The 134,949-nt window shown below is 50.4% G+C and overlaps 11 protein-coding genes and 2 long non-coding RNA genes across 29 annotated transcripts in view; 5 read left to right on the top strand and 8 right to left on the bottom strand.

Annotated features, from left to right (window-relative positions):
* The window catches only part of CAPNS1 (calpain small subunit 1), a 9,199-nt gene extending 1,316 nt beyond the window's left edge, over positions 1-7,883 (bottom strand). Inside the window, exons 1-9 of the mRNA XM_082708820.1 lie at positions 7,688-7,883; positions 6,574-6,800; positions 5,573-5,606; positions 5,221-5,310; positions 5,016-5,073; positions 4,854-4,918; positions 1,943-2,011; positions 1,771-1,849; positions 1,504-1,620 (exon numbers count right to left, since the gene is read on the bottom strand). Of these exons, the coding sequence (XP_082564946.1) occupies positions 1,504-1,620; positions 1,771-1,849; positions 1,943-2,011; positions 4,854-4,918; positions 5,016-5,073; positions 5,221-5,310; positions 5,573-5,606; positions 6,574-6,782 (721 nt within the window). The 5' untranslated portion in view covers positions 6,783-6,800; positions 7,688-7,883. The remainder of the gene's footprint in view (positions 1-1,503; positions 1,621-1,770; positions 1,850-1,942; positions 2,012-4,853; positions 4,919-5,015; positions 5,074-5,220; positions 5,311-5,572; positions 5,607-6,573; positions 6,801-7,687) is intronic.
* Positions 7,884-22,137: 14,254 nt separating this feature from the next.
* TBCB (tubulin folding cofactor B) lies at positions 22,138-32,667 on the bottom strand. Of its 2 annotated transcripts, none has more exons than XM_082708815.1 (6): positions 32,205-32,667; positions 31,549-31,692; positions 27,407-27,503; positions 26,576-26,767; positions 22,565-22,637; positions 22,138-22,406 (listed from the first exon to the last, which is right to left on the bottom strand). In XM_082708815.1, the coding sequence occupies exons 1-6, from the start codon at positions 32,316-32,318 to the stop codon at positions 22,292-22,294; spliced, it is 735 nt and encodes a 244-aa protein (XP_082564941.1). In that variant the 5' UTR covers positions 32,319-32,667; the 3' UTR covers positions 22,138-22,291. The 2 variants fall into 2 exon arrangements, with proteins under 2 accessions (XP_082564941.1, XP_082564942.1); XM_082708816.1 differs by lacking the exon at positions 32,205-32,667 and adding an exon at positions 31,969-32,160.
* A 36-nt stretch (positions 32,668-32,703) lies between these two features.
* On the top strand, positions 32,704-34,145 carry POLR2I (RNA polymerase II subunit I). The gene is made up of 6 exons (XM_082708818.1): positions 32,704-33,023; positions 33,102-33,156; positions 33,464-33,537; positions 33,625-33,699; positions 33,796-33,847; positions 34,044-34,145. Exons 1-6 carry the CDS (start codon positions 32,965-32,967, stop codon positions 34,104-34,106), a joined length of 378 nt encoding a protein of 125 aa, XP_082564944.1. The 5' UTR covers positions 32,704-32,964; the 3' UTR covers positions 34,107-34,145.
* OVOL3 (ovo like zinc finger 3) lies at positions 34,139-36,733 on the bottom strand. Its single transcript, XM_082708817.1, has 5 exons — positions 36,712-36,733; positions 35,950-36,093; positions 35,811-35,875; positions 34,635-34,836; positions 34,139-34,407 (listed from the first exon to the last, which is right to left on the bottom strand). The coding sequence occupies exons 2-5, from the start codon at positions 36,041-36,043 to the stop codon at positions 34,199-34,201; spliced, it is 570 nt and encodes a 189-aa protein (XP_082564943.1). The 5' UTR covers positions 36,044-36,093; positions 36,712-36,733; the 3' UTR covers positions 34,139-34,198.
* A 1,667-nt stretch (positions 36,734-38,400) lies between these two features.
* WDR62 (WD repeat domain 62) lies at positions 38,401-82,849 on the bottom strand. Its single transcript, XM_082708814.1, has 32 exons — positions 82,521-82,849; positions 78,425-78,516; positions 77,468-77,530; positions 74,636-74,693; positions 74,232-74,402; positions 73,370-73,507; positions 72,746-72,928; positions 71,235-71,395; positions 69,845-70,034; positions 60,385-60,522; positions 58,348-58,526; positions 56,814-56,905; positions 55,114-55,239; positions 52,420-52,487; positions 52,217-52,338; positions 51,307-51,382; positions 50,397-50,508; positions 50,238-50,301; positions 49,451-49,579; positions 48,289-48,422; positions 46,115-46,167; positions 44,100-44,318; positions 42,982-43,109; positions 42,622-42,725; positions 42,177-42,287; positions 41,746-41,880; positions 41,360-41,471; positions 41,104-41,245; positions 40,962-41,022; positions 40,139-40,792; positions 39,435-39,598; positions 38,401-39,339 (listed from the first exon to the last, which is right to left on the bottom strand). The coding sequence occupies exons 1-32, from the start codon at positions 82,695-82,697 to the stop codon at positions 39,079-39,081; spliced, it is 4,617 nt and encodes a 1,538-aa protein (XP_082564940.1). The 5' UTR covers positions 82,698-82,849; the 3' UTR covers positions 38,401-39,078.
* A 501-nt stretch (positions 82,850-83,350) lies between these two features.
* THAP8 (THAP domain containing 8) lies at positions 83,351-95,038 on the top strand. Of its 2 annotated transcripts, none has more exons than XM_082708812.1 (3): positions 83,351-83,523; positions 93,392-93,584; positions 93,811-95,038. In XM_082708812.1, the coding sequence occupies exons 1-3, from the start codon at positions 83,441-83,443 to the stop codon at positions 94,210-94,212; spliced, it is 678 nt and encodes a 225-aa protein (XP_082564938.1). In that variant the 5' UTR covers positions 83,351-83,440; the 3' UTR covers positions 94,213-95,038. The 2 variants fall into 2 exon arrangements, with proteins under 2 accessions (XP_082564938.1, XP_082564939.1); XM_082708813.1 differs by having other exon boundaries at positions 83,406-83,509.
* Positions 95,039-98,510: 3,472 nt separating this feature from the next.
* CLIP3 (CAP-Gly domain containing linker protein 3) lies at positions 98,511-109,907 on the top strand. The gene is made up of 14 exons (XM_082708811.1): positions 98,511-98,690; positions 99,006-99,227; positions 102,474-102,613; positions 102,699-102,792; positions 103,004-103,165; positions 103,571-103,689; positions 104,185-104,421; positions 106,889-107,024; positions 107,175-107,303; positions 107,949-108,092; positions 108,166-108,289; positions 108,494-108,558; positions 108,951-109,023; positions 109,425-109,907. Exons 2-14 carry the CDS (start codon positions 99,065-99,067, stop codon positions 109,477-109,479), a joined length of 1,641 nt encoding a protein of 546 aa, XP_082564937.1. The 5' UTR covers positions 98,511-98,690; positions 99,006-99,064; the 3' UTR covers positions 109,480-109,907.
* Positions 109,143-111,256, bottom strand: LOC309852388. The gene is made up of 2 exons (XR_014305193.1): positions 111,143-111,256; positions 109,143-109,491 (listed from the first exon to the last, which is right to left on the bottom strand). It is a non-coding gene; the product is annotated as an uncharacterized lncRNA (long non-coding RNA).
* Positions 110,241-110,966, bottom strand: LOC309852387. Its single transcript, XR_014305192.1, has 2 exons — positions 110,524-110,966; positions 110,241-110,361 (listed from the first exon to the last, which is right to left on the bottom strand). It is a non-coding gene; the product is annotated as an uncharacterized lncRNA (long non-coding RNA).
* A 106-nt stretch (positions 111,257-111,362) lies between the features above and the next one.
* On the top strand, positions 111,363-116,505 carry ALKBH6 (alkB homolog 6). 8 transcript variants are annotated; one of them, XM_082708806.1, is made up of 7 exons: positions 111,363-111,441; positions 112,232-112,310; positions 112,630-112,698; positions 114,187-114,247; positions 114,586-114,737; positions 114,937-115,053; positions 116,063-116,505. In XM_082708806.1, exons 2-7 carry the CDS (start codon positions 112,242-112,244, stop codon positions 116,324-116,326), a joined length of 732 nt encoding a protein of 243 aa, XP_082564932.1. In that variant the 5' UTR covers positions 111,363-111,441; positions 112,232-112,241; the 3' UTR covers positions 116,327-116,505. The 8 variants fall into 8 exon arrangements, with proteins under 8 accessions (XP_082564932.1, XP_082564931.1, XP_082564935.1 ...); XM_082708805.1 differs by having other exon boundaries at positions 111,396-111,466; positions 112,672-112,698; XM_082708809.1 differs by having other exon boundaries at positions 111,396-111,466; positions 114,975-115,053.
* Positions 116,505-120,798, top strand: SYNE4 (spectrin repeat containing nuclear envelope family member 4). 8 transcript variants are annotated; one of them, XM_082708799.1, is made up of 9 exons: positions 116,505-116,841; positions 116,938-117,071; positions 117,366-117,417; positions 117,865-118,008; positions 118,216-118,410; positions 118,483-118,731; positions 119,605-119,718; positions 120,432-120,487; positions 120,581-120,798. In XM_082708799.1, the coding sequence occupies exons 2-9, from the start codon at positions 116,947-116,949 to the stop codon at positions 120,753-120,755; spliced, it is 1,110 nt and encodes a 369-aa protein (XP_082564925.1). In that variant the 5' UTR covers positions 116,505-116,841; positions 116,938-116,946; the 3' UTR covers positions 120,756-120,798. The 8 variants fall into 8 exon arrangements, with proteins under 8 accessions (XP_082564925.1, XP_082564921.1, XP_082564923.1 ...); XM_082708795.1 differs by having other exon boundaries at positions 117,267-117,417; XM_082708796.1 differs by having other exon boundaries at positions 116,758-116,841; positions 117,267-117,417; positions 118,216-118,395.
* A 3,808-nt stretch (positions 120,799-124,606) lies between these two features.
* SDHAF1 (succinate dehydrogenase complex assembly factor 1) lies at positions 124,607-125,731 on the bottom strand. The gene has a single exon (XM_082708810.1). The coding sequence runs from the start codon at positions 125,615-125,617 to the stop codon at positions 125,261-125,263; it is 357 nt and encodes a 118-aa protein (XP_082564936.1). The 5' UTR covers positions 125,618-125,731; the 3' UTR covers positions 124,607-125,260.
* Positions 125,732-126,040: 309 nt separating this feature from the next.
* The window catches only part of LOC309852380 (IgGFc-binding protein-like), an 11,872-nt gene continuing 2,963 nt past the window's right edge, over positions 126,041-134,949 (bottom strand). The window contains exons 4-10 of the mRNA XM_082708792.1: positions 134,867-134,949; positions 133,775-134,376; positions 132,576-133,122; positions 132,113-132,312; positions 129,697-130,092; positions 126,325-126,614; positions 126,041-126,195 (exon numbers count right to left, since the gene is read on the bottom strand). The exon at positions 134,867-134,949 is cut by the window's right edge and continues 446 nt beyond it. Coding sequence (XP_082564918.1) covers positions 126,150-126,195; positions 126,325-126,614; positions 129,697-130,092; positions 132,113-132,312; positions 132,576-133,122; positions 133,775-134,376; positions 134,867-134,949 — 2,164 coding nt within the window. The 3' untranslated portion in view covers positions 126,041-126,149. The remainder of the gene's footprint in view (positions 126,196-126,324; positions 126,615-129,696; positions 130,093-132,112; positions 132,313-132,575; positions 133,123-133,774; positions 134,377-134,866) is intronic.

The raw sequence follows: 134,949 nt of genomic DNA, 5'->3' as shown, positions 1-134,949 counted from the left end.
ATAATAAAATAATGGCTAGCACTTTATTGAGTTCTTACTCTGTGCCAAGCACTGTATAAATTGCTTTTCCAGGAATTATTAACCCATGTAATCGAATTCTGTGAGGTAAGTGTCATTGTAAAACAAGGCACAGAGAAGTGAAGTGATGTGCCCCAGGAGTATCAGGATTGAACCCTTGAGCCCCACCCCCCCAGTAATGGCCTCCTTATACTCCCCTGTGCCACACCTCTGCCCAAGCCCCAACCTCCCACAGACCTCTCAGGGCCAAGTCCTCTAGCTCCAGCCCAAACAGGCTACTGGAAGGAAGCTCTGCAGGCTGCACTTTCTGCTCCCAGTCTGGTGTAGTCCCCACTCCTGTCCTGAACCCTGCCTCCGGGTTCCCCACCCAAAGCGAAACCTAGGCAAACCGAGGTCTACACTGTCTTTGCTCCTTCACTAACAACTTGGTTACCACCCTCAGGTGTCTACACACATGGTGTCCTGGACACTGCACTCTGTGCAGTTCCTGTTGGCCCCCTTGCTGGTGAATCCAGTGGCCATTTCTTGGGCCTTCTCATAGTGACTCTGGGAATCATCTGCCCTTATTGTCCATTCCCCTTTCCCCTCATGTCCCTGACATACCTGCCCCTTTTTCTCTACCCATGGTTTAAATGCTTTGTCCTCTGAGACATCTTCCTAAAGCCAAACCTGACCCCGTCCCTCCTCTGCCTAGAACCTGCTATGGTTCTCCATTGCCCCCAGGAATGGTCTGAGCACCCCTGAACATGACACTCACAGCCTCGCATGGCCTGACTGTGCCCATTGCTCCTGCTTCCTTTTCTTCAGTTCTCTCAGATCCAAGTTCAAATTCTGACTTTGCAACTTCCTAGCTGAGTGGCTGGGAGCAAACAGTTTTGCTTCCTTGAAACCTAAGTTCCTCCTCCAGAAAATGGGGACAATAATTCCCACTTCTCAGTGGTCTTAGGATTCAGTGCATTCATGTCCAGCCCCTACCAACCCCTCCCAGCCTCTACATCCCCCACCCGTCTCCAGCATTCAGAATGGAGTTCAACAAAAAAACACCAGAAGCACCACCTTCTCTTTCCCTTCACTGGGGCTGTTCCCACATCAATACTTGTCCTGGCTCTCTCCTTGGGTCACGCCTCCTCATCCCTCGATTCATACCTGTCCTTCTCCCGGAAGCCCTTCTGGACCCTTTAGTCTGCATCAGGTGCCTCCTAGGTTCAGACAGCTCACTGGGCTTTCCCATTCATAAATCGAAACCCACTCAGAGCTGAGCTTCTCCTCCCAGGCCTGATCATAGCCCTGAGCTTCCCGTATCCATTCTGAGCGGTCACTGGTGATTTGCTTCTCCTCCAATGGACTGTGAGTGATGTGAGGGCAGGCAAGAACCGGGGCTGTTGATGTCCCTGAAGTTGCTTGCCTCAGGGTGAGGCTCAGAGGAGACCCTGGCCAGAGGTGGAACAAATCCCCGCCCAGGAAGGGACCTGAGGTGTCACTCACGGAACATCGCATCCAGCCTGACCAGGCAGCTGATGAAGTTGTCAAAATCCATGTTCCCTCCTTCATCCGAGTAGCGTCGGATGATCATGTTGTAGAGATGTTCATTAAGGTGGAACCCTGGGAATGGTTTCCTTTTCTCAGGTGTTGGCGCCACAAGGCCAGACCCACTCCCACCCCTAGGATTCAGGCTCAGACCAGCTCACGGTGGGGAGATGGGGCTGCCTTACCAATCCCACCCCCGTCAGACCATTTTGCTGCCAGCCATACCTGCTGCCTCAAAGGCCCCTGGGAGTTCACTGCTGCAGATGGTACCTGAACGGTCAACGTCAAACTGTTTGTAGATGGCCTGTGGGGACAGGGAGGGAAGGATTCAACTGAACATCGCGGGGCGTGGCGTCTTCTTGGCTTGAGGGGCTTTGAGTTTGAGGTCGCCACACACCTGCCACTTTTTAATGTTGTTCCATAAGTACTTGAATTCTTGGAAGCCCAATTTGCCGGTGGTGTCACTCTGGTGGAAGGGTGTTAAGAATAGCGTGATGACTGTACCCAGGCGCACACACTCTACGCACCGTGATCATGACCGAGCAGGGGAACCTGGGCTAAAACCCCAGCTCCTATCCCACCTGTCAGGTCACGCTGGATAGAGTTTGACTTTTATTTTTTTTTAAAGATTTTATTTATTTATCAGAGAGAGAGAGGGGAGAGAGTGAGCACAGGCAGACTGAATGGCAGGCAGAGGCAGAGGGAGAAGCAGGCTCCCTGCTGAGCAAGGAGCCCGATGTGGGACTTGATCCCAGGACGCTGGGATCATGACCTGAGCCGAAGGCAGCTGCTTCACCAACTGAGCCACCCAGGCGTCCCTTGACTTTTCTTTTTATCCATAGAGAGTTTAGTTCCTATTTCATTTTGGGGGCTCCTGGCTGGCCCAGTTGGAATTGCATGTAACTCTTGATCTCAGGGTCATGAGCTTGAGCCCCATATTGGGTATAGAGATTACTATATAAATATTTTATTTTTCAGTAAAATAAAATTAAAAATAAGTTAATAAGCATAACCATAATCATGGGGAATTACATTGAGCTTCTCTATAAATTCCTCACTTGAAAATAGTAACTAGCTCATTTACCAAATTCTTTTTAAAGTTCCAGCATTTTTGTGTTTTTATGCATTATGTTATTTTTTTTTAAGATTTTATTTATTTGACAGACAGAGGTCACAAGTAGGCAGAGAGTCAGGCAGAGAAAGAGGAAGGAAAGCAGGCTCCCTGCTGAGCAGAGCCCCCAATGCGGGGCTCCATCCCAGGACCCTGAAATCATGACCTGAGCTGAAGGCAGAGGCTTTAACCCACTGAGTCACCCAGGCACCCCTATCCATGATTTTAAAAGATTTAATTTGAGGGGGCACCTGGGTGGCTCAGTGGATGGAGACTGCCTTCAGCTCAGGTCATGATCTTAGGGTCCTGGGATCGAGCCCCGCCCGCGTCAGGCTCTCGGCTCAGCGGGGAGCCTGCTTCCCTCTCTCTGCCTGCTGCTGTCTACTTGTGAACTAACTTTCTCTCTGTCAAATAAATAAATAAACAAATCTTTAAAAAAATTTTTACTTGAGAGAGGGAGAGAGAGAGAGAGGGAGCAGGGGGAGGAGCAGAGGAAGAGGGAGCAGCAGACTCCCTGCTGAGCAGGGAACCCAATGCCACTACTGTGGGGCTCTATCCTGGAACTCCAGGATCATGACCTGAGCCAAAGACAGAAGCTTTAACTAACTAAGCCACCCAGGTGCCCCATCATTTAAAAAATTCTTTTTTTCCCTTAATTTTTACTTCTTTATTTGAGAGGGAGAGAACAGGACAGACATACAGACATACATGAGCCGAGGGGAAGAGGGAGCAGCAGACTCCCCGCTGAGCAAGGAACCCAATGTGAGACTTGATTCCAGGATCCTAAGATCATGAACTGGGCCAAAAGCAGTTGATTCACCGACTGAGCCATCTAGGCACCCCTATAAAATTCTTAATAGCAATTCAATTTCATGAATGTCAGGACATGTGAGAAACAAGGATATCTAGAAAATCAGGCGAGGACAGTACATACCTGCTGGGTTTGTGATACAAGCAGAATGACACAAAGCCTTTAGCTCAGGGGTTAATGTTTCATAAACTCTCAATAATAATGATGGCCAAGACTTATCAAGTTACCTAGTACATGTCAGGTAGTGCTAAGCTTCTTAGGAACGTTACTTTTCTCACTGAATCCTTAAAACACCAGCCTCACCAGTATTATTTCCCAGTGACAGAGAAGAAACCGATTCAGAGATGAAAATCTACCTAGGATCATAGCAGCAGCTAGTGCATACAGACCACTTACTGTGCTATGCACTGCGCTAAACCCTTCGCATATGGCTCCAATTCAGTTTAACCCTTATCACTCATTTCATTTTATAGACTAGGAAATTGAGGCAAGAGGCTCAAAGACCTTGCTAAGCAGCATAGCCAAGCTCGTAGAACTCAGTGCGACACGTGTGATCACATGACAATACACGTGTGTCTACATTTTCCCTATGTGTGAAGCATGCATGTATTCAAGATAAGCTGATGATTAGCCCATGTGCAAATATGCATGTGTGTTCCTGTGAACATACCTTCACGTATCTTCACCTATATAGTGTGCCCTTGTATATATGTGCATTATATGGCCACACCTACAGCAGTTATAAGGTTGGGTTCTTGGGACGCCTGGCTGGCTCAGTCAGTAGAGCATGCGACTCTTTATCTCTGGGTCATCAGTTCAAGCCCCATGTTGGGTAGCACTTACTTAAAAAAAAAGAAAGAAAATAAGCTTAGGCTCTCAAGTCTAAAAGACCTGAATCCAAATTCTTATCCTGCCACTTCCTCTTTTTGTATACCTTTAGACAAATGATTGCCTCTCTCTGAGTCTCAGTTTTATCACCTACAAAATGGACTATAACAATTCTGCTGGTTTGGGACGCCTGGGTGGCTCAGAGGGTTAAGCATCTGCCTTTGGTGCAGGTCATGATCCTAGGGTCCTGGGATCGAGTCCCACATCAGGCTCCTTGCTTGCCAAGGAGACTACTTCTCCCTATCCCTGACCCCTACTTGTGCTCTCTCTCTGACGAATAAATAAAATCTTCAAAAAAAAAAATCTGCCTGTTTAACATGATGTCTGTGAAGTGCCAGCTGTGACAGCTGATGTTTATTGCCACAAGCCTGGGTGTGTGTTCTGATATATGCATGTCCACTTTTGTGGGTACGCAAGCTATATCCTGGCTGTCCCAAGCGTGCTCTCACAAAACTCCTTCTTCACTCAGGGCTCCAGTCAGATTGCCCCAAAGGATACATCCATCACGGCCACCATGCTGCGACACGTGTCAATGCCAAAGCCATCAGTTTTCAGATCAGGGTCTGTGGGAGACAGGTTGAAAGTCAGAGGTCAGAGGTCACAGCAACCCCAGCGCCCATGACTCTAAGCCCACCCTATGTGTTGAGCCCAATGACTCACGTCGGGTTACGACCTTGTTGAGAATGTTCATGAGTTCTGTGGCGCTGACCTCCATGTCCTGTGGAGAAAAGTCAGGGATGGGAAGAGTGTCACAAGGGAGAGTGGGGATTCTTTGGGGGTTGCCACTGCTGAGTGTATGTGCAAGGGCAGCCCACAGGAAGGCAAGGAAGAGTTAGGACAAGGATGGGGGCCCAGGATTACTTACATCTCCAGCCAGCTGGGCAAAGAGCCTCCGGAACTGACGGACTTCCTCACTCTCATTGGCTTCAATGTTGGAGTAATGGGTGCGTGGAGGCTGCAGAGGGAGAAGATCTCAGGGTAAGTGGAGGAGGGGTGTCCTGGCCAGGACAGCACTAGGTGGGAAAATCAGAGAGGACTAGGTGGCTGGGTGATCAAAGGAATGAGAGATGGTCCAGGGAACATGACTAAGTTTGGGGACATGGCAAGGGAGAGACTTAATGAGAGGAATTTCTTAAGAGGGACAAAGGGACAATGATGGGTGCTAGAAAAGGCCTTGGAGTGAGAAACAGGGTCTCTGATTATTGAGAATAGCTTACCGGAGGCTCAGGGTTGTACTGTGCAGCTGCCTCACTGAGGGGAGAAAAGTAAGGGAGTAGTTAGCACCAGTGGGCTGGCCTCCAAAGACAGCAACAGCCCTTGAAACCCAACGGTGCAAACCCCAGCCCACCACCTCCCTACCTCTCCCTCTGCTTGACTTATCTGTCCTTGTCCTCACCTGTCCCTATCTTTGCTGCCCTGGTTACACCTGGCAGGAAACTCAGAGCCCTGCCCCCACAGTAGGCCCCACTCCGGCCAGGGCACACTTGCCCAATGGCAGATTCCTCAACAGATTCAGCCCCTTTGACAGCTCGCTTCAAAGAAGCTCTGACCCAGCTTCCTGGGGCTCCACTCTCCTCAGATTCTCTCTGTCCAGGAACGTACTCCATCCTATGGGTTTCTAAAAGTCTGTGTCTTCCCAACATCCCACCCCAGTTCCATGAGTTCCCACCCCTTTGAAGGGGGGCCATGGTAAATTGGGCCCCTAACGACATCTACAAGGTCCACATCTACCAGGTCGTATTTCCATTTTAACCCAGACAGTTCCCAGCCAGACCTAGCCCCTTCAAGATCATTTCCCCTATGCCATTAGACCTCGGCCTCTTCTGGGTCCACCCGCTCAATGACCAACTTCGACCGCCACGCGGCCGTGCCCATAAGCCAAGTCTTGCCCCCATGAAGAGACCCCAAGCCTCATTAGCTCCGCCCCCTAACGTTCGTCTCCCGGGTAGCAGGAAGCAGGCCTCGCCCAGCCCCATTAAGTTCCACCTCTCCCAGCCGCGCCCCATCAGATCTTTCCCTCAAGTCAGACTCCGCCCATGTCAAGCCCCGCCTCCTGAGCGGCCATTAGCCTCCTTAAGATCCGCCCCCTCGAAGCAGATCCCGCAGCCCAGGCCCAGCCCAGCCTAATTAAGACTGCAGGTGTCGCCAGGTTACCTCAATCTAAATTGGTGGGACATGCTCCTCCGCCAGGCCCCTCCCCTCTTCGGCCCCGCCTTACCTGATGGCACTAATGACCCCGCCCAGAATGCGCATGGCAGTTCCGCCACCGCCTCCTCCGACGCCGCCGCCGCCGCCGCCGCCGCCACCGCCTCCTCCACCACCTCCGGCTCCGCTGATCAGACCTCCGATCACGTTCCCCAGGCCCCCGCCCAGGCCCCCGCCTCCTCCGCCACCGCCTCCCTTCAAGAACGAGTTAACCAGGAACATGGCTGCAAATTAAGATTCCTAAGGGGGGTAAAAAAAGGGGTCACAAGGCCGCATCGCCACTGAACTCGCTCCCTCCACGCAAAATACGCATTTCTGGCAGCTGGACTTGGGGGAGTAATGTGAGGCCTCCGGGCGGGGACCTATTCTCCGGCTGGAGCTTGAAAGTCCATTTGGAATGGGGTCGGGGCTTCTGGAGGAGGATACTTCTAGGATGGGTGGGAAAGGGACGGAGGCTCGGGTTTGAAATCCTCTCTGTGTCCAAAGGATCTCATGGTCTAGCTTAAGTGACCCTGGACTGAGTCTATGCATGGGCATCATAAAGAGTAAGGGTCCCGGTCTGGTGGGGTTCTTAAGATGGGGGGCCCCAAGTTGGTGTAAGGCATCTTTGACGCGTCTGAGCACTCGAATCTGAGACCGAGCTCCAGAACTGAATTTAGGGGTCGTGGGCGGGTCAGGATAAGAGATTCTCCACCTGGAGGCCTGTGGGGCAGGGTTTAAGAAATCCCAGCTTGAGGGTTTCGTTACTTCCAGCAGCGGGATTACAATGTCACCGTTGATTCTGTAGGTTCGGATCTTAGATAGTGGGTGCCAATCCCAGGGCCCAGGATAACGGGGTTCCCATTATAATTGGGAGAACGGATCTAAGGATCGTGGTTCTGGGGACTCGAACCTGGCAGAAATTTATGGGGTACCTTTCAAATCCATGGGCTCGAATTTTAGATCCCGAGACATAGGGTGGAAGAGTCCCCGGCGCGGGATAACTGGGTGCCAGACAGACTGGGGCTTCAAATCTGAGGTCATGAGTCTGGGGGACCCCTAGACCAGGACTTAAGGGTTTCGTGGGACACGGGGCCCGCAAGGACCGGGATTACGGACTACAGGGGTAATCCAGATCGGGCGCTCACCGATCCTCCGGTCGGTCGGTCCGTCCGTCCTGCTCCCGAGCCTCTGCCGGCGTCCGGCTCCGTAGGGCGGGGCCCGTGACTCAGGCGGCCTAGACTCAGTTAGGCACTGCGGAGCGGCCCACCAAGCGTCCGCGGGGTCCTAGAGCCGGCATGAAGTTGCGCCTGCGTGCGCCGGGCCCGCCTCTAGTAACGGGATGCGGCCGCCGCGGCTCCGCCCTACTCATTTCCTGAACTGTGGGTTTCCGCCCCGCCCAACCTCCAGCGGCTTGAGGTCTTCCCCGGTTCTTTTCAGCTCAGGTGAATGAATCCTGGGAGAGAGGTTCAGTCGCCGCGCCCGAGATCACCCCCTAGTGTTGCAGTGTGGATTCTTCTCCATGCGGCCACGGGTGTGGTTTTCTGTCCGCTGGGAAAGGGACTCCTGGTACGCGGCCCTGTATCCTATTCTTGTTGCGACAAAGCATCTGGAGACCCCGAATTTTGTCTGGCCCACAGCCCGAGGACACGCACCCGTATTGGGGGCAGGGGCTAAGGCTAGACTAGATTTCTCGGGACCCTGCAGTAGCCCGGAAGGCGGCCAAACGGCGGGAAGAACTTTGCCGCTTGCAAAAGTTGCCTGTGCCTCCTCCACCCTCACCTTTTTACCCCGCGTCAGGGTCAAGTGCCGCCTCCTTCTTCCCATCTCTAAAGAGGGGCCTGGGCACAGGAAGGAAGAGTCCCTCTGGCCACTGCCTTGTTTCTGAGACTAGACGTTCCCGAGATCGGGTGGAGGAGTGGGGGGCGGGGAGAATGCAGAAGCTGGCAGGAAAAATGGCGCCTGAAATCTTTGGAGACCTTACGCTCTCGGGCTCCAACCTCCAAACTTCAGGGCTCCTCAGAGGGAGTTAAATCTGGTTCCCAGGCATTCTGGATGTCTGGCCCATAGAATCTCCCCTGGAGGCTGGCTTAGCTTGAGTCTGAATCCTGGCTCTGCCTTTTAATAACTGGGATCCCTTGGGCGCTGAGGAAGGCTGTTTTTGGTTTTGTTTTGTTAACGAGGATTTTTTTTTTTTAAGATTTTATTTATTTATTTGACAGAGAGAAATCACAAGTAGATGGAGAGGCAGGCAGAGAGAGAGAGAGGGAAGCAGGCTCTCTGCTGAGCAGAGAGCCCGATGCGGGACTCGATCCCAGGACTCTGAGATCATGACCTGAGCCGAAGGCAGCGGCTTAACCCACTGAGCCACCCAGGCGCCCCTGTTAACAAGGATTTATTAAACCGTAAAATGAGAACAAGGGTTCCCCTTCCCCTTCAGAATTAAGTGGTAAATGCTTAGTAAAGAGGAATCATTTCCATGTGCCTGTACCCATGCTGTTTCCTCCCCCTGCAGCCCACCAGGATTCCTCAGGTGGTTGACTGACTCCCCCTTAGATAATACTGATAAAAGTAACTGCCAAGCACGCTCCTGAGCACTTTACATATAACCTCATATGCCCTTATAACAGTCCTATGGAATGGATGTATGCACTATTTCCATTTTAGAAATAAACTGACTCTGAGGGTGAACTCCCTAGCCTATAACCTTAACCACTAATGCATTGACCCTTCAATAATACAATTAATTTTGGGGGCACCTGACTAGCTGAGTTGGAAGATATGAGACTCTTGATCTTGGGGTCATGAGTTTGAGCCCCACCTTGGGTGTAGAGATTACTAAAAACAGTGAACTTTAAAAAATACTATAATTAATATGATAATAGCTTAGACAACAAGATCACAAGAGACAAAACTACAGTAGCAGCCAGGCCAAGAATCACTACACAAGCCTTGGCTATGAGGCAGGAACTTACAGGAGAGAAAATGGAGGCTGGGTCACTTGCCTGAGGTCACAGAGGATGGCGGAACCAGGTGTGAACCTGGGCATGGCTGATGCCAAAACTTTTGGTGATGACTAATCCACATTCCCTTCTCACCACACCCTTCCCTGCCACACTGGAAAGCTTCCGCTGTCTGCCCTTTCTAGGGCTCACTTGCTGCCAGGCCTTTGTGAGGGCTGTGCCCTCAACTTGGAACACTCCTGACTTTTTTACCTGGTGATGTAGGTACTCAGGCTTTCGTGTCAGTTCAGGAGTCACCTCTTCTAGGAAGCTCTCCCTGTCTCCACCCCAACCCGAGACTGGGTGAGGCTTGCAGCTTCTTGCTTATAACTTATACTCTCTCAGAATACACACTGCCATCTTGTGCCACTCACTGTCCCCTGTCACTGAGATCAGTCTCCCCAACCTAACACTGGCCAGTATCAAGCCTCAGGCCTTACGGTATCCATAGAGGATGCCATAGAAGATCTGCCCCACATAAAGTGGTTTAAAGTCCATTTCTAGGCTGTTAATATCCAGATTTCCATCTTCTACCGGGACATTTCCAGGCAGTTCTACAAACTGCATTCTACTCACCTTCTTCATGGGGGTCTTAGAAGTGTCTCAAACTTCATACATCCTAAACTGAGCTTCTGACTTCCTTCCAAACCTGCTCCCTCCCCGCATTCCCCATCTAGGTTGATGGCACCTCTGTCCTTCCAGAGACCAAGACCAGAGAGCCCAGAATCATCCCTGACCATTCTTCCACACCTATTCCAACCTGACAGGAAACCTTGTTGACTCCACCAGCACTGGCCCAGCCTCCATCCGTCCTCCTGGTCCTGGACACCACAGCAGCTCCTCCCTGGGCTTCCTGCTCCCCTGCCTGCCCTCAAGGTCTGCTCCCCACCCGCAGTCAGAGGGAGCCTGCGATACCCCCAGTCAAGTCAGGACCCTCCCCTGGCTGTACCTCTGTCCTTGTAAGAGTCAAAAGTCCTTCCCATGGGGCTCCTGGGTGGCTCAGTGGGTTAAAGCCTCAGCCTTCAGCTGAGGTCATGTTCCCATGTCCTGGGATCAAGCTCTGAATCGGGCTCTTTCCTCGGCGGGAAGCCTGCTTCCTCTTCTCTCTCTCTGCCTGCTTCTCTGCCTACGTGTGATCTCTGTCTGTCCAATAAAAATTTTTTTTTAAATCTTAAAAAGAAAGTCCTTACCATGGTCACCAAGCTCATAATCTGTCCTGTCACCTGTCTGAAAGTGACAGGTGACACTTCCCCTTAAGAAAGTGAGAAGAGGGGCGCCTGGGTGGCTCAGTGGGCTAAAGCCTCTGCCTTCGGCTCAGGTCATGATCCCAGGGTCCTGGGATCGAGTCCCGCATCGGGCTCTCTGCTCAGCAGGGAGCCTGCTTCCTCCTCTCTCTCTCTCTGCCTGCCTCTCTGCCTACTTGTGATTTCTCTCTGTCAAATAAATAAAATCTTTAAAAAAAAAAAAAAAAGAAAGTGAGAAGAGGGGCGCCTGGGTGGCTCAGTGGGCTAAAGCCTCTGCCTTCGGCTCAGGTCATGATCCCAGGGTCCTGGGATCGAGCCCCACATCGGGCTGTCTGCTCCGTGGGGAGCCCACTTCTTCTCTCTCTCTCTGCCTGCCTCTCTGCCTGCTTGTGATCTCCGTCTGTCAAATAAATAAATAAAATCTTTAAAAAAAAAAAAAAGAAAGTGAGAAGAAACCCTACTGGATGTTCCCAGCTGAACACAGACAAGGAGGCTCTGGGGATGCAGCAATATCCAAACAGCCCATCTCCAGGTGCCCCTGAAAGCTGCTGCCCCGATACCCAGGCCTTCCGTAGCCACACCTTAGTGCCTCACCTCTTAGTGCCTCAAGTCTGCACATCTAGTGGTCTCCGGAAGATCATTTCAGATCTCTGATTTCACCCCCACACTCCCCACCCCACCCCCACACTGCCTTTATCATTTATCACCTGTACCATAGTGTATACTTATTTATCCAGTTCCTTGTTTTCCTCCCCCACTAGAATATGAGCTCCTCAAGGGATTGCTGTCTGTCTTGTGCACTGCTATGTAGCTACTTCCTAGAACAGTGCCTGGCATATCTTAGGTACTCTGTGAATATTAGTTGAACGAAGGAAAGGTTTTGTGTGAATTTTCTCATTGAATTTCAGCACCATTGATGAGAGAGTACAGCAAGCATTACCAAAGTCCCCCACCATCTTCTGGATTCCTTTAAACTCCTGCGTGGTTATGTGACTGTTTGGGCCAATAAAATGTGAACAGAAATGTTGGGAGTGTCCCTTTTACTTATTTTTTATTTTGTCTTATTATTCACTTTTTAAAAAAAAGATTTTATTTATTTATTTGACAGAGAGAGATCACAAGTAGACAGGGAGGCAGACAGAGAGGGAGAGGGAAGCAGGCTCCCTGCTGAGCAGAGAGCCTGATGCGGGACTTGATCCCAGGACCCTGAGATCATGACCTGAGCCAAAGGCAGCGGCTTAACCCACTGAGCCACCCAGGCGCCCCTATTATTTACTTTTTAAAAGACTTTATTTTTAAGTAATCTCTGCACCCATTGTGGGGCTCGAACTTCAACCCCAAGATCAAGAGTTGCATGCCACACCAACTGAGCCAGCTGGGTGCCCCTTATTTTATTTTTTTTAAAGTAATCTTTATGCCCAATGTGGAGCTTTATACTCATGAACCAGAGATCAAGCGTTGTATGCTTGACAGAGTAAGCCAGCCAGTTGCTGGTAAGAGTGTGACTTCTTTTTTTTTTTTTTTTTTAAGATTTTATTATTTATTTAAGAGAGAACAAGCTGGGGTTGGGGGAGAGGGAGAAGCAGACTCCCCGCTGAGAAGGACCTGGAGATCATGACCTGAACCCAAGAAAGAGGCTTATCTGACTGAGCCAACCAGGTACTCCCACAGCATCACTTTTAAATGTAGCATTTATTTCTTTATTTTTAAGATTTTATTTATATTTGAGAGAGAGAGAGAGAGAGTGCGAGAGAGCATGAGAAGGGAGTTCAGATGGAGAAGCAGATTCTCCTTGGGGCTGGGAGCCCGATGTGGGACTCAGTCCCAGGACTCCGGGGTCATGACCTGAGCTGAAGGCAGTTGCTTAACCAACTGGGCCGCCCAGGTGCCCCTAAATGTTGCATTTAATAGTGAGTACAAGATGTTCTCTGCTCTCATCCCCTACCTAAGCAGCACTGGGAGCCATGCAAGCACAAAGGTGCCACATGCTGGAAGCTAGCTGGACTGCTGAGCTGTGGCATGGAGGATATCTGCCTGTTAGTATAAGCAAGAAATAAAATTTGAGGAGTTAGTCTACTAAGGTCTAGGGCTCATTTGTTACTGCAGCATAACCTAACCTACTCTGACTGATGCAGGTAGAAGTTGTTACTATCATGCCAATGAGGAGAGACATGAGATTACTTGTCCAAGATCACGCAGCTGGTAAGTACCTGAGTCAAGATTTGAACTCAGTGAGGGGCTGTCTGAGGAGCTGTCTGGCTCAGTTGGTAGAGAATTTGACTCTTGATTTCAGGGTTGTGAGTTTGAACCCCATGTTGGGCATAAAGCCTGTTTAAATTTTTTAAAAAGATTTTATTTATTTATTTGAGAGAGAGAGCAGGAGCAGAGGGGAGAGGGAGAAGCAGGCTCCCCGCCAAGCAGGGAGCCTAAGCAGGGCCCAGTCTCAGGACTCTGGGATCATGACCTGTGTCGAATGCAGACACTTAACCAACTGAGCCACCCAACACCCCTAATTTTTTTTTTTAAGACTTTTAAAAAGATTTTATTTCCTTATTTGAGAAAAGGAGAGAATGAGCACATGAGCGGGGAGGAGGAAGTTCAGAAGGAGTGGAAGAAGCAGATTCCCAGCTGAGTAGGGAGCCCGGACAACACCAGGTTCCATCCCAGGACTCTGGAATCATGACCTGAGCTGAAGGCAGATACTTAACGTACTGAGCCACCCAGGCACCTCCATAAAGCTTATTAAAAAAGAAAAGGGGCGCTTGGGTGGCTCAGTGGGTTAAGCCTCTGCCTTCGGCTCAGGTCATGATCTCGGGGTCCTGGGATAGAGCCCTGCTTCAGGCTCTCCACTCAGCAGGGAGCCTGCTTCCTCCTCTCTCTCTCCCTGCCTCTCTGCCTACTTGTGATCTCTCTCTGCGAAATAAATAAATAAAATCTTAAAGAAAAAAAAAAAGGAAAAAAAAAAGATTTGCATTCAGAAATGCTGGCTCTATAGCTCATGCTTTCAATCCTCTCAATTTGCTGCCTTAAGGATGTTCATGCTACAATGCCACCAACTGAAAACTGTTACTAGTCATAACTAACTGATCTTGATGCCTCCTGAGGTTTTGCTGACCAAGCTGGGACATATTGCAAAGCTACTCACAACTCTTTGCCAAAGGAACCAACATGAGGGAGCGGAGGTTCCAAGAGGGGGTGTCACTTACCTGAGGGGACGGCAGAATCAGGTCTAAAATCAAGCACGGTTGATCCCGAATAGTTATGTGATGACTAATCCAGATGAATGTCCCTCCACTTCACTTTCTTTCTTTTCTTTTCTTTTTTTTTTTAAAATATTTTATATGTATTTGACAGGGAGAGAAAGCACAAGCAGGGAGAGCAGCAGGCAGGGGGAAAAGTAGGCTCCCCACTGAGCAGGGAGCCAGATGCAGGGCTGGATCCCAGTATCCTGGGATTGTGACCTGAGCTGAAGGCAGACACTCAACCAACTGAGCCATCGAGGTGTCCCTCCTCTGCCCTTTCTTTAGCAGTGTATTAGGGTTCTCCAGAGAAACAGAACCAATAGAATATATAGAGTGAGAGAAAGAAAGAGATTTATTATAAGAAATGGGCACACAATGACAGAAGCTGAGAAGTCCCACATCCTGCTGTCTACAACCTGGAGGCCCACAAAAGCCAGTGGTTTGAGTCCTGGTCCAAGTCTGGAGATCCAAGAACCAGGGCAACTGATGGTATAAGTCGCAGTCTGAGTGCAGAAGACCAATGTTCCAGCACCAAGTCGGGCGGAACTCAAATCATTCCTTCCTCAGCCACTTGGCTCCTCTCAGACCCTCAAAGATTTGCATGATACCTTCTGTACTGGGGAGGACAGTCAGCTTTTTAACCAGTCTACAGATTCACATGATAATCTTTCTTGGAAACACCCTCACAGACACACCCAGAAACAATGTATCCCAGTCAGCTTGACAAAAAAATAACCATCTCAGACTCTCTGCTCAGCAGGGAGCCTGCTTCCCTCTCTCTCTGCCTGCCTCTTTGCCTACTTGTGATCTCTCTCTGTCAAATAAATAAGTAAAATTAAATTAAAAAAAAAAAGTAACCATTACCCTTTCCCCACTCCTCTTTCCCAGGCTCCCTTGCTGCCAGGGTCTTGCATAGGCTGTATCTCTGCAGGAACATTTCTCCTACCCTTTTTGCTTTGGAGGTGATTTACTGATTGCTCCTCATCAGGAAGTCTGTCTTTTTTTTTAAGATTTTATTTATTTATTTGACAGAGATCACAAGTAGGCAGAGAGGCAGGCAGAGAGAGAGAGAAGGAAGCAAGCTCCCCGCAGAGCAGAGAGCCCGATGTGGGGCTCGATCCCAGGACCCCGGGACCATGATCTGAGCCGAAAGCAGAGGCTTTAACCCACTGAGCCACCCAGCCGCCCCTAGGAAGTCTGTCTTGACCTCCCATCACAGCCTAGAGCAGGTTGCCCGGTCATAGGCTCCTAGGATTCCGGAAACTTCTTCCCCAAGACATCATAACAAATTAAAATCAGTAATGATCAATAATGTCTGTCACCTGGACTGGAATGGGGGGGCCTTACACTGGTGGGCAGGGCTATCTCAGGAACCACTATGTCCCCAGCATCATGCCGCCCAAGGCTAGACCTGGGACGCAAGGTCAGTAATTCTTAGTTAGCTATTATCTTCTTCGTCATCATCATCCTTTGGGGATTATTTATATAATTCAGACTTCCTCATCAGAATGAAAACCTGTCAATAGAGTATGTGCTTTCATGACTGCACAACAGACCTTTGTCATCCTTCCAAACCATGGTTTAGATGGCTCCCCTCCATCAAGTAATTCCCTCCTGCCTTCTGCTCCAGGTTTCTTTTTTTTTTAAGCCCCCCCCCCCCCCCCCGATTCTGCTGCCTCCTACCGTCTGAGAAACACAGGTCTGAACTAGGTTCTCTGCTCCAGGTTAATCAGGGAACTTGTCTGGCATCCCACAGCCTTCTGGGCTCCTGTATCCCAACCTCATCACTCTGATGCCTGGGTGTTCACTTTATAATGATTCTTATTTTGTCTTCCTTTAGGTGCGCTATATTTCATAATTTAAAATGATTAAAATCTGCTAATGTGGAGCGCCTGGGTGGCTCAGTCATGAGCGTCTGCTCTTTGGCTCAGGTCATGATCTCAGGGTCCCAGGATTGAGGCCCTCATTGGGCTCCCTGCTCAGCGGGAAGCCTGCTTGGCCCTCTCCCACTCCCCCTGCTTGTTTCCTCTCTCCCATTGTCTCTCTCTGTCAAATAAATAAAATCTTAAAAAAAAAAAACCTGCTAATGCCTGATGATTGTAGAAAATGTATAAAATATAGCAAGAGAAAAATTAAAAGGAAAAATTCACCCAATTTTCAAAGACAACCTCTATTTAGTTATATTACCTGCTTGATTTGTTTCCTGGGAATAATTTCATGCATTTCTAATTATATAACATTTGCATATGCAATTTGCATCCTGCCCATCAACTTGTAAACAACTTGTATTAACCTGGAATGAGCAGCTCTGTTCCCTTCAACTGCTCACCTGTGACCTGACTTCTCTATTAGACATCAGCTCTTTCTTCAGAAAATAATGCATTGGAGATTCCTTCCTGTATAGTAATCATGGAAGCTAGCATATTAATGAAAATTCCTATGATAGCACAGCTCATCTGATTCTATTTAAGCCAGCAAAATCCACATTTCTTTTATCAAGAAACCCTTTAATCGGGTGCCTGGGAAGCTCAGTGGGTTGGGCTGCTGCCTTCTGCTTGGGTCATGGTCTCAGGGTCCTGGGATGGAGTCCTGCGTTGGGCTCTCTGCTCAGTGGGGAGTCAGCTTCCTCCTCTCTCTCTCTGCCTGCCTCTCTGCCTACTTGTGATCTCTCTCTGTCAAATAAATAAAATCTTAAAAAAAAAAACCTTTAATCTGAAATGTTGTTTCTGCATTTGTCCCTTCCTTCCTTTTTTAATAATTAAAAAAATGGTCCCAATGAAAATCCTTTCAGATTTACCCACTTCCCTGATTATTTCCAGGGGCTAAATTCCTAGAAATGTCAGTGATGGATCAATAGATGGGCATATTTTCAGGCTTTGGAGTCAGGCTACACAGTCATTCTCCAGAAAGTCATTGCTATTTACATCCCAGTGGTGGTGGATGGAGTCTCTCATTGCCCTGAACTGTCCTCAGACTTAGGGAACCATAGTTTAAGATCTTTGCTGATTTCACAGACAAAAGGAGGTGTCCCAGTATTTTAAGTAACATTGTTGGGTGAATGTGCTTTCGTGGGATTTTTTGGCCTTTGATATTTCTTCTACACATTTTTTTTTTTAAACATTCTATGCCCATTTTTATTTGTTGGCTTTTCATATTAATTTCACATTATGTTGTTAATATCTTCATTCATTGAGGGTGTTAACCAATCAGCTATCGTTTTTGTTGCAAATATACTTCTCTAAAGCATACTTGCTTCAATTTTGCTTACGTCCTTTTTGGACATAAAATATTCAGCTCCGAGGTGCCTGGGTGGCTCAGTCGGTTAAGCATCTGCTTTTGGCTCTGCTTATGATCCCAGGGTCCTGGGATTGAGCCCCACATTGGGCTTCCTGCTCAGCAAGGAGTCCTCTTCTCCCTCTCCCTCTGTTCCTCCCCCCACTCATGCTCTCTCTCATAAATAAAATCTTCAAAAAAGAGAAGATTCAGCTCTTTGTGCAGCCTAATTCATCAGTCTTTACCTTGATGGTTTGTTCCCCCCACTATCTTGAAGTTCAGAATGTCTTTTCCCATACAGAAGTTATGCAATATTTGTTGGTAAAAAGCTCCACTAGATTTTCACTGTGCGATCCCCTCCCCACATATTATTCAAATCCAACTGGAATTTATTTTGTTATATCATGTAAGATGGGATTCCAAACTGAAAATTTTTCTCCAAATAAATGAGAGATCAATCCAACTGATGGATTGCTTCTATCTTATAAATTCTTACATTCTCTAGTCTGGCCAACCATTCTGTTACATTATCCAGTAGATTGTTCTTACACTAACAACCATGCTTTAGGGATTGCTCAGTTGGTTAATTGGTTAACCCACTGCCTTCCGCTCAGGTCATGATCCCAGAGTCCTGGGATCCAGTCCCATATCGGGCTCCTTGCTCACCAGGGAGGTTGCTTCTCTCCCTGCCTTTGCCTGCCATTCTGCCTGCTTGTGCTCTCTCTCACTCTCTGACAGATAAATGAAAATCTTTTAAAAAGGGGTGCCTGGGTCGCTCAGTTGGGTAAGCATCTGACTTCTGCTCAGGCCCTGATCCCAACTTGGGATCCCCACATTCAGCTCCCTGATTGGAGGGAAGCCTGCTGCTCCCTCTCCCACTCCCCTTGCTTGTGTTCCCTCTCTTGCTGTCTCTGTCAAATAAATAAAAATCTTTAATAAATAAATAAATAAATAAAATCTTAACAGCCGGGGACTTCTGAATACTGCTCTATATTAGATATTAAAGAATTATTAAAAAATAAAAGAATTATTGGGGCGCCTGTGATGAGGGAGCAGGAGGCTGGCTGAGAACGGAGCAGGGGCTGGCACCTTGCACCCCCTCTCCACCCACTCCCCTTGGTAATATGTGTGACATTTCACAGGCACCCCTGACTGCCCTAAAAGAAGAGCAAATGGTTATCTTGCAGAGATCACAGTCCTGCAAGGCAGGAGTCTCTCTTGGTTTACAAATGTCCTTGAGATTTACAACAAAGAAGTTACCTTATCAATAGCCCAATTTCCAAAGATACATAACTCAGTTCCTCAAGCCCTAACGTCACCCTCCCCTCCATAAAAAAACCGAAGGAGATGGAGGTAGAAGGAAAAGTAAATAAAGTTAAATTTCTTTTAAGACCTAAATCTCACTAACAAGGACGTTTGATAGCAGGAATGTAACATTCCACCAGGAGACTCCCAATTGTCTTTATGTTAGTGCCTCATTAGAGGGAAAGTGGCCTTGGCTTGATAGTAACCAGGACTTCCATATCCTGACAGTCTTCTTTATCCCAATAGCCCTTCTGAACAACCCCTTGTCCTCACCTATCCAACTCCTGTGTATATAACCAGCCACTCCTCACAACCCGGGGCAGCAGCATCTCCGTCTGCCCACGGGTCCTGTCCCCGTGCTTTAATAAACCACCATTTTGCACCAAAGATGTCTTAAGAATTCTTTCTTTAGTCGTCAGCTCCGAACCTCACCCTACCAAACATGACTTAGGTTCTGGGACTTCATCACCTGGGTGGCTCAGTGGGTTAAAGCCTCTGCCTTCAGCTCAGGTCATGATCCCAGGGTCCTGGGATCGAGCCCCACATCGGGCTCTCTGCTCTGCGGGAGCCTGCTTCCTCCTCTATCTCTGCCTACCTCTCTGCCTACTTGTGATCTCGGTCTGTCAAGTAAATAAATAAAAATCTTAAAAAAAAAAAAAAAAAGAATTATTGCATTTTTTTTTTTTTTTAGATGTGATTGAGACTCCTGTCTTTAGAGATAGGAAACGTTGACAGAAACATTTCCAAATGAGATGATATATTGCCTGAGATTTGCTTTAAAATAATGGGAGAAGAGAAGAAAGAAATAAAACACGACTGACCATATGTTAGACAACCAGAGAAGCTGGGTGATGGGTACTTGGGAAAGCCTTAGCTATTCTAATTTAAAATTCTCTTAATATGTTAGAAAAAAAAAAGATTTAACTGTTTAGAAGAGAGAAAAGAGGAAAAAGGGGATTTTTTCATTTAAGATGTAAGCGCCTTCACCCGGCTTGATTGCCGACAACAAGCCTAGAGCGTCAATGACCAGTCGAGATGCAAGAAAACGCAAAGGACGGAAGACTGCCCAGCCAGCTCCAGGCCACAGAGTCACCTCGTCTGGGTTCTTCAAGAGACCAGAAAGTCAGCTCGGCCCTCCAGCCCCGCCAGGACGTCGGTTACCACCCTCTGATTAAACTCTGACTGCCTGGCAGCGGCCCACGCTTACGCAACACCGCCCTCCAGGGAGGAGCCCAAATCCCTTCATCCCACAATTCCGCGCGACCTCCCGTTGAGGATGAATAGGCGGATGTTGTCTCATGGTTTTCTGGGAAATGCAGTTCGCGTGCCGGGCTAGAGCCACCGCCCAACGCCGGCGAGACTCCGCGCTTCACGACGCCCTGCGCGGGTTCGCGGAGCAGTGCGCTGTTGCCCCCACGTGGCAGCTGGTGGTTATTGCACGCGTCTGGGACGCCTGAGGTTGCTGGGACTTGGAAAACTAACGTTGACCTGGAAAACTTTGGGAGTCTCCTCCGGGTGGGGGGCTGTCCCCAGATGTGCAAAGGTGGGGTGAGTTAAGAAATTAAGGTGAAAAAATTAGGGGCAGGTCCCGCTGTGAGAATTAAATAAAGCCAGCATCACTAATGTTGGCTGTATGTAGTTGTTCTTAAACCTATCGCTAGTCTTCACTGAGTAAGGCATTTACCTATGTGCGTGGAGCTGATATAAAGCTATGTATTAGCTCATTTAATGCTCACAACAGTCGTTCGGGGGAAGTGCTGTCATCGCCCCCGGTTTATAGGAATGAAGCTGAAACCCAGAGAGAAGGAATACTTGTTCAGTCCCCCAGGGGCTGCATGACAGAGTTGGGATTTGAACCCAGGCTGCCTGGTTTCAGAGTCTGTGCTTTTCCTCCGTACGGTTATACCGCCTCTCTTAACCTACTGGATAGTCTCAAGTTTGTAATTGGTACAGGAATCAACTCCAGCAAGCCATTAAGCACGTTCAGTTACTGATTTAGCTCAGCAGCAAGACAAAGGTCGCATTCAGCCTAAGTTTGTGTTCAGCACAGGGATCAAGTTTCTGATGGGCATGAATCACCAAAGGGATTATTCTGGGCCTACAAAGCCCTGTCCCTTTTTGTTCAGGTGATTCCTTTTCACATCTCTATCCCCATTTCTTCTATCATATCAGCAGCACTGGCAGATTTAGTGATTTGTTCTCCTTCCCCCACTGCCGGCCACCTTATTCATTATTATCACAGTAAAGAAAAAAAGAGGGAGAGAGAGAGAGAGACAATGTTTGTCTGCCTTTAAATCTCAAGCAAGGACTGTGTCCACTTCATGAACATATCCCCAGTATGAGGCCTGACATACATTGAAAGGCTCAAAAACTGTGGAGTGTTGGATATTTACTGTCTTCCATCTGCAATGACATGAAGACTTATGAAATCAGGGTTCATAGACTCTGGGTGAACTTAAAATTGGTAGGTGCTGGTTGAGAAGTTGGGGGACATCCCCTCTAAGGCTCCTCGCTCTGACAACTCCCTGACACGGTAGGAGCCTAAGCCTTGGGATCTTTTTCTAAAGTGACCAGGGTTTTGTTTTTGTACCTTGACAATTTCAATAATGAGTGTGTATGTACAGGTGTCTATCTATCCCTGGTGGGTGTCTGATGTGAATCTCAGTGTTCCATGTGTGAGAGAGAATCTGTGTCACCCCAGAAAAAAACTTCAAGGAGCTAAAGAGGGGCTTCAGCACATGCAGACTCATGCACAGTGTGACCGAAGTTCCCCAGAATGCAGGGACCCCATGGGAAGAAGTCACATACCGGAAGGCACAATTTACTTTGCCCAGCTCAATGCTATAAGGGGCTTCAAGCTCCTTCTAGTCTTTTGATTTCTTTCTTTTTAAAAGTATTATTAAGCGAGCCAGGTAAGGTCTCCCACTCACAGGAACTGTCATGGAACTGCTCATTGACCCCCACTCTCCTTTCTCCGACCAGCTTCTATGGTATAGGAACTTCTGATATTTGGCTAGGAACATGGCTGCCCAGAATAAAAACTACATTTCCCAGTCTACTTTGCAACTACAAGTGGCCATAAGACAAAATTCTGGCCAGTGAAATAGAAACAAGTTTTGAGTTGCACATACTCCTTAAAGGCAAGAGGTATCCTTGCCCTTCCCCTCTCCTTGGTCCTGGAGCTGATGATGTGGAAATCATGAGAAGGAAAAGGGAGAGCAGCAAGACACATGTGTGGAGACTGACCTCTGACACAGAGGGATCACCATACCAGTTCTCGGTGATTACATGAAACTTTACATAAGAAATAAACCACCCTGTTTAAGCCACTATTTTTTTGGTCCCTTTTGTTATAACAGCAAAACATTACAGTAACTAACAAAAGACAAAGAGCAGTTTCATGGGCCCCAGCTATCAGCTAAGCAATTAAGCCTCACCCTGCCCAACCTCTTCTTTACCCAGCCTCCTATTTCATCCTCACCTACCCAGCCACCCCCCGACCCTTCCTATAATCATCATGTCCTCCAACACCTAAGTATCCCGCAAATTTAATGCATGAGTCTCAAAAGTCAATGGCAAGGTGAATAAAATAAAAATGGGCTCAGGGAGAAGGGCCATGGGCACACACAGGAAGAGGCAATGAGTAGGGGAGTTAGTTGGAGCAGGCAGATGCCTTTCCTTGGGTGTCACATCTCATCCAACCCATAGTCTTCTTCGGGAAAGTCCCCCACTATCACAACCGATGGCTTGACGAAGGCGCCGTACTTGGCTTGGCATTCGAAGTAGCGTTTCCCATTCACACTGTAGGGCATGATGGGGGAGGCAGTGGTCAGAAAGGGCCCCAACATGGCTCCCACCCCAGATGCTCACTCACATGCCCTTATATGAATAAGCACACATATGCACACACAGACACGGGCACAGACACACACAGGTGCCCTAATGGGATCACTTTTTACCTGCCATCGTTTTTCCCTAGTGGCTCATCATAGCGGACACCAATCCAATAGCCAGGCTTGAAATCTGTGAGTCCTGCCCAAAGAGGAAAGCCCAATGAAACCCCTGGATACAGCTCACCCCAAATTCATTCCCACCCACTGAGTTTAAAGCCTATCCTGGCAAAAACCTCTCCTTGCTACCACCCAGGGCCACCTCCATCTCCTGCCTGGATGAATATGGTAGCCCCCTTTACTGGTCTCACTGTTCCTAACCTAGATCCCCTATTTACTCAACACCCCAGTCAGAGGAGTCTTTGTAAAAATTTAAAGTAAGTAGCACCGATATCTTGTCCCAAATTCCTCAAAGGCCACCCATCCCATTCGGCATAAAATCCACACTGCTTATGACCAAATGATTTCTTGACAAGGGTGCTGAGACTATTCAATGAGTTAAGAATAGTCTTTTCAGGGTACCTGGGTGGGTCAGTGGGTTAAGCATCTGCCTTTGGCTCAGGTCATGATTTCAGGGTCCTGGGATCGAGCCCCACATTGGGATCTCTGCTCAGCAGGGAGCCTGCTTCCCACTCCCCCATCTGCCTGCTTCTTTGCCTAGTTGTGATCTCTCTCTCTGTCAAATAAATAAAGAAAAAAAATCTAAAAAATAAAAAAAAGAATAGTCTTTTCAACAGATAGTTCTGCGACAACTAGATATCCACACTCAAGAGAAGAAAGTTGGACTCCTAACTCATGTCACACACACAAGCTAACTCAAAAATACATCCAAGGGGCATCTGGGTGGCTCAATGGGTTAGGGCCTCTGCCTTCGGCTCGGGTCATGATCCCAGGGTCCTGATATCGAGCCCCGCATTGGGCTCTCTGCTCTGCAGGGAGCCTGCTTCCTTCTCTCTCTTTCTGCCTGCCTCTCTGACTACTTGTGATCTCTGTCTGTCAAATAAATAAAATCTTAAAAAAAAAAAAAAACACATCTAAGACTCATATACAAAACATAATGCTATAAAACTCCTAGAAAAAATACAGGAGTGAACCCTTATATTAGGCACTGGTTTTTTAGATATAATTCCCAAAGCATAGACAACAAAGAAAATAATAAATTGGATTTCATAAAAATTTTTTTTAACTTTTTTTTTTTTTAAAGATTTTATTTATTTATTTGACAGACAGAGATCACAAGTAGGCAGAGAGGCAGGCAGAGAGAGAGAGAGGAGGAAGCAGGCTCCCCGCTGAGCAGAGAGCCCTATGTGGGGCTCCATCCCAGGACCCTGAGATCATGACCTGAGCCGAAGGCAGCGGCTTAACCCACTGAGCCACCCAGGCGCCCCGGATTTCATAAAAATTTTAAAATGTTCTGCTTCAAAGAACACTATCAAGAAAGTAAAGACAACCACCCAAGTGTGTAAACCTGGCGATTCACAGACCTGTACCCCGGGGATAATAATACATTGTATGTTAATGAAAAATAAAAAATTAAAAAAAAAAGATAACCACCCTACAGAATGAGAGGAAAAAAAATTGGGAGAAAATATCTGTAGATCATGTACTAGATAAAGGAGTTGTATCTAGAATATATAAAGAATTTTACAACTGATGGGCTGCACTGCATCTGGTAAAATTCACATGGTGATCTCCTTACCCTCAGTAACTCGGAATGTGACTGTATTTGGAGACAGGGTCTTCAAAAAGGTGATTAGGTTAAAATGAAGCCATTGGTGGATATAATCGGATCTGATTGGTGTCTTTATAAGAGGAGGAAATTTGGACACACAAAGAGACCCCGGGGATGTGCCTGCACACAGAGGGAAGACCACGTGAGGCAACACCTCCCCCAATCCCCGCAAGAAGGCAGCATCTCAAGCCAAGGAGAGAGGTCTCAGAAGAAACCAAACCTACCAAGGCCTTGGTCTTGGGACTGCCAGCCTCCAGAACTGAGAAACACATTTTTGTCGCTTAAGCCATCCAGTGTGTGGTTCCTTGGTTATGGCGGCCCCCGAAACTAATATACAACTCAACGAAAACTAAATGACCCAGTTAAAAAAAATGGGGGAAGGATCTGAATAGAAAGTTCTCTAAGTAAGACATACGCATAGCTCCTGCATAGCTTCTACAAGGATGGTTGATCTTATTAGCCATCAATGGAATGCAAATCAAACCCACCTGCTGTCGCAGGTCGTACTCACTAAAATGGCTATTATTTTATCATTATTATTTTTTAAGATTTTTCTTTGTTTATTTGACAGACACAAACTGCGAAAGAGGGAACACAAGCAGGGGAGTGGGAGAGGGAGAAGCAGGGTCCCGCCGAGCAGGAAGTCAGATGCGGGGCTCAATCTCAGGACCCTGGGATCATGACCTGAGCTGAAGGCAGTTGCTTAACCAACTGAGCCACCCAGGCGCCCCTAAAATGGCTATTATTAAAAAGACAGACAGGGGCGCCTGGGTGGCTCAGTGGGTTAAGCCGCTGCCTTCGGCTCAGGTCATGATCTCAGGGTCCTGGGATCGAGTCCCGCATCGGGCTCTCTGCTTAGCGGGGAACCTGCTTCCTCCTCTCTCTCTCTCTCTCTCTGCCTACTTGTGATCTCTGTCTGTCAAATAAAATAAATAAAATCTTAAAAAAAAAAAAAAAAAAAAGACAGACAATAAACATGTTGGCGAGGGTGTGCGGAAGCCAGGGCCCTCATACGTGGCTGGTGTGACGATGACCAGGTGCAGTTCCGCAGAGGGTTACACAGAGTGACGCTGTGACCCAGCAGTGCCTATGAAAATCTGTGTCCACACAAAAGCTTATACAAGAATGTCCACAGCAGTATTATTCGTCATAGACAAGACGCTGGAAGGACCCACACATCCATCAACTGAGGAAGGGATACGTAAAATGTGGTATATTCAGTCAACCTGGCATGGGTTGGCTATAAAGAGAAACAAAGCACTGACACATAAAAACCTTGAGAACCCAGTGAAAGAAACCAGTCATGAAAGACCATGTCTTACAGGACTCCATTTATATAAAATGTCCAGAACAGGCAGATCTACAGGGACTATATTGACTAGTGGCGGCCCAGGCCTGGGGCAGTCGAGGTTGTAGAAATGGGGAGTGGCTGCTAATGCTTATGGAGTTTCTTTTTGGGGAGATGAAAATGTTCTAAAATTGACTGTGGTGATGGCCGCACAATTCTGTGAATGTGCCTAAAACCAGGGAACTGTATGCTTTAAGTTTTATGGTATATGAATTATATCTCAACAAAGCTGTTATTAAAAAAAAAACCAAAAAACAAATCCGGGGTGCGTGGGTGGCTCAGTTGGTTAAGGAGCTGCCTTCAGCTCAGGTCCTGATCCCAGGGTCCTGGGATCAAGCCCCAGGTCTGATTCCCTGCTCAGCAGGAAGCCTGCTTCTCCCTCTGCCCCTCTCTGCTGCTTATACTTGCTCGTGCTCTCTAGTAAATAAAATCTTTACCAAAAAAATTAAAACAAAAAAACAAAAAACCCTCAACTACTCTCCACTGTCTTCTAGGTCCTGCATGGTCTGGCCTCACTCCTGCCCTGACCTCACCTCATACCTCTCCCCTCATTTCCTCCCCGAGAGCTGACTTTCTTTCCTGCCTCAGACAGGACCAGCCTGTTCTTGCTCCCTGGTCCTTTGCACCCCCCATGTCTTCTGGCTGGAGCACCCTTCCCTTCACGCTTTCCTCCCCCTAGGAAGCCTCTAGGATCACTCTCCAGGGCGGGTGTGGTGCTGCCTCTCCGCTCACACAGCCCCACCAAGCTTCTCTCCTCCCCCCACCCCCCATCACCTCAGGCCCCTGCCTTCCCCATCTCAGCTCTGACAGTGTACCCTGTGCCTTCACCTCAGAACGGACCCCTCTGGCCTCCTCCATCACAACGCACGATGTCCTGCCTCTGCATCCCACTGCCCTGCCATGAATACTCTGCGCTGTCACTGTCATTGCTGGGTCTGTCCCCCCTGCCGGAGCACAGCCCACCTCAGGGCTGAGCAGAAGGCCTCCGTGGAGCACGTACCTACATACATGACGGTCCCCCGGCGAGGGGGCTGCCCAGGTGCCCGCACCTCACAGCGGCTGCCCACGGGGATGGCGCTGGCCTGGGTCTTCTCCTCATTCAGGCGCTGAGTGGCCTCGGCCTCTTGCTGTGCCCGCTCCTCTTCGTTGTACCGGCCTAGCTTGCTGCGCTTCAGGAAGGAGCGGACTGAGTCTGAGGGTGGGGTGGGGGACAAGGCTTAGACATGGTTTTCCTGGTGTGGCCTCTGGCCTAATGGGATCACCTTCCAGTCACACAGGGCCGACATTCAGAGAGAAAATCTTTTAGGTGTCAGAGGGGTGCCGCCCAAGCCCTGAGTCTCCCACTATAGCCCCGGCTTCTCCCCCAGACCCCTGGGGCTGCCCCACAATCCAGAAACTAAAGGAAGGTGCCTGCCTCCAGTCTTCCCATTACGCCATCTTCCCGTGTTCCTTCAGCATCATAGTCCCTCCATGCGGCCTCTCCTCGTCTTACCCACTACACATTCTGATCCGTTTTGCTCATGCCCCCATGGGACACTATGCTCCCCATGTGAGACCCTTCTACCCCAAACTTCCCTCTCATGCCCCCATCTGCTGGCCCACACTCCCTCACACCTCCCAGCACCCATTCACACCCACCCCCTGTACCCCTCCGAGTCCTATCTGTCCACACACCAACTGCATCCCACGACCTCTACTTGCCATGTTTGTCTGTCCCCACTGCCCCACCACCGACCTCCCCACAGTGTCCCTGTCTTCCCCCGACCTCTGTCCACCCACACAGACCCCTTGTGGCCCCCAGAAGCCCCCATCCATCCCTCTGTGGCTGTACCTTGCCTCTGGTCATAGGCTTCTTGTGAGATCTGGTATTTCTCTACCTTGGACACATCCTCGTACTCCCCAAGGCGGGCACCACTGTGGTCAATGACCTGTAGTGAGGGGAGGGAGGTCAGTGGGGAGCAGGACCTGGCCTGGGAGACTTGGGACGCTGGGGGCAGGGGACTGCACGTTGTAGCATTCCCTGGATTTAAGTCTCTCCATCGGGGAAAGACCACAGTCCTCTAGCCTCACCTTTACCCAGGCCTTCTCTCCTCTCCAGAGCCTAGCAGAAGGGATGAGAAAAGGTGGCCACACTGGCCATCTCCCCTTCTTCCACCCCATCTAAGCCCTCAGAGGCTGGATCTTTCCCAGACAATCCCCCCATGCTGCCACCATCCCCACTGATGGTTCCCAAGGCACTGGAACTAAAGAGCCAAGCTCAGGTCTTGCTCACGAGACTTCTGGGCAGCCCATCTGCCCTCTCTGGGCCTCTGGGACCCGCTAAGCTGGCCCCAAGCTCCACACCGGAAGCATCTCTTCCTGTCCCACCTCCAGTATTCATTCACTCATTGTTGCTATGCTCTTGGCCCCCAGTTGGGCTCTGTGCTGGGTGCTGGGGACACAAGGAGTGCTCCTTCTGCTGGGAGCCCGACCCTCAACAAACACAGGTATCTATTCAACACTGATGATGACAAGATTCTAAGTAGATAAACAACGAGGTTTAGGAGCATGAGAGGGTGGTCAGAGAAGGTTTCTGAAAGGACAGGGTGTCTAAGCCAAGGCCTAAAGGCTGAGAAGGAACAAAAGGCATCCAGTCTTGGGTAGAGAAATCTCCTTAGCCCTTTTTCAGGAACAGCAGGAATGTCATTGTGGCTGGAGTGGAGAGCCAGGGGAGGTGGGAGACACAACAGATCACTGCAGACTTTGGCTTTTACCAGACTGAGATGCAGCCAGGGAGGCTGAGCTGGGAGCGCCCTGACCCTGACTCAGGGCCTCACTGGTGCCTTGTGGCTGCAGGTGGGGAGTAGACTACAGGCACCGCCCCCCCCTTCCCCACCAAGGGCTGCTGTGGGGTCCAGGAGTGAGAGGATGGAGGCTGGGCCAGGGCAGGCGCAGTGGGGGAGGAGAGTGTAGACTGCAGATAGATTCTGGAGGTGGAGTCCATAGCTGACAGACTCGATACAGGTGTGAGGGAAAGAGAGGGGTGAGCAGAGACTGTAAGGTATTAGGCCTGAGTCACTGGGCTAACACAGAGAATAGAAATGGCCCTTTTGGCGAGTATCCAAAATCTATAAAGAGCTTAGCAAACTCAACACCCAAAGAACAAATAATCCAATCAAGAAATGGGCAGAGGACATGAACAGACATTTCTGCAAAGAAGACATCCAGATGGCCAACAGACACATGAAAAAGTGCTCCACGTCACTTGGCATCCGGGAAATACAAATCAAACCCACAATGAGATACCACCTCACACCAGTCAGAATGGCTAAAATTAACAAATCAGGAAATGACAGATGCTGGTGAGGATGCAGAGAAAGGGGAACCCTCCTACACTGTTGGTGGGAATGCAAGCTGGTGCAACCACTCTGGAAAACAGCATGGAAGTTCCTCAAAAAGTTGAAAATAGAGCTACTTTATGACCCAGCAATTTCTCTACTGGGTATTTACCCTAAAGATACAAACGTAGTGATCTGAAGGGGCATGTGCACCCGAATGTTTATAGCAGCAATGTCCACAATAGCCAAACTATGGAAAGAAACTAGATGTCCATCAACAGATGAATGGATAAAGAAGATGTGTTATACATATACAATGGAATATTATGCAGCCATCAAAAGAAATTAAATCTTGCCATTTGCGATGACATGGGTGGAACTAGAGGATATTATGCTTAGCGAAGTAAGTCAGTCAGAGAAAGACAACTACCATATGATCTCCCTGATACGAGAAAGTGGAGATGCAACGTGTGGGGTTTGGCGGGTAGGAAAGAGGGAGACAAACCATGAGAGACTCTTAATCTCACAAAACAAACTGAGGGTTGCCAGGGGAGGGGGCTAGGGAGAGGATGGTGGGGTTATGGACATTGGGGAGGGTACGTGTACCCCTGGGGCTAATAATACATTATATATTTATTAAAAAATAAAAAATAAATAAAAAAAAGAAATGGCCCTTTTCTCTGGTCAGGATCACTAAGAATTTCTATTTTCTGTATTAAGGATCTTATAAATTTGAGGTGGCTATTATTTTAAGCAACGAATACAGGTAATATATTATATATATATATATATATATATATATATACTTAAAAAAACCTGTTTTTAAATAATCTCTGTGTCTAACATGGGGCTTGAACTCATGACTCTGAAATCAAGAGTCACATGTTCTACCGACTGAGCCAGTGAGGCACTTCAAACACAGGTAATATTTATAAACAGAAAAATAATTTAAAACAAATATAAATTCCCCAGAGGCTCCACCTCTAGGAAACCTTCTTCAAATGACCTCAGAAGTTAGCCTGTCTACACCTGAATCCATGTGTGAAAACCTCCTATTTGAGGATACCATGACTCGTGCCTGACCCATCAACCCTCAGCCTGAGGCTGAGGCTGCCCAGGTAGACTTTGGGTAAGTCCAAAGTCTCAGTCCTGTGGGCCCAGCACTACCCTGACCTGCTCCCACTATGATCCAGTCCCCATCACATGACCTGGACTATGGAAGCAGCCCCCTCCCCAGTCTCCCTGCTCCTCCTGTCTACTGCAGTCTGCTCCCCACACACAGTCAAAGGGAGCCTGTGAACACCTGAGTCAGACCTGGACTCCCCTGGTTCAGAGCCCTCCCCTGACTCTCACTTCCCTCTGCCAGAGGATAGGCCACTCTTCAGTCCCTGTACTTACCTGTGCTCCCTTTCACCTCAGTGTTTGCATATGATGTGCCCTTTTCCTGGAGTACTGTTTTCCCTTCCTCAGTTAACTCTTCCTATTCTCCAGGTCTCTGCTCAAGTATCGCCTCTTCCAGGAAGTCCTCCAGGACCTCATTGATAGGTCACGTTCCCCCAGTATCGGCTCTCCCAGCTCTGTGATCTCTTCCTATGTGGCCCTCGTGTCTCTGTTTCATATTTGTTCCTATAAGTATTTAGCTAACCTCTATCTCACACACGGGACAGAACTAAAACAGAGACTGCTTCAGACATGGCTCATAGCTATACCCCTGGCATAACATGGATGCTCAATGAACACTTAAGAGGTAAAAAAAGAACCAGTTCTCTGAGCACAATGACCTCCAGAGTCATGCAAACTGAGGTGAAAATTCTAACTGTAGTTCATCCTTAGGAAAGTAAATTCCATCCTTAAGCTAAGTTTTGTCTTTTGCAAAATGGGGTTAATCACACCATCTTCCAAGTCTTATGGATTCAACTCAGTATCCAACAGTGATTCACTGAGCAACTTCTCTGGACTAGGCATTATTCCAGGTGCTGGAGGAAATGCACAGTATGTCCCAGGGTACTAGGAGCTAAGGACAAAAACGAAGTAAAGTGGAAAAGAGAGGAGATTTAAATTTTATATTGAGATCAGAGATGGCTTCACACCCTCCAGGTGTGAGGAAGGGAGGAATAAGCCTCCCTATAAAAAGGAACCACGCAGGCTCAGTGTATATAGAACTTGCAAAGGCCCTGAGGTGGAGGTCACCTCGGATGCTGGGCTGTCTGAGGAATAAGGGGAGCACAGAGAGGATGTGAGTTGATGCATGCAGAGGTCCTCTGTGTTCCAACTTCTCCCACTGCATCCAGTCTCATCACTCACCCTGACCCACCTCACAATATGCCTCTGTACTCTGTTGCCTCCACCTGGCAGGGCCCTTCCACCCCTTATCCTAAGTTGCCCTTTCCTCATCCCCAGGTCTCAGCTCAGGCATCCCGCCCCTCAGGAAGCCCTTTCTGATACTGCCAGGAGGAGTCAGGTACCTCTCTGGGGGCCCCAGTTCCCTGGCCTTTTCCCAGTCCGGTTTGGACTACTCTGGCTGTCACTGTCCAGTGATGGCTCTGTCTCTCTCCATGCGGGGCTCCATGAGAGGCGGGCCTATTTTGGTTATCACACAGAGCAACCTACAGCAAGTATTTGTTCAATACATAAATGAATGAAGGGGAGGTCTCACGTGGATGCGGCAGCCGTCGTCTACTGGGTAGGAGCCCAGCAGTGCGTCCTCCTGATCCAGCTTGCTGTAGAACTTGTCGTCAGGTCCATACAGCTCCAGTTCCATGCAAGAAGCAGGACTGCCCACCACCAGCTCTAGTTTACACTGCGAGGGGAGCAGTCGGTGGAAGGCTGTCAGCGGCCCCATCCTCTGCCCTGAGGCTCCACTCCTTGCGTTTTTATTTTTTTAAGGTACGTACTTGCAAATTTATGTTTTTTAAAAAAGTAAACCGTACGCCCAACACAGGGCTCGAACTCACGAGCCCAGATGGAGAATCTCCAGCTCTACCAGCAGAGCCAACCAGGTGCCCCTAAGCTCCGCCCCTGTAACAACCATCATCCCATCCCTGTTTCTCCAAGAAACCTACCATTTAGGACCCACCTGGTTATCCCTGGCCACGCCCTATGCAACCTCTGATTTTCCCTTGCTTCGCCCCCAATTTCTGGAATCTCAGGTTCCCTCTGGCCCCACCCCGCCGGGGCCCAGTCACCGCAGTCAGTTCAACCTCGGTAGATCTCTGGCCCCTCCCGGCGTTCGCGAAGCCCCTCCATTTCTTCTTTGCCCCGCCCCCTCAAACCCTACGCCCCGCCCCCCGGACCCCGCCCCCACGGCCACACCTTGAACTCAGCGATGGTGAGGCTGCGACTGTACCGCTTTTCAGAGCGGAAGCTGTTTAGAGAGCTGCTAATGAAAACGGTCACTGTGGGCGCCGACAAGCCCGTCACCTCCATCTCGCCGCGCCGTGCCGGGGTCCGCAGCCCGGTCAATCGCCTCACACCGGCTCCGCAGCCGTCGCCGCCGCCGCTTCTGGGATATCAGCCCCTCCCCCTGCTCCCGATTTAGCCAATCCATGCTCTCCCGCTAGCAGGGTCCGCCAATCGCCACCGTCTCTTTCCCACGCCAGGAAGAGGGCTCTCCCGTAGCCTTGGGTAGGCCCAGCCAATCCTGAGAGGTCTTCCATCGTGCACAGTTCTTCCAATGGCCGCCCGGGAAACGGCCCGGGTGGGCGAGGCCGAAGCCCAGGGGAAGGACTGGCGAGAGCACCCTCGTTTGCGCATGTGCAATGGCCTTCAGCCTGCCCTGCGCCTTGCATATTTCGTAAAGCATCATATTCCTGGCTCTTGAACCCTGCTATTCGACGAACGGGGAAAGCGAGGCTCAGGAGTTGTAAACAATTACCGCAGGATATAAAAAAATTGAAGCAAGTTAATTAGTCGAACCTCAGTGCAGAGAGCCGAGTACAAAGCCCCGTACCAACAGACAGTAGAAGTGCGTAGCTCCGCCCCGTTTTGGCGAAGCCACTAGACTTGACCCTTCCCGCGACCGGTGCCCGGCGGAGCAAGTGCGGAAGGCGTGCTTGGCGGGCAGTGCGTCGCTATGGAACCAGACGGGACCTACGAGCCGGGTTTCGTGGGTATTCGATTCTGCCAGGAATGGTGAGGCTGGGCCTGCGAGTGTGTAGGGGGAGCAAATAATGGCCCCAGTACTGACCTCTGACTTCCCCCTCCCCACAGTAACAACATGCTTTATCCCAAGGAGGACAAGGAGAACCGCATTCTGCTCTACGCGGTGAGCACGAGCTTGCGGAGCCTCCGGTGCTTCCCAGAACGGCCATCTGTTCCTAGTGTGACCCCAACCTACTCCACGTGACCGTTACTCCTTTCACGCCTCCTACGCCTTTTGATCTCGCCTCTTATCCCCCGAGTGAACCCAGTCTCTTGTCTTGCCCATCCCTGAAGTGATTCTCAATATACCCCATTATCCCAACGAGACTCCATGCTCTAGTCATTCCCTCCAGGGAAGACCCAGCCTTCCCCTCCTGTCCCTTCCCTGATCTCTCCATGACCCCCTTCCCGCCACACTCGCCCTCTCCTAGTGCCGGAATTGTGATTACCAGCAGGAAGCCGACAACAGCTGCATCTACGTCAACAAGATCACGCACGAAGTGGAGTGAGTGGCGGCACTAAAGCCTGGGGATGGGGTTTTGGGGTTGGGAGGCTTGGACTGGGCGTAATTATTCACCTTCTGTTCCTTCAGCGAACTGACCCAGATCATCGCTGACGTATCCCAGGACCCCACGTTGCCGCGGACCGAGGACCACCCGTGCCAAAAGTGAGCACGCTGTTGGTACTGGGGATGGAGTGGCTCGTCCTCACTGGGTGAAGGAGGGACGGGTATGGTTGGCTGAATGGCTGACTGTCCTCCCAGGTGTGGCCACAAGGAGGCGGTGTTCTTCCAGTCACACAGTGCCCGGGCCGAGGTGAGTGGCTGGAGGAAGGCTTTCTGTGGGTCCCAGGGTTGGTCCTCCCTGGGGGCAGGGATACCAATATTGGGGGCACCCTTACCAGTGGGGAGGGCCCCTTTGCCTATTATCTTGGGGTGCGGGTCTGCTGGATGGAGGTTCCGGTGTTGCACCATTCCATAGTACCTTCCTAACCGCGCACCCTTTCTGCCAGGACGCCATGCGCTTGTACTATGTGTGCACGGCCCCACACTGTGGTCACCGCTGGACCGAGTGAACTGTCCTCTCCCGAGTGTAATAAATACTGCGTTCTGTGCGTGCGTTTCCTGTGTTTATTTGCCCCTCGTGGGTTGTGTGAGATGCACATTGTCAAGCAGCACGATGTAGGGCCCGGTGCTGCAGGTACGCGTCTGGCCTAGAGCAGGTGAAGCCACAATCCTCACATACATGCAGCTTCTCCCGGCGCTCCCGGTAAGCGTAGCTGGCCGGCTGCCCGTGCACCTTGGCAAGATGAGCTTCTAGGGAGCAGCGCTGTGTAAATGCTTTCCCACAAGCTCCACAGCGGAATGGCCGGATCCCTGCAGAAGGGCAGAGGGAGAGGACAGACAGGGCAATGGCCTCCAAACCAAAGTCTCTCACTTTGCCCTCCAGGAGCATTCCCACATTCCTGCTCTAAGTTGTTCAGACTCTGCCTGTGTCCGTCCCATAAACACAAACACTGGAAACTCCACAGCCCGGGCATCTCTTTCCCATTTAATTCCAGACCCTGCTGGGGCCCAGCAGCCCTGCCCCTGCCCCTCCTTACCGGTGTGCGTTCTCATGTGGCGCTTGAGGTCGAAGGCATCATGAAAGCCCTTGCCACAACAGCGGCACACGTGGCGGCGTGCAGGGCTGTGGCACTTGAGGTGCCGAGTCAGCATGCGCTGCAGGGGGAAGGCCTTGGGGCAGAGTGGGCAGCCCAGGGTCCCCGGGCCCCTGGGAGTGGAGGCCAGACTGTCCTGCATGGGCTGTGGGAGGGACATGGGAGTTAGACTCCCCAGTTGGAGCAAATACAATCCCTGGAACTGGGAACCCAGGAGGTCCGAGAAGGCCAGAGACTGCTATTTATGTGTGCAAAGGCTTTCCCTGACCTTTCCCTATTGCCTTGACCTTGATTTCTATTTCTCCATGTTACATCTTCCAACGGATTTTTCTAATTTTATTGTCTATCCCTGTAGCCCCCACCAGATTAAAAGCTCCAGGAAGGGGACGCCTGGGTGGCTCAGCTGGTTAAGCAGCTGCCTTCGGCTCAGGTCATGATCCCAGCGTCCTGGGATCGAGTCCCACATGGGCTCCTTGCTCAGCGGGGAGCCTGCTTCTCCCTCTGCCTCTGCCTGCCATTCTGTCTGCCTGTGCTCGCTCTCTCCCCTTCTCTCTCTCTGATAAATAAATAAAATCTTTAAAAAAAAAAAAAAATAAAAAAATAAAAAAAATAAAAGCTCCAGGAAGGATGGAATTTTTGTCCTGGTAAATATCCATTGCCTAGAACACTTACTGCCTTTCAACACATACTGAAATAGTCCCAATTGCATTTATATTCGGGCTGATACTTCCCTTCTTCCAGGACATGCACAGCCGAAAATCCCTTCTGAGAAGCCCCTGTCTTCCCCCATGGTGCTCCTGTCACCTTTTCTGACTTGCCATAAAGCAGTTCACCATCCACTTGACTTGAATTTTGTTCTGCCCCACTAGACAGAGGGATCTTGGGGTAGGAACTGTGACTGCCCACCCTAAGGAAATGGGGCCTGGGATGAAGCCTACGGGGTGCTCTATTAAGAAAGGAAAGGCATTCCCAGCAGAGAGAATAATACGTGGAAAGGTCCTGAGGTTGGAGGGGCATATGCAATGGGTTCAGGAAGTAGGGGGCAGTGAGGTTCTGTTGAGGCTGAGAGCGGGCAGGGGTGAAACTGAGCAGGGTCTTGTGGTCCAGCTGCAGACTTACCGCTACCCAAGAGTCCCCGAGGCCAGAAGACTGGTCTGCTGGTGGGCCCCGCTGGTTGCTGCAGTCTGAGGAGAGAAGCCAGCCGGTGATGCTTTGTGTCTCACCTACCCCTCACCTCAAGTCCCAGTGAGGGGCCCACCTGGGACATAGGCATCTCCCCGGAGCTGATCAGGCAGGTGGCCCCAGTTGGGTGGCTGTGGACGCCGACTCCTGACCAGGAAGGCACGGGGCATCACCTCCAGGAATGGTGATATGGCCCCACGCAGATGACTGCCTCTTCCACCTGCAGTCACGCCTCAGCCTCAGCCCCGGATGACTAGAGGGAGGAGGGAGCCCTGCGGAGCCTTATTCTCTCCATGCAAATTTTGTGACCAGCCCAGGGAGCTGACATAGCTGGCTCTAGTTACTCTGCCATGGGACCACCATTCCTCCCCCTTCTCCTAAACCAGGTTCCTGAGGACACTCGCCGGACACCAGGGGTGGCTAAGCACTAGGACCCACAAGAACCTTAAGCAAGGGCAAGACTGGAACCTAGACAGCTCCTGGAAGTGCAGGGAGGCTGTCTTCTCAGTAGCAGCAGGGCCAAGGACCTGAGGGTCTGTTTGCCAGGCAAATCAGTTACCAGCCGGACATCCAGCAGCCTGCTTGGTTATTCAAATCACAGCAGCTGTCTGAGGAAGCGAGGGTGAGGAGTGGCTGTGATTGCTTGCTCCAGAGGATGGAGGGACAGCAGGGTGCAGGAATGAAGGACAACGGGGCTGAATGTAGACTATGCATCTTCCAACAGGAAGCTCTACCTCTCTGATTTTCAGATGCCCAGAGCTGACGTTCAGCCACACTGTACACACCTTGGTGTAGCAGGTATTAAAATGCTGGTGACGTTCAGCCACACTGTACACACCTGGGTGTAGCAGGTATTAAAATGCTGGTGTGTTCATAGTCCAGCTCCTAGTGATTGCCTGGGACACCACTTCCCCACTCTTCCACAGTCCAGGAGCCAAAAAGGGTCACCTGAAACCACCAGAGGCTCCCAGAACCCCACCATTCAAGTGAGTCTGTGTTCTAGATTGGTCATTGTCTGACCTCTGAACCGGTAGTTACGGATTTTGAACATTCTCTGTGCGTTACTTCCTCTTGCTTATCCAGTCAGCCACTTCTTGAGCTCCAGCAATGGGCCAGGCCTAGCTCAGCACTAAGAATGAACATGTAACTTAGCCCACAGGGGAGAGATACCAGTGACGCACAGAACAACCAAGGCAGACACACTGGGTCCTCTCTACCAGCCCACCCTCCTCTTGTACCCAGAACCCAATTTTGTTGGAACAGCGATATGGCCAGGAGAGATGGTTGGTCCAAGCGAATCAAAGCAATCTCCATTCTTCTTGCCTGCAAATGCTCTGAAAGGGGAAGCATCTGCCAAGGTTTATTAGCACCTTTTTTACTGACCTGGTGGCTGTCCTTCTTTGAGCCTTTGCTCCCAGTTGGGTGAGGGTGTGCTGCCGAGTGCTGGAATGGCAGCTGAGGGAATGAGCTGGAGGGTGGAACTCAGCCTCAGAGGGTAGCAGAGCAGGAACATAATCAAGACTAACACACGTCCCTGCAGCGTGGCCCCCATGAGCCAGCCGTTTGCTATTTGAGCTTTGAAGGCTTAATTATGATATGGGGTGGGAGGAGGGGTACAGTCCACAAGGGAAAGGCTCAAGAGGGTTCTCTGGGTGTTCAGGAGCCTGGATGCCAAGCCTTGGCACAGAGATCTTTGGTGACTGTGGCCAGGCAATTCAGGGACAAAGAGAGCAGTTCCCCAGGGATAGGTCACCTGTAGGGCGGGGCAGGGGGAGGGACTCTGAGAAATAAACAATACTGGGCATCACCTCAAATACCAAAGTCAATGGAAATTGTGTTGTGAATAGTTCTTGGATTTAAATGTCATGAAGCAAAAGGGCCCTGCCCCTTGAACCCCATTCTTCCTCCCATTTCCTCTCTTACCCTTTCTCCTCACTCCATTCCTTCCATATGTTTGATCCCCCCAGTGGGGTGTTTGCACAGGCTGTTCTTTCTGCTCGGATACCTTCCCAGTAAGTCCACGTGACCTGTGCCTTCTGTTGGGCCTCAGCTCAAATGTCACCCCACAAAGACCTTCCCCTGGCTTATCCAACCAGCACAGTGAACTCCCACAGCTTACCTACAGATACTGTTTTGCCATTTTGCTTTCTAGAAAGCTAATAACATGCGGGCAGATGCTTTGCTTGTTTTGTTCCTCTCCCTACCCCTGGCAACAGACAGGTACCCGGCAGGATTTTTCAAATGGCACGATTTGTTGTGATGTGTGTCAATGTTTCCAGAGACAGCAGAGGGCCCTCCCCTGCCAGCTTCCTTTTTATAGAGAATTGGGACAGTGGGGGCTTTTGTGGTCACAAGAGTGGTCACAGTTCTTGGCAGACATACCACATGGCTAGATGCCTGCTGCCTGGGGAAGCTGGTACCACAGCTGGGAGCTCATGGGGTGAATCTGGATAGAATCCCGCTGGGGAGAGAATTCCTTGTCCCAGCTGCTGGAGGGTCTGGGCACACTGCCTGATTATCCAGTCAGTGAGCTTGCTGGGTTCTCCTTTATTTCCACTGCTGCAGGTGGGGACAAAAGTCTGGACCTCATAGGATCCAACCTGGGCTTGGCCTGGGGGCCACGAACCAGTGGGCAGTGTGTGCCCTGGGAGCCAGGGTCTGGCACATAGTGATGGCAGTGGATCTTGTGGGTTCTTGGGCACCAGTAAGGGGGCAGGGAGGAAGGGCTGGCCCCTCCTTGGGAAAATAGCTGGGCCCCCCTGGGCAAGGACCCCAGCTGACTCCAGAGCAGCTCTGTGGGGATGGACGACATGGGATCCAGGTGTTGGGATCGTCATTATTGCAGTTCCCAAATTTCTTGGGAATGTTGGTTCCACTGATGGAGTCCTGAACAAGACAGGCGCTGGGGCTGATGTCCCCCAGGTGAGACAGGAAGAGGAAGAGCAGGTGAGGGTACAACATTAGGTGGCCAACACCTGCTGCATACAGATGTCATCCCTTCCAAAGTTCATCGACCCACGTTCCCCAAGCTGGCCCAACACAACACTGCTGTCCACCCTCCTTCCCCAGCATCCATGTGAGGGGGCCCTGTGCAGGCACCCCAAGAGGCACCAGGAACCATTCCTCTAAGCTGTCGGTTTATTTGCTTAAGACACCTAGTTCTTCCGAAGCAGCAGGGATGTTGTGGAGAGGGGGCTGCCGGCCCTCAGTCTCCCCGTGCCTTCCTCCGCACGGCCTGCACCAGCAGCTCTGAGTAGTGTTCCAGCAGGGCGTGCAAATCTGGGCTGGCCAGGGGGCACAGCGTCGTTGGAGAGGGGGCACCCGGGCTGCGCTGGGCCTGGGCCACGTCAGTCCCAACCAGCCAATCACTGGCCTCTAACTGGTTACGGATCCAAAGAAAGGTAGAGGCCAGCTCGGCCTGTGCCTGCCGCTGCTGGTCAGTGCTCACAGGGTCACTGGAGACCATCTGCAAGGGGGTACCAAACTTGTCAGGGGCCACCCAGCCCCAGCAGCCCAGGGGAGCCGCCCAGCCCTCTCCTCTGGCCCCAGGGCTGCACTCACCAGGTGGTAAAGGTCCAGGGCTTCTTGGAAGGCAGTCTGCAGTCTGTGCACGACGGTGCTCACGCTGCTCAGTTCAAGGGGAGCTGGAGGCAAGACCCTGGCCGGCACCCCAGGCTCCTCCCAGTGTCCAGGGCTGCCCTGGACCAGACTGAGGGTATCTGGGGCTAGAGGGGAGGGAATGAGAAAGACACCTCCACTTTTTAGCTGATCTAAGAGAGGCTAGAGTGGCCGGGCTGATCCCAACGGCTGTCCCTCTGCCTGGAAGGCTTCCCTCAGTCCCCTAAGGCTCACTTCCTTCCCACTCTGTTAAAATGCCCCCTACTCCTTGAAGCCTTTTCTCATTATCCTGCTTAAAACTGTAACCACTGCCCCCCTCCCCCACTCCCTAAACCCTTTCTCTTATTTCTGTCCTTAGCACATACACCTTTGGGATACTCTTAACACTTTGCTTTCCATTTAGTCTGGCCATCTCCCCACTGAAAGTGTCCACTCTTTGTAGTCTTGTTGACGACCATGCCCCATGTGCCCAGGGTCTAGAACAAAGCCCAACACATAAGTGCTCACTAAATATCTAAATGAACCAACAAACAAATAAATGAATGGAGCAACCCCTGTGACCAGATCAAGGGGCCACCTTTGGAGCTAAGCCAGCTGTACATGGGAAGGCCTGGGGGACAGTCCCTTGCCGCAAGAGTGGTACTTACAAGAGGTGGGCTCCAGGAAGGAGTTGACACTGCCAGGGACTCCAGGCCTGGCCTCTGGAAGTGGGGTGCTATTGGGGTGGGCAGGGGTGTTGAGGGGCCCAGGGACCAGGAGCCTTGGGAGGAAGGTGGAATTGTGGATCTTCAGGGAGCTTGCGTCCACGGGGCTGGGGACTGGGAAGGTGGCTGTTGTGACGGTGACACTGGGCTGGGTGGCTGCAGATTCCAGTGGGGGAGAGGGCAGCAAGAGCTTGTCACAGATGCTTGACAGGGTCAGCCTCAGGCTGGCCCGGGCCTCGTGGTTGCCCCAGGACGACAAGGCAGGTTCTCGGCTCTCGCTGTTAGAACTGGGTGCTGCCATGGTGGGGATGGCCTGGAGCTCCTGACCCAAGGACACCAGGTCCCCCATGGAGGAGGGCCGGTGGAGGGGCCTGGCCAGCTCAGCCAGGACAGGGCCCTCACTGTCCTCGAGGGAGATGCTGCGTGACATCTTGGCACGGGAGCTGGCTGTGGTCTCCATGTAGGGGTGGGTGGAGGGGCTGTGGACACCTTGAGCCAGGCCTGGAGTGGGAAGCGCTGTGGGCGTCGAAGGCTTCCCGTCAGTGGGCAGTGCTGAGGAGGACGGGGCACAGGGTGCCCGGCCTGGGAGGCAGGGGGCTGTAAAGGAAGTGGTCAGTTCACTCTCACAGCCCAGGCACAGAGCCGATAGATGGGGGCCCTCCCCAGGTTGCTTCGGGGTCTGAGGGGACACTGCCCATCCTTGCTGCCCCATGGTTCTGATGGGCATCCAGGGCCATTTGTCTGCCTGCGGGGGGCGGGCACTCACTCAGTGGACACCAGGCCTCCAAGGTCTCAAGGGGCTCCTCAGCCTTTTTCCCAGCAAGGACCTGCATGCACAGCCATGAGGTGAGGACAAAGCCTCCAGGCTCCCAGCCCCAAGTCCTGAGGGAGGTGGTCCCAGTACTCACGTTGGTCCTTCCTGGGGAGGTGTAGCCAGTGCCTGCTCTCAGAGGCTCTGCTCTGGACTGGCTGCCCCCCAGCTCCGTGAACTTGACCTCTGGAGACTTTACCAGGTGCAGGGGCAGCTGGGGAGGGAAGCTGTGGGTGAACCTGTGGGAAGGAAACCAGGCAGTCATTGCTGTCCTGAGGGTCCCTGAGGGGATGCAGCCCCACCCTGGGGGATAGAGAGAGATGGGGGTGGAGTGAGGGTTCACCCGCTCTCACCTGGATGTCTTCTGGAGGCGTGAAAGGAACTGGGCAGAGATGCTCAGCCGGGGATTGAAGAAGTCCTCGGTCTCTGAGGCCTCCAAGTCTCTCAGGGATCCATGAAAGAGTTCTAGAAGATGACCAGGGAGCCCTCAGAATCCCTCCAGCCACCCAGCTCTGGGCCCAGGAAGGCAGCCACCAGCAGGTGGATCCCCAGAAACACCGTCAACAAACCACACATGCGCCCGGGGAGCAAACACAGCAGGGAGAGGAGCCTGCACGGCTCAGTCCTTACAAGAAAATGTAAAGCCTTCCTACCACCTTTGCCAGCCCTGCAAGAAAGCCCTACCCGAGACACCCACGCCGTGCCCAGCACTGGCTGGCCTGCCCTGGCAGGGCCCTACCCTCGGGGTGAGCGTCGGTGAGCGTCTCGAAGTGGTGGCGCAGGAACTTCTCCTGCTCAGGGGTCTGGGGCAGGGAGCCGTTGGGTATGCCTGGCACCTCGGGCTGGGATAACTCTTCTGTGGTACCTGGGCATCCTGGGGAGAGGTGAAGGGAGGAGAAGGGGGTGAGGAGAGAATTGTCAACACCGTGAGTCACAGCAAACGCCCAGACAAAGACGCCAGACACTTAACAATGGAGAAAACTGGACTCGCCCATCACACACCCTGTTACCACTAGACCGAGGAAAAGCTAATGGCTCCACCTTCTGGGCAAGGAAACGGAGGCTTAGTGGGCACTAAGTGCGGGGCTGATGTGGGGAAAGTGGTTATCTAGCACGACCATCCCCTAGTGAGTCCCATGCACCATCTTCTCACATCTGGGCCCTGCTCACCTGGCGTGGGGGGCATCATCATGTCAAAACGAGGATCCGGGGCTGGCCGTGGAGGGGGGGACTGGATGGTGGTGAAGCTGCACTCCAAGTCGGCCTCAGATTCTCCCGAGTCTGGAGGGGCAGAGCGCACTCTCACTGGGGGAGTCAGGTAGGTGGCTCAGGGTCCCGGGGCTTCAGTTTTCCCAATCTGGAGAATGGGAGTAATGATACCCACTCTCCATTTTTATGGACCAGCAAGTTTACACTTCGAGGAAGTGGCAGAGCTGGGCTCCTGCCGGTAGAGCAGCTGGGCTCGAGAACCCTCAGGTCACAGCAGGGACCATGTCTGCCTCCGAGATAGACTCTGAGTTTTAGGGAGACTGAGTCAGGATCACTATTAATACCCAGAAAGGGGCTTTGGCTGGACAAACAGACTACTGCGGGGTCTCTGCCTGCTGCCACTCACCCTCAGGTGGGCCCTGATCCTTCGGGCCGATGGAGGAGACTCTGAGGTAGGAGTCACCTTGCTGGTCTCTGGGCTCCCCCTCGATGTCCTTTGTGCTGTACTCACTGCAGTGCCAGGGAGGGTGGGGCGAGGGAATGAGAACATGCTAGGTAGTAAGCAGCTGGCATGCACCTCGCCGAGGCCTTAGACATGTGTGCCCTGGTCCTGTTGAGCACTGCCTCGCCTCGCCTCCCTCCTGCAAGAGCTCCCTGCAGGGCCAGGCTCCTGTGTCACCCGGCTTTACTGCTCCACCCCACTTCTGCAGGCCCACGGCAGTTCTTCCAACGCCTTAAGGCTTCCCCTGGTGCATAGGACACCCACCTGTCTGCCCCTGTGACCGTCACCTCCGCCTCCAGGGAGTAAATGATGAGCTCGCTGTCCTCGGAGGACTCCCTCTGTAGGGGCAGGAAGGAGGGATGCCCACAGCCAACCTCCTGGGGACTCTCCGACTGTGGGGTGAAGGGGGCACAGCCATTGGAGGCGGCCTGGCAGCCAGGGCCCCCTGCAAGCTGCCAGTTGTGCTGCCGACACCCACGGTAACAGGAAAGACAGGCTGGGCCCTCACGGTGAGCCAGGGCCTCGGCCAAGTGACATGCTCATCCCGAGCTCATTCTGCACTCCTCCGTCATGACCATCGGCCAGCTCCTTACGGGTGAGGCTCCGACCCTCCAAGAGTCGATCCGTATGACGTTCAAGAATAGACAAATGAATCCTTGGCAAGAGGCCAGAAGGCTGGTTACCTCAGGTGGGAGTACTGATTAGGAGGGGCACAAGGGGGTCTTCCAGGAGATAGAAAATACTTGATGTTTTGGCTTGGGTGGGGGATACTTAGATGTATACAGAGGGAATCGTCAAGCTGTATACCTATGATTGGTACACACAAGTGTATGTGTGTATTTCACAATAAAAAGGATAGTTTATACAGTAGAATAAAAAATAATTTTGTTTGGACAATAACAGAACAAGAGCTGAAGTTGCCTCGGCACTTCTGAGGGCCCAGGCCCTATTCTTGGCGCTGGATTCCTGTCAAAGCCCTCTGAGGGCTTTCTTTTTATGCCCATTTTTTAGAAATTCACCCCCCTCCAGGTTTTTTTTTTTTTTTTTTAAATGACCATTTCTTTTCTGAAAGCAGAAGCCTAGGGAAGCAAGTCTTCTGGCAAGTCTCACACAGCAGAGAAGGGTTAGGACCCGGGCTCTACTTGCTCAAATGTCCCTCCCTGTCCCCTCAGCCAGCCACCTGGAACCCAGCTCCCAGGGAAGTCTCACTTGCACCAGAGGCAGGGGCCTCACTCTCCTTCCCTCCACCATGTCATGTAATTATCTCGCACCTCTAGAGTGAGACACTCAGCTCGATTTCCAAAATGAGACTGCCAAAGCCCCAAGTCCTGGGTGGGCAGTTACAGTGCGGGGACTGTGGGCTGGGCTGGGGCGGCCCGTACCTCACTCAGTATGGCTGCCAGGCTCTGGGGCTCCACTGTATCCAGAATCGAGTTCTCCAGGCTCTCGGGCTTCATGGGGGTGAAGTAGCAATCCAGGTCCCGGGCATCCAGGATGGTCTTGAGGGGCTCCTGGTCAGCCCGCTCTGCCCAGCGGCCGTGTGGCTGGTAGCTGCGCTTGGCATGGAAGGCTGAGCCATCTGCCACGTCATCGTCCCCTAGCTGAGGGTGACAGGGGATGGTCAGGCAGCTAGCCAAGAGCTCACCAACTCTGAAGGGAGCCAGGGACTCTGCATGGACTCCATCCAGTCTCTTGGCTTTAAACACCACTCAGCAACAGCCTCCAGAGAAATGTCTCCAGCCCGAATCTGTTAAATTCCAGACACGCATGTGCAACTACTCTATACTATACAGATCCTTAGTGATATTTGAAAGCGAACATGTTGAAAGTAACTCCTGATCCCCACAGATCGGCTCCTCCTAAAGCCTTATTCTCACCTGTTGCTCAGGCCCCAACACCTTGAGGTTGTCCTTCATTCTTATACTGTCCCTCAGACTCCACACTGCATTTCTTCAGCAAATTCCCTCACCTCTGCCATCCAAACACATCCAAGATATGGCCACTTCTCCAACCCTGGTCCTGCCCAGTGTTGCCTCCACGTAAGACTATGGCTTGAGAGACAGTGGAGGGTGTGTGCTTAAGATCTCAGCTCTGGAGCTATCCATGTCTTTGAATTCCTAGCTGTGTGACTCTGGACAAGTTACTTAACTTCTCTGGGCCTCAGCTTCTCCATGTGTGAAATAGGGATATGAGAAGCTCCTGGGGATTAAGTGAGATAATACATATAAAATACTTAGAAGAGAGCCTACAGAGTAAGGTGCTGTGCATATTTGTTGAAGGGAATCCCATCTGTAGCAATCACAGATAAGGGGAAGTTTAGGGTCTTGAGAGACCTGGTCTTCAGGGGAGGGGATGGCAGGGAGGATTTCCCTGAGGAGCTGACAGGGTCTGATCTGAGGACTGACGCTGTTACTGAAATAAATCGTCCAACCTCGGGGGTAGAATTCTGAGCCAGCTTCGAACCCACTGGTTCCTAGCCTGCCCCTCTGCTAAGTAACAATCAATCATTCGATTCTAACATCATCTTCTTTCTCTCACATGCAATCATTTGGTTCCACCTTCAAAATCTATGCAGTCTCCTACCTCTCTTGCCTGCATGATCCCAACAGTCTCCTCCCAGGACCCCCGCTTGCCCCTCATGTTCACACTTGATGCTACACCATGACCTTCCTCAGCTCAGAGCCCTCGCTTGCCTCCATCTCACTCGGTGCCAGGGGCAAAAATAAGTGGGGTGGACAATGAGGAGTGTTTAGGGAACACACCATAGCCCACACGGTACCACACCATCTGTCCCCCGTCCCCTCTCTCCCCAACCCTGCCCCTCATTCACCCTCAACCCAGGCAGCTGGGCCTCCTTGTACCTTTTTGAACATGCTAATAGGCACAGCCCTGCCTCACGGTCTCTGTCTTGCATACTGCTCTTTTCCAGGAACATTCTTTCCCAGGAACTGCACTTCTCCCTTGCTTCAACTCTGCTCAAGTATCACCTACCCAGTGAGGCTTTTTCTGTTTATCCTAAAATTGTTGTCCCCTTTCCCTAATGCTTATTATATTCCTTCTCAATTTTTTCCCTCCAAAGCACTTATCAGCTCCCAAAATACTATACAACTCACTGATGTGGATACTGTCCATGTCCCACACTAGAAAATGAGCCTGTGAAAGTCTGCCTCGCTCCCTGCCATAAGGAATGCTCAGAACAAGGCTTGCCCGGGGGGAGGTGTTCGCTCTGTGTTAAACGAATGAAGGACGGTCTAAGCGGAGACTGGAAGGATGATGGGGTTCTCCAGGGGAAGGAGAGATGCAGGGAGGGAAACAGGCTTCCAGAACAAAGAAGAGCATGAAGGAGAGCACCCCTACTTTGCCAGCCGTAGGTGCCCCGGTCTCCGGGCAGACTCACCAGCCGCTTTGCCCAGAGAGGCAGTTTGCCGTTGGTCAGCAGACACCGAGGATCTGGAGAGACACAAGGAATCCATGAAGAGAGAATAAACAACCCAACAGAAAAATGGGCAATGTACATAAATCGGCAGCAATTCTCCAAAGAGACAATACAAGGAACAGACAGAAAGACCAAAAGATGCTCAACCTTACTAATTGTCAGGAAAACGCAAATTTACACAACAGATCAAAATTAAAATGCTTTATATTATCAAGTGTTGGCAAAAGTGTGGGAGAGTGGAGGGCTTAAGCTGACTGCTAGGTGGGGCAGTAACATGATGTGGGGACCCTGGGGGTCTCTTCTGAAATAAAAAGTGTACTACATGCTAGCCCTCACCTCCATCCTGGAGAAACTCTCACATGTGCCTGGAGAGGCCTAGGAATGGTCAGCATGGCCTTATCACAAAGGTGCACAGTTAGAAAACCCTAAATATCCTTCCAGAGGCAAATACCTTAAAATATTCCACTATGCTGCTGGTTAAAAGAGGGAGGCCTGTGGGGCACCTAGGTGGCTCAGTTGGTTGAGCATCTGACTCGATTTTGGCTCAGGCTCCAGTCATGATCTCAGGGTGCTGAGATCCAGTCCTGCACCGGATTCCCCGCTCAGCGTGGTGTCTGCTTGAGACTCTCTGCCCCCGCCACCACTCACACTCATCCTCTCTCTAAATAAATAAAATCCTTAAAAAAAAAAAAGGGGAGTCCTCTCTTTTGTATCCATCAATAGGTGAATATTTCTTCCTGTTTTCTTTTTTAAAGAGTTTATTCATTTGAGAGAGGTTGATGTTTCTTCTCTTTTCAAAAAATATTTACTTATTTATTTGAGAGAGAGAGAGAGAGAGAGAGAGCGTGTAAGCACGAGGAGCAGAAGGGGAGGGGAAGGAAGAGGGAAAGAATCACAGGCAGACTCCACACTGAGCATAGAGCCTGACGCAGGGCTTGATCTCACAACCCTGAGATCACGACCTGAGCTGAAACCAAGAGTCAGACTGACTGAGTGACCTAGGCACCCTGAAAAGATACTTCTGAGAGGAAAAAGCTACTGAATGATGTCTATAGTAGAATACAATTTATGTACATAAGTATGACATGTTCTAATGGCTGTGCACATATGCATATTAATGTTCGGGAAAAGGCCTATAAGGGCTCATAAGAAACTGACAGAAGTGGCCACCCTGCAGAGAACATGGGATTCAGTGTGAGGGTGGCAACAAAGAAAATTTGCTTACTCTGACTTTTTTCCAAGGCTGAATTTTTACATTACTGTTGCCTACTGTTTAGTCACTCCTGTTGGCAGAGGACCTTGCCCCACACTGAAAGCCCCCAGCCTCTCTCAGCTGGAGCAACCATGGCTGATGGAACCTGAGAGAAGCCTTCAGGGAGCTTCTGGGCAAGTATCCTCTCCAAAGGAGGTTGGAAGAGGGACTGTCCTATGCAACCAGCAGCCATCTTGCAGCCATGAGGGCCTAAGCCAAGGCAACATGCAGAAGGGCAGAAATTTAGAAATTTTATTTGCTATAAAGTCATCGAGCTACTGTTCTCCCTTCTGCCTGAACAAACAGAATGTGTTGTCTTCTGGTTAACAGCAACTTGTTTTTCCCCGGGAACATCCCCTGCACCCCTACCCACCCTCTTTGGTCACATGTCTCCAGTGCCCTTCAGGGATGACCACATGACTCAGGCCTGGCCAATCACAGCTACAGGCTCAGAAATGGCCACCATGACTCACACTAGAAATGTGGGTCACGACCCCAGGCTTTTGCTTGAGCTACAGGGAAAGAGATGCTCTCTTCTCTAGAGTTTTATCACCTAGAGCTGTTGGGGGTTCTCTGCCACCAGGAAAGGGCGAGTCTGCCTGAGAGCAAGGCCAAGGTGGAGAAAAGCAGTGCCAAAAGGTGGAGAAAAATAAATTCCTTTAACATCACCTGACGACAGGGGTCCAGCTATTGCCTGAAACCAATAAGGCGATTTTCAGGTATATGTTCCAGCTGAAGCCAGTGAGTCTGGCTGCTATTACACTGAGGGAGTCCTGACTGATACGGTTATTGAGCTTCATTTCCAAGTGGTGGGTGAAACCCAGCAACGATCCCTATACCAAGAGTTCAAATAGGGCCCCTTTGGATGGACCCCTTCCCCAACCTGGGTCCAAGCTCTCTTTGGATGGTGTCTTCAGCAACTCTTCTGGTTCACACTCTTCCTCCAGCTCATCCTCTGTCTGCTCTCCAGGGCTTAAGGAGCAAATCTCACTGGGTGCAGATGTATAGGTCTCCTGCCTGAGGCCAAGAATGAGAACGGCAAGGAGAGAAATACATAAATGTTGTGGTGGTTTGGAGGGACAGTGAGATGTCTAGGGTTGGGCCCTATGCTAGCTTCCATATGCATATATTACTGACTTCTGGTCAGGATGGTGCTGGGATCCCAGCACCTGCTCTGCTGGAAATATCACCATAATAAATTAGATATTACAAAGACTGTGCTTAAAAAGTAAGACAAAATCTCTAAGGGCAACAGCCAGAGGACAGAAAGCAAAGTAGACAGTGGAGGCTTTAGTACTAAGCTGTGTACTTCATTCTGGGAAGTGTGTATGGGGTGGGTAGCAATAAGGTTTTATCTCTTTTGGAGTACAGGACCCTAAAACACGCCTGACACAGGTGGGCACTGGGGGGCACCTGGGGCAATGTGGAAGCCTCAAAACCAGGAGCCAAGAGGAGCTCCCCATGCCCTTGGTACCTAGATTGGCAAGACCTCCAGTACTATGAGGACGGGAGGCTCATGTTCAGGTCTGGTCCCTGAGGGGAGGCAATGGCAAAGCCTCAAGGCAGAGAAAGGCAAGGACAGCTCCAGAGGCAAGAGAGAGGATAAGCCCCGAAATCTCCCACTCGAGTGAGACCTCCAAACTAAAATCCCTAATCAAAAATTAGAATACGATTCCACGCCAAATAAAACTGGTCTTGCAGCATAAAAATGTTGAAGAGTACGGACCCTCTGCCAGAGCCTTCCCTTCTCACTGCACACTGCGTCGGGGGCCTCCCCAGCTCTGAGTTCCCTGGAGCTCCTTCTCCCATCACAGTGCTCATAGGCTCTCCATTTTGTTTTTCCACTTCAAAACCCTTTTCCCATATACTTTCAAAAACCTATACTCAAAATCTGTTTCCTCATCGAGGCTACGGCTGCACACAAGCAGGACCTAGGGCCATCCTGGCCATGGCTGCCTTTGGTGTCACTCCTCAGGGGGCCCAGGGCAGGAAGACACTTCTCTGGCAGACAGACAAATGGCAGAGGGCTAGGTCACTGCCAGGACCTGGGCTGGCCGCTCCACTTCCCATCCTTCATGTGCTGTTGCTGCTGCTGCTCCCGGTGGTCGATCTCCAGCAAGTGCTGCTTCATGCAGTTTGTGATCTCTGGGCCCAGGTGCCAGATGAACACGCAGCTGCAGAGGCCAGAGAGAGATGCGGAAGGGAGAGCAACAGGAGACACGGAAGCTGTCAGACCCTGGAGCCCCCTGGGTTACTACAGCCGAGACCCCATTCCCTGGCCCCTCCCAGAAAACACCTGCCTTCCGCTTGGGGTGGGGACAGGGGTTCCAGGCCACGTGGGGTCTACACCCTGGGCGGGGTTCAAAGCCTCCCAGCAAACCAGGACCTGTTCTGAAGTCCTCAAAGCTCAAGGAAAGGGGCTGGGGAAGGACTGTAATAAACCAAAGGGGGCGACAAGAGAGACTTCTTTGGGCACCAACCACATGCTAAGGACTTTATATGCCACCTCATTTGATTCTCACTGCATAATTGTCCAGGACGCTGGGATCATCTTTTACAGATGAGCAAACTGAGGCTTAGAGATGGGAAATAACCTGCTCAAGATGCCACATAAGTGGCAGATGTGTGATCTCCGGGCTGGGTGTGACACCAAGGTTCACACAGTCATAGGAGAGAGCTGTAAGGTGGAGCCCTCAGCAGAGTTCCCTGCATGGGCAGGGCAGTCCAGGAGCATGGTCTTCCTGCTGTCTGAGCCCCTGCACACCCCACAGTAACAGTTTTGCCCACTCCCAGGGGGAGGCCAGCCAGGGGCGGCCTCCAGAGCTTCCCCACCTGTCTCCGGATACTGTGATCAAATGACGACAGTCGTAGGTGAACTTCATGCCGGTAACGATTTCTGAAAGCAGAGCAGAGAAGCCGTGCTGCCCTTCTGAGTCAGAAGGCTGTGTGGGGGCGCACGAGGAGGTGTCCCACGTAGGGAGGCACACCCACCTGAGTGACCAAACATCTTGGCAACGCACTCGCCCGAGTAAAAGTCAATCACTGAGATGCTTTTGTCGGAGCAGCTGGTGGCCAGGAAGGTACCTGAGGGGTCCACATGGACCTGAGAAGAAGAGGACCCCTGTGCTTCTTCCCTATGGCAAGGCCAGGTCAAACCTCACAGCCTCCCTGGTGAGGATGGAACTCCTGCTTCCATTTTACAGGTAAAAAAACGACCAACCAGGCCCTGGGTCAAGCACTGTACATGTGCAGACTGATTTCTCCCAGAGAAGAATCCTGTGATGGAGGTTCTTTCTATCTCCATTTTACAGGCTTCAGAGGACGATACTTGCCCAAGGTCATAGCCTGAGACAGAGCTGCGAGAGTCTGACCTTGAAGCCTGAACTCATAACTCTCCTCCTTCAGAGGCTCTGAGAAGTTCCCCCAGGCCTCTTGGGTTGTTCTCACCACACCGTGGCCACTCAAAACAGAAACCACTTAAATGTCCCGGTTTGGGGGGCGCCTGGGTGGCTCAGTGGGTTAAGCCTCTGCCTTCGGCTCAGGTCATGATCTCAGGGTCCTGGGATCGAGTCCCGCATCGGGATCTCTGCTCAGCAGGGAGCCTGCTTCCCTCTCTCTCTCTGCCTGCCTCTTCATCTGCTTGTGATATCTCTCTGTCAAATAAATAAATAAAATCTTAAAAAAAAAAAAAAAAAGTCCCGGTTTGGGAAAGGGCTCAGTAAATAAAGGTAAACTAGTCGGGGATACCCCTCCCCAAGCTCCCAAGCAACCTTGGTCAGCCAGGTCGGAGTGGGTGCTGGCCAGCTTGTGACCCTTTGGTCAGGTGCCCAGGAGGCCACAGTCAGGGCAGCAGGCGGATGGGGGATGTGCATGCTTTCCACCCGGGGCCCCTGCTACTCACCTTGAGCAGGGACCCTTCATCACCCTGTGAGCCCTTGTAGCACTTCTTCTGCTTCCCATTCACGGTATTGTAGACTCTGGGGAGGTCGGAGCACAATGTGGCCAATGTGGCCCTGCCCACCTGCCCCCTCTTGCGTTCTGGTTCCAGCCTTACCAACCATATTCCTTGCCCCTGGAAGCCCCTTGCCCCCTCACAGCCCCCATCTGATCCCTGGAGAATGAGATGCCATCTGAGGCTGAGGTCATGGAGGTTATGTACTGGGGTACCCACAGAGTCAGTGTCCGTTGAGCTAACATCTGTCTTCCCCGCTACAGAGCAAGCAGGGTACCTGGACCTCAATTTGAATGAGCAGATGCAAGAGATGGAGAACCTCTTGGCACAAGCTCTCCACTCCCCGGCTCATTCCTCCACATCCTTCCCAGTCTCAATTCAGATGCTTCTTCCATCAAGCCCTGCTTGATCCCCAGATAGGATCAGGTGTCTGGATCCCCCAAGTCCCCTGGACTCTCTCAGCCCTGACTGCTCCCTGCTGTCCCTGTCTAGCGAGGTGTCCATCTTGCCTCACTTGGACTGGGAGTTCCGTGAAGGTAGGGCCCACGGCTGCCCTGCTCGCTGCCGCGTCTCCTGCACCGTCCGTCCCAGCTTGGGTGCTCAGGGAATGTAGGGGAGTGAATGAACTGGTGAGCCACATCAGTACCTCTGAGTCAGCCCACACAGAACTCTGGAGACCCAAAAGGAACCCCTTTGCTGACCTGGAGGCTAGGCCTGGGTCCTAGCTGGGTCCCTCCACTGAGCCTAGTTCCTGAGGGACCAGACGAGCAGGGGGAGGAAAACAGACCCAACTAGGTCTCCTACAGGCTCTACTCAGAAACCAGTCCAGTCCGACTCAGAGCCCAGGGCAGCTCCTTACCTCACATTGCGGTCCTGGCAGGCCACAGCCACATACTTTTGGGTGATGTCAATGTCCATGTCATACAAGGTGGTCTTCTCTGCCACGTGGTGGGTGCGGACAAAGTGTAGTCCGTCTGAGGTCTGGCAGGGCAGGTGGGGCCTTCAGAGGATGCCCCCGACAAGCTGCCCATCCCAGCTCCCAAGGAGGCCAACCCACTCTACCTGCTGGGCACTGCGAAAGTAGATGCTCTTGTCAGCCCCACAGCTGATCATCTGGATGTCTCTATTGCCTGGAGGAGGAGGAGGGGGTGCATTAGGCAAGACTGGGCCACTGCCGAGCCTGACTTGGAGCAGGGATCCTAGCTAAGGAGCTCACTGCTAGGGAACTCTGCTGTGGGTCAGGGAGGGATTCCTGGAGGTGGTGAGTGGGCACTGGGTGCAGGTGGTATTCTAAGATGTGAGCTGTATGAGGTGGGGCAGATAGAGCAGTGCCTCGGCGGAGCAAGGGCAGATAGGGAAACAGGCCAGGGACACAGACGAGGTACCATGTCCGATCTGGGATTTGGAAAGGTGATTTGGGCAACCGAGGGGAGGTGGGATCAAAGCAGGGGGCAAGTGGAGACAGGCAGACCACTGGGAGGTGCAGACCATCCTGAGCACCTCAGGTCAGGGCCCATGCCACACAGGTCTCCCCTCCTGACTGCTCACCAGCCATTCCTCTGTACAGGTGTGAACCTGGGGCTGAGAGTCACACAGTCCTGCCCCAGGGCACACAGAGTCAGGACAGGGCCAAGATTAGACTCAGGCATTTTCTGGCTAAACACTGTGCTCTGAGCCCTGGCTTTCCTTCCATGCCTTAGTTTTCTGTCTGTACAATGGGCCTATGACAGCTCCCACCCCATGGGGTTTTGTGAAGCCTGTGGAAGCGTGGCTGCCTCCTGGTAAGCACTCTACATATTCTTGCCTTTCTTCTTTCTTTATAGATTAGAATACTAACAGCACAAATACCTCAGAGTCATGGTGAGGATGTGAGGACAGAACAGATGTAAAACACTGAGATAAATTATAACACCCTGGCACCGCAGACCTGCTGTTTCACGGCAGGATATCTGAGTGGGTGCAGGCTTGACACGCAAGCTGTCCCTCTGGTAGGAGTCACGGGCCCTCAGAAGGGAGTGAGTCCTGTGTGGGTGAGCAAGTGTGACCTGGGAGGGCCCCAGAAAGGCCTACAAGTTACCGGTAATGTTCTGTTTCTGTGGGGTGGGGTGCCCTAGCACTTAGCAGTGTTAGAACACAGCGATCAGAACAGTCACTGGTTATAAACAATACGTGTGTCTGTTCTAGTGCATACTCACTGATTATGAACCTTGACGGGAAGTTCATTGTATTATTCTGTAAATACACATATTGTATTCATTTGTTTGGATACGTTTCAGATAAAACTGTTAAAGACTGAATCCTTCTTTAGCAAGGCAGCTGCTATTAGGTTTCAACTGGCTGGAGACCAGTTTATACGAAAATTGTCCATGTTTTGAGAAAAGCCCAGCTGGAACAGGGCATTCAGGAGCTGGGTCTAGGACTTATGTCTTGTCAGACTAGCTGGGGGCTCTGATGAAAACCCACACCCTGCAGAAGGTGGCCTTAAGGACCAATTCCTGGGCCACCCCTTGGACTGTCATCACTGCTCTTAGATCCATTCATGAAAGCTGAGGTCACTGGTGGACAAACAGTTAGGCTTACCGATTTTTTTTTTTTAAAGATTTTATCCATTTATTTGACAGAGAGATCACAAATAGGCAGAGACGCAGGCAAAGAGAGAGGGAAGCAGGCTCCCCACTGAGCAGAGAGCCTGATGTGGGGCTCGATCCCAGGACGCTGAGATCATGACCTGAGCCGAAGGCAGAGGCTTAACCCACTGAGCCACCCAGGCGCCCCTAGGCTTACTAATACTAATTTATTTTAACTAACTCTATCCCACGGAATGAATAGGCTTTTAAAGATGTCTGAGAAGTTTTGGCTATCTTCAACAAGACACATCAAACACTGTTAACTTTTGTCCATTGTTAACTTGTTTTAGCTACAGAGAAGTAGGGCAGGAAGTGGGGAAGACCAAGGGTCATTAATACCTTCTCAGCCATAAGATTACATGTAAAAAAAATTCTTCAGAGTCAAGAACTTAGAGTAAGTACATGGATATATTCTCTCCATGGGCAGATTCTTCTGGAATATAGTTTTGAATATGCTCTTGGGTTCTGATCAGTTAAACCCTACAGGACGGGCCTTCTCTCCCCTTGGAATCCATTAGAGCTAAGGACCTCTATGCTGAACCTTTCGAGTCTAGAAGAAATCCCTTTGATCTCCTAATTGAGTGTGGGCTTCGCAGGACAGCCTTACCAAGATCTAAGCCTGCACCTCTTGGCTGAGTGACTCCAGCTGTGAGCGGGGTAAGGAAGGGGCTAACTGCAGTGCAAGGATCCTTGCCAGCACAGAATTAGCTTCCAGTAATTTTCATGGTCACCTATTTTCCTGCCAAGGTCACCAGTGTCCATGTTGCCCTCTCGCAGGATTGGCATCCTGATTTCCTTTGGGGCAACAACATTCACCTAATTCCAGTCCTCCTAGATCAGAGGCAGAGGCAGGTGTAGGCTGGGGGGCACATGAGTCACACCTGCCCCAAGAAAACACCCCAAAGCCCTGGCACTGGAAACTGTTCTGAAAAGTACAGGTGCCTCAAGCCAGCACAAGGGAAGTCAGCACCCAATTTTTGCCAAAACTGACAGAGGGAAAGTCTCCTTCCAGTGGCACAGTGATAACCCAGATGCCCCCAACTGCAGAAAGGCACAGCTGACAGAGTCTTGATAAGAGCCAAAGGAGTGCACCAAACAAGGCGGAGGAAGCAGGGAGGAAGGGGCTTACCAGCAAACTTGATGGCTGTGATGGAGGAGGAGTGGTCGTCCAGGGTCTGCTCCAGGTTGTAGTTCTTCTCCACGTTCAGCACGTGGATCAGTCGGTCCCGACTGGCCGAGGCCAGCAAGGTCAGCCCTGTGAGTGGACAGGGTATCCCTGGGTTCCCAGGCAGCCCCTTGATGCTCTGGCCTCCCAGACAGCAGCGTGACTGGCTTTCCTGGCCCTGAAGAAGGGGGCTCTGGTTCTATACCTGCAGCCAACTTGCCCCAAACCCAGAAAGGGGCCATGCCCTCAACTATCTATAGTGTTTCCTCAGAACCCCCCAAACCCTGGCATATCACACCCCCTGCCACCAGTTCAGGTAGGGGTACCCACGGATGCTCTGTCACCCGTGCCCACAGCAGACGTCATCGCAGAGCCCAGCACTACTTCCTGCCAAGTCCAACTCTTGGGCATGCCATGTGAAGCCCTGCCAACTTCCCAGTCTCCCCAGAATTCTGTTCCCTCCCTCTCTGCACTCTGGCTACAGGGGTCTTGACCGGGTCCTACTGACAGCCCGCTGCCATACTTCCTTCTGCCAGAGTGCCCCCTCAGACAGCGCTTACCCTGGTCGACTGGCGCATCTGAGGGTGAACACATGACCTGAGGCAGAGGGGAGCTCAGGAAGGACATACTGAGTGAAGAGAGACCTCAAGAGAAACTGGTGGGACAGAGGGTGCAGAGAAACGAAGAAGGAAGAGCGAGCGTGGGAAAGATTCCTAACTGATCAGGACATGACTCCACCTAAGTTCTGTTCCTGTCAAAAATGTATCAGCAGAATGAAAAATCACGAGGAAAACAAACTCAAAAGGAAGGAAATTCTACAAAACGACTGGTCTATGTCCGCAGAAAGTCATAAAGACAAATTAAGGCTGTGGAAATGTTCCCAAAAAAAGGTGATAAAAGAGCTATGAAAACTCAAGTGTGAACCCAGATGGGAGATACAAAGGTGCTATCCAGGATAATAGCGGGACAGCTGGCAAAATGGGAATAAGGACCACAAAAGAGCGGACAATAGAGGATAGAGTGAAATGCCCACATGTGATAGGTGCATGTGGTCATGTAAATGGATGTCTTCACAGACCCACTAAAGAGGGAAAGGTCAAGCCTTCAACTTACTAACAAGTCAGCAAAAGGAATGTATATGCTAGTATTTCACTAATGTGAGAGTATGCACACACACGTGCACAAACATGGAGAAAGAAATGGAGATGGGGAAGCAGATTAAGGCATGCATACAATCATACGAGTCAGACAGAATTTAGAAGAAAAATAACCTGAGGAATCTGGGTGAAGAGAACATGGGTATTTATTCTAATTCTCTTGCAATTTTCCTGTAGGCATCCAACTTTTTCAAAATAATATGTTTGATATTATTTGATATATAATGTGATCTATAACTGCTGATCTAGCCATACAGTCTCTCATTCAACGTTCACCTCTTTAACCTGAGTGCTGTTCAGGATACTGGGAACCAGGGCAAGCAGCTCCAGCCCAGTTCTGTCTGCCAGAGTCTCGCATCCTGGAGTCCCAGCCACCCTGGTCGCAGGCCCAGCGGCAGGGGTGCTTACTCTCACCCCCAGCCCCACCAGACATCAACTAACCATCTCTGTGACCCTGCCGGGGGGGCTGCTCCCCCACTGTCCCCCTGCCACCCCGCAGAGGTTTACCGGTCTCGGGCTTGGAGTACTCCAGGCACAGCACCTCGGCATCATGGGCCTCCACCTTGACCAGTTCATCCATGAAGTGCAGCTCGTGGATCCTGGGAGACACACAATGTTCACTGTACCCTGCCTGGAGTCCCCACCCCTCGGCTCCAGGTGCTCTGCCACTGCTCAGAAAGGTCAGAGCTCCAGCCCCGCAACATGGGGAACTCCCTGCCCTGGCCAACTAATCTAGAGACGCCCAACCATTCCTCTCATCTAGAAACCTGCTACCTTAAAGGCGGCAGTGCCAAGCCTGGGGCACCTAAGTGGGCACCCCGCCCTTATGGGTCCATGCGCCAGGTCTAGGACAATCCTCTGGGTGGGGATGGGGCCAGGGGTCAGAGGTCACTCTCAAGGATAGGACCTATGGGTAAGGAATACTTGATTCCAATCTTCCTTTCTTAAAGACTCTCTCTTTCCTGAAACGCTCTCTCCAAATGAAATCAACCAACCAACAGGCCATCTAGGATGATACCTATATCTACGATGATCATCTATATCATCTAGGATGATATAAGACACAGTCATCCCAGGTCCTCCACTCCTCCTGTGTAATCTTAGCTTAACCACTGGCCTTTCCTGCATGGTGGCTGCCCCTTTAAGATGGAGCACACGACCCTCCCCTCCTTCTTCATTGGCTTCAGCACCCAGGTGGTCACAGCTGCCATTCCTCAACTTAAGCCTGGTCCCCATGAGAGTACTCACATTCTGTCAGCACCTACTGGTCTGGGAACATCTTTTAAAAAAGTCCGTGGTGAGGGGCGCCTGGGCGGCTCAGTGGGTTAAAGCCTCTGCCTTCAGCTCAGGTCATGATCTCAGGGTCCTGGGATCGAGCCCCACATCAGGCTCTCTGCTCAGTGGGGAGCCTGCTTCCTCCCGGGGTGCCTGGGTGGCTCAGTGGGTTAAGCCGCTGCCTTTGGCTCGGGTCGTGATCTCAGGGTCCTGGGATCGAGTCCCGCATCGGGCTCTCTGCTCAGCAGGGAGCCTGCTTCCCTCTCTCTCTCTCTCTATCTGCCTCTCTGTCTACTTGTGATTCCTCTCTGTCAAATAAATAAATAAAACCTTAAAAAAAAAAAAAAAAACGTCCGTGGTGTGGGTAAACAGCCTGAGCCCTCAAATGTCCCATCCTCCCGGCCCCCTCCTGGTGCCACCAGGGGCCCCCATGCTCCAGCTGGCATCCTCTCTGACTGTTCAGCATTGGTGTCACATGGCTGGTAAAAGTGTCACCCTAGCCTAGAACGCAAGCTTGCCTGTCTACCACACAGGCACCATTCGCAAGCCCAGCTGCTGAGGTGCTGGGAGCTACCCTATTTCAGCCTTCTGGAAGATACCTCTCAGCTTCGGGTCTCAGGGATGGCTGGTTTTCAGACTGCCATTCACAGTCTCTCATTCCCAATGGGAAAGCAGAGGTGCTGAGGCCACGGCTCCTTCCCTTCACCCTCAGGACCAAAGGCTGAGCTGGGAAGCGTATACCAGTCACCCCCCGGGGCTCACTTGCCTCAGATTTCCACTTCGGTCGCCTGAAGCCAAGTGCTGGCCATCAGGACTGACCTGCATGACTCGCACGCCAGCCTTCACGTCCACAGGTGTCCCGATCTCACTCCCCCGGTCGGGGAAGTGGGACATGTCCTGCAGGTGCTGGATGTCATTCTCTACATAAACTACCTTCAGCAGGGTCTGTGGGAAGGAGAGGGCTGAGGTCAGTACTCTCGGAAGGTCTGAAGCACCTCTGTGATTCAGAGGTGGCCAGTGGCCAACCTCCCATTCTTCATCAGTAACAGAACTCCACATTTAACCTTCCCGACTCAGAGTAACTGTTTCCCAACTGCCCCTGCAGCTAGACGAGGCTCTGTAAATAAATTCTGGTCAATGAAATGTAAAACAAGCAAGAACCCTTCAGCTCCCTTTTCGTTTGTCCTGTTACCTGGAGCTCCAGCAGCCATATCGGAGGGTAAGGACAAAGGCTACTCCAAAGGGGCAGAGTGGAGAGCTGAAGGCTCTTGGGTCTCTAAGGGCCTCCTGCAGCTGCCAAGACAGCTTGGACTGGTTATTGCCAGACTATTTTTATGGGTCAAAAAACCAAACTTTCACCTCTTATTTTGGGTTTTCTGTTGTATGCAGCCAAATATAACAAGTATATCACAGGTGTGGAAGAGAAGATGGCAGTACTGGGTTGGGGAGGTATGGGGGGTAAAGGGGCACCTGCTATACACACCCTGCATTAAGGGCCTTTTTTGTTCCAACCACACTGACTGCTCAGGTTTTCCAACTCACCGAACTCCTTCCTACCTAGGGCCTTTGCACAGGTTATTCCCTTGGCATAGGACACTCTCCCCTTACTCATCCCAGCCTTCCGTACCTCAGCTGTTTCCTCTTCCTCTAGGAAGCTGTCCCTGACACCACAGATAAAATCAGATGACACTGTTATATATCCTACCAGCACTTCGCAATTTTCTTTCATGGTGCTTATCATGCTTATGACTCTATCATAGAGGTGCCAGCGTGGCTCAGTTGGTTAAGAGTCCAATTCTTGATTTCAGCTCAGGTCATGATCTTAGGGTTTTGAGTCTGTCCCTGCACTGGGCTCCACACTCATCCCCTCTCCCCACGCGCTCTCTCTCTCTCAAATAAATACATAAATCTTAAAAAAAAAAAAAAAAAAAGATTATTTATGGGGCACCTGGGTGGTTCAGTCAGTTAAGCGTCTGCCTTCAGCTCAGGTCATGATCCCGGGGACCCAGGGTCCCAGGATGGAGCCCTGTGTCGGGCTCTCTGCTCAGCAGAGAGTCAGTTTCTCCCTCTGCCCCACCCCTGCCTGTTCTTTCTCTCTCTCTCTCTCTCCACTAAATAAATAAATAAAATCTTTAAAATGATTTTATCTTAATTTATACGGTTATTGGTTCACTGTCTGCCGCTCCCTGCTGGAGTGTGGGAGCCGCAAGAGCAGGAGGAGGGTCTCTCTTGGGCATTGGTATGTCTCCAGCAGTCAGCACAGCACCTAGCAGGGATCTTACTAAGCATCTGCAGATGAAATGAATGCATGATTCACGTCTTAACTCTTTGGAGAAGCTCCCTCACTGGCTTAGCAATAGCATCCATTTCTTTGGCAAAGTGTTTTTTCCCTACCCTCCCATCATGGCTCCCTTTGGGGCCCGCCCGCACCCTCACCCAAGACCTCACAGTGCGCCAGACCAGGGAAGCCTCTCCCTGGTTTGGTCCATCAAGTGCTCTTCCAGGGAGCTCTGATTCAAGACTCAAGACCTGGGGAACAATTTCTTTTGAATATGTCAGTTTGCCTGGAATAGCTCTGCTGACACACCCAGAGATCAGGAGCTGACTGGTAGAGAGAAGCAGGGAGGACAGACCATGCTACCTCAGAGAGAAACAAGAAAGAGGAAGACACAGAGTGCTTCGTGGCTCCTGCCCCCACTGAAGCTTAATACCAAGGTCCACAAGACTCTCTCGTGCCCCTATATCCTATATTAAAGTAGGTCTCTGTTCCTTCTAAAATATGGTTCACAATTAAGCCACTCACGTTACTGAAGATGTTTTTCTGCCAGTGAGAGTCAGGGCTGCTATCCATGTTCCAAAAGCGGATGGTGTTGTCTGAGGAACAAGTAAGAAAAGATCCTGATGGCAGACAAGCTCTCTGGTCTTCAAACTCGGGATACACCTACAGTTCCCAGAGAATAAGGCAAAGGGCAATTCATTACAACCATTTCAATGACAGCACTGTGATACTCTATTGCATTTTGGTGAAAAAAATTATGTTGCTGATAAATAGGCATAATGCAATGGCTTCTAAAAATAAACAGGAAAAAAGGGACACTAAAAGCTACTATATATTGTCCATGCACCATCTTTTTTTTTTTTTTTTTTTTTTTTTTTAAAGATTTTATTTATTTATTTGTCAGAGAGAGAGAGAGTGAGAGCGAGCACAGGCAGACAGAGTGGAAGGCAGAGGCAGAGGGAGAAGCAGGCTTCCTGCGGAGCAAGGAGCCCGATGTGGGACTCGATCCCAGGACGCTGGGATCATGACCTGAGCCGAAGGCAGCTGCTTAACCAACTGAGCCACCCAGGCGTCCCGTCCATGCACCATCTTCAGCCCAGGTTGTGAAACATCCCCAAACATAAATTTCTAAGGCAAATGTTTCAGCTCAGTCAAAAATCACTAAGCACCAAAGGAAACAAGGTACCTTGAGCAAAAAAGTAACAGAAACAACAGTTCAGCTTCAGACGTTGGAATTATCAGACAGAATATAATACAACTCTGTTTAATATGTTTAAAGCAATAGAAGAACTTTGACAAAAGTAAAAGTAGGCAACCATAAGCTATAAAGAATAACCAAGCAAAGCTCAAAAAGAATAGATTTAACTATTTCTAGAAACAAAATGCATCTCAGAGAGTCAAAGAGATAATCTATAAGGGGATTTCAAAATATAGAATACTGGGTTCTGAGAAGATGATAATAGCAGCAGCATAGATTTTTAATCTAAAATCCCCACATAGGGGTGCCTGAGTGGCTGAATTGGTTAAGCATCCAACGACTCTTGGTTTTGGCTTAGATCGTAATCTCAGGATCGTGGGGTCAAGACCTGCCTCAGGCTCTGCGCTCAGTGCTGAGTCTGCTTGAAGACTCTCTCTCTGCTCCTCTCTCCGCTAGTACACACCTGTGTGCTCTCTCTCTCTCTAAATTTATTTGACAGAAAGAGATCACAAGCAGGCAGAGAGGCAGGCAGAGAGAGAGAGAGAGGGAAGCAGACTCCCCACCGAGCAGAAAGCCTGACGCGGGGCTCGATCCCAGGACCCTGGGATCACGACCTGAGGTGAAGGCAGAGGCTTTAACCCACTGAGCCACCCAGGCAGCCCCAAACGAATGAAATCTTAAACAAACAAACAAACAAACAAACAAGCCCATACAAAAATGAACAACCAGATAACAAAACCAAAATCCCATGAGCACCACTTACAGCAAAACAAGGGGATGAGATATTCTCTTAACTCCCAAATACAAGCAGGTAGATACAAACTACCTCCAGTCATAAGATCTAGATATCATTAACATGTATATGAGAGAAAGTAGAGGGAGGAAATGAGGCACCTCAGAGACCCAACAAAGGATAACCCGGAAGTAGCCAACAGGTAGTCATGGGAAGGTACAATGGGCCAAACTGAACAGCAGTTCAAATTGGGAGGGTTTCATCCCCACCAACAGTGGTTGAGGGCAAGGTTGGGCAGCTGGGTCTGAGGAACCTAGAGCACTGAAGGCCCAGTGAACTCTCACAACCGGCCAGCCAGGGCTCTCTTCCAGGGCAAAGCCCTACCCTGAGGGGAAACTACTGCGGAGTAGAAACAAAACTGATCAGGATAGAGACAGGAGAGTTCGAGTAAAGGGGAAGCTTAGAAAAAAGGAGGAGCACAATGCACAAATAGGAACATAACAAGGAAATATCAGAAAGCAAGCACCAAACATTTTTTTTAACAGTATAAAAATCATAAAAAAGATGGAATTCTTTCTTGGGAAGTTAGAAAACCTGTTCTGAACTACAGCAACGTCTGTTTTTTTTTCTTTTCTTTTCTTTTTTTTTTAGATTTTTATTTATTTATTTGACAGACAGAGATCACAAGTGGGAAGAGAGGCAGGCAGAGAGAGAGGAAGGGAAGCAGGCTCCCCGCTGAGCAGAGAGCCTGATGCAGGGCTCCATCCCATGACTCAGGGATCATGACCTGAGCCGAAGGCAGAGGCTTTAACCAACCAACCAAGGGGAGCCACCCAGGCGCCCCTTATTTTTCTTTTTTAAGGACTCTATATCCAAGATAGGCCTCAAACTCACAAGCCCCAGATCAAGATTCTTGTTCCAGGTGCCCCTGTGAACTGCCCTGTGAATTTCTAAAAATTCAGAAAAGCTAATATTACATAAAAATGAAAACAAAAAAAAAGGACAATACTCAAGTTCCAAACAAAGTTACCCTTTAAAATAAGAGGAAAAGAAAGCACACAAGAAACCTATTTCTACAAAACAAATCAAAACTGTAACTTTCTCTTTTTTCAAGATTTTTATTTATTTATTTGACAGACGGAGATCACAAGTGGGCAGAGAGGCAGGCAGAGAGAGAGAGAGAGAGAGGAGAAAGCAGGCTCCCTGCTGAGCAGAGAGCCCGATGTGGGGCTCAATCCCAGGACCCTGGGATCATGACCTGAGCTGAAGACAAAGGATTTAACCCACTGAGCCACCCAGGCACCCCACAAAAACTGTAACTATTTCAAAATAAGCTAAAAGACATTAAGAAAGTGATGAGATATGAAAAGCAACCTAAATCACAATTAGAAAACTCAGAAATAAAATGACAGAATTCTAAGAGTTATAAATAAATGAGAAATCATATTATAATTAAAAGCCAAATGAGAAGGAATCCAAAAGTGAATAAACACAAAATGTAAGGCATGAAGAAATACATAAAAGGGGGGAAATTATTAAAAATCAAAGAGAAATTGGGGCACCTGGGTGGCTCAATGGATTAGGCTTCTGCCTTCGGCTCAGGTCATGATTTCAGGGTCCTGGGATCGAGCCCTTCATCAGGCTCTCTGCTCAGCAGGGAGCCTGCTTCCCCCAGTCTCTCTGCCTGCCTCTCTGCCTACCTGTGATCTCTGTCAAATAAATAAATAAATCTTTGGGAAAAAAATCAAAGAGAAATGAAAGAAACTAAAAGGATTTGAGAAAAAGTGACAATATTGGAGCTAGGCAAATAAGATCCAACATACAGATAATAGAAATTTCTGAAGAAAACCAAATCAAGGGAACAGAAAAAAATACTAAAATGTATACTGTAGCTATATGTCTACCTAAAAAAAACCAATACCAAGACACACTCTAGAGTAAGATTACTAGATTTAAAAGTAAAAGAAATCTTTTGGGCTTCTAGGGAAACACAGCAAGTGACTTAAAAGAAAAACCATCAGACATTTCAATAACTATAAGAAAATAAAACAACATATCTAACATAGACAGGAAGAAAATATGAGCCAAGCATTTTCTATCCAGCAGGGGTGACTTTCAAGTATGAAGGGCAAATATAAGCTCACCCAATGCAAAAACTCAGAAAACACTGTCCCATGAACTGTTCCTGTTAAATCTTCTAAAGAATGAGCTCTGAACAACAAAAAAAACTAGAGATGTCAATATAAAAGGATGCAGTTACTTGGAGAACAAGGAGTAAATGTGTGTCAAGTGACATTGCTGAAAATGGCAAGCAGAGAGCTCCAAAAATCTATCTTTCCACCAAAGCAATCTTTAGCTGGAAAAAACTTTCAGAATCAACCTTTTCTAAAAAAATTAATTAATCACCTTTAAAAAATTTATTTATTTATTTATTTGACAGAAATCACAAGTAGGCAGAGAGGCAGGCAGAGAGAGGAAGGAAAGCAGGCTCCCTGCTGAGCAGGGGGCCTGATGCGGGGCTCGATCCCAGGACCCTGGGATCACTACCTGAGCCGAAGGCAGAGGCTTTAACCCACTGAGTCACCCAGGCACCCCCAAGTCAATATATTTTAAAAGACTGTTATCATACAATCTTCTCCAAACACAATTAGAATGAAATTACAGGGACACCTGGGTGGCTCAGTTGGTTGGACGACTGCCTTTGGCTCAGGTCATGATCCCGGAGTCCCGGGATCGAGTCTCGCTTCGGGCTCCCAGCTCCATGGGGAGTCTGCTTCTCTCTCTGACCTTCTCCTCGTTCATGCTCTCTCTCACTGTCTTTCTCAAATAAATAAATAAAATCTTTTTTTTTTTTTAAAGATTTTATTTATTTATTTGACAGAGAGAGAGATCACAAATAGGCAGAGAGACAGACAGAGAGAGAGATGAGGAGAAGCAGGCTCCCTGCTGAGCAGAGAGCCCTATGCAGGACTCGATCCCAGGCCCCTGGGATCATGACCTGAGCCGAAGGCAGAGGCTTAACCCACTGAGCCACCCAGGCGCCCCTAAATAAATAAAATCTTAAAAAAAAAAAAAAAGAATGAAATTACAAATAACAAGGAAATTTGGAGAATTAACAAATACATGAATATTAAACCATACACTCTTAAACAATCAATAGGTCAAGGAAGAAATTAAGAAGAAATTAGAAAATACTCTGAGACAAATGAAAATGAAAACACAATATACCAAAATTATGGCATGATGCAAAAGCAATGCTCAGAGGGAAATTTATGGCTGTAAATGCCTACATTAAAAAAGACGGTTGAGGCGCTTGGGTGGCTCAGTTTGTCAAGTGTCTAGCTTTGGCTCAGGTCATGATCCCAGGGTACTGGGATCATGCTCCCTGGTCAGCAAGGGGTCTGCTTCTCTCTCTGCCCCTTCCCCTGCTTGTGCTCTCTCTCTCTCTCTCCCCACAAAATAAATTAAAAAAAAAAAAAAAAAAAAAGATCTTAGGAGTGCTTGTGTGGCTCAGTTGGTTAAGGGTCCAACTCTAGGATTTGGCTCAGGTTGTGATCTTGGGGTCATGGATAGGGCCCCACGGTGAGCTCTGCAATCAGCTCTGCAATCAGTCTACTTAGGATTCTCTCTCCCTCTGCCCACCACCTCCCCCACCACACAAACCTCTCTCAAAATAAAAATAACAAACCTAAAAAAAAAAATCTCAAATCAATAAAGTCTCACCGAAGGAACTAGAAAAACAAAAGCAATTAAACCAAAAGCTGGCAGGAAGAAGAAAATAAAGATTAAAATGGAGAAAAAGTCTTTTTTTCCCTCCCCAGAAATGGAAAAGATGATTCTAAAATTCATATGGAATTATAAGGGACCCCAAACAGTCAAACGAATATTGATAAAGAAGAACAAAGTTGTTGGAAACATACTTCCTCATTTCAAAACTTACTACAAAGCTACAATAATTTAAAAAAATGTACTCCTGGCATATAGATAGACCTACATCAGTGGAATATAATTGAGAATACAAAATAAACCCATATAACTATGGTCAATTGCTTTTCAACCAGTGTGCCAGGATTATCCAATGGGGAAAGAATAGTCTGTTCAATAAATGGTGCTTGAACTATATATCCATATGCAAAATAATGATGTTGGACCTCTGCTTCAAGGATACACAAAAATTATCTCAAAAGAGATCAAAGACTTAATTGAAAGAGCTAAAACATTAAAACTTTTTAAATAGGTTCCACACCCAGTGTGGAGCCCAACACAGGGTCTGAACTCATGATCCTGAGATCAAGACTTGTGCTAAGATCAAGAGTTGGACACACTTAAATGACTGAGCCACCCAGGTACCCTTAAAATAATAAAACTTTTAAAAGTCTTAAAAGAAAAACAAATCTTCATAATCATGGATTTGGCAATTGTTTGTTAGTTATAACAGATAACTCAGACTCCATCAAAATTAAAATCCTTTGTACACCAAAGGATACCATCAAAAAAGTGAAAAGATGGGGCACCTGGGTGGCTCAGTGGGTTGAGCCTCTGCCTTCGGCTCAGGTCATGGTCTCAGGGTCCTGGGATCGAGACTTGCATCTGGCTCTCTGCTCAGTGGGAAGCCTGCTTCCCCCTCTCTCTCTGTCTGCCTCTCTGCCTACTTGTGATCTCTCTCTCTGTGTCAAACAAATAAATAAAATCTTTTAAAAAAAACAGTGAAAAGATAACAGAGAATGAGAGAAAATATCTGCAAAGCACATATCTAATGAGGGTCTGGTATCCAGAATATATAAAGAATCTTATAATTCAACAGCAAAAATACAAACAACCTAAGTAAAAAACAGGCAAAAAATTTGAAAATCTATTTCTCCAAGGCTATACAAATTAGCAACTGGTACATGAAAAGATGCTCAACAACACCATTAACAATTAGAGAAATGCAAGTCAAAACCACAACATAGTATCTCTTCACAAACACTAAGATCGCTATAATTTAAAAGCAAAAAACAAAAAACTAATGTTGGTAAGGATGCAGAGAAACTGGAATCTTCATACATCATTGCTGGGAATGTAAAATGGTGAGGAGCCCCAGGCTAGCTCAGTTGGAAGTTTGCAACTCTTGATCACAAGGTTGTGAGTTCAAGGCACACGTGAAATTGCTTTTTTTAAAAAAAAAAAGGAGGAGGAATCTAAAAATGGTGCAGCCATGGCAAAGTTTAGTGGTTCCTCAAAAGGCTACACGGAATTACCATTATGACCCAGCAGTTCTGCTCATGGGTATAGACCTAAAAGCACTGAAAGCAGATAATCAAACAAAGCTTGTACATGAATGTCCAGAGCAGCACTATTCATAATAGCCAAAAGGTGGAAACAACACAAATGTCCATCAAGTGATGAACAGATGAACAAAATGTGGTATATCCACACAACGGAATATTATTCAACCTTAAAAATGAATGAAGCACTGAAACATGTTATAACATGGATAAACCTTGAAAACATACTAAACGAAAGAAGCCAGACACAAAGTCCACATATTCTATTATTCCATCTGTACGAAATATTCAGAACAAGCAAATCCATAACGATAGAAAGCAGATTAGGGCTGGGAGAGTGGGAAGAGGGAGTGATTGCTTAACAGGTACAGTGTTTCCTTTTGGGGTGATGAAAATGTTCCAGAACTAGATAGTAGGGATGGTTGTACAACATCATGAATGTACTAAATGCCACTGAACTGTACATTTTAACATGATTTAGAGGCACCTGGGTGGCTCAGTCAGTTAAGTGTCTGACTCTTGATTTGGGCTCAGGTCATGATCTCAGGGTGGTGAGATCAAGCCCTGAGTTGGGCTCTGCACTGAGCTTGGAGTCTGCTTAAGATTCTCTCTTTCCCTCTCCCTCTGCCCCTTTTCCTCAACCTGTGAATGCATGGATGCGTGCACATGCTTTCTCTCTCTCAAAAAAAATTAAAGGGTTTAAATGGCAAATTTTATGCTATGTGTACTTCACCATAATACATATGTACACTTACACCCCCCTAAAAAATGGGGTCATAAGGGAGACAATATGGTATATAATAGCTACATGATCAGATCACATAGATATATTTTTTAAAAATGGGGGAGAATGGAGAGAACATATGCAAAAAAATTGTTTTAACTCTTTTCAAAATTGAGTAATTGCCATTCTTAGACTGTTGTAGCTATAGTGTGGGAATAAGTAAATGATTAACGGGGATATTCTAATTCCATCATCCCCCATGTCTTTAGCATTCCGGAAGCATCAATTCAATACCTATGAGCACCCCTGGCATTCAAGACTGTGAATTTGAAATACCAAGTCAAACTGAAAACAAAACACAGGGCTTCTTTAAGAAATGGTTGATTCTAGGTCTGGGATAAGAAATGTACAAGATGAGGCTGGAACATCTTGTCATCTCAAATAGCAAGGTAGCTCCCAAAGAAAGACTGTTGGGGTCATGTCCAAAGGACTCAGGAGCCAACTAGAAGAGGCTACCACTGGTCAAAGATGGGACAATTTGAGCTTCAATAATGTTAATAATTGTAATGGATTAAAATATATTCCAATATATTTACATATATGAGTATATAATGATATTAAATAAAAACAACTAGTTACCTTTAGAGAACAGGGAACCAATTCATTATCTTGAAAACTGGTAAGTAAAGGGAAAGAATCAAGCATTTATCCTGCCTTTCCTATATGAAGTGTACCACTGGGTGACCAAATGGTAGATGAGGGGAAGTGTTTCTTCATATAAGTAGTCCAACTAATAAAAAGAAATGATAGAATTAGAATATCACCATATTGCAACCCCCAAGGAGTAAATGGATCTAGGCATTGATCAATCAACAGCTGCTAACAATAATCAATAAATTGTACATTCCTTTGTGTGGATTTCTAGATCTCGGTTATTTTAAACAAATATGAAGGATAGAGAGGTAGGACATTAGGAGTTGCAGAAGAAGAGGAAGAATGGGGTAGAGGCAATTTTTAAATCTGTCCTGGCTATTCTTTCCAGAACTGATGAAAAGATGCACCCACAGATATTTCTGTTGAGGAAACAGATATATACAAATAACAGGCAGATGCAAGGAAATGAATTGAAAGAACATAATAAATAACAAAGGTGAGGGTTTGTGGGGTGGGGAGGTGATCAAGATAGACTTTAGCTTTGTAATATTTCACCTTTTTTCCAAGGAGAATATTTTATATATAAAATTTTAAAGTTCTTTAAAAAACATTCTTGTTAGTGAGAAAAGTGCTGTCGGCAGAAACGTCAGATCCGTGAAGGCAGACGGGAGTCAAGCAGTCGCAGGCAAAGGGCTGAATGATGCTTATTCAAAAGGATCAAGTTATTGCTCCCCCTTCTGACTTGGGCCACTGAAAATAACTTCTCCAAGACAAACGCTCCAACAACAGTAAGAAATTTTCAGGCGCAGGGGGAGGTAGAATACAATTATTTCCCTACCAGTTGTCTTATTTGCAGGGAAAACTTAGAACAGCTTTAGAGAATGAAAATACCCCAAAGACTCACTCCCAGAAAACTTCAGCACTTGAAAAAGCACTAAGCTACACAAATGGCCCTCCACAGCGCGCTCCCCGAGGTCCACAGGCTCCTGCCGCCCTTCTCCCGCATGGCTGCCTGCCTCTGCCCCTCGCCTTCTGCAGGTCTCTGCTTGAATGTCTTGTCCTCAGACAGGCCTTCCCCGATCAGTCTCCTCTCTAGAATAGCACCCTTGGTCCCTTTTCCTTAAACGGTTTTCTTTGTCTTTGGAGAGGTAGTGCCGCTTTGCTATTTACCGATGAGATGTGTGAGTTTACTTTCCTGCCCAAATGTGAGCTCCAGCAGGGCAGGGCCGTTGTCAGTTTCCTTCCCAGCTGTGTCCCCAGCACCTCGAACAGCATCTGGTAGCAATCTGGGGGCCATGGCTATCTTGTGAAGGAAGGGCTGAATGGGTTCCCCAAACTGCAGAAGCTTTCCCCAGCTAAGCTCCGGATGGGAGCTGAGCAGGGGCAGAGGTCCGAAAAGAGGGGCTCACCTCCACGTTCCAGACGTAGGAGCTGTGGAAGAGCTCTGACCACATCTTGCCTACTTTGTTGATATCTTTGACATCCCAGACGTAGATGCTGTGGTCCTTATACACGCAAGACAGCCACTGATGGATGGGGTCGAAGGTCAGTGCCACTGTATCTGGGTAGACTGCTTCTGCCTTCCTGCGGAAGAGGAAGCTAACAAGACCACATGGGTTATCAGTCACCATCAATGTCAGCGTGAGTAGTGACACTCCGAGCTGCCTCTTCCCTGGCAATGTCATCTCTTATGTTAATTCCGTTCCAACTCTACGTCTCTCTCCTCCCTCCCTGCTTCCTTTGCTTTTGCTTCTAGTACAGAGGTTGTAAACTGGAAGCTTCTGCCTGGCCCCTGAGAACATCTGAATTTTCACCTCCGCTCATTTTGTCCACCCTCTCTCACTCACCTCTCTCTGAGCAGGGGAGATAATGGGCACGTACCTTAGTTCTCTTTCATTAGCCCTACCAACACATGACCAAATATCTCTATGCTGGGGGGCTGGGGAGCTGTCCCCTGGCTGGGGCCTCCCTGCAAAGGCTACAGTTTACTGAGCTCTTACTATGGGTCGATCTGACAGCTTTAGCTACACCGAGTTCCCAGTCTCCAGGAAAGGGCAGTACTAAAGTTCACAGATGAGGAAATAAAAGCACACACAGCAAAGGTGGCAGAGCTGGGCAACCTGGCCACTGTGACACAACACTGTGGGTCACTTGGAAAAGAGGCAGCCCCAGCAGCCCCTGGTTAGGTAGCCGCTCCCCCGCAACAGCCTTACAACAAAGATACACCACAGCTCAGCCCTTCCACCCGCTCTCAACATGGCAGCCAGAGGGATCTAATGCTTATGGCTGACCATACAACTAACTCCAACGCCTGAAATCTCTGGGGGCCGCCTATTGACCTCAGAAGAGACTATAAGTTCCCCCCGCCAGCCTCTATCAATGTTCAGACTTGTCTCCTAACATCCTCCCTTGGCACCCTAGGCTCCGGCCATACAGCCCCTGGCTGTTCCTGCCACATGCCAAACCCAGGGCCTTTTGCCCTTCGGTCTTTACACTTGCTCTCAGGACCCACCTCCCCACATAGCTGGCTCCTCCTCACCAGAGACTTCCTCTGGCTTCCAGTCCACACAGCCCCACCCCAGGCACTTTCCTTCCTGGTTTATGTCACTGAAGCACTTAGGACTCTCTGAAATGACATTGTTTGTATAATTGTTTAGCATCAAGCTCCCTCACCAGACCACAGACTTCATGATGGCAGAGATTTTGCTGCCTTGTTCTGGCTCTATCCTTCCAGCCCAGGGCTGGCCAGGCGGGTACATGAATCTGGAAGCCCCACCCCCACCCTCTGCCGGGCAGTACCTGGGCTCTAGGCCCTGAGCCACGTCCACTCCCAGGTAATGTGGTTTGGGCAGGTTCGTGACATATTGCAGGTTGTGGGCCTGGAAGATGCGGACGATCCCATCTGTGCAGCCGCAGAAGATGAGCTCCTGGCTGACACAGAGGCAGGAGGATAAGGAAACCTGTGGAGGCAAAGGGGACCCAAGTGGACGTGGTGCTCCACGTGGCCTAGTGCAGAGACATAGGGACTAAGAGAGCAGGCATCAGCCTCCAGAGAAGCCTTAGAGTTCCCTGGGCCTAAGAAGTCCATTTCAGCAAATTTTAAACTTTTGGAATCAGGATATGGCTGTCACTACTGAAGGAAATGTGCCAGCAGGCAGAGGCACAAATGGTGACAGAACTGTCATCGGTGTCTACAGAGGAACTCAGCTGTGCATGGGGGATCATCTGTGCAGCAGGCTGGGACTTCAGAGAGGGAGCCTGCAGCTCCAGGGTGGGATCGGACGCTTACAGTTTATTCTCTATTGTTTAAAAACAATTTCATGGAGCTTAGACTTCAGAGCAACACAGAAAAATGAGACTGTTTACAGGAAAGACTCTTGGGCGATCTATCCTACCAGGATACACACATGGAAGGGGCAGCAAGGGCCAGACCTGTGGATGCAGACTGGAAGAGCTTTTCCAGATCGAGAGGGACTTAATTTATAAGTCATTAAGCATGACAACTGCTGTTGAGCAGTTGAGCATAAGACAACTGCTCAGGGGCTAACCATCCATCTGTCAAAAGCTTTGGACTTGCTTAAACAGCTGAAGTTCTAGAAAGAGGATTCAAATGAGGAAAAAATGTTTAACCAACTAGGAAAAACAGATGAAACTCTGAATTCTTCTAGAATTCTAGAAGCCTGACACTGTGCTTTTAGCCCTAAAGGTGAGCTCTGGAGGGGAGCCACAAGAGCAGGGGGAGGAAAAGGAGGGAAAATCATGATGTTCCTGCCATCCAGTCTCAGAACAAGAAAACGGTTTGGATTCAAACCCTCGGATCCTGAAGAAAAGTGGTTCTGCAATTTATAGCTAGATCATCCTTTAATGTAAAAGGTTATGTATTTTTAATACAGCTCTTTTTTGACTAAAAAATGAAATCAGTAATACCTTAGGTTAGAAAAAAAAAAGATGTAGTCCTCCCACCAGCCAAGAGTGCTCATCAAACAGTGATGGGAGAGCAACTGTAACGTTGAGCCCATCACAGGGTACCGGGCACCATGCTGCGTGCCTTCTATATTTTACTTCATGGGACTCCCTGATCAAGTCTGTGGGGTGGACAGCAGGATTTCCATTTTACAGATGAGGAAACTGAGGCTCGGAGAGGGAGAGTTACTCACCCAGAGTCTCACGAGCAGAACCTCTGAGGAGTCAAACCCAGACCTAGTGGGATCAACTACGAGGCAGGGATATTACTGAGTGTCCCTGGAGACACGTGTCCTGGGAAGAATGTTTTCCCCACTGACGGCAGGGAGGGAGGGAGGGCGGGGTACCTTCAGGTTGATCCACTTCTCCAGCACCCTCTTCTCGTTGAACTGGCAAAGGAGGCCTGAGTAGGACACACAGAAGGTACTGCCTGCCATCCGGCCCCGACCACAAGCCACGCCACAGAAGATGTTGTTGTGCAGCTCACCCAGGATCCCTGAGCGCCCCACGAGGGGCACAGTGCCTGTCACCTGGAGGCACAGCAGGGCACAGGAAGACACTGTCCACATGGCCTAGATCCCAGCAAGGTCGCAATGGGACTCTCCTGACCAGCGACTATGACACATACCTAAACAAAAGACTCTAAGACATTCCTCCAAATGGAGAAGGGAAAAGAAAAACAGAACACACACTTCCAGGCAGAGACTTTGGGAGGCAGCAGTCCAGGAAATAGGTCTGGCCCCAGGGTCAGTGCTGGGGGTTGGGGGTAGTGGGGTGAGAGGGTGGGCGGGGGTGGATTTCCCAGCAGGGCCTGACAGCACCTAAAGAGCAGGCCTGGAAGCAGAAGCTGAACCAGAGGCCAGACAACCTTTGAGGTTATCGCCTTCAAATCTCAAATAGAAACAGGAGTCCACACCGCCCCTAATGGTTACTTCCCAGGCCTGGCTAAGGGAGCAGGGGCAGAAACATACCTTTGCTTCTGTGGAGACTTCCAAGAACCAGAACCTCACGTGCCGGTTCCCTACAGTGACAAAATAGCTGCTGTCCTCCGAGAAGGAGAGGGCAATGACCCTGCACGATACCTTGTTGGAAGCCACCACAATGTCCTTCTGGAAAAATCAATGCACACAAGTTCATGCCAGCACCCGTCCATTGGACCATTTGTGCCTTTGCCCTCAGCCCTGCATCTCCTTAACCTTTCCTGCTCCAAGTCAGTTTTCTTTGGGCCCTCCAGTGACAGAGGAGACTTGAGGCTTGGAAAGGTTTCCATGTATAAGCTCCAGAGCTCTCCCCAAGAGTCCAAGCTCTACAGCTCACACGTGGCTAAGCCTTAACAGCATGAAATCATCTTGAAAATCCTATGTGGAAGGTGCTTCTCCCCACCTCTGCCAGGCTCAGAGAGGTGGTATTATGCGCTTAAGGTCACACAGCAGGTAATGAACAGAGCCAGGATTTGGTACCCACGTCTGCTACCTCCAAGTCCTCCCCTAGCTGTTCCAAAGTGCAGCCTTCCAACACATAACAGTTCACTGAATTTTCACAACTCAATGAGATAGATGCCCGCATATCCATCTTACAGGTGAGGAAAGAGACTTACAGAGAAGTCAAGTCACTTGCTCAAGGTCATAGCTGGTTGATATGAAAATAATTCCACTAGTTGAGAGCTTGTCATATGCCTTATAGTAAATGTCTAGAACAGGGATCAGCATTCAGTATGTGCTCAATAAATATTTTCTGGATAAATGAACACTTCACCAAATTATCTCATTTAGTTTGCTCAGTGCCTAAGCCTCAGGGTGCTCTGGCTGCCCACACACCCACCAGTTGTCTCACCTTCCAGTCCCAGACGTTGAGTACCATGTCGTGCTGGTAGCCCATGGACACAATGTGCTTCATATTGGGGGAGAAGGCCACACAGGCCACGCCGTACTTGTGGCCCAGCATCTCTGCCACCTGACTCTTCTCATCCACGTCCCAGATGCGCACAGCAGGCCTGTGCCCGTTCTGGGGAAGGTGGGGCCATGACTGCTGATAGGTTCTGCACCAGGCGGGGGCTAGAAGGGCTATTAGGGCTGAAACTGGCATTGCCCCAGGATGTATCCAAAAGCTGCCTCCCCCATCTGCCACGGTGCTTTCTGGCCTGGGTATAAACTATTCTAGGGATGTCCCAGGCCTCCTGAGGGGTAGAAATGACCCCAAGATCCCTCCCCAACCACTCAATCACCATCACAACTCACCTCCCCCGTCACTATGTACTTCCCATCAGGGGAGAAGGCCAGAGCACTCAGAGACTTCCTAGGGGTAAGGAAAGGAGCTGGTCACTGGTTCCAAGGCGGGTAGGCAGTCACACCCCTGTCTGGCTGTGCTCACAGAACTCTGCCCACTCTCTGCCTCCAAGCCTTAAGAGGAGAGGCAAGTGCCAGCCGCTCCCATGGAGCCAGCACTGCCTGTGTGCCCAGAAGAGCACACCGTGCATCCCTTGCATTCTCTGCTGCCAGAAGAGGGTCAGTGGGCCAGGGAAATGGGGGTAAAAGCAAAGGCCCCAACCCAGACAGGACAGTCACTGGACAGGGACCTTCCTTTCCTCTCCCTCAGGAGTGGTAGGGCTCCCTAAGACCCCACCCACCCTGTAACCCTGAGAAATTCAGGTGCAGGAAATGGTAGCAATCCAGCCTAACTCTGGGGGTAGGGCTGAAGTCCTGGCAGTACACGAGACAGTCTGCAGCATGTGGTTCACTGTTAATCATGCAAGGTGTTCTGGAAAACCCATGAGCAATCAGCATGTTTCTCTCTGGCCTGCGCAAGGACTGAACGACCAGACTAGTTTACACACTTTTTGGGTAGCAAGTTTCATGGTTTTCAGACCACACTGTTTTCTTTTCCCCTCCCTCTTCTATCTGTGTTCCTTAATAGTCTGGTAACTGTCCCCCATATGTGAGTTACTTTGTGTGTAAATAATAAGTAAATGCTGAGTTTTGATGACCTCACAGAACACTTCTCATTATCATCGCTTCAACTCTGGAGGCTTCTCATTGATCCCACAGCGGCAGACGAGGCAAGCTGCCCATCCGATGGCCACCTGCCCCTCCTTCCTCACCGATAGAATCCGAGTTTTAAAGGAAGGCTGCAGCCCCATCATGAATGCATCTCCTCACCTCTCTTGCAGCTACACAGACACAGCTACACAATTTCTTCTGGCCAACCACAGGTACACTGAAATGCTCTGTGCCATTTCCTGAAAAGCTTCTCCAAGGGAACTCGTTGCCCTCATCCCCACTCATTCCCCTTCCGAATCAAGGACACAACAGCCAGAACTCCATCTTGGACCATGAGGCAGCCTCAAGAACAGGAGCCTCACAGAAGGCACAACAGTACACGACAGGCAGGCAGATGGGGCGGGGTTCCTGATGCTTGCAGACACACCGGCCACCTGGGTGCCCACCTCTAGACTTCACTCGTGCAAGAAAGGTGCACCCTTGCATTTGAAGCCATGCTTTCTATGGGGTTCTGTTGTCTGAAGCCACCCCTGATCTGTCGCCCGCCTTGAACTTGTGCCCGGCTCTCTGCAAATGCTATATGGGCATCATGGCCCTCATTCCTCAAGCGCACTCTGGGAAGTGAGGACTCTTAGCCAATTTGGAGATGAGGAGACCTCTACATGGGGGAGTCCTCCCGACTTACCTAATCCGACTGGGCAGAGCCCTGGCTGCGCATCGGAATTCCCTGCAGAGCCTTTGAAAAACATCAAAGCCACACTAGGACTCGTGAATGAAAGTTTGGTGAGGAACAGGGTAATATCCGCTGTTTGAGAGACGCTCCCCATGAGATACTCACTAATCACCAGAGGGAAAGAAGCTTCACAGGGGGAAAGTCTGGCAGATACCACCTTCACCAAGGGCCCAAGTGAACACCAAAAGAGATCACCATCTATCTTCCTTCTGATACAGAACCTCAGTCTATGAGGAAACATCAGATAAGCCCAAAGGCTGGGGCATTCTACAAAATACCTGGCCTGTAATCCTCAAGTGTCAAGGTCATCAAAGTCAAGAACAGATGAAGAAACTGCTTCAGACTAAAAAAGCCTGAAGAGACAACTAAATGCAACATTTGATCCTGGACAGAATCCTTTTGCTATAAAGAACATTCTTGGAAAAAAAACAAAACTACATTCTTGGGATAAATGGTAAAACCTGAAAGAGGCTTACATGGTAGTGATGTACCAATTTCAATTTCCTGCCTTTGCTGATCGTACTGTGGTTTTGAAGGATAATGCTCCCCCCAGCTCAGAAACACCCTCTGAAAGAGTTAGCAGTACAAGGACATCATGTTGGCAGCTTACTCTCGAATGGTTCCGAAAGAAAAAAAAAAATTACCATGCATATAGACCAAGAATGGTAAAGCAAATGTGGTAAAAGGTTAACATTTGGGGAAAATGGGTGAAAGGTATACAGGCATTCTTTCTACTGTTCTTTAAAGACTAAAATTATTTCAATATAAAAAGTTAAAAAATTACCAATACCCAGAAGTGGCTTCTGACTCCGCCTCATCTCCCCCTCACTCACTCCTTCATTCCAGGCACAGGACCACCCAGCTGCTCCTCAAAACACCCCAAGATTCTTAACCATGGCCAGGCCTTTTTGCTTGCTGCTCCCTCTACCTGGAAGACGCTCCCCACACTTTCACAGGATCACCCCGTTATTTCTCTCTGGTCTCAGCCTCCAGGAGGCCCAACCTGGGCCTGCTGTTATGGCTCCCATCTCCCCCACCGTTCTCCATCTGCACAACTGCCCTAACACATCCTCGTTCTTTCCTCCACAGCAATGGTCAGGGTTGGCTAGTAATTTGCCCACTGCTGTAGTGTCACCACTGCTGAGCTGTCAGCTCTGCAAGAGCCGAGACTCTCTCTGTCCTCAGCACCTGGAACGCTACCTCACACAAAGCAGCAGAATGTAGCAGAATGTAAGCGAATGAGTTTGTCGCCCACCCACGAGCTTCCAAGCAATGTGGGGAAGTGGGTAGGTGCCAGGACCCTGGACCCACCCCCACCCAATGCCCAGGGCCCAGCCTACCTGGCAGTGTTAAAAATGTGCTGCTGCTTGTTCTCCTTAGGATTCAAAATCACTACCACACAGCTGGGGAGAAAGAGGGAAATGTGCCTTAACTAAAGGAAGTGCTAGGGTCCAGGGACGATTCCATTCCCAGCGGAAAAACCCACACATAAATAAGGCTCCCTCTGAACAGAAGAGGCTCTCATCCCCCTCTACATATCTATGCTGAGAATTATAGGGCGCTGCACGTTATTAATGATATATTCGGAAACAGAAACCAACACTTTCTCTGTGGTAACTATTCTGTCAGACCCTGGGCTGGTAAAGAGTTATGTGCTCAATCTCTATAAATCCTCACAACTGCCAGGGGAAGTTGGACATCTTAGTCCCCTTTCAGAGATGAGGAAACCTGAGGCCCAGAGAGGGAAAATCCTTTGTCCCGGGCCACCCAGCAGGTCAGGGACAGAGTGGGGATATGAATCTACATACTGTCAGATTCAAGAGCCCACCCCTGGACTGCATCCCAAAGACTGAATAACAGGTACAGTTCCTTAGGAATGACTACACGTCTGGCCTACCCTATAGGCATGGAGGGGTCCCTTCAGTACCTAGAACAGGGCCAGGCTAGATCAGTATTTGTGGAATGAACAGTTAGGAGGATATCTTTCAGTCCTCTCTACTACCCAAGAGGAGGATGTCACTAGGTCTCTTTTGCGGATGAAAAAGGAGGTGCTCACAGAAAAGCACGTGGTGGTGGTGGGACACAAATCCAGGCTGCTGACCCCACAGCTTGGGTCTTTCTCAGAATTGCTGCCACCTCCCACCTGCAGTCACAATAAGGCTTTCATCGTGCTCACCACATGCCAGGTACCGCTCTAGACACCGATGGGCCCACGGGATCCTCTCCACAGCCCTCAGGGGTGGGCAGCTTATCTGCAGTCTACAGATGGCAAAGCCAAAGCCCACCCATGCACTCACCCTGCTAGGTAGGCCACGTGGCCAGTGCTGGGATCACAGGTTAGGCCACTGCTGTTCTGGGCTGTGATGCCAAGTACCTTCTCAAGTGACACCTGTGGGAAAAAAGTCCAAGTCAGGATGACCTGTCCCAGAAGGTCCTTCATGGCACCAGAGCCTCAGTCACCCATTTAGTCCCTGTGACTTCCAACACTAACTGAGCTTCTACAGTTATGCTACCAACAGCTAACATTTGTTCTTCTCAACATGTCTCTGAAGGACACAGAATGGTGAGGAAGACAGACAAAATCCCTGACCTCCTGGAACTCACATTCTTGTGGTGATGGGATGGAGGACATAAAAAACAGAACAAATATGTAAAATAGATGTCAGGTGATGATAGGAGCAAAGAGAAAAATAAAGCAGGGAAGGAGAGAAGGCCTCACTGAAAAGATGACCTCTGAGTAAGTTCCTAAGAATTTTATATGGATGAAAGATTTGAAACCCCACAACAACCCAAAGAAGAAGGCACAATTTCCACAGATGAGGTCACTGAGACTCAAAATCCCACACCTGTGGAGTGGCAAAGTTGGGCTAAAACCCAGCTAGTCTCTGGCTCCAAAGTCAGTATCCCGGGCCCTGCAGGAGAGACAGCAGGGAACAAGAGTGGATTAACAACTGAGCTACTCAGGTGCCCAGTTTGCCTGGTTAGGCTACAAACCCAGCTAGTTTCTGGAATGAGATGCCATTGGGCAACTGGGTGGTTCAATCAGTTAAGCATCTACCTTCAGCTCAGGTCATGATCCCAGGGTCCTGGGATCGAGTCCCACATCGGGCTTCCTGCTCAGTGGAAACTGCTCCTCCCTCTCCCTCTGCCTGCTGCTCTGTCTACTTGTGCTCTCTGTCTCTACGTCAAACAAGTAAATAGCCTTAGGGGAGAAAAAAAAGAGTAGACAGCATCTGTTCCCTCAACAAATTCACAGTATAGAGGTTCAACAAGGAAAAAAACAAGAGTCACATTTAGAATTCAAAAATTCTTAGGGCGCCTGGGTGGCTCAGTGGGTTAAGCCACTGCCTTGGGCTCAGGTCATGATCTCAGGATCCTGGGATCGAGTCCCGCATCGGGCTCTCTGCTCAGCAGAGAGCCTGTTCCCTCTCTCTCTCTGCCTGCCTCTCCGTCTACTTGTGATTTCTCTCTGTCAAATAAATAAATAAAATCTTTAAAAAATTCAAAAATTCTTGGGACGCCTGGGTGGCTCAGTTGGTTAAGCAGCTGCCTTCGGCTCAGGTCATGATCCCAGCGTCCTGGGATTGAGTCCCACATCGGGCTCCTTGCTCCGCAGGGAGCCTGCTTCTCCCTCTGACTCTGCCTTCCATTCTGTCTGCCTGTGCTCGCTCTCACTCTCTCTCTCTCTCACAAATAAATAAATAAAATCTTTAAAAAAAAAATTCAAAAATTCTTTAAGCAAAGCAATTTAAATGGGCAAATCTCCAACATGGTTGATTAGAACTATTTAGAATATGGACTATTAGAATTATGGTATTTTCATATCCTGAATATACTAGCTTCCAATTTTTACAAAGTAAAACATTCTCAAGCAAGTCCTTCGCCTCAGAAATGAGAGGCAAACTGGGCACCTGGGTGGCTCAGTTGTTAAGCATCTACCTTCCGCTCAGGTCATGATCCCAGGGTCCTGGGATCGAGCCCTGCATCGGGCTTCCCGCAGAGCTCTGCAGGAAGCCTGCTTCTCCCACTCCACTCCCCCTGCTGTGTTCCCTCTCTCACTATGTCTCTCTGTCAAATAAGTAAAATCTTAAAAAAAAAAAAAAAAAAAAAAGAGAGAGAGGCAGACAGAGGATAATAAGAGCTCAGGCTTCTTGAGCAATTACCAGGAGCTAGGAATTGTTTAAATACCTACAGCTGAACTGACTTATAACCCTGTGATGTGGTCATCATCATCATCACCATCTCCATCTTACAGATTAGGATATAAAGAGGCTCAGAGAGGTAACCCATCCAGGAAGGAGCAGCACCAGGACTCTAACCCAAGCAATCAGGCAATGGCACTCACAACATTTTTATATCTGTCAATCAGCATTACTGGATATTAATAAAATATAATAGTCATTTAAAATTTTTAAATTTATTTTTATTTCATTTATTTATTTATTTGACAGAGATAGAGAAAGAGCACAAGCAGGTGGAGCAGCAGTCCGAGGGAGAGGGAGAAGCAGTTTCCCCAGTGAGGAAGGAGCCTAACGAAGGGCTGGATTCCAGGACTGTGGGATCATGACCTGAGCCAAAGAAAGCCGCATAACCAACTGAGCCACCCAGGCACCCCTATAATGGTCATTTTTTTTTTTTTATATAATGGTCATTTTTATTTTTTTAAAGATTTTATTTATTCATCAGAGAGACAGAGGGAGAGAGAGCGAGCACAGGCAGACAGAATGGAAGGCAGAGGCAGAGGGAGAAGCAGGCTCCCTGCTGAGCAAGGAGCCCGATGTGGGACTCGATCCCAGGACGCTGGGATCATGACCTGAGCCGAAGGCAGCTGCTTAACCAACTGAGCCACCCAGGCGCCCCTATAATGGTCATTTTTAAAGAAGATTTTATATATTTATTTGACAGAGAAAGAGAGAGGGAACATAAGTAGGCAGAGTGGCAGGCAGAGGGAGAGGGAGAAGCAGGCTCCACTTTGAGCAGACAGGGCTTGATCCCAGGACCTCACAGCCTCCCCGCTCATGCTCTCTCTCTCTCTCTCAAAATAAATAAATAAATAAAATCTTAAGAAAAGAAAAAAGAACATAATTAAGGTTTAAGCCCAGGCAATCTGGGTCCAGAAGCTGCTTAACCCTATTGCTTACCGCTTCTCTGAAACTGCTATTGTTATTCATCTATTTTATACACAGTTTAGAGCTCACGAGGCACTTTCAGGAACATACAAGATACAGGATGCTAGGTAAAAGACTAAAGTAGGTGTCTGTCTTAGGCTGGGGTTCAAGAAGGCCTTTCCGGGTAGGGATATTCAGTCTGAGACTTGAGGAATGAGGAGCCAGCCAGGTGGACTGCTGCAAAAAACCAAGAGGACTTGGCAAATGCTTAGGAAGTGGAAAAGAGCTTTTAGCCTCAGGAAAACAGAAAGCAGGCTAGGGTGACTGAATGTTGATAAAAGGGAAGACAGTGGATGTTGGGCCAGAGAGATGGGCAGGGGCCACATGACCAGGCCTTGCAGCCAGTATTGGGTGATATAATCATAGTGCAGCAGAAATCCTTGTGGCAGGAACAAGATCCACCAGCATCTACCATGTTTCCATCCTCTACCTGGTCTCTGCCAAACAGGTCATAGTCACAATTTCATTTCTGCTCCCTGCAACTCCATGGTATGGTTACTGTTGCTTCTATTTTATAAAAACAGACTTTGTAGGTCAGAAAGTTGGAGAACAATTTTTTAAATCGCTTCTGTGCTAATGGCATTCCTTCTACCTACTTTAAAATCTTCTTTGTTTCTCTCAGGAGTTAGGGAACTGTTCTGTACGCCACCCCCCCACCCCCGCCACACCGCAACAGGGAGCCGCTGGTGAGATTTTGCAATTACTCACATGGGTCTCCATAATTTGGGGTGGCAATGTGTAATAAAAATTCCACACTGGAAAAGGAAAAGGAAAGAGAAGGCAGGTGGGGAGAGAAGATGGAGTCAGCTGAACGACAGACGAGGGAGGTAGGTAGGTAGGTATCTGGACTAAACAATGGTAGGGACACTAAAGATCCAGCGAAGGGCGAAGTCAACAAAAATGGAAGGGCCCAGAGAGACATCTAAAGGTGACTTAAGGGATACGCAGGAAGGAGGGAGTAGATGGTGATTAGAACTAAAATACACTCCTGGGGAAGGGAGAAACGGACTAGGAAGGGTTGCAGCACCGGGGAGAGTTGGAGACCGGAGAGGAGGAGCAGACGGGAGAGTGGGAGGAGCCCTGGCTAACGGGGCGGGACCTAGGAGACGACGCGGGTAGGAGAGGAGCGGGAGGGGACAAGCTGAGGGCTGATAGGGCGGGGCCAACGACCTAAGGGCGGGATCAGGCCCCTGCAACGGGGTGGGCAGGACAAACAGCTCCTCACCCGACTCTGCACCGTGTCCTCCGGCGCCGCCGAGAGTCGTGTCCGCCGCCGGAGACAGAGCGGCGGAGCGGGGGGTGGAGAGCACTGGCCCCTCCTCATCGGAACTCCGACCGCCACGGATGGCAGCTTCTCGACTGCATCATTCCGCGCGTAGCCTCCGGGCCCCAAGGCCGCCATCGTCTTACCGGAGCCGGGCGACCGTTACGCTCTTCAACCCCTCAACCGCCGCCACCACCGCCGCCGCCGCCTCCACGACCCACTAGAAGAGCAAACGGCCGCGGGAAAGCCGGCGCCGCCGCCCATTGGACGCGGCAGGCCCGGGTCTGGCCAATGTCAGGGCGACCGGGCGGCGGTTTTGACCAATGAGGGCTGAGAGGTGGAGCAAAGTATATGGCAGGGTGGAGCCGTAGCTAGTTTACAGGATGCCTGATCCAGAGAAGTGGCGTTTTTTATGTGGTGTTTTCATCATTAACAAACATTTAGGCTTTAACTTTCACGTAGCTAAAACCAACACCTCCAGTTCGCTTTTTGCTACACTCCCCATCCCCAAGCAACTACCCACACAGGGGCAGTCGCCCGGATGTAAGCGTAGGGGTGGGGCTGAAAGTGGACCACTTGGCGCAGGCTCAAAAAAGCCGTGACTCCACCTCTCCCTCAACATGTGGTAAGGGCCGGGCGACTGAGAGCTGGCTTTGCGCCGAAGGCCTCGCCTAGCCCCCACCTGCCACGTGACCAGAGCGTCACCGTGGTAACAGGGCTGGGCGCGTAGCGCGCAGGCGCTCTAGTACCCTGCATGTGACGTGGCACCAGGGGCCGTCACGTGAGGCAGGCGGAGAGCGGGCGGGGCGGGGTTCGGCGGCACCCGGAGAGGACCAGAGCACTACTGCAGCCTGGGCAGAACTTAACCGGGTCGAGTAGCCATGCCCAAGTACTGCCGGGCTCCGAACTGCTCCAACACTGCGGGCCGACTGGGCGCTGACAACCGTCCTGTGAGCTTCTACAAGTGAGCGCAAGCGCGGGGCGGGGCCCGAGGGTAACTGCGGCTGTGCCGGGCGCTGGTCCATCTTGCAGGTGTCTAGACGCAGGGCTAGTAGCAAATTGAAGAGTCGGTATTCTCAGCACTAAACAGAGCACATACAATACAGATGTATTAAAGCACAGGGATAAACTATTAATTACAGGTGCGAGCGTGAGGAGTAGGACTGTGGAGGGAGCCTAAAACTTCCCGCTAGTCATCTCCGCGAATTTGAGGTATCTCGAACGCAAAACATCCGAAACTGAGCTCCTGATCTTGTCTCCCTCCCAAACCTTCCACAACCTTTCTTAGTTAAGAGCTTACTCCATCTTTCCTGTTGTTCAGGCTGGCAACCTTAGAGTCATCCCTACCTCCTTTCTTTCCTCACACTCGAGAAAATAAAAATTAGCTTGAACTGCAAAAAAAGAAAAAAAAAATCTGTCTTCCCATTTCTTATTCCCCGGCTAGAATAAAAAACACGGGAAAATCCGGCTGAATAGGAAAAACATTTCTGTATTTTTCTCAGGGACATGCGGATGTAAGTGAAAAAAATTCCCCTTCTTTGAGTGACTGCTGCTTTTTTAGTAGGAAAATTTAGTAGGAAAAAAATTTTTAGCCTAAAACCATAGGCTGCCATAAACTTCGCCATTTGGGATTATATCAGTAAAAATGAAACATCTCAATGCCTGGAGTTGTTCTCACTTTGACACTGAGAAGCAACCTCAGTTGCTTCTACCCAGGTGCAGAGCTTCAGGAAAGGCATTTCTGGACACAGTTTTCCACTTCTAACTAAACTTTATTGCTTTCAAGGAGGCAGGACCCTGGACTCACTTCACAATCCTGACTAGTATCTATCCACGCAGTTCTCCTTTGCTTTAAGCCTATCCAGTTTCATTTACATTTCATCTAAAATTCATCTTTCTCTCAAATCCAAATAATAATCCTGTCTTTTCCTTTGTTGAGTGAGACTTCTCGTACTTCTGGTGTGCAGTTTCCCTCATTGTCATAGTAAATAAACCTGACTCTGTTGGACTACAGGTTTGTCCCTGTGGCCTTAGTCTAAATGTGCCAGAACTCATTCCTCATCCAGACCATCAGCAGATCCTGCTGGCTCTCCCTTTAAAATACATCAAGAATTGACCACTTCTGACCCTCTTCTCTGCCTGCATTCTGGTTCTGGCCCTTACCACTACCACCTGACTGCACTACTTTAGTAGCCTCCTCATTAGTCAACCCACTCCCACACACTCATCCCCAAATGCAGTCACAGGGAACCTGTGTATCCTTGAGTCAAATCAGAGTTCCCCTCTATTCACATCCTCCCCTGGGTGGGGTGCCTGGCTCAGTGGCTTAAGCCTCTGCCTTTGTCTCAGGTCATGGTCTCAGAGTCCTGGGGTCGATCCCCACATCAAGCTCTCTGTTCAGCAGGGAGCCTGCTCCCCCCCCCCCACTCTGCCTGCCTCTCTGCTTACTTGTGATCTCTCTCTCTCTCTCTGTCAAGTAAATTAAAAAAAAAAAAACCCAACAAAAAAACCAACAGATCCTCCCCTGGGTCCCACTTCACTCAATAAAAGACAAAAAGATGAGACTGAAGCAGACAAAAAGCCCTACAAAGCCCTACAGGAGCTGGATCCCCAATATCTGTATGACCTCATTTCCTTCCTCCTACACCTTACCCCTGTGCTCTAGTGTCACTGGCAACTCCGTGTACCCCTAACATGCCAGGCACATTGTTACCTCAGGGACTTCGTGCTTTTCCCTCTACGTGGAAAGGTCTTACCTTTATGGTCACCACTCTGTGTAAAATGATAACCCTCTCCCACTTTATTTTTCTTTTTAATGCTTATCATTATCTGGCATATCACATATTTGATGTATTCATTTATTCTCTCCACCCCCCCCCACTAGAATGTCAGCTCCGTGAAGGCAGAGATTTTTTTCCGTCTTGTTCTCTGTTATTTCCCCAGCCCTCAAACAGGGCCTGGCACATAGTGGGTGCTCGGTAAATATTTGTTGGATGAATTTCATTAATGCCGTCCAGATGCCCTCTCCCAGGAACCCCAGCAGCCCATGTCCCTTGAGGGACCCTGATGCAGAGTAGGAGTGATGCAGAGGAGTCTTTAAACTCATATCAGTGTGTCCAGATTTGCTTTTTTACATAGGTCACCTCTGGCACTCTTTATTAATTCAGCAACTCGGAGTGTCTCCTGGAGTAAGGAAGCCCCTGCTGGACCCAGAGGACCCAGAGGACCCTGACAGATGTTGTTCCTGTCCGGACAGTGTTCATGGATAGGTGAAGGAACATTAAAGAACTAGACATACAACCTGGGAGTCACTCCCGATCCTCTCTTCAGCATGTTGTCCCTGTCCAGTCCATCGACCCATCTCTGGACTTTACCCTCCAAACACATCCCTTGCAACAATCACAGCAAAACCCCTCATGCTGTGTCAACACAGTTATAAATGCAAATGGGAAAATCCTAAGTAAACTGTTAGGAAATAACAGAAAACCCCTACATTTCCAGCCTGACCCCTTCTCATTACCTCTGCTCTCACAGTATCGTTCAGGCCACCATCCTCTGTTAATGAGACATGGTGGTGATAGCTGCTTCTGGCCTCCTTGCCTATACTTCCGCGTCCCTTAGAAGGACACCAATAACAGCTTACTTAGAGATCACCTATTGTATGCTGTTAGAAGTGCTTCATATACAGTAACGAGGAGAACAATGACAGTTGTACAAAGCAGCCAGATGACTTTATAAAAATCAGTTCATGTCTATGTTGTTTAAATTTCACCCATGGTTGCCAGGCTGTCCCTTACACAGGCTAACCCATTTCTGCCTTAAGGCTTATCTCTGAATCAGTCTTGCAGAAGCCACATGGTCAATAAGAGATTGATGAGGAGCTGTTACCAAAGGAGATTCAGGAGAAGGTGTAGATGGCAGGAAGGAACAAGGTGAAACCTGTCGAGGGAAGTGGCTGCCAGAGAATAACATAGGAGCCTGCCAGGCAGCCAGAGGAACCATTCGTTAGTTCTGTCTTCAGCCCTTTTGGGACAAATGAGAGCCCTCTCTAATGGGAAACCTGTGAGTTGGGAATTGCATTTGGGTGACAATAAGAAAGTCCTGAAATAGTATTGGCTCAAAAAAATTATGGAGGTACAGCATATTATAGGATACAGCATGGTTAAGTTATACAGACACAAAATAAACAGAGGTTTATTTCTCATTCATACTCTGTCCTTTGCAGACCATATGTGGACCTACTGTATAATATGCTAACCTGGGACTCAAGCCAAAGGACCCTCCCCTACATGGAATATTGCTGGTCTTGTAGGAGGAGGGAAAGAGAAAGTAGGAAGAGTCACCCAATGGCTCGTCATAAATGCTATATTGAGAAGTGGCCCATGTCACTTTCAGTCCTTGGCCAAAGTAAGTCTATGGCAAGCCTCAGGTCAGTGCAGTAGAAATATGTAATCTTCATGTGGGGAAGGGCAGCAAATACTTTGAACGATACTAGAATCTACCAAGGTTTACTTTTCTCTCAAATAAAACAAAAACAAAACAGACCAGCACTGGTGTGGCAGGTCCACAGTGATTAGGGCTGAGGTTCTATCTTTCTGTGTTGTCATCATTGGCACGCAGCTTCCATGCAAGATGGCTGCCAGGTGGCCCAGCCATTATAGCCTACCATTCCTGGTAAGAAGGAAAGAGAAGGAACGAAGAGCAAAAGGGGCTCCAACTGTAGACCGAGTTAGGCCCCTTCATCCAGCCTTCCCAGCAACCCCATCCAGTGGTGAGTTCTTCATCATTACTCACCCCCAGCTGCAAAGGAGACGGGGAAACGTAGTAATTTAGCTGCGTTTAACCACTCTGAAGACATTTTGAATTGACTGTTAGTAAGGAAGAAAATAACTTTTTTTGGAAAAGAAGAACTTTTAGCAGTGTATGCCACTACATGATCTAGAAAGATGACCAACAAGACTACACTATTCTATAAAAAAGGAGGACACTGTCCACTTAAAGTAGTTTTTGATTTTTTAAATTTTTATTTTTAAAGATTTTATTTATTTATTTGAGAGAGATCACAAGTAGGCAGAGAGGCAGGCAGAGAGAGAGGGAGAAGCAGGTGTTCCACTGAGCAGAGAGCCTGATGTGGGGCTCAATCCCAGGACCCTGGGACCATGACCTGAACAGAAGGCAGAGGCTTCAACCCACTGAGCCACCCAGGTGCCCCTAATTTTTATTTTTTAAGAAGATTTTATTTATTTATTTATTTATTTGACAGAGCAAGAGAGCACAGGCAGGAGGAGCAGCAAAGGGAGAGGGAGAAGCAGGCTCCCCACTGAACAAAGCCTGATGAGGGGCTCAATCCCAGGACTCTGGGATCATGCCCTGAGCTGAAGGCAGACGCTTAACTGACTGAGCCACCCGGGTACCCCTAAAGTAGATTTTTAGAGAATCCATTATAAAAGTGTTGCCATCCAAAGGAACAAAGGAGAATAAGAAAAAGACCAAGTGAGGAAGAGGGTTTTCATGATACTCTCCTCCTTTGCCCTTTTAGCTACCCTGATCCATTTGAGAACCCTTTCGCATTTAAGTTACCATCCCAGATTTCTCACACAACAGGAAAGCATTCACTGGCCAGAACTTGGTTACATGGCCCCACCTACACAAAGGAATCTGGGAGACGTAGTCTTTTAGCACAGCACATGCTGACCTCAGCTGAAGTTGGAGTTTTTGTTAGGAAGAAGAAAAGGAGGTGTGCAGTAGTCACTTGTCAGTCTCTGCCAAAGAGGAGGGGGTGGGGAATGCTGCTGCAAGAGATTTCTTGTGTGTGTCCAGGCAGAATGGGGTTGATGGGAGGATTTGTATCTCAAACAGAGGCAAAAGGGACTGCGGCAGCCAGAGTTCCTGGCTGCGTGCCATAGGGTTCTTCTCTTTGGGTGCCACAGCTCAGATTCTGAGTCAGCCCTTTTGTCCTCTTTCACCAGCTGTACCCCACCCCCACCTGCCCTGTCCCTTGGCCTTTTGGCTGGAAAGTCTTGCTCCCAGGCCCATCTCTGTTATCCTGCTCACCTCCTTTCTCATGTATCTTTTCCAGTTTCCTTATGCAAATACAAGCAACATGAATACATGTCCTAATTTCCCCCTTATTACTGTATCCGTCTCCTGTGGCTACTGAAACAAACTTGATGGCTTAAAACAGCAGAAATTATCCTCTCACACTTCTGGAGACCAGAAGCGCAAGTTAGTTTTACTGGGCAGAATCGAGGTGTTTGCAGGGTGGCACTCCCAGAGATGCCGGCTATAGGGGAGAGTCCATTTCTTGCCTCTTCTGATTTCTGGTGACCACGTCACTCCAGCCTCTGCCTTTTTGGTCACATCACCTTCTCCTCTTTCATCTGTTGTAACATCCGCTCGCCACCCACCCCCTTACAAGGATCCTTGCGATTGCATGTAGGGCCCAGGGAACAATCTAGGATGACTTCCTCATCTCAGGATCCTTTACTGAATCACATTTTTGTCCTGCAACCTAGTAGTCACAGGTTCTAGGGATTAGGACATGCATGTCTTTTGAGGGCTGTTACTGAGCCTCCCACAATTACTAAAAGTGAATATACTCTGTTTGGAACTTTGGTTTTTTCCTGGAATGTCTATGGCTGCCAATAGCATGTCAGGGCATAGAATACCTCCACACTCTGTTTTAGGGCTGTGTGATGTCCAGGCAGATGACGGTATCCAGCTGTCTTACTGGTCAACTTCTGTTCGTGGAATTGATACTTATTCTTCCATTTTCAGGTGTGGTATAAAGTTTCTCTTTGAGGTGTTTTTGTTTCATTTTTTTTTTTTATCTGCTAATAATCTTTATTAACTGACATTCAAACATTTTTCTTAAAAATATTAAACATCCAGTGTTTTTTCTGCTTAAGTCACTTATAGGATCAAGAAAACTTTTTTTTTTTTCTTTATAAGAAATTAGCTATTTGCATTGCTGGAATCATAAAGTAGCAATTTAACATTACTGAACTGAGAAACTGACAGAAGGCTAAACAGAACAAAGCATGAACCAACAACTGGGCTACTTTTATTGCTCCCTTTTAGTACCAGCAAGTGTAGTGATATAAAAACTACTATGAAATCAATTACTTTTATTCTTTTTACTTTGTTTCATTTTTTAAAAGATTTTATTTATTTATTTATTTGATAGAGAGATCACAAGTAGGCAGGCAGAGGGAGAGAGGGAAGCAGGCTTCCCGCTGAGCAGAGAGCCCGAGATGCGGGGCTGGATCCCAGGACCCTGAGATCATGACCCGAGCTGAAGGCGGAGGCTTAACCTACTGAACCACCCAGGTGCCCCTTGTTTCATTTTTAAAGTTGGTCAGTTTTAAGAAAAGAATTAAGTAAATGATGTGACAGATGTAGAATGTATAGTGCAGGTGGAATGTGGATGACCAACTATATTAGTTATCTAATGCCATATAACAAAAACTGTCTCAAAATTTAACTGCTTAAAATAAACATTTAATATGTCACAGGTTCTCACAACTGCCATAGGACAGACTGGCCAGGACTCAGTTATGTGGCCACTCCTGGCTGCAGATGAAGCTGGAAAATGAGATCTTCATTGTGGACAGTCTTGAGTCTCAGAGTCCCCACCTACTTCTCACAGGGAAAGCTTTTATTTAGTTAATTTTTTTTATACTTTAATTCTTAATTTTTTTTAAATTGTAAAATACATATAAAATCTACCATCTTAACCATTTTTGAATATACAGTTCAATAATATTCAGGATATTCACATTATTGCGGCGTCTGGGTGGCTCAGTCGTTAAGCATCTGCCTTTGGCTCAGTGCATGATCCTGGGGTCCTGGGATCGAGCCCCACATGGACTCCCTGCTGAGCAGGAAGCCTGCTTCTCCCTCTCACACTCCGCTTGCTTGTGTTCCCTCTCTTACTATCTCTCTGTGTCAAATAAATAAAATCTTTAAAAAAAAAAGATTTAAAAAAAAATCTTTAAAATCTTTTTTTTAAAAGATTTTATTTATTTATTTGATAGAGATCACAAGTAGATGGAGAGGCAGGCAGAGAGAGAGAGAGAGAGATGGAAGCAGGCTCCCTGCTGAGCAGAGAGCCCGATGCGGGACTCGATCCCAGGACCCTGAGATCATGACCTGAGCCGAAGGCAGCGCCCTTCAAATAAATAAAATCTTAAAAAAGGAGAGGGGTGTCTGGGTGGCTCAGTGGGTTGGGGCCTCTGCCTTGGGCTCGGGTCATGTTCCCAGGGTCTTGGGATCGAGCCCCACATCGGGCTCTCTGCTTGGCAGGGAGCCTGCTTCCTCCTCTCTCTCTGCGTGTCTCTCTGCCTACCTGTGATCTCTCTCTGTTAAGTAAATTAAAAAAAAAAAAAAAAAAGGATGTTCACGTTATTGTGCAACCAGTCTTCAGGACTTTGTCATCTCGTAAAACTGAAACTCCATACCCATTCAGCAACAAGTCTCAATTTCCTGCCCCCCTTACCCCCGGCCTCTGGAAACCAGTGAACTGAACTACTCTAGCTACCTCATGTATTTTTTGTGTATGACTGGCATAATTCACTTACCATTATGTCCTCAAGGTTCACCACATTATAGCATGTGTTAGAATTTCCTTTGGGAGACTCAGTAATACTCTGTTGTATGCATATACTGTATTCTCTTTATCCATTCATCCATGGATGAATATTGGGTTTCTTCTAGCTTTTGGTTATTGTGAATAATGCTGTTATGAACATGAATGGGCAAATATCTCTTCGAGATCCCACTTAACGATTTTTTTAGGTCTGTACCTAGAAGCAGAATTGCTGGCTCATGCAGTATTTTTTTTTTTAAAGATTTTATTTATTTATTTATTTGACAAATCATAAGCAGGCAGAGAGAGGAAGGGAGGGAAGCAGGCTCCCTGCGGAGCAGAGAGCCTGACTCGGGGCTCAATCCCAGGACCCTGGGATCTTGACCTGAGCTGAAGGCAGAGGCTTTAACCCACTGAGCCACCCAGGTGCCCCTTACATGGTAATTCTATTTTTGATGTTCTTGAGGAGGTGCCTTACTATTTTCTGCAACTGCTGCTCCAGGTAATATTTCCCACCAGCAGCGCACAGGGTTCCAGTTTCTGCACATCCTCACCAACACTTGTTTTGTTTTAATTTTCATTTTTTAAACTTTTTAGAGATTTATTTATTTATTTTAGAGCGAGCATGCGCACACATGCACGGGTGCAGGGAGGGACAGAGGGAGAGGGAGAGAGAAGCTTTCAGCTGACTTCTCGCTGAGCTCAGAGCCTGACATGGGGCTTGACCTTAAGGCCCTGATATCAGGACCCGAGCAGAGACCTAGAGTCAGACACTTAATCGACTATGCCACCCAGGAGCCCCTCAATTTTTATTTTTTAAAAGATTTTATTTATGTATTTATTTATTTGAGAGAGAGAGAGCACACGTGCACAAGGATGTAAGCACGAGAGAGTTAGAGGGACAAGCGGACTTCCCACTGAGTATGGAGCCTGATGCCAGGCTCGAGCCCAGGACCTGGAGATCATAATCTGAGCTGAAGATGCTTAACTGACTGAGCCACCCAGGCACCCATTTTGCATTTTATGATAGCCGTTCTAGTGGTTATGAGACGCTATCTGATGGTTTTGATTTATATTTCCCTAATGATTAGTGATATTGAGCATCTTTTCATATGCTTGCTGGCCATCTGTATATTTTCTTTGGAGAGCTATCTGTTCAAGTCCTTTGCCCATTTTGTTGTTGGGTTGTTTAAAAACCTTTTAACAGGTGTTTTCAAGCATACACAAAAAATAGAGTTATAGAGTTATGGTTATAGAGTTATAGTTATAGAGTTATATAGTTAAAGAGTTATAAGACGGATTCTCATGCATCTGTCACTCAGATTTACCATTTGTCAACATTTTGCTAATCTTTTCCATCTACCCTCACCCATTTAAACCTTTAATGCGGGGGCACCTGGGTGGCTCAGTGGGTTAAGCCTCTGCCTTCGGCTCAGGTCATGATCCCAGGGTCCTGGGATTGAGCCCCACATCGGGCTCTCTGCTCTGCAGGGAGCCCGCTTCCTCCTCTCTCTCTGCCTGCCTCTCTGCCTACTTGTGATCTCTGTCTGTCAAATAAATAAATAAAATCTTGAAAAAAAAATTTAAACCTTTAATGCGTGATTTTAAAATAAGTCCCAGATGTTCTTTTACCTATAAATATTTCAAAATGTTTTTCCAACATAGGACTGTTTTAGAAGCATAAACCAATGCAATTATGATACCTAGCAAAATTAATTTCTTAGCACTATTGAATACCCAATTCATGCTCAATTTTCCCTAACTATGTTAAAATGTCTTTTTATGGAATGGTTTGTTGCAGACGAGGTCCACAGCCTGCAAATGGATGTTTCTTAAATCTCTCTTCATCTTTCACGCCACCCCGCCAGCATGAATGTAGACACATTCTAGATTTGTCCGGTTTCAGAAACTGCTCTCTCAGGCTTATGTGGAGGAACAGATTGTGGCTACAGATGGGTAGATCAGGAAGGAGGCCACTGCAAATCTCCAGCCAGGAGAGGATGGAGGCTGGATGGGAGGGGCAGCAGAGGTGGGAGAGGTGGGCTGATGTTGAGTGTTGCAAAGGTGGAGTTGAAGAAGGGGATGCGGGTGGGTGGTAGAGCAAGCCTGGGTAGGAGGCAGGGCCAGCTCCCAACCTAGGGAAACTGAGGTGTGGAGCCCAGGGATCTCTGGGTATGCATGTCCTCAGAGAGGGCTGGGACTGCACCTGATACGGCTGACCCTCTGACGCCACGGTCCCTGGCAGGTTCCCACTGAAGGATGGCCCCCGGCTCCAGGCCTGGCTGCGGCACATGGGCCACGAGGACTGGGAGCCCAGCTGCCACCAGCACCTGTGCAGTGAGCATTTCACGCCTTCCTGCTTCCAGTGGCGCTGGGGTGTGCGCTACCTGCGGCCTGATGCAGTGCCATCCATTTTCTCCCCGGCACTCCCTGCTAAGGTGAGTGAAAGGAGGTCCCACTGCTGGAGTTTGAGCACGTCTTCCCCACCTGGAACTAATCCGTGGAGTCTGATCCCCAGCCCTTCTCTCCTGAGTCTCTTGACTCCGCCCTGCCACCTGATCCTCAGCCTTGAGGGAAGTTCCTCCTAGGGGTCTGGCCTCACCCAAGGGCAGTACCCCTTGGAGTCTGGCCCTGATGCTCCCCATCCCATGCCTTGTCTTCCAGAGGCAACAGAGTTCCCGCAACACTGAGAAGCCAGTTGTGCCTCCCTCCCCACCAGAGGGCACACCCCTGTCCCCTGGTCCTGCTGTCTCTGTCTCGGCCCCAGGCCCTGTGCCCCTTGTGGTACTGGGGTCAGCATCCGGAGCCCCTGAAGCCACGACCACCGTGTTCCTGACCCCCCTGCAACCGCCTCCTGCTCCTGCAGGGCAGCAGCCTGGAGTCCGGGCCCAGCACCCACTAGCCAGGCTGGACGCTGTCCTGGGAGCGCTGTGGCAGCGGGTGCGGAGCCTGCAGCGGCGCCAGGAGCAGCACGAGCTGCGGCTGCGGGCCCTAGAACAGCTGGCGCAGCAGCTGTGCCAGGAGGGCCCCCCGAGCCCTGTGAGTGTGGCCACCCGGCCCCCGTAGCCGGGTGTCTTTTCCTTTAAACCAGAGACCAGTATTTAAAGTCAGAACATTTCACTAATGTTTCTAAGTGTCTGGCTTTTCTTGAGAAAAGTCAATCTGGTAACATCTACCAATTGTTGGTCAGAGCAGGGTAATGGCTGCTCTGTTTCTTAATAATATTTAAAGAGCCCTTTCTCTCTGCCAGACATTGTTAATAACTTACTGAAGACTCACTATGACCTTCAGGCAGCTGTGGTCCCCATTTTTCAGATGGAAAAACAGGCACCAGGACGCTACAGTAACTTGCCTGAAGTCAGGCAGCCACGAAGATGCACAACCAGGATTCAAGCCAGGGGTCTGAGTCCACAGCAGGCCAGTGCCCTCCTATTGGAGAGTTCCCTGCCGGGCCCCTAACAGAGCTTGAGTTTGAGTTTGCAGCCTTTCTACCAGAGTCGCCCCGGCCCCATCTAAAGGCCTTTATGTTCCTGCTTTTACTACTGAGTATTGGAAGAGGGTATCCTCTCTTGAAGAATCAGTTTGACTGGGCTTTTTCCTTGCTAAAAACCCTAGGGCCAAATTGGAGGTTCTAGGGGTTTCAGCCTGGGCTGGACAAGAGAAGTGAGAAGGGGTTTCAGAAAGGAACCCCTGCCCCGGAGTGGCTGGGTGGCTCAGTGGGTAAAGCATCTGCCTTCGGCCCAGGTCATGATCCTGGAGTTCCAGGATTGAGCCCCTCACTGGGCTCCCTGCTCAGCAGAGACTCTGCTTCTCCCTTTGCCCCTCACCCCACTCATGTTCTCTCTCTCTCACTCTGCCTCTCTCTCAAATAAAAAAAATCTTAAAAAAGAAAGGAGTCTTTATAAATGAGGGGCGCCTGGGTAGCTCAGTTGGTTAAGCGATTGTCTTCAGCTCAGATCAGGATTCTGGAGTCCTGGGATTGAGTCCCTGGGATTGAGTCCCACATCGGGTTCCCACCTCTCTCTCAAATAAATAAAATCTTTAAAAATATATATATAAGTAAAAATTTTAAAAAAGGAGCCCCCCCCCCCCAAGTAGGCATGTAGCTAAGGTGTCTCAGCCTGACAGCCAGGGGGTTGGTCATGCCTCGAGGATATGACTTTTTCTGGCCTCAACATCAGTGTTTTAAAATAACTTTTGGTCTTTCCTGAAGGCTCAACAGGTGTAGCAGCACTGGGTTCATATTGACAGCCAGTAGCAGTCAGCTGGAACTGCAGTGGGGCTGCCCTGGCAGACTGTGACCGGACCATGCTGGGGCACAAGGGGGACACACAGAAGAGCAGGGACAGAGCTCCAACTCAGGCCTGGTACTCTTCATGAAGCCTGCCAGGGCCCCGGGGCTGCCAGTGTCTCTCTCTCTCTGCTTCCGCTGCCCTCATTCAATCCGTTTTCCCATGTCCTCCTCTCTTCCCACATTCATCTTTATGTTTCTCTGCCCCATCTCTCTGCCCTCCTGTCTGTCTCCCCATTTCCTCCATGTCTCTCTTCACCTCCATCTTTCTGTGTCCCTCATATCACTGCCCCTCTCTGTGTCTGGCCTATCTCCATAACTTTCTCTCCATGTCCCCTACATTTTCCTGTTTCCCCATACTTTTTTTTTTAAGAGTTATTTATTTATTTGTTTGTTTATTTATTTATTTATTTATTTGACAGAGAGACAGAGAGTGAGCGTGAATAAGCAGGGGAGGAGCAGAGGGAGAGGGAGAAGCAGGATTTCTGCTGAGCAGGGACCCCGGTGAGGGGCTCTATCTCAGGACCCTGAGATCATGACCTGAGCCAAGGGCAGCCGCTTAACGACTGAGCCACCTGGACGCCCCATACTTCTTTATCTCCCCAACGAATGTCTCTCTGGCCTCACATCTCTTCACATCCCCACATCCCCACAAGTGTCTCTGCCCACATCTCTCTCTGTTCCTTGACATCCCCCTCCCACCTTGGCCTCCCTGTTCCTCACCACTTCTTCTCCCCTCCTCTCTTCCTTCTCTCCTTCCCTCCCCTCTATTACTTCTTTGTCTGGGATTGCCCAGCTTGCTGGATCCAAGGAATCCCATCCTCTGTGGAGTGGCCGACAAAGCTGTGGTCATTGCTCAGAGTCCTGCATCTCCCACACTGGATGCCAAGCCAGAGCTCCAGGACAGATAATGTTGTGGGACAGATGACAGAGAACAGAAAGAGAGACTCCACATACATGGGCCTGTCTAGCCCCGCCACCCACGACTGGGGCCATTGTAGCACCTCCCTCAAAAGCCTGGCTCCAAGCACCACCTTCTATGGACCCCTTGAACCTTGGGGCTTACTTGGGCCCAAGGCCCATCAATCCTTATTTTTCTTGGTGCCAGGTCCCTGCTGCCCCCAGCTTGAAGCTTTGCAGCCAGTAAAACAGTCCAGAGCAGAGCAAGGATTGTTTATTTGGGGAGAATTTTATCGAGTTCTGAAGAGCCCCTCATACCCTTTGCCGCATGTATGGTACCGCTCTGGGTATACAACAGTGAACACAACCAATAAAATCCTGCCCGCATGGTGCTCCTGTTCTGCTTGAGTGGAAGACAAACTAGTAAACTAATAATTAATTTCAGGTGATGATAAGTGCTGTAAAGACCAAATGAAAATGTAATGGGGTGGGGGTGGCAGATGGATGGATGAAGAGTGTTTGAACAGACACTTGGATGAGAGTGCCTGGCATGGAAGGCATACGGGCTGGATGCTCCAGTGAGAACAGCCCCTGGAAATGCCCAACATCCAGGGTGTCAGCTGGAGGAAGGCAGTGTTGCTGTGGCAAAAACTGAAGCAGGGTGGGGCCCCTGGGTGCTCAGTTATAAAGTGTCTGCGTTCGGCTCAGGTCATGATCCCAGGGTCCTGGGATCAAGTCCCACATCAGGCTCCCTGCTTAGCAGGAAGCTTGCTTCTCCCTCTCCCACTCCCCCTGCTTGTGTTCTGTCTCTTTCTGTCAAATAAATAATCTTTAAAAACAAAAACAAGGGGCGCCTGGGTGGCTCAGTGGATTAAGCCTCTGCCTTCGGCTCGGGTCATGATCTCAGTGTCCTGGGATCGAGCCCCATGTCGGGCTCTTTGCTCTGTGGGGATCCTGCTTCTCTCTCTTTCTGCCTGCCTCTCTGCCTACTTGTGATCTCTCTCTCTGTCAAATAAATAAATAAAATCTTAAAAAAAATAAAAACAAGCAGGGAAAGGTGTGTGTGTGTGTGTGTGTGTGTGTGTGTGTGTGTGTGTGTGTGTAGGGATGCCATTTTAGATAAAGCAGAGAAAGCCTCCCTGAAAAGGCACCAGTAAGTAAAATCCTAAACAAGGGGAGAGGGGGAACTGAGTATCTGGGGGAGGAGCATTCTGGGCAGAAGGAAGAGCCAGTGCAAAGGTCCTGCACTGAGGAGGAGCAAGGAAGCCAGTGTATTGCAGTGGATCCAGGGCAGAGGATGAAGGAAGGACCAGGATGAGGGCATGGGTGGGGGGAAAGGAGGTGAGGGGTTAAATTCTAGGCATATTTTGGAAATGGAATTGCCGGCCCTGACCATTAGAAGGATGAAGGGTGGAAGGCAAAGGCACCCAGTCATCTCTGGGCTGGGGTTGTGGGCATTGCAGCCCACAGCTATGCAGGCGTGACAGCCAAACCGGGTTGATGGAACCAGTAAAGCCTGGACCCTGGTCTGGCTCTTGGTCTTCTTGGGGGACATACAGGTTTGGAGAGGGCTGAAGGGGTTCATTGGCAGCTTTGTACCCTACACACTGCTATAATAGTATAGCATGGTGATTAAAAGTCCAGACTCTCCAGCCAGGCTGTCTGGTTTCAAGTCAGCTCCATCACCTATTTGCTGTGTGCCCTTGGACAAGTGGCTTAGCCTCTCAGAGCCTGGTAAGTACTCTTGAGCACTCTGATGATAACGACATGACTGATGACCAAAGAGGATGAAAGGAGTCTACAAAATCATCCCTCTGAGACATCCTTTATATGCGGCAAGCATAGAGAAGGAGTTAGGTCTGAGACCTCAGAGAGAGAGAAAATACTCATAATCACCACCACACTAAGATCCCTGCCCTAACTGGCCTGGTTTGCGGGCCTGCGGAAAGGCTATATCCCAGGCATATGCCCCAAAAGAACTGTGCTCGCTTTCCCATCCCTCTCCTTTTGCCCTTGTCTCTGCTTCATCTCTCTCTGTTTTGATGTCTCACATCTTTTTTCGTGGCCGTCTCTTCTTTCTCCATCCTCCGCGCCTATCCCTTTCTCAACGCTGCCTTAAGTCTTTTCATCAAAGCGAGGAGCCTCCCAGTATCTCCGCCCCCGCGCCTGGTGGGGGGGTAGCATTGCGCATGCGCCATCGGCGCCCCTCCCTCTCCACCCCCATCCCCTGTCGGCGTCTGGGCCTCGTCCCCTTCAGTCTCCCTCTCCTCCCCCATCACTTCCCCCGACACTGACACCCCATTACTCCAGTCTCCCCAGTCTCAGCTTTGGTCTCCAGCCCCATCCGCCCGAGGTAAGATGGGTATAGGGGAGGCCCGCGGAGAAGGGGAGGGGCGAAGCATCCTGCATCCCGAGATAAACAAACCAGGGGAGGGGGCGGCCTAGACAGAGGGGCCTGACGTGGGAGGAGAAGAATGGGGGGCTGGACCTGGGGGAAGTGCTAGGCGCTGGGCCCGTATACCAGGGTCCTCTGAGGGGTAATGGTCGTCGCTATGATTGCCCAAAATCCAGAGCTGGGGGCGTGGGAGCCACTGAGGGCCTTGGAGCTTCTGGGGGCTCACACGCTGGACCCTGTGGGGCGCTCTCTATAACTGACCGCTGTCTCCAGGATTTGCCTGAAAACCGCCCCCAACTCTACACCCGCCCCCCGGAGGGCCACTGAAGACCATGACTAAGACAGATCCCGCTCCGATGGCCCCTCCACTCCGGGGGGAGGAAGAAGAAGAAGAGGAGGATGAGCTGGTCCCCGAGGCCCCCAGCCCCACCCAGGAGCGCCGGCAGAAGCCTGTTGTGCACCCCTCGGCACCTGCCCCCCTCCCCAAGGACTACGGTAACCACCTTCCCCACCCTGCAATTTGGTCTGGAGCCATGGGTGGCCAGGGAGGTTGGGCTGAGTTCTGCTGGTAATTCTGGGGGATCTGAAAGTGGTCCAGGGGAGTCTTGGCCCTTGGACTCCCCCCTTCATTAATTAATTCATTCACCCATTGAAGAATGGAATTGGAATAATCCTAATCTTTGATTCATGACACATCATTCAATCATTTAGTCATTCAACAAACATTTACTGAAAGCCTGTCATGGACCTGGCTCTATGCTAGGAGCTTGGGGCAAAGCATGGAGCCACACAGACCCAGTCTTCGCCCTGAGAGAACTTACAGGCCTCAGTGACAAACTACACTGATAACAACGTAATATAATATAAATGTATAATTACAAGACATGAGGATAATTGTGTTTGCCAAGAACTGGATGCTGCAGGAGCTTTTAAAGACATGGTTTCCATGAGGAGGTAGCATTTGAGGAAGACCCAAGGATGAGTGGGGTTTAACAAGAGAAAGGGCCAGGGGAAGGGAGTACCCAGAGAGATTACTACAGGAGTAAAGGCTCTGAGTTCGGAAGTTGTGGAGCAGAAGGGGTGGCCTCTTTTGGAGAAGCTGAAGGTGTCTAATCATTCACCAAGCATATTAGCCATTGCTACTAGTTTGTGACAAGCTTTATTCTGGTGATAGAGATTTCATGGTGAGCGATCCAGGCATGATCCCTGTTTTCAGGAGGGAGCAAGTAATAGTTAAATCAGGCAAGTCAGATGGAGTGGATGCTATGGAAGAAATAAAGGAGGGACATATAATAGGGGGGCCTGGGGGCAACACCTTGAGGTGGAGTGGTCAGAGTGGGTCTTTCTGATTGAGGTGGGATTTAGACTAAAGCCCAGAGCATGAGGAGGAATCAGCCATAGGAGAGCTGGAGAAAAATAGTTTCCGGTTGTGAGGAGCTAGTGCAAAAACCCTGGGCAGGAACAGAAGACGGTCCTGAAGCTGTGGTGAGGGAGTGATGGGAGTCAAGGTGAGCGTTTGGTAATGATTACATCTGGGAGGGCCTTAGGGGCTACTGTGAGGACTTTGAATGAGTGTAATTAAGGGAGGGCACTTGGTGGAGAGATATTTAAAAGCAGTGGGAGTGGTGGATCTGATTTATATTTTTAAAAGTTCCTTCTGGCTACTGGATACAGAAGGTGGAGGGGGCTTTTAGAAGATGCTGGCTGGGAATTCCCAGCAGCTGTAAGTTCAGAAACTAGACACCAGGTTCAAAGAGTAGGGGTCACTAGGGATGGCATCTGTGACCGTGTCACCTGCTAGAAGCAGGTCAGAGAGGCTTCAAGTTGAGCTCAGTCTGATAGAAAAATGAGAACATTATCTGGGTGTCCGGTGCAAGGAATCCACGCCAGGAAAATGGAAAACCTCATTTGGAAATGTAGCTAGACATGGCTGGGGCCCATGGCCTGGTGGGAGGTCAGAGGGTGTAGGCTGCTCCCTGTGCCCCACCCCGCCTCCCTCAGACTCTTGCTCATAGAACAAGGAGGGTTTTGGTCATAGAACATGAAGGCATCTGGAAATGGGGTCTAGGAGAAAGGGTGGGGGCCGAGGTGGATTTGGTGAAGAACTTGTGTATTTGTGAATGAAATTGTATGCAGTTAATTTAGCAGGACATTGCTTGAGCACCCATTGCGTGCCAGCTGCGGTTCTGGGCCTTAGGGAGAAGGGAGCGAACAGACAGCACTGAAACGTAGGGCTTACATCCTAGTGAGGGAGACACGTGAGAGAGGAAAAGAGGAAAAATGAGGGAAGAAGAAAAACAAAGAAAAAGAAGGAGGGAGAAAGGGAAGGAAGAAGGAGTAAACAAGTTACTGTTAAGTAGTGGGATAGGCTGTGATTTTTTTTTTTAAAGATTTTATTTATTTATTTGACAGAGGGAAATCACAAGTAGGCAGAGAGGCAGGCAGAGAGAGAGGAAGGGAAGCAGGCCCCCTGCTGAGCAGAGAGCCCGATGTGGGACTCGATCCCAGGACCCTGGAATCATGACCTGAGCCGAAGGCAGCAGCTTAACCCACTGAGCCACCCAGGCGTCCCTAGGCTGTGATTAAAGAAGGAAAAAAAGGCCCAGGATGGAGAAGGGCACAGGTGCTGATTTCCACGGGGTGTTCTGGGGAGGCCTCCCTGAAGAAGTGACGTTTGGGTAAAGCCTGCCAAGCCCTGAGAAGGCTTCGGGGTGGGGGTGGGGGTGTGGAGACACTGTCCCAGGCAAGCAAAACAGCAAGTGCCAAGCCACTGAGACAGGAATGTGCCAGGCGTGTTGGGAGGACAGAAGGAGCCAGTGTGGCTGGGTAGGATGAGTGAGGGAGAGAGGGCAAAGAACAGAAGAGGCCGGTTTGTGCAGGACTTGTGGGCTGCGGGGAGGACGGTGGTCAGTAATTCGAGTGTCAGGGGGAGCCTGGGCCAGGTTCTGAGCCAAGGAGGGCTGTGACCGTGACTGGGGTTTTAAAAGGAACCCACACAGGCTGATTCCTGGAGACGCTGTGTCTGGCGCTTTCCTGGGCTGTGTGACATCTGGGTGTTCATTTCCTCATTCATTCAGTACGGGGCAGGAGCCTGCCCCTGCCGTGCTCCAGGCCCTGTGCTAAGTGTTGATAATGCTACAGGGAGCATTATCAACATTAGCCATCAACGATTAGGCCTGGGGGGAGATGCAAGTTCCTCTAGCCCCTCACCCTGGCTGGCCGCAGCTACCTCCTGCCCATGGGTACATTTTAATGTGTACAGCACAGTATTTGAAAAATTGAGATTTTTCTTAAAAACCTGGTTTTCTGGGATTTTTAAATTTTGTTTTGAGATTTAGCCAAACTGTGCCCATTCTCTGCCAGGGCAGCGGTGTGCTAGAGCAGTAGCAACCCCCACCCAATCCCCTAACCACCCCCCAACCCTGGGGGGACACATGCAGACTCAAGGTACCACACTCCTTCCACACTCTCAGTTTCAAGGAGTAGGGTTTGCTGCTCTGTAGAATTACTAGATTTTTCCAACTTGGCAAGACACACAGGGGTGTCCAGAGTTCTGTGTGAAATTTTCTGATCTTGAAGCCACATGCTGGCCACACAGAAAATGTCTGTGGCCCGTGCGCAATATGGTTTGAGACCATGCATTAGAAGATCTTAAAGGCAGAAGCCTAGAGCTGTCCTGCCTCAGGATGGAAAGAGGGAGTCAGCTTGCCTGGGGTGACTTTGAACCTCTTCCTGCCCTAGCCTTCACATTCTTCGATCCCAATGACCCGGCATGCCAGGAGATTCTGTTTGACCCCCAGACCACCATCCCTGAACTGTTCGCCATTGTGCGCCAGTGGGTACCCCAAGTCCAACACAAGATCGATGTCATCGGCAATGAGGTAAGATACTTGGGAAGCCAGGGAGGGAGAGGACAGGGTCCCTCACATGTTTGGGTAAACCTCCCTGTTCCCGTGGTTCTCCCAGATTCTGCGTCGAGGCTGCCACGTGAATGATCGTGATGGGCTGACCGACATGACACTGCTCCACTATGCGTGCAAAGCTGGGGCTCATGGAGTTGGTAAGGTCCAAACCCCCAAAGCTTGAGCCCCAACACGTAGGCCTCCAGACCAGATACCTTCAGAACCACTCGGAATCCTGCCCCTGAGACCCCCACCCTGAATCCACAGCCCAACATGCTAAAGCACAGTCCCTGAGGCCCAGGGCCTTCCCAGTGCCTTGGACCCAGGCTTTGGAGGAGGGTATGCAAGTTGACCTGGGCTGTTGCGCAGGGGACCCCGCTGCGGCTGTGCGCCTTTCGCAGCAACTGCTGGCATTGGGCGCTGATGTAACACTGCGCAGCCGCTGGACCAACATGAACGCGCTTCACTATGCTGCCTACTTTGATGTTCCTGACCTGGTGCGCGTGCTACTGAAGGGCGCAAGGCCAAGAGGTGAGCAGGAGGGACCAGGCTGGAATGAGATGGAACCCTGGCCTAAGAAGGAGGCTGGAAGCCGAGGGAGGGTGCCCCAGATGTGTTTGGGGGAGGGGGCAGCTGAGGGGCGAGGGACCCGGGATCTGTGGAGATAGTGGTAGGTTGGAGGCAAGAGATGCGGGAGATGGGGCCCAGACATCCGTGACCCATGGCCACGGCAGAGGGGGACCTGGTTGGGGGGGCGGGGCCTAAAGAGGATGGGGGTGGGGGGTAAGGGGTATAGGAGGGGGTGGTTTGCATGTGAAGCTGCATTGAGGCCTGTGGCTTAAGAGATGGGCATGGGGAGACTGTAAGATGGTATTGGAGGACAGGGCAGGGTGTCAAGACCACTCACCTGGATCCCTCCTCTCGCCCACAACCCAGTGGTGAACTCCACGTGCAGTGACTTCAACCATGGCTCAGCCCTGCACATCGCTGCCTCCAACCTGTGCCTGGGTGCGGCCAAATGTTTGCTGGAGCATGGTGCCAACCCAGCGCTGCGGGTACTGCACCCCTGGCCCAGCCCCCAATAGCTTCCTTCTTCCTTCCCCACCCTTGCCCGGCCAGCAGAGGGGGAAGGGGCCAGGACCCCTTGCACTTCTGGAAGCTTCTTAGAAAAATCATTTGTACATTCAAGAAATGAAGTGGTAGCTGGTATTTACCATCACATGGTCCCATTCCAGGCTTGGGCTCTCCCGGGGCATGGCTTCCCTAAGATCATGCCCCAGAGACTGAAGTGTGACCTTCATTCCCTTGGCTTTACACCTAGTTCCATTCTCAGTTACTTGAAATCCCCAGCCTGAGGTTGGGGGTGGACTTTCCCCGGGACATGGTCTGTACTTCAGTACCTCACCCCTTTGTATTCCCATGTTGGCCTAGGGTATGACCTAGCTCTACCTTGGCTTTACCTAGACTAGGGGTCTCTGGGAGCATGGGCTCAGTGGAGTTACAGCCTGTGCCCCTGACTCCTCACTTCCTTTCTTCCCACTGGCCTCCAGAACCGAAAGGGACAGGTGCCAGCAGAGGTGGTCCCAGACCCCATGGACATGTCCCTGGACAAGGCAGAGGCAGCACTGGTGGCCAAGGAGCTGCGAACACTGCTGGAGGAGGCTGTGCCGCTCTCTTGTGCCCTCCCCAAGGTCACGCTACCCAACTATGACAACGTCCCAGGCAATCTCATGCTCAGTGCACTGGGTCTGCGCCTGGGAGACCGCGTGCTGCTGGATGGCCAGAAGGTCAGAGACTGGGGAAAGGTGGGGAGAGGGCGGCCCTCATGCCTCAGAGCTGGGTCCTTGGACAGAGTGTAGTCCCTCTCTTTGGACATCCGCCCTCCCAGTCATTTCCACAGTTGTTCTGTGAGTGCTTCCTTTTGCCCCACCCTGGACTGAGCTCTCAGTGCAGGGAGGGAAGACAGATCTATCGCCCGACAGTGTCAGCCCAGAACAATCGTGGGTGTCAAGAGGAAGCAGAGTGATCAGTGCAGCTCTGCACCTGAGTTCTCCTGGGCCTTGTAGGCCCTAGGCAGGGCCCACTTCTGCTCCCAGAGTGGTCAGTACTTAGGGAAAATAAAGGACAGGTCAGAATAATCAGGGGTGTGATGGGACGGATGCACCCCCTTGATGATAGAGAGGGATGAGCCAGGAGAAGAAAAGGAAAAGGGGGGGGGTCCCACTTAGGGGAAAGCAGGTACAAATGCCCAGAGGGCAGAAAGAATCATTATTTCTCCAGCTTTGATTTATTTTGCTGGTGTCTCCATGCTGGACCCAGACTGTCCTTGGGAATTAAGGGTTATATGAGCCCAGACCCACTCTTATGGAAATTTTTTTCTAATGAAGGAGAAATGTCCAATCAAGGAAACCCATAGTTTAAGACAGTTTCTGGTAGCATCAAGGGTTTTGAAAACCATTAAATGTTTGGATTTAGGGATGCCTGGCTGGCTCAGTCAGTAAAGCATGTGACTCTTGATCTCAAGGTCATGAGACCAATCCAATGAGTTGGATGTTGAGATTACTTTAAAAAAATTTTTTTTAGGTTAAAAAAAAAGTTTGGATTTAGTAAATCGCCCCTGGCTGCGGGCATATACAGTCAGTTTTAGCTGGGATGCTCCAAAGGCTTCTGTGAGGAGCTGATGCCTGAGGCAGAGTAATCAGCAGGTCCAAAGACCAAGAAGAGGGAAGGGGTAGCAGGACTGGAGGGAGACGTGGAAAGGCCAGCAGGGGCTGGATCATACCAGACCTGCAGGCCACTGGAAGGAATTTGAATTTCGTTGCTTGTACAGTGAAGAATTTTTTTTTAAGATTTTATTTATTTGTCAGAGAGAGGGAGGGAGAGAGAGCGAGCACAGGCAGACAGAATGGCAGGCAGAGGCAGAGGGAGAAGCAGGCTTCCCGCTGAGCAAGGAGCCCGATGTGGGACTCGATCCCAGGGCGCTGGGATCATGATCTGAGCCGAAGGCAGCCGCTTAACCAACTGAGCCACCCAGGCGTCCCTGTACAGTGAGGAATTTTGAAAGTCACATTGTGTTTCCCTATCATGGGTTTTGCACGCAGCCACCCCATCAGTAACACCTTCTGTACCTGAGCTAATCAAATCCACGTGACAATTCTGAAAGCAAAATGGTTTGACTCTCCCCATTTTGCAACCCAGAAGACTGTTAGAGGCTCAAAGAGGTGAAGCTTTTTGTTTGAAGATAAGAACAATAATAATAGTCTGCCTCTTAGAGAAACAGCATAGCACAGTGGTTACACACTCAGGCAGATCTCAGTTTTGCTGCTTTCCAACTGTGGGGCTTGGGGCCACCTACTTTCCAGCTCCAGGTATCGGTTTCTTCATCTCTAAAATGGAGCTAATAAGAGTACCCACCTCAGGTGGTTGTATGAGACTTAAATTAATTAAAATCCGGAAAGCCCTTAGAATAGGGTTTGGTGCAACCTAAGCGTTCTCTGTATGCCAGGCAGTCTTCTGATCCCCACACTAATTCTCCAGAGTAGGCACTATCAAGTCACCCATTTTATAGACAAGGAACTGGGGCTTAGAGAATGAAGCAGCCTCATACAGTGATATAGCCATACCCACGGAAGGCTCACGGCAACTAAATGAATTTGCATATATTGCAAGTGTTTCAACTAGCCAGCCAGCCTATGAAGTGCTTTCCTATCTCCATTTTACAGGGGAATCTGAGGCCTCGGAGGTCATTTGACCAAAGTTGCAGGAAAATAGTCAACACTCACTGATCCCTCACTCAGCACCAGGCCCTGTTCTGAGGCTGTGCCAGCTCTGTCTAATCGACCTTTCCATCTGTGAGGATGGAAATATTCTGTGTCTGTATTGCCCAGTAAAATAGCCATAAGCTATTTTGTGGCAACTGAACACTTGAAATGTGGTGAGTGTAACCAGGGCAATTAAATTTAAATTTAATTTCAGTTCATTTAAATTGTTATCTGTGGCTTATGGCTGTTTACTGCACTGAACAGGGAAGTTCTATAACCATGCTATAAGGTGGGTGTGATTTCTGTTCCCATATCATAGATGAGGACACAGAGGCTCAGTGCTGTTCGGTCATACAGCCAGGAAATGGGGGTGTCCAGATTGGAGCTCAGGGTTCCCTCATCTATTCTCCATGCTGCCTGTGTGCCCGTGATCTATCATGGCTTCTCAAGGACCCACCCCCCTCAAAAACCTTATCCTCACTTGTTTCCTCAGACGGGCACACTTCGGTTCTGCGGGACCACGGAGTTCGCCAGTGGCCAGTGGGTGGGCGTGGAGCTGGATGAACCCGAGGGCAAGAATGATGGCAGTGTTGGGGGTGTCCGTTACTTCATCTGCCCTCCGAAGCAGGGTCAGTCCCACCTGGGGCTCAAAAGGGGTGGCAGTGGGGTCCACTCAGTAGTTCTGATGCTGCTGACTGGTGATGGGGGTGGGGCGATGATGGCCGGGCAGAGGGCAGAGGCTTGGACCACTCCCAACACAGGCTCTGTCCCCCCTGCAGGTCTCTTTGCCTCTGTGTCCAAGATCTCCAAGGTAGTGGACGCAACCCCTTCATCGGTCACCTCCACACCTCGGACTCCTCGGATGGACTTTTCCCGTGTCACTGGCAAAGGCCGCAGGGATCACAAAGGTCAGAGGGGGAGCTTTCTGGGTGAGGAGAGCCAATTTGAGGATATTCTGTGGGTAGCCTGGCTTCGGTGACTCAGTTTCTCCTCAGGCCCAAACTCCTGTGTTAGAGGAATTCACTTTTATGACTCTGTTTCTCCTTTGACATAGTACTGGCCCCCCACCCAGTTCTTCAAAAGATCTGTGGGTTTTCTGCCTTCTGTTACTTAGTTTCTCTTCAGGGCAAGGGTTTTCTCCCCAGTTTTAGGGAAGAATCTATGGGGTTCCTGGCTTTAATGACTTTATTTATCTTCATACCCAACTCCTCCCTTCATTTTAAAAGGATAACTTCTGGGCTTCTGAATTCTGTGACTCAGTTTTTCCTTTGGGTCCAGATAATCTCAGTTTTGAGAAAGGATTTTGGGGTTCTCCAGGTTCTTGACTCAGTTTCCCTTCAGGCCTAACCCCCATGCCCCACCCCCAGCCCAATTTTCTGGCAGTTGAGATTTCCTTTCAAGTCCCAAACCCTCCTCTGTTTCTGGGGAAGGTTCTAGAGTTCCTGACTGGAGCCAGGACAAGAGTTTCTACCTTGGGTCTTTCTGGGTGGCATGGGGTCCCCAGGGCAGGCATCTTGGGGCCCCACTCCTTCCCACTGTATCCTTTACCCCAGGCAAGAAGAAGCCCCCGTCATCCCCGTCTCTGGGCAGCCTACAACAGCGGGAAGGAGCCAAGGCTGAGGTTGGAGACCAAGTCCTTGTCGCGGGCCAGAAGCAAGGGACCGTGCGCTTCTATGGGAAGACAGACTTTGCCCCCGGTGAGGACAGTGATCTGGGGTGGGGGGTTGGGCAGGTAAGACCTTGAGGCATCCTGACACCCCACTGCTGCAGGTTACTGGTATGGCATTGAGCTAGACCAGCCCACTGGCAAGCATGATGGTTCTGTCTTCGGTGTCCGGTACTTCACCTGTCCCCCACGGCATGGAGTCTTTGCGCCAGCATCCCGAATTCAGAGGTGAGCCCAAACACCAACCCCAACCCAGGGCACCTCCCAGAAACCCTGATTCCCTAGGCTTCTCAGGCATCTTTTCCTCTCAGACCAGCAGGGCAGTGTGGATACTCCCCTCCATACCCTAGCTCTTCCTGAACCCTATGGGTTCAGCTTCTTTCCTGGCTTCTTGTGATTCTGACTCCTCCCACTCTTCTTATGTCTTCCCAGGATTGGTGGATCCACTGACCCCCCTGGGGACAGTATCGGAGCCAAAAAAGTGCATCAAGTGACAAGTGAGTTGGGATTGGGATATAGGAGGTAGAGGAGGGATGAGGGTTTGGGGATGGGAGGAAGGGTCTTGGGTTCTCAGGTATATGCTGGTGACAGATTTCCAGGACTTAACAGGGGATACAGGGCCCAGGAAAATGATGAGACAGGATCCCAAAGAGGATAGGTGCTATGGGGTAGGGTATTGGGAATGGTAACAACAAGGCTCTGGGCAGGCACTGGGGCATGTGTAGGTATGGGGGATATAAGGAAGGTTACTAACAAGAGATCCGGATGGGTACTGGAATGTGGGGTTCAGGTGGGTATTGGGGACATGGATAAGTATCATTGACAAGGAGTCTGTTTGGGTATTGAGGGTCTATCATTCCCTTACCTGAAACCTTGCCCTTCCCTTCAGTGACACAACCCAAGCGCACTTTCACCACAGTCCGAACCCCAAAGGACATCGCATCAGAGAACTCCATCTCCAGGTGGGTAGCCCACCCTTGGCCCACCTCCAGGGGGATGTTCAGGGAGAGGTTGTACAAATGGCCATTGGACACAGGGATCTGGGCTTCTGGTTGGGGCTGGAAATAGAGGTTAGCAAAACTTTTGACTAGTCAGCTGACCCAGAAATGTTTTTTAGGGGGTGAGATCCCACACTGAATTCTGGTGGCTTCCACTCTTAAAGGGTGGGTAGAGGAGGCAGAACACCTTCCACTTCACAAGAGCCTGAGAAGGCATTGCCAGACAGGTAGAGACAGAATCCAGAAAGGCCAAACCCTAGTCACTTGGGGAAGAGTAGGAGTCGGGGGAGGAGGGTGGTGATGAATCCAGATGTTTCTGTATTCTGCATCAAGGTATGACGGATGGACGTGATTCTCCATTCCAGGTTGCTCTTCTGCTGCTGGTTTCCCTGGATGCTGAGGGCGGAGATGCAGTCATAGAGGCCTGGATACCTGACAGAGAGTCAAAGAGTCCCCTCTAGCATCTCCTGACACAAGGAGCCCCTGAGTCACCCTGAGATAGAGATTCCCAGTAACACATCCAGAATAGAGACCCCATTAGCCAGCCCTCAATCACTGAGGCCCCATTATTAACAGATTCCCTCATAACCCCCAAATACAGACCCTATGGTATCCAGAAAGAGATTCCCTGAGTGTAGCACCTTCAGGCTAGTCCCTGTCCCCAACCCCTCAGAGCAGACCCCCCAATAACGTTTCCACATCACCTCAAAGGATGATGACTTCTACATAATGGCTCCAGAGCAGAACATTCCTGAGTCATTCATCACTGGATCAGAACCCTCCCCCATTAACAAAGACACCCCCCTCCATCAAGTCCCCTTGAAATAAACACAGGTCATATCTCCAGAGCAACAGAGTAACAACTACATTTAACATCAGTCCCCTCAAGATGTTGTGACTACCATGGTCACCCCCAAAACTTACACTGCAATCAGACACCCTACATTAACAAATCCCCACTCTTACCCCTCAAGAAGAGACCCACATTAACCAGCCCACTCTCACCCCCAATTTACAGACACCAAAACAGTCCTGGAAGTGCTAATTACAGGACCCCTAAGTCTTCCTACCCTCTGCGCCCTGAAGAAGCCCCCAGTGCCTTGTATGAAGCCCACCCCACACGGCCCACAGCCCCTGTGCTGGCCAGGCTCCCAGAAAATTCTCTATTTTTTAAGTAATGACTTCCCCCTTTGGGGGACCCCAAAATTTGGAGGCCCCATTCTGGGACTCTGGGGATCCCAGACCCCAGAGTACATGTCCCAAATTCCCCTGTGCCCCCAAGTCCTATAGCTCCTAAAGGACCTCAAGGCCCTAACTCCCAAATCATGGAATCCCCAAATCCCCAGGGAATCCCAAATTTTAAAATTCAATCCCAAGCCCCCAGGAAACCCCAACCATGGAGGTCCTTGTGCCTGGGATGGAGGAGACTGCAGTCAGGATATGCATCCCGGGCTCCCAGAGCACCTCAAGCCCTGCTCATAGGCACCAGGAGACCCCAAACAGGAATTCTCATCCCTGGAAACCGGAGCACTTCAATGCCCAGAATCGATGGATCTCAAGACACCCAAATGTAAAGAGCCCCACCCCCAGGGAACCCCAAATCCTAAAGCCTCCATCTCTAGTATATGAAGGGCCCCAAGGCCTTGAGGGGATCGCAAATCCTGGAACCCCTATTTCAATCTACGTTCTGGTCACAGGTCCAAAACACCGAATCTGAGTCACTGGCCCCAAAGGACCTCAAGCACCCGGGTCAGACCAACAGCCTGAGGGAGAACCTAAAGGCCCAGGGGGTCTAGGGTGGACCTGGGGCCCTGACCACCAAGGACAGCTCACGACTGCCCCTTCACTGCATGTCCCCGAACTCAGCATGACCCCTATCCCCTTCAATAAAAATGTTTCTATGGCTTGTCTGCGTCAGGTCAGTATTTGGGGAGTTGTAGGCCTGCTCTTGGACCCTTGCTGGGAGAGGACGAGAGAGGAAGGCCTTCCTTCAATCTAGCCTCCCTGCGGAATGGGAACGGAATGATTTAGCCTGCGGGAAGTCGTTCTAACAGTCCTGCCTCCTCCGGGCGGCTTTCCTTACCATCTTGCCCCTTCCGTAGCTACCCCTCACGTCTGCGGCCACTCCGCGGTGAGAACTGGTAGGCTCCTGGAGCCTGATTGGTCGGTGCCAGAAGACCCGTTTCCGAAGGATCCCCAGTGGTTCAGGGGCTAGGAGGTGCAGCCTATCACTGAGGAGGGGCGGGGAAAGTTGGGTGAGAGCGCCGATTGGGTGGGAGGCGGACCCTTAAGACATTTGAGAGTTCCTGTTGGTCTGAGGAAACCTGCGTCAGGAACGTGGGGCGGAAGTGGCTGGGAAGGGAATGGGGGTGTTTAATTCGGGTATTGGAGGGGACACTGGTGGACGGTCAGTTTTGGGGGTGGCTTGGGACGGAGATGGGGGTGTGAGAGGACTGAGAACGGGGACCTGGGGAAGCTCAGATGGGAGTCCCGGGAAGCTCAGAGTATGGAATTCTGGAAGACTCGGGGTGGGGAGTCTAAGGGGTTTGGGTAGGGAAGAAGGTTGGAGTTAGTCCTTTAGTTGGACTAAAGGCCCAAGGTTGCTGCAGCGAAGGGGCGCTCGGGAGGAGAAATGTGAAGGGGTCCAGAATGGGGAGATCCGAGGAGACTGAGGGTGGACCTTTCTTAGGAGACGGAGGGCACGTGGGTGTTGAGAGTGGGGCACCTGAAAGGGTTTGAGGTGGGAGGAGGGTGTATGGTGATTTTGAATATTGTTAGAGAGCCAGACTCATGGTTTCAAGTCTGAAGTTGTTAGGATGGGGTCTCAAACTGTTTGAAGGGATTTTAGGGGTGCGGCCCTGGAAGTCGTGGAGCTCTTGAGAATGGCTCCCAGTGAGGTCAGAGGATGTTCTCTGTGAGAAGCTTAAGAAGGCAAAAATGTGTGTAGTTTGAGAGGCCGTTGTGGATGGAGTTTGGGGCAGCGGGGCAGCCTTCTGAGCGCTCACTGTGTCCAGGTGGCTTTTGAGATGCTGAGAATTCGGGTTTTAGAAACCAAGTGAGTTTCCCAGTAGGGCTGAGGGGAGGCCCCACGCCTTTGGTAAAGCAGAAAATGGGATCCTAGCCTGAGGGTGGGAGGCTTGGTGACTTCAGAGTGTCCTTCCCTCCCCCACAGGACTGGGTGCATGGAGTTGGTGTCGATGGAGGATGAGGACGCCAGGGTCCCAGCCCTGGAACCATTCAGGGTGGAGCAGGTTGTCAGGACTGGGGTTGCAGAGGGTGAAGGTGGGGACTAACGGGTGGAAGATAAGAGTGGGGAGAGGTAGGCTGAGTCCTGGGTTTGTGGGCTGGGACTGCTTCCTCCCTCCAAATTGATTCTTACCCTCAGGATATATCTCTACCCTCACCCCCACTTACCACCCCCCAAAATGGGCATTAGTTCTTTGAAGTCAGGCCCTGGCCTGTCTGGGAATGTCTGGACCCACTCTTCAGAGGGAAGGACTGACTGCTCAGTGACACTAGGGCTCCTGTGTGGGTCTCAGGGCCGCACCTTCAGGAGGCTCTCTATCCTAGGCACCACCTGTAATCTACTATGTCCCTGACTTCATCTCCAAGGAAGAGGAAGAGTATTTGCTTCGACAGGTAATCACAACACGCTTCTGGTTTGTTTTTCCCTCCCTCCCTGGTCCCTCCCCAATCTCCAGGTTTTGTGTGAGAGCCCCTAAGGCTACAGTGATGATCCTGGCAGGAAGGAGAGTGCCACCCAGCACTCATCCCTCCGCTTCCGTATTCCTCTTGCAGGACCTGCTGGGGCCTGTCAGAAAGAAATTTTCCCAGAAGACTTAGGGGAAACCAAACTGATTCTTAGCAAGGTAGTTATGCAGCTCAGACTCCCTGTGCTGGGATAGCCCAGTCCAGCCTCCAAAACAGAGGAAATGGCTAGAAACAGCTTCCTTACGCTAGAAACAAGGAGGTTAAAAACCTCCGGCCCTTTTTGCTGAGATAGCCCAATCCTGCTATCATGGAGAAAAGGCAGTTATAAACATAGGCTGTGATTGCCCAGTTTGGGCCATTTGAGGTTGGGGGAATTAAGAATTTGCAGTTTCAGATTTCTGTGCTGACAAAACCCAGGCATCAGAATGTTACAGAGTAAACTCTTCACTCCGCTGAGATAGCTCATTGTAGACCCAGAGTCTTGGGAACAAGGTCACCAAGCACAGATCACCTGTGCTGAGATGGCCCAGTATTCTGCATCTGTGTTTAAGGTTTGGGGAAAAAAGAATTTACAAAGCTCAGAGCTTTTGCAGCCTCAAACCCTGAGAGCACAGGTCTTCCTTGTGTTATCCCAAGTAGTCTTGTCTAGTGTGAGTCCCAGGAATAAGTTAGCTACAAGAACAGACACTTAAAAAAATTATTTATTTATTTGAGAGAGAGTGAATGTGTGCACGCACATGCAGGGCAGGAAGGAGAGAGGGAGAGAGAGAATCTCAAGCAGACTGCCTGCTGAGCGTGGAACCTGACTCAGGAACCTGAGATCGTGATCTGAGCCCAAATCAGGAGTCAGATGCTTAACCAACTGAGCCAGCGAGGCACCCCAAAGAACACAGACTCTTGTGCTGTGGTAGCCCATTCCAGCGCCATAACTGTGAAAGGAATGACAAGGTTATCGAGTACATTATCTTGGAGATTGCCCATTCTAGACCCTTGGGATCTTGGCAGTGGAGAATTTTCGAAGTACTCTCTTTGCTACACTGAGATAGCCCAGCCTAGCACATTTCCTCCCCCAGGGGATAGGAACAAAGAGGTTCCAGAAGTCAGGCTGTGCTGAGATAGCCTGGGATTCAGGAAATTAACGGCGTGCACACTATTTGCTGGGTTAAAAGAGCCCCATCCAGCCCAGAGCTCTGAGTAGATTCAGACCACGATTGTGTAGCTCTGGTTTCTTTTTCTTGATCCTAGTAGACACAGGATCAAGAGCAAACAACACAATCCTGGGAACACTGTCTCAGAGAAGAATCCCACAGACTTTTGAGATGTACCCCCCCTACCCCCGGTAGAGGGCCCTATGTTGTTCTTGGTGGGAGAATCAGAGTGGTCCTGAAAAAGGACTGACCCCTCCCCACCTCCTAGGTCTTCAATGCCCCAAAGCCAAAGTGGACCCAGCTCTCTGGGAGGAAGTTACAGAACTGGGGTAAGTGTCCCTGCCCAGGGGCATGGGCAATTTGGGGATGTAGACTCGGGCAGGTGACTCAGGTTGGTGACACTGGGTGGATCCTTGAGGGTTCAGGGGGTTCCAAGGGCCAGGAGGATTCTGAGGGGCGAGCAGAGATGATAGACTAAGGATTTCCTGATGAGTTGGGGGTATCTCCAAGTGTCCAGGGGTTTGAAGGAAGCAGTGGGTAGTGATCTCTAGAGTCAGAGGTTCCCCCGGGTCAGAGTGCTCCCAACCCCTGGGATATTCCTAATGGGGACTCCAAGTGCCAGGGCTCCTCGGTTGGGTGTCCTCAGGACCCCATTGCCCTCTCCCAGGTGGGCTCCCCCATCCCCGGGGGATGGTTCCTGAGCGGCTGCCTCTGTGGCTCCAGCGCTACGTGGACAAAGTATCTGACCTCAGCCTTTTTGGGGGTCTCCCAGCCAACCACGTCCTTGTGAACCAGTATCTGCCTGGGGAGGGCATCATGGTAACCACACGCCTTCACCCCGACCCCCAGACCTCCATGGGGCAGGGTGTCATGGTGACCCACCTCTACTCATTAAGAAGCCACATACCCCAACCAGGCATTCAGCACCCCCATTCCAAGCAGGGGCACCCTCCTTGAGCCCCAGAGGGTGGGGGGGTGTGGACTCCTGCCCTGTCCAGCCCTGGTGCCCACTCCCTAGCCCCACGAGGACGGGCCACTCTACTACCCGACCGTCAGCACCATCAGCCTGGGCTCCCACACCATGCTGGACCTCTACGAGCCGCGGCAGCCAAAGGACGATGACCTTGCAGAGCAGGTGGGCCCTGAGACACTGCCCCAGCCACCCATGGGCATTCTGACATCCCACATCCTCCAGTAGGCCCCACTCTCTCCTGCCTGCAGGGTACCCCTGATAGTCTCCCAGACACCTTCCCCATCCCTTCATGGAATGCACCCTCATCCTCCCAGACTCTGGTCCCATCCATTTGCAGGGTGCCCTAGAAATGATACCCGAAGACAACCCAGTACCCTTACCTGCTAAATGGATGCCCCAATGCCCTACAATTTCCCTGGCCCCATACATTCAGAGTGCTCCCAATAGCCCAGGGTCCATATACCCTATGCAGGACTCCCGAGTACTCCAGCACACACTAATACCCTCAGATACCCCAACACAGACCTCTCTGCCACTCCAATAGTGTAGATCTGCTTCCTGAGACACCTTCAGATTCCCCCGGGGCCTCAACCCATGACTCACTGCTCAAGGCCCCCCAGATATACTGATCCCCTTCTGTGAGGGCTGCGGGTGACAGCAGCTTCCCTTACCTTTCTCTGAGTGTTCACATAAACTCCCCTGGGCACCCCAAGCCCAGCTATTCCTTTGTATCCCTAGGTGCTCCTGGGTAGGCTGACACCCCCTTCTTCTGCGTGGGTGTCCTCAAACATCCTGATGTCCGCAGACAGGCCCAAACCACACCTTGGCTCCTCCCCGCCTCACTGTTACCCCATCCCAAACCCCACCGTCCTGCCTTCAGCCAAGCCCTTTGTCCAGTTCCATACAGAGTCCTAGGCCTGCTGATCACTGGGTCCAAGCTGCAGCCAACTTCCTCCCCGCACCCCCCCCCCCGCCCCCGCCCCCGACCCCCAGGGACTGCTTGCTGGTCCTTGCCCCTCACTCGAGCCCACTAACCGAGTCTCATAGGATTTCCACTCCAGAGCTTCTCCCTGGGAACTAACTGACCGCCCCCCGCCCAACCTTTCAAGTCCGCTAACCTTGCTAGCCCCCTGACTTCCGGGGACGCGCTGACCTTCAGCCCGCCCCGCAGCCCCGGTCCCCGCCCCAGCCAGCCACCTCGCTGCTGCTGGAACCGCGCAGCCTGCTGGTGCTCCGTGGCACCGCCTATACGCGCCTCCTCCACGGCATCGCAGCTGCCCGCGTAGACGCGCTGGACGCCGCCTCCCTGCCGCCCAACGCTGCCGCCTGCCCGTCCGCGCAGCCCGGAGCCAGCCTGGTCCGTGGCACGCGCGTCTCGCTGACCATCCGCCGCGTGCCCCGCGTGCTGCGCACCGGCCTCCTACTGAGCAAGTGACTGGCGCGTCCGCTTGCATTCCCGGGCTCTCCGCCTGGGCCTGACAGCGTCCACCCTTTGACCTTGGAACCCTGGGGCAGAGGCGGCTCCCTCCCCTCCCCTGGACGACCCCCCCCCCCCCGTAACTTTGTGGGAACTATAGGAAGAGGTCCCATTTCAAATAAAGCAACAAAAATCTCTCTCTGGCTTTGGATTGGGGCGGGGGTCAGATGCGCGGGTTTCTGAGGGGCACTGTGTCAGGGACCTTGGATGGTGTGGGTTCTGGGGTCAGATATATGGTCCCTAAGTGGGGCAGAATCCAGGGCTCTGGAGGGGTCAGGGTTCTATCTGGAAACTCCTTAGGTGCGTTGAATGGGGTGAGCCTGGGAGGTTCAGCCAACTGGCGGCTGGGGAGGAAGGAGTTAAATGGTGCTGCTGTCACCTGAGCTAGGCCTCAGATTACCAGCTGGTCCAGGTTCTGCTGGTTAGGAGGTGGAGGTGAGCCTGCCCCTGGGCCTCTGGCTGTCTCAGGCCTGGTAAGTCCTACTGAGGTGGTCTGGGGGTGGGGGTGGGGAATACCCCTGGCCAGGAAAAGGGCTCTCACTGGGGATCCTCACTGACTCTATCCCCAGCTCCCAGCTATGGCCCTGCCTCCACCTCTGGGGCCTAGACCCCCCTCAGAGCCCCTCAACCACCCCCCTGGAGCCCCAAGGGAGCCGGACATTGGTGGATTCACCCTCTGCCCCGCTTCTGAGGAGAGACTCAGGTAGGGGCTAGGGCTTTTGCAACTGGGGTCCCAAAAGGGTGGGGGCAGAAAAGCAGAGGCATTTTGAGGCTACGAGGTACTGTGGCTATGATCACCTAGGGATGTGGCAGAGGGAACTGCGGCCAGGGGTAGGGTAGGGTGGATAACGGGCACCTAGACTCACCCAGAGGCCTGTCAATGCTTCATACCTCCCAGACCAGACCAGGCCCAGAAACTGGGGCAAGACTCCTTGGACCCTCCCCAACACCTCCAGGGTGGGTTGGGGGGCACTGAGCCTGCTGCTGGTCCCCTCAGATTGCCAGCACCCACTTCCAGTGAGGACGCAGCAGCGGCCAAACACTGTGAGGTAAGCTGAGGTGATCCAGGCCCCTTGTGCCAGCCCCCCACTTCCTCTCCCCCAGAATCTGGGGATGAGATGATTCTGGAAAAGCATTGGGCATCTGTGAGGGGAGTAGAGATGCTCTAGAAAATGATTTTCATGATTTTACCAACTGGGAGAGAATTGTTTTATCATTGACCCAGGAGCAATCCCATTCCTTGTGGACATATCCAGCACTATCACCCCTCCCTGTCCAGGTCCCCAGACCCCAACTGTCCACAATTTTAGGAGCCTTGGAAACCTGGAGGCTTTGAACTTAGAGGTCTTCAGGCCTGGTTCCACCAGGGAGGGAGCTGCTCTGGTGCAGACCCAGAGATGGACACTGGATGGAAGGACAGCAGAGGGGTGGCATTGGGAGTAGGGGCAAGGTCTTGGTTAGCCCCTGACCCTAACCCAGTCTCCTGTATTCCCCAGCACCTCAGCTCTGGCCAGGAGGTATTGGAGGCTGAGCAGGACAGCCTAGCCCTATGCCTGTTGGGGCTGGGCCTCCGGCTGCGGGACCTGGAGCGAGGCCTGGGGCCCTGGGCATCAGCCCAGAGTAGGATGGGCCAGCTGCAGGTGGGCAGTGGGAGGCCAAGATGTGGGAGGGTGGGCAGGGCCTCAGGAATGGGTGCAAACTTCCTGGGGTGGGAAATGGGTTTATTCCACATTCCAGATGCCCGGGTAGGAAAGATGAGAAGGGACATAACTCCAGGTCCCAGATCTCGCGTGCTCCTGGTGTGTGGGGATATGGGTGAGGGGTGGTGTCTAACCTTGTGTCCCCAGGCGCTCCAGGCAGACCTGCGTGGGGCAGCTGAACGCATAGATGCCCTCCTGGCGTTTGGTGAGGGGCTGGCACAGCGGAGTGAACCTCAGGCCCGGGCATCCCTGGAGCGGGTCCTGAGAGCCCTCAGAGCCCACCGAGGCAGCATCTTTCGGCGACTGTGGTGGCTGCAGGCCCAGCTGGTCAGCTCTAGCCTGGTATGGCCTGCCCTGGCAGTCCCCGCCCCAGGTACTGATTCCACAGCCCCCATAACTCTGTCTTCTGACCAGGTATTTGAGGAGGCCAGCCCACTGGATCAGGACTTGGAAGTCGAGGGGGACTTGGATGGGCCAGGACCTGGTGGGATCTGGGGGCCCTGGACACCCAGTAGCTACCCCACTCCCGCAGAGTTGGAGTGGGACCCGGCAGGGGATGTTGGAGGCCTCAGGCCCTTGTGGCAAAAGACAGCCTGGACACCAGGAGCTCCCTGTGAGCTGTGTGGTCACAGAGGCCCCCAGGGCAGGGGACAAGGCCTTGAGGTGAGAGCAGTTGGGGGATACCCCTCCCCCACAGGCACCTTTGGGACACCTCTTTGTTTCTTATCAGGGTACTTCCCTTTCAAGGGTGTCTTTGTGGCTCTATCTCTCCCTCAGTCTTTCTCAGTGTCTCTCTCTTGCTATTTCACTGTTGTCCTCCTCCCTCCCTCCCTCCCCCTGTCTCTCTTGGTTTCTGTGTCTTCTTTACCTCTGTTTCCTCTTATGGTCTCTATCTGCACTTCTTCATTTCCTCTGCTCTCCCTCACTCTCCCCTCTGCAGCCACGTTAGTCTCCTGGTTCTTCAAACATCCCAAATTCACGATCTCAAAAGTCCCCAGACTCATGCCCCCTCATCGCCTCATTTCATTCCAGTCACTCCACAAATGTCACCTTTTATTTAAAAAGAACATTTTTTTAAACTGAGCTTTATGCCCAACGTGGGTCTCGAACTCACAACCCTGAGATCAAGTCACGTGCTCTACCAACAGAGCCAGCTAGGCACCCCTCCCAAATGTCACCTCTTTAGAGAAGCCTGCCCTGACTTCCATACATGATCAGTGCTTAACCTCTTTATTTCCTAACAGCAGTTACCACATCTTGACATTGTACATTTATTTCTTCATGTGTGGTCTCTCTGCTGGAATAAGCTCTATGGACGCTAGGACTTTGCCTGTGTACAGATTCTAGAACAGTGCCTGGCATGTAATAGATACTCATTAAATATTTGTTGAATTAATGAATAAATAATGTCTCTTTTCTCTTGATTTCTTCGGCTCTGCCCCTCTCTTCCTTGCTTCTCGAGATCTTTTTCATCCCCAGAATCTCATCTGTGACAAGCCTATCTTGGCTCTTGTGCAACTTTGTGTCTGTCCCTAGTTCTCCCAAGGACCCCACACCTCAGTTTCCCCACAAGACATGCTCATGTCGGGCTTCAGCCACTGGAAACACTTGGCAGGTCAACGAAGACGTTCCCTGCTCCGGAAGTCTCAGGTGAGCAGGTCCTCAGCCAGGGCTATCTGTTGGGTATCATGATGGCAAGTGACAGAAACCTAACCCAAATTGAATTACACAAGAGAAAGGGATGCTATTTTTTCATGTAAGTGAAAAGTCCGCGTGCTGCTGAAAAGATCTGGATGCTATTAGGGCTCAGTCCTTCCCTCTCTTGGGCTCTTCTCCAAGGTGGTCGCCTTCTCAGCTTATGGCGGCCCCAGCTAAACACTCACGTCCCACTGGTTCACCCACCTAAGGAGAAGCAGAGTGGCACTGACCTACTGGCGGCAAAGTCCCAGGGCTGACTCCCACTTGGCCAGCTTGGGTCATGAACTGTACCCGGAAGCAATCACAGTGGCAAGCCAATGGAGTGCTCTCATTGGCCAGATCCAGCTCACATGCCCAATCTTGGAAGTGGGAGTTGTGTGGGTCAGCTACTCCAGAGTCCGAAGACCTGAGAGGGGAAGACAGGATGCCCTCCATCCCCTGTACATTGAGCCACCATTATCAGGAAAAGGAAGATTGGATGGAGGGCAGGCACAGATAACCACCCCACTTGGAGATATTCCAAGCCCATGTGGGTTGGGTCCTGAGGGTTCAGGGGGTGCCAGGAGGGAAAAAAAGCTCAGCTCTGTAGGTCTGTAGTAGGAAGGAAGAGTCCAGACTAAGTGTTACTTCCATCCATTCTGCTGCTGGCTGCTGTCCCCTCTTAGGACAAGAAGCGAGCATCTCCCAATCTCCAGGGCGTGATGTTGGAGGTAGACCCTGGGTGAGATGCCTGGGAGATGGGTCTGGGGGTGTGGGGGTACAGGGCTTACGGTGGCAGCGCACCATGCACTTAACACCCCGTTTCCCTTCACAGAGCCCCTCCTCCTGCATCCGGGCACTCGCTGATCCTCCTCCTCCTCCTCTTCCTTCTCCTGGTGGGTGCCACATTGCTCCTGCCACCATCAGGGGGGTCTTGCTGCTCTTCTGCCCGACTGGCCGGGACACCTTACCTGGTGCTCAGCTATGTCAATGGTCCTCCTCCAATCTGAGTACGTAGCCCAGATACATGTAATAAACAGTCACTGTCAAAGATGTGTCTTAGTCCGCATGGTCTGCTGTAACAAAATCACAGGCTGGATGGCTTATAAACAGTAGGAGCTTGTTTCCTCACCATTCTGGAGGCTGGGAAGTCCAAGATCAAGGTGCCAGCAGATTGGGTATCTGCTGAGGGCTGCTACTTGCTTTACAGATGGTTACCTTCTCGCTGTCTCCTCACATGGCAGAAGGGGCAGGGAGCTCTTTTTCCTAAGGGCTCTAAAAGATCCTTCCATGAGGACTCCACCATCATGACCTAATCCCTTCCTGAAGGCTTCACCTCCTAATACTATCACATTGGGGGTTAGGATCTCAGCATATGAATCTTGAGGGGACACAGACATTCAGACCACAGCAGAATGTGTGAGGATATTGAGTGAGTTCAGAATTTGGGATACAGCTCTGATGTCTTGGACGGCCCCCTCAGCAGATTCCTTTGCTTTGAGTGTACAACACAGAACAAATCACCCCATCTTAATGGGGATCCCCCAGCCCCTGAGACAAAGACTCAAGCACAAGTAGTTTATTGGAGGGGTGATCCCCCTAGGCAGATTGATAGGGGAGTGGGGGAGTGAGCCAGGAAAGGCAATTAATGAGCTGGTTGCTGGGCATCTGGGGTTCTCTTCCACTAGGGGCCCCTTGGAGAGTCTGGAACACAATCAGAGTAGTTCCACCCAAAGGGTGAAGTTGTGGCATTTATGTACCAGCTCCCGTATCTCATCGGTTAGGGACTGTTCTGGAGATGTGAACTCCCCAGCACATCCCACTTCTCCTGCCTGTCAAGGCTCCCCAGGCAAAGAGGCGCAGGTGCCTGCCCCTGGAAGCTCAAGGTATGTACCAGAAGGATGCAGGTGATGTGGGCTAGCAGCCGAAACCTGCTACAACCCCTGTCTGGCATGCATACAGGTACTCTGTACAAGTACTCCCAGGCTGGCCCTCCCTGGTGTAGGACCATAACATTCCCCTTCCCTGGGGTCTTGATGACACCAAGCTAAATTGCCAGGGCTCAGTCCTGAAGTCCAGTCCTCAGCCTCAGGTGTCTAAGCTCATCCTCTCCTCTGAGTTTATGTAGTCAGGACAAAAGAAACAGGACTAGACTCAAGAACAGAGGCAGGAACCTTGTGCCAGGCACCTGGATGTGCACTAAACACATCTTTCTTCTGTAATGCTCACGACCACCCGATGGTGTGTCCCCACTTAACAGAACAGGAAACTGAGGCTCTCAGGGGGAACAGAGGCAGTCAAAAAACATCTATAAAATTTTTCACAATTCCTTAGTCCCTAGTTACATTTTTTCCCCTAATCACATTTTTAAAAGATTATTTACTTAAGTTTTCTCTACACCCAACATAGGACTTGAACTCAGGACCCCAAGATCCAGAGTCACCTGCTCTTTTAGCTGAGCTAGCCAGATGGCCCCGAATCACATTTCAAATACTCAAATCTCAGGTCGCTCTCAGATACTGGACAGTGCAGACCTGGCAGAAGAGTGTTCCAGGTAGAGGAAGAAAGTGCAAAGGCCCTGAGGTAGAAGTGTGCCAGGCAAGCGGGAAGGCCAGTGTGGCTGGAGCATGAGTAGGAGGGGGGAGCATGGAAGGTGGTGAGGTGAGAGGTGATGGGGCCAGATCAGGTGAGGCCTTGTGGACCACAGTGAGGACTTCTGATCTGAGTTAGGCTGAGTTTGTTTTGTTTTCCCAGCTTCAATTCGGATACTTTTTGAACTACCAAAGAAGGGACAGCATTACAAGTCTTCATGGACTCATCGCGAGCTCCAGTCATTATCAACTCAGAGCTAATCCTCTTTAATTCTCCCAGGCACCTTACTCCCCTCTCCCTAGATTACATTGAAGCCAATCCTAGACCTCATATCCTTTTACTCGTGAGCAATTCATGGAACATCTCCATATCGGGATTGTTTTGGTATCGAATCACAATACTTTCATGATGTCAAGAAAATCCTAGTCATTCCCCCACATCATTCATACCCAGGATGGTCCAGTGCTGTCTGAGGGAGGGAGCTGAGCCAGAGTGATGGTAACATCGAGTGCCTGGCTGGCTCAGTAGAGCATATGACTCTTGATCTTGGGATTGTAAGTTTGAGCCTCATGTTGAGTGTAGAGATTACTTTAAAAAAAAAAAAAAAAAAAAGAGTGGTGTAACTTGCTGGTGTGGCTAGTGGCTCCTCCTCAGGTACTGTGATTTTCCCAGATGTCCCCAAGGCTCCACTGGCTCACCTCATGCACGTATATGGTCACCGGTTTGGCCCCTTGGGACAGCTGCTCAGGGCAGGAAGCTGGCCGTCTCCTGGGAACCCACTTCTTCAGCCCCAAGTGGACCCAAGTAGGCAAGAGGTCACGAAGCTGGGACATCACCTGCTGCCACAGCACGTTTAATCCACTGTATCCTAACAGCCACATGAGGGAGGCCCTATTACGATGCCCAATTTCACAGATAAGGATACGAGGACCAAAGAGGTTAGTTAAATCACAGGCCCAGGATCATAAAATCAGTGAATGCTGGGATTGGGATCCAAACCCAGGAATTGCAGTACGAGGGTTCCTGCTCTTCATCACCAATGACCTACAACCTCCTCCCTCCAATCAGGCACTCCCTTCCCTCATTCTCTCTACCACAGAAACTCTAGTCATCTATAGCACCTGGGTAGAACGTCTCCCCTCCTGACTCAGGTCACCCAGCCCCAGTGGGGACTTGTTCACTGCCTACAGCCCTACCAGAAACTCCCATCATGGAGCTTCTTAGGACTCAAATCCTTGGAGCCAAGAGGAAGCAAGAGGGAGAGGGGAGTGCTGTGGGGCTGGATAGGTAGGACTCCATTAGCCACTTTCAAGGCTTGGGCTTTTACTGAGATGGAGTCAGGCCAGGATTAACAAGAACACCCAGATGGAAAAACAAAAACAAAACAAAACAAAAAAACTGAGGCTGGAGAGAGATGAGCAAGCCAAGATAGCTGAGGCAGAAGCCATGTGTGCAAACCACACAGCCTGTGCTCTGGGGCACTCAATCCAAGCCCCAGCTGGAATCCTGCATTTCTGCCCTTTGTCCCCTCCAGAACTTTGTCCACACTGGTCCTCCCACTTAGAAGCCCAGCCCAGCACCTGGGAAACTCCTTATAACTCTTCAAATTTCAATTCCACTTTATAACTCTTTGTGCACCTGCGACGCCCACGGGGATTAGAGCAGAGTCATGTTTCTCCTCTGTCTATCCTCTCTTTAGTCGGAAGTCTGGGTTTCTTTCCTAAGGGTCTCCTCCTCTTCCCAACCGCATTTGCTAAGAATTCATCTGCTTTCCACTCTTTCCATTTATGTAACTGACATGGATGCGAACAGAGTTCAGTGCTGCAAAGTGCAGTACCCCAGAGAATGTCTAGGGAAGATTAATACAGGGATATGGAGGAAGTATGTCTGGGGTTTATGAGTCCATCTCCCCTGCCCCTGCCCCAGGGCCTTGTAGCTGAGGCTGGACTCATTTAGCCACGTTTGAGGTCCCTAGCACTGCCTCGGGGTTACCAGCTAGGCCTCCCCAGCGCCACCATTTTCTCTCCTACCTTGTTACCTTCTATGAAGGAGTCAACTGGGGGTTTCTTTGGGGTCAAATCAGGGTGGGTCTCAAGGAGCTGCCCAGGTGCAAGAACTAGGCTGCTTTCAAACAATCTGCTAGTCTAGAGGGCTCCAGAGAGGAAGAGACAGCTCTCCACACCTATTCCTCCCAGAGGGTCACTTCTTGGTGAGGGCCCTTTCAAAAATCTCCAAACATGTGAAATTTTTGAGACCACCAGCAGGAAAGTAATCTCAGCCCCGATTTTATTCTTCTTTTTTCCCAACAGTCCTGAGAGAAGGGCACAGAAGTCAGGGCTCCCCTTTAGAATCACCAAGTATAGATCTTGAGGGGTCTTTAGTTGATCAGATGGGGGGTAAGATACCCCAGCCCCTTCCTCCCAGGTCCTAGTCTGCCGCAATTAATGGGAAGATAGTTTTCCAAAGGGGGTTTCGGGGCTTCTCACCATCCATCAGGGTATCTTCCCAAACTTCTCAGCAAAATGTATGCTCTTCTCAGAGTTACATACAAGATAGGGGAGCCTGGGGTCAAGAGAAAGGTGTCTCTTCTTTCTGTCCAAGGGCGGGCGTCCTGGCTCCCCAAGCGTTCAGGTAAGTAGCTCTCAGCTTGTCACAGTTCAGCCAGCCGGCAACCAAGCCGCCCCAAACCCTAATGGGGAAGTTCGACCCGTTATCATGGATCGGGCAAGGTCAGGAATCTCTCAGCATCCCTCATGGGGGTTTCTAGGACCCCACGTCGCTAGGAGGGCTCTCCGACACCCACAATCCACCCAGCTGGTCTTCTCAAGACATCTCACCCTCCGTCAGATGGGTTCCCCGGTTCCCCCACGCAGTCCGGCGGGTCCTCGGTTCCCCTGTGCTACCGGGTGAGCTGCTCGGCCCGTCACCGCCCATCGAGAGGGTTCTCTGGTGACCCCGTGCTGTTGAGGGGGTTCCTCGGACCACTAGCATTGTCAGGCTGGGTCCCTGGGGCCCCCGAGCCGCTGGCCTCCTCAGTTGGACCCCGCAGACGCACGAAGGCACCCATGGCCGTGGCGTGGCCTGAGCGTAATAGCTGCAGCTGGCGCCGCCCGCGGCGGTACAGGTACTCGATACGCAGCACGTCGGAGCGTGGCAAGCAGGCGTGCTGCCGGAACTCGGCCCGAACTCGCGCCTCGACGCCCGGCTTCCCGCGCCCGGCGCGCAGCAGCTCGCGGTACAAGCTCAAAACTTGCCTCTGTAGCCGGCTGGGGCGGCTCATGGCAGCAGCTGGACTGAGGGCGCACGCAGGCAACGTCCTACAAACAGCCGCGCAGCGGTACCTTTCAGAAAAGCGGCTGTGCCCGGCAACGGGAACTTCCGGCCCGCGCCCTCCAAAACCTCCGCCTCCTGCTTTGCTCTCCCATTGGCTGTCGATGCAGTTACGTCATAATGTTGCGGCTCAGGGGCGGAATTGCTGGTTCATAGGCCTGCTCCGCAAGGAATCTTTGTCCTTGAGAGGACTGCGGGTTTGGGAACACGAAGGTGGGGGTTGTCAGGGGCTCCAACTCAGATTTTGAGTCGGGAGGAGACAGGATCCCGACCTTACTCTTGGGGTCCTGGGAGACGGGGAACCTAGAGGTTGGAATCTTTGTGCCCCCCCAGGGCGCGGGCGCACTGGGAAGAAGATATAGGCACAAGCAGATTTGGTCATGTTATTTATTAAAACAATCTCGGGGAGGTTCGTGGGTTCCCATCCCAAGGGCAGGTGTGTGTCAGGAGGTCCCAGTCACGGGGACACCAGAGGGTCGGCGTCAGACGAAGTGTTGTGTCAAGGTTGGAGTAACAAGCTTCTCCGTGCTGTGGGAGGACAGAGACAGGTGTGGGCTCCGAGTGCCCAAAGGCTGCCTAGGGTGCAGGGAGTTGCGCTAATCGCGCCCTCTGCCGATGTGAGTCAAGTACCAGGGCAGGAGAAGGGCAAGTCCTCACCAGTTGTTGAAGCCCCGAGCCCGGCACGCCTGGAACACGTCGGTTAGGCTGGCACCCCGGAGTCCTCCTGGGAGTATCAGATCGTCGGCTGCGATTCCGTTGTAGTCCCCGCAGGCTGCTCGGAGGCGTCCTTGGAGCGCCGGGGAGGCCCGTAGGGCCACGGCCCCTTCCGGCCCCACCAGCACCCGCAGCGTGGGGGACCTCTCAATGATAACCTGGGAGCCCTCAGCCCAGCGTGCGACCACGCCCCTGCACACTCGAACTGGGAGCCGCGCGGGTTGTCCGTTCACCTGTAGATTGGGGAGGCGGGTCAGGGGCGGGGATTAGTTTGAATCCCAAGGTGCGGCTCAGAAACCAGGGTGAATCCTGCCACGCTATCAGAAATGCAAATCCAGGTCTTCGCGAGAGGAGTAAAGTCTGGGATTTCCTTTAAAAATCCTCCAGCACAAACAAAGCAAAAAGAGTGGGAGGAAAAGATGAAAGCAAGAATGGCAAAATATTTGTAACTGTGATGCTTGTGATGCTTGAAATATCCATAATAAACTCTTTCCTAAAACGGAGTTTTAGAGAAAAAGCCTTAGGAAGCTGTCGCATCTCTCTCACCTGTGTCTTCATAATCTAGTAACTGTTTACGCATACTCTGTGTCAGGCATTATTCTAAGTGCTCTAGTGTTTATTTTATAAGATAATGTAAGACAGTACATTAGCAGTATATGATACAATTGATATTTAAACATATTGTCACCTAATTTATATTTTATGTAATTAATGATATTATATTTATTCATTTTTTAAAGATTTTATTTATTTATTTGACAGAGAGAGAGGAAGAGCGCTTTATTTGATCCAGGGGAGGGGAAGAGGGAGATGCAGGCTCCCCACTGAGCAAGAGCCTGATATGTGGGACTCAATCCCAGGACCCTGGGATCATGACCTAAGCCAAAGGCACCCACTTAACTGACGGAGCCACCCAGGCATCCCTAAAGTATTTATTTTTTGAAGGATTTTATTTATTTGAGAGTGAGAGAGAGAAAGCCTGAGAGAGAGGGAAGGGTCAGAGGGAGAAGCAGACCCCCCCCCCCACCCAGGGGAGTCCTGGGATCATGACCTGAGCTGATGGCAGATACCCAAACCAAGGAGCCACCCAGGCACCCAATATTAAAGCATTTAACTGATATTAAATCCTCACTAACACTCTGATAAAGTAGATCAGTACTGTATGCCTATATGCCTCTTGCCTTTTACTGATTAGAAACCTGAGGCCCAGAGAATTAACACAGCTTGCCCAGGCTCATATAGCTGGTAAGTGGCAGAGCAGTTTTGAACCAAAGGGGTCTGATTTCATGACCTGTATTCTTTTTTTTTTTTTTTTTTGAATTTATTTATTTGACTGAGAGACACAGCGAGAGCGGGAACACAAGCAGGGGGAGTGGGAGAGGGAAAGGCAGGCTTCCCAAATGAGCCACCCAGGCGCCCCTCATAACCTGTATTCTTAACCATTCAGCTATATGTACCGTCTCTCCATTCATAATATAAAAGTGGTTGCAAGAGCAATCACAGCTTTAAAAGTTTTTTTAAGTTTATTTGCTTTTTTTTTTTTTTTAAGGATTTGATTTATTTGAGAGAGAGAGTGCAACCACAAGCAGGGGGAGGGGTAGATGGAGAGGGAAAAGCAGGGAGCCTGACCTGGGGCTCGATCCCAGGTCCCTGAGATCATGACCTGAGCCAAAGGCAGCTGCTTAACCAACTGAGTCACCCAGGTGCCCCTAAGTTTATTTAAGTTAAGTTTAAGTTTAAGTTTATTTTAAGTAGTCTCTGCACCCAAAGTGGGGCTCGAACTCATGACCCCCAAGATCAAGAATTTCAAGCCCTTCAGACTGAGCCAGCCAGGTGCCCCAAAGAACAGTCACAGCTTCTACTTACTGAGCCCTTAGTATATGCCACGTACTTTGCAGGAATCCTCACGGCTACGCTATGTGGTAAGTACTGTTTTTTTGTGGTTGAGAAAACAAAGGTATTGAGAGGTTGAGTCACTCACTCATCCATAGTTACATTAGAAGGTTAGGAGACACACAATCAGGGTCTCGATCCTTTAACTAAAGGCTCTGGCTTAGCTTACCTGCCAGCTTGTAGCAGACACCCCAGCTGTTCTCTTGCTGGACTGTTTTCCCATTGGCAATTAGCCTCCACTGCACAGCTGTGCTCTGCTTCTCAGCATGGGGTTTCAGGTTCCTTTTCCTCTTATAAATACTAACCATTTTGCCTGCCCAGTTCAAATTCTACTGCTCCCCTGCTTCTGTGTTCCTTAGGAGAGCCAGGTGCCCTCCTCCCTGGCATCTCTCTCAGCTGGATTTCCAACCCCTCCTTGTCTGGCTTCTTCCTATCAGCAATTAAACACCCCCAAGTTTCTCCCATCACAAAATCCTAGCAGTTAATCAGTTCTAAGGTACCCTTGCCCTTTGCCTCTCCCTGGCTTAGCTCTATTCTCATCTGTTTGACAAGGGGAGTTTGCAATTTGTCAAGAGGTGTCTGTTCCTGCTATTCCTCAAACCTGCAATCCAGGAGCTACCCCCCGCTGTGATTTTTAAAAAGATTTTATTTATTCATGAGAGACAGACACAGAGGCAGAGGGAGAAGCGGGCTCCCTGCAGAGCAGGGAGCCTGATATGGGACTCGATCCCAGGATCTCGGGATCATGACCTGAGTGAGTTATCCAGACATCCCTTTGCCACGATTTCTTAAATCGCTAACGACCTCCTTGGTCCTAACTCCATGGACATTTAGTGGGCTATTTTAAACTCAAGAGTTGATTTTTACCACTATTCCCCAAATATGGTCCCTCCTTTTCCCTGGTCTTGTTCTGTAATACTCCTCCCTGCTCTCTCCCCCAGCCCAATATCAGGTCTCAGCTCATTTGTCACTTTCCTTCACTGGTCTCCTAAACTGAGGGTGCCTCCTCTGGGCTTCCACTGCTTCCCTGTGGTTTCCCCACCCCAGCCCTGATCATTCTGCCTGGGCTCCCCCCATTAGAGCTCTGATCTCTCAGTCAGTGGTTGCCAGGAGTTCAGCAGGACTTGAGTTAAGGGGGAGTCAGTGGGTCCTGAGAACTCCAGGGTAATGTTTATGTGGGATCTAGAAGGTCAAGGGGGAGTCAATGGGTCCTGAGAAGTCCAAGGTGAAGTTTTTGTGGGGTCTAGAGGGTCACGGGAGATCAGGACAAAGACATTTAGCCAACGGAGGTCAATGTGAGATCAGGGTGATGGGACAGTTCTATGTCAAAAGGCTATGGAAGGCCACCGAAGGATCAAAAGGCCCCAGGGATCAGTGCCAGGTTACAAAAGAGTCTTGGCTAGAATTGAGCAAGTCCCTTACCCATATCTCTTGATTGGCTCCCACAGCTGCACAGCCATCCCTGAAGCTGATGATCACTCGTGGTTTGCGAGTAGTGCAGCCAGGACAGGGCAGGAAGTCAGCAATGACATGGAACCAGTCAGGATCCTCAGTTCTGGAACTCACCACTGTGGCTAGTTCATAGGCACAGGATGTAACAGGCATGGGTGTGAGCCCACTAAAGCCATCAAAGGTGGTGAAGTGGCCCCCCGGCTCGAGGTGGCATGTAGCACCCTCCCCAGTTTCACAGGACCGCACACCCCCATCCAGGATGCAGCCTGTGCCCTGTGGGCAGGAAAAGGGCTGGCACTGGAGGCCTTGACCACGCAAGCACATACAGCGTTCCTGGCAGCCAGGTAGGACCAGAGATTCCCCAACCTGCAGAGACAGACAGACTCAAAATCGGATTTAAAAAACCATTGGGAATATAAACAAATAAAGCATATGTGTAAAACATACATCATGAAGGACTAAGTTCCCTCACATATAAAGAGTTCCTAGAAAAAAAAAAAAAAAAAAGACCAGTAAGTCAATCTAAAAACATGGGCAGAGGCTATTCAGAAAGTGAATAGAAAAGGAAATACAAATGTTTCTTAGGCATTTGAAAAGATGCCCAACCTCCTAGAAATACAAATACAAACTAAAAAATCCATTGAGATATTTTTTCTCTATGAGATGGGCAAAAATAAAGTTTGGTGAGTTTCTGCAAACTGTCTCTCTAAATGTCTATTAATGACATTTTTTGAATTAGAATCTAATCAAGCCTTGTGTACTGCATTTGACCATGGTGGTTTTTAAGTCTCTTAATCTAGGATTATTTTCACTGGTGTGTGAAAAGCCTTAAGAGCTCCCTGCAAATGCTGATGTGTGGCTAGTGTCAGTGCCAGTGTGGAGTAGAAACACAATGGCAGATCTATCAGCCCTTAAGCCTTGTTCCTCCGTGTGTGGGCATCTCTTCATTTCCAGGGTGGTCTGGGGTTTAAACCTTCATGTTTTTTCCTATCCAGTAACCCCTAATCTCCAGACAACTATGTCAACCATCCTGGGAGTCCTTTCTTCTGAAAGGACTTTTTTTTTTTTTTAAAGATTTTATTTATTTATTTGACAGACAGATCACAAGTAGGCAGAGAGGCAGGCAGAGAGGGAGGCAGAGAGAGAGGGAGAAGCAGGCTCCCTGCCGAGCAGAGAGCCCAGTGCGGGGCTCGATCCCAGGACTCTGGGATCATGACCTGAGCTGAAGGCAGAAGCTTTAACCCACTGAGCCACCCCGGTGCCCCCTGAATGGACTTTTAAGAGCTGCAAAACTTTGAAGGGAATACTTTGCTTGCTTGGGGTCCATCCATGGTCTTCTGGTAACAGCCTTCCACTTTCTTTGGGGAACTAGCCCCACTTTCAGTCTGGGGTGATATACCTAGGTGATATACCTATGCTCTGGCTTCAGCTCTGGGCACATGTCCCAGGCCTGGCCAGTCAGAGACAGATCAGAGTACCCCATCTCTCTGCTTCTGTGATCAGCTTAGGAATAGACAAATGACCTACACTGGGACAACAGGAGTCAGCACTGGAACTTCTGCTGAGAGAGAAGCCTGTCTTTCCACTGAGATGGCTAAATGTACATCATAAACTCAGAGCAGGAGGAGACCACCATACCCTACATTCAGAAGTGGTTGGAGAATGAGGCTATGCATGTCCTCAAATATCCATTCTCCATTTCTTCCCCAGAATTAATATTTATAGCTAGACTCAGGCCCACCAGTGAAAGACATGTTCCAGCCTCCTCTGCAGCCAGATGGGGCCCTTCTGTGAAGTTCTGGCCAATGGGATGTGAACAGAAGTGGTATGTCCTACTTCTGGGTTATGCCCTTAAAGAGAGGAGGCCTGACCTTCCTTCCCCTCTTTTTTCTTGGCCAACTTGCATGACTGTAGATGTGGTTGGGAGCAAATGATTGCAATACTACAGAGGAGGCAGAACCACATGATAGAAGGAGCCTGTGTCTCTGACTTGGAGGAACCAAACTGGTTATTCTTGGACTATACATGAGAGAGAAATAAGCTATTGAGTTTAAGCCACTGCAATTTTGAGCCTCTGTTATAGCATTTGGACTTAGAGCCTACTTCATGTGGAAGCCAATATAGAAAAAAGAAAAGGCAGGGATGGAAGAGAGAAAGAAACTTGAGTCCTAGTTACATCATTTGAGTCCCTGAATCCAGCCATGTTTGAAGGCCTCAAATTTAAACAATTAAAGGTAGATATATCCTTGTATTTAAGATACTTGGCCTCATTTTCTAGCAATTACAACTGCAAATGCTGACTGATATAGCGTGGTCCAAGGAACATTTTATGATGAGGTATGGGAAACTCTGCATCCACCCGCCCATGCCTGGGGACCTCTCTTACAGGGATGTAGCGTCCACTGTGAAAACAGCCGCAGTGGTCCTGAGACACACAGTCTGTGCCATCAAAAATGAGTCCAGGGTCACACTCGCAGCCCTCGTAACATTGGGGAGAACAGTGTGCAGGGCTAGTAGGCTCGACACAGCCCCCATCACAGGTCCGTGCACAGATGCTGTAGTGGCTTCGGAGTGGACAAGCCATGGCTGCAGGCAGATGGCAAAGGCCCATGCTTAGGATTCAAGTTTCCCTTTCCAATCCTGTTGCCTCTTCCTGTTGCTAGCTTCCCACTGATATTTTCTAACCTTCACACCTTTGCAATTTCAGTTCTCTTTCCCTCAGATGCCCTTCCCACCACACACTACTTATTCCATCTATGTCCTGGCTTCTCTGATCCCCATCAGAAGGGGCTCCTCCTGCTGCCTGCAACCTCCCCCAGACGCATTCCAGACCCACCCAGAGCACTCACGGCAAAGCTTGGGGCCCCTCCAGAGAGTCACAGGGATGCCAGCTTCCTGACAGGCTGCGGTATAAGCTGTGAGGGCATCACAGACACCAAGGTGCTGGTCTTGGGTATGACATATGTCTTGCAGACAAATCCTGAGGAAAGGCTTGGGGCTGATATGGTCCAGGCAGCGGCCAAAGGGACCATCGGGTGCCTGTAGAAGTCTACATAGTTCAGGAGCATTGACGATCTGGGCACGTTGCGTGTGGCAGCTGATGCTAAAGTCAAGATTGAGCTGGGGCAGCGGGCAGGGGTTAGTGAACAGGCCTTTGGGCCAGGACCTTTTGTCTGGAGGTAAGTCAAGGGGGCCAACTTTGCCACCAAAGGCCCCACAGATCCCCACCAGCTGGCCATGGAAGGTGGAAGGTACGGTCAGGCGCATCTGGCTGTCCCAGTCATACATGAGATGTAGCCCGCAGGCTGTGTATACCACTACATGGCGGCCCTCCAAAGTGGCCCAGGCCCTGCCCTCTGCCAATACCCAGGGCAGCCGGCAGTGCTCACCATCCACCTGTGGAGGAAAGGGGTCAGGATTGGGGCTGTGAAGGCTGAGCCTGCTCCCATGCCACTTCCCTGACCTTTGCCCTTTGCATTCCCTCTGCCTGGTTTGCTCCTTCCCAGACATCCACACGGACCCCCTCCGCTCCCTTACTTCCTTCAGATCTTGACTCAAATGTTACTTTCTCAGTGGGGTCTTCCCCATCACCTTATTTAAATGTTAAACCTCTTTATTCTGTTCTTGTACTCTCTCTCTCTCCTTTGTTTTATTTATCTTTGTAGTTCTTATACCCATGATTGGATTTACTACTTACTTATTTACTTATCATGTGTTTCCCTAGAGGATGTGAGCTCTCCCAGGACTAGCTGCCTAGTCCTCCAGGGCAGGGCTTTCCTGGACCACAGAGAGACTCTCCAGTTTACTGAAATAATCCTCAAGGACTGATTTTCTCCAGTCCTGGGTAAGAGGTGGCAATGCATATCTAACAGCTATGCTGTTACTGAGCCATTACTCCGTTCCAGGCAGTGCTCCTACCTTGTCACATACTCGCACTAACTCATTAGCCTTGAGGGACAGACACGCCCATTTTACTTATGGTGGGGGAAACTGAGGCACTTCCAGGAGGGAGAGGGCGGGGCGTGGGCGCAGTTGAGTGGACACATACCGTGATGACGCCGACACGGGAGCGGTGTAGTTGCAGGTGGTGCCCGGAGATGTTGAGGTGCAGGCTGAGCAGCCCAGCCCCATCGCGGGCCGCGTCTAGGCTGAAGCGACAGGGCCCCTGGCTTCCGCTGCGGGCCAGCAGGTGGAGGCAGGGCCCAGAAGGGAAGGGCGCTGGCGGGGGCAGCGTGAGCACGCGGCCATCGAAGGCGAGCACGTGTTCGGGCCCCGCGAGGGCGCAGCTGCCTCGTCCTTTGGGCAAGCACCGGCGCTCGCCTCCGCGCAGGCCGCACACTCGCCCGCGCCAGCACGGCCGCGGCCCGCACGTCACAGTGCCCCCGGGGCCGCAGTGGCAGCGACGCGTGCAGCCGGGCCCGGGGTACCACGCGGAGCCCAGAGCTCGGTAGCGGCCGGCGCGGAGGCAGCCGCACTTGGCCACAGGCACGCAGGCGGCGCCGCTCAGCACGAATCCCGCGTCGCACACGCAGCCCTCACAGCAGCGGCTGCCGCTGGCGCCGCGGCCGGAGCAGCTCTCTGGGCCCGCGCACGTGGCGGGGCAGCACGGGCCGCACAGCTCGTAGTGCGAGTGCGGAGGACAGAGCAATGCTGGGGAGGGCCGTGGGGTGGGATGTGGTTGTGGGGGCCCAGCGAGGGGAAAAAGATGGAGAGACCCGGGGAAGAAATAGCGAGGGTGGGAGAAACGGGTAAGGCGGGAGGGAGGAACAGATGGGAAGGCGGAGACGGAGGGTGGGGGGCCGGGGCGGCGTCGGGGTCGTGGAGAGCAACACAGCGGGGAGAGAGGACCAGAGAATAGGAAGGCGAGGTAGAGACAGGGAGGCACAGAGAAGCACCGAGGAGACAGAGAGACAGTGAGAATGAGACAGGCACAAGAGACAGGAAGAAAGAGCTCGTTAATAAACTGCTGTCCCTCTAAGGGGAGGTCTAACTCCTCTCCAAGTCCCACCCTTCTGCACCTGGCTCCACCCACCCAGACTTGGAACTTCTCCTTTGGTCCTTCCACATTCTTCCCCTGGTGTCCCAAAGGCCAGTTCCTCCGAGATTCACCCACTATCTCTGCCAAGCCCTGCGCACTCACGACAGAAGTCAGGCGTCCTCCAGGGCCGCAGGCGCACGCCCAGAGCCTGACAGGCGACAGTGTAGGCCGTCAGGGCTCGGCAG

This window comes from Mustela nivalis, assembly GCF_964662115.1.
Source record: "Mustela nivalis genome assembly, chromosome: 18".
Lineage (NCBI taxonomy): Eukaryota > Metazoa > Chordata > Mammalia > Carnivora > Mustelidae > Mustela > Mustela nivalis.
The sequence above is the reverse complement of the archived record's forward strand: the minus strand, read 5'-3'. Positions and strand labels throughout refer to the sequence as shown.

Excerpts from the sequence above, each read along its gene's own strand:
- TBCB (XM_082708815.1), bottom strand. The coding sequence starts at position 32,318 with ATGGAGGTGACGGGCTTGTCGGCGCCCACAGTGACCGTTTTCATTAGC. Across the intron at positions 22,638-26,575 it reads GGGGACCGTCATGTATGTAG|GACTCACAGATTTCAAGCCT; the intron begins GTACGTGCTCCA and ends CTCTTTGGGCAG. Across the intron at positions 22,407-22,564 it reads CTAGGGAAAAACGATGGCAG|TGTGAATGGGAAACGCTACT; the intron begins GTAAAAAGTGAT and ends CATGCCCTACAG.
- POLR2I (XM_082708818.1), top strand. The coding sequence starts at position 32,965 with ATGGAACCAGACGGGACCTACGAGCCGGGTTTCGTGGGTATTCGATTC. Across the intron at positions 33,157-33,463 it reads ACCGCATTCTGCTCTACGCG|TGCCGGAATTGTGATTACCA; the intron begins GTGAGCACGAGC and ends GCCCTCTCCTAG. Across the intron at positions 33,538-33,624 it reads AAGATCACGCACGAAGTGGA|CGAACTGACCCAGATCATCG; the intron begins GTGAGTGGCGGC and ends CTGTTCCTTCAG.
- OVOL3 (XM_082708817.1), bottom strand. The coding sequence starts at position 36,043 with ATGCCCCGTGCCTTCCTGGTCAGGAGTCGGCGTCCACAGCCACCCAAC. Across the intron at positions 34,837-35,810 it reads TCGGGGACTCTTGGGTAGCG|CCCATGCAGGACAGTCTGGC; the intron begins GTAAGTCTGCAG and ends TCCCTCCCACAG. Across the intron at positions 34,408-34,634 it reads CCACATGAGAACGCACACCG|GGATCCGGCCATTCCGCTGT; the intron begins GTAAGGAGGGGC and ends GCCCTTCTGCAG.
- WDR62 (XM_082708814.1), bottom strand. The coding sequence starts at position 82,697 with ATGGCGGCCTTGGGGCCCGGAGGCTACGCGCGGAATGATGCAGTCGAG. Across the intron at positions 74,694-77,467 it reads CACATTTTTAACACTGCCAG|GAAGTCTCTGAGTGCTCTGG; the intron begins GTAGGCTGGGCC and ends CCTTACCCCTAG. Across the intron at positions 50,509-51,306 it reads ATGAAGGGTCCCTGCTCAAG|GTCCATGTGGACCCCTCAGG; the intron begins GTGAGTAGCAGG and ends TCTTCTTCTCAG.
- THAP8 (XM_082708812.1), top strand. The coding sequence starts at position 83,441 with ATGCCCAAGTACTGCCGGGCTCCGAACTGCTCCAACACTGCGGGCCGA. Across the intron at positions 83,524-93,391 it reads CGTCCTGTGAGCTTCTACAA|GTTCCCACTGAAGGATGGCC; the intron begins GTGAGCGCAAGC and ends GGTCCCTGGCAG. Across the intron at positions 93,585-93,810 it reads CCCCGGCACTCCCTGCTAAG|AGGCAACAGAGTTCCCGCAA; the intron begins GTGAGTGAAAGG and ends CTTGTCTTCCAG.
- CLIP3 (XM_082708811.1), top strand. The coding sequence starts at position 99,065 with ATGACTAAGACAGATCCCGCTCCGATGGCCCCTCCACTCCGGGGGGAG. Across the intron at positions 99,228-102,473 it reads CCCCCTCCCCAAGGACTACG|CCTTCACATTCTTCGATCCC; the intron begins GTAACCACCTTC and ends TTCCTGCCCTAG. Across the intron at positions 103,690-104,184 it reads GTGCCAACCCAGCGCTGCGG|AACCGAAAGGGACAGGTGCC; the intron begins GTACTGCACCCC and ends ACTGGCCTCCAG.
- ALKBH6 (XM_082708802.1), top strand. The coding sequence starts at position 111,423 with ATGGGGGTGTTTAATTCGGGTATTGGAGGGGACACTGGTGGACG. Across the intron at positions 111,467-112,231 it reads GGAGGGGACACTGGTGGACG|GACTGGGTGCATGGAGTTGG; the intron begins GTCAGTTTTGGG and ends CCTCCCCCACAG. Across the intron at positions 115,054-116,062 it reads ACGATGACCTTGCAGAGCAG|CCCCGGTCCCCGCCCCAGCC; the intron begins GTGGGCCCTGAG and ends CCCGCCCCGCAG.
- SYNE4 (XM_082708794.1), top strand. The coding sequence starts at position 116,947 with ATGGCCCTGCCTCCACCTCTGGGGCCTAGACCCCCCTCAGAGCCCCTC. Across the intron at positions 117,072-117,266 it reads GCTTCTGAGGAGAGACTCAG|ACCAGACCAGGCCCAGAAAC; the intron begins GTAGGGGCTAGG and ends CATACCTCCCAG. Across the intron at positions 120,488-120,580 it reads ATGTTGGAGGTAGACCCTGG|AGCCCCTCCTCCTGCATCCG; the intron begins GTGAGATGCCTG and ends TTCCCTTCACAG.
- SDHAF1 (XM_082708810.1), bottom strand. The coding sequence starts at position 125,617 with ATGAGCCGCCCCAGCCGGCTACAGAGGCAAGTTTTGAGCTTGTACCGC.